At 42.4% G+C, this 144,179-nt stretch overlaps 1 protein-coding gene across 4 annotated transcripts; it reads right to left on the reverse strand.

The window, feature by feature from the left end:
- Positions 1-15,301: 15,301 nt before the first annotated feature.
- On the reverse strand, positions 15,302-106,651 carry BCL11B (BCL11 transcription factor B). 4 transcript variants are annotated; one of them, XM_066553039.1, is made up of 4 exons: positions 106,186-106,651; positions 92,289-92,654; positions 63,897-64,112; positions 15,302-17,338 (listed from the first exon to the last, which is right to left on the reverse strand). In XM_066553039.1, the coding sequence occupies exons 1-4, from the start codon at positions 106,241-106,243 to the stop codon at positions 15,327-15,329; spliced, it is 2,652 nt and encodes an 883-aa protein (XP_066409136.1). In that variant the 5' UTR covers positions 106,244-106,651; the 3' UTR covers positions 15,302-15,326. The 4 variants fall into 4 exon arrangements, with proteins under 4 accessions (XP_066409136.1, XP_066409135.1, XP_066409138.1 ...); XM_066553038.1 differs by having other exon boundaries at positions 92,289-92,657; XM_066553041.1 differs by lacking the exon at positions 63,897-64,112.
- Positions 106,652-144,179: the final 37,528 nt, after the last annotated feature.

Consider the following 144,179-nt stretch of genomic DNA (forward strand, 5'->3'; position numbering starts at 1 on the left):
CTTGGTAGCTTCACTCCCCTCCTAATCTATCTTAGAAGAGGTGATTTCGCACTGCCCTTATCTTAACCTCCATTAAACCATCTTTAATTCCACTGTGCCCCTTAATTTTAGTAAGATCAACCACAGATTAAGACGCTATTCAGGGAAGGAGTGACCCTACCCTCCACTTTTGCCTCTAAGAATCAGTCTGGGAAATATTTCACAGGTATTTAACAGCTGGTACCTGTTACCACCCCTTCACAGATACTTTAGAGACCAACATATTTGTTTATAGTATTCATTTATCCTAGCCTATGCAGTCAAGTGCTACCCTACCTGGGGAGAGGACCAACAGTGCAGAGCACTAATGGACAAACCCTTACAAAGAAAAACAAGAGAAAACCAAAACGCTTGCAGATCCTTAAATCTTCTTCAACATCACCTACAGCCCTCTGCCACCAGCTCCAGGGTAATTGCTAACATGGTAGGTACGGCTCCAATTAGGCAATCTGCAAGGGGTTCAACACTTGGGCTGGGTCTGGGAGCTTCTGCTGATTTTTACCACCTACAGATCTGGCCTGAGATCTGCTGTTTTCCCACGACAAACGCGAGAAAGAATACGTCTTCTGCATCCTGTTAGCATTCGAGCAAACATGGTGTTTAATATTAGAAGCTGGTATGCATGTGGTTGCTTAGGAATGAGAAACATCCTTTTGCTATGCCCTCCGATATGCACAGGGTTGCTGTGGGATGTTTTTGTGCATTCTACTTGAGCAGTTACCAGGGTCTAGAGTCCACGGGAACATGACATTGTAATCTTGGTCATGTTTTATTTATGGGAAGTAGCGCAGCAGATAGGGTGTGTTAACAAACAAAGATGATTGCTTCAGGGGCACTCTCTCGTCCTGAGGTAATTAAGACAAAGTAGTTTCACTGGTTGGGGGATTCATACTGCAGACAACCTTTCCCTTGCTAAAATGATCTGCAGCAACCAGGCCAAAAAGGCTAAATCAGAAGCAACGTGGGTAGTGTTTTATCTTTGGTTAAAGGTGCATCATTAAATGGCACTGACATAAATTATACTTCTTAAAAATCCATATAACATTAAAAGCTACTGAGAAGAAAATGTCATTCTCAGAGATGTGCAGATTTTCAGCTGGAGAAATATCCAAAGAATTACTGCCATAGCCCAGCATCTCTTTCACTTCTTGAACTGAAAACAGTAACTGTCACCAAGGCCACCCTAACCACAAACCCTGAGAGATGCTGGCCTGACAAAACATGTAAACTCAGAGTCAGGCTCAGCTGTCAAAGAATCTCAGCATCACAAGGGAAATCTATTCCACCATCAAAGGTCACAACTCACAGACCTATGGCTGCTCACATTTGTTGGTTATTTGCAAACTGTATGGCTGTGATCACAGCCCTGCAGTTCTTGCTCTGGAGGAACAGACAGAAACACACACACAAGGCACAGCACAGATTTCACTGGGAAGTACACAAAGACCTTCCTCTTCGTCCATTGCATCTTCTCCCTTCTTTTATTGCTAGCCCCATCCCTTCCACTGCAGCATGTCCAGTTAGAAAACCCTCCCCATCTCCTTCTCCCTCTCCACAGCAGATCAGCTTCTCCTGGTTATGGGCAGGTGCCTTGGTTGGCCAAGGTCAGGCTGATCCCAAGTGGTCACACCAAAAGTGTGGAGAATGGCCTTGCTCTCTGAAGTTTTTAGCTGGCCCACTGAAACCAACAGGACACTTTTCACTGATTTAGGCAATCTCTGGGTGAAGCTTCTTTGGTGAAAAAACCTAATTTCTTAGACCTTGAGACATTAAAACCATGCCATAAAAACATGTCTCCCAAAGAATGTCCCTTGGGACTAAGGAATAAGATCAAAACCTACCAGAGCTGAACTTGAAGGAGCCCACAAAATTTCTGGTTATTTAATAGAATTTTTTGTATGACCTTCAAGAAATAAATTAATCTTTCTGTGATTCAGAGCCCCATTTATAAAGCTATTATAATAGGTTTTTCTCTTACTGTTTATACAAGCTGCCCAAAGATATTAGGTCTCACAAAAGCAGAGGTAACAAGCTCCAGCATTGCTTTTCTGGGACAGTTATAAGCATATGGGGCATTTCAGAGGCATCAGCTATAAAGTAGTTCATTTTCAGGATTCCCCACCTTTCACTAATGGGCTACATTTGCTGTATAAAATGCTTACAGCAGTGCTGCTGTCTTCTGTCAGCATTAACCCAGAAGAATGGTCTGCTCAAAGCAGAGACAATTTGAAAGGAAAGAATAAATACACTTAATGAAACCTGACAGGTACCTTTCACACCTTTCCAGGGAAAGACATTAATTGCCCCCTTTGCTTTTAACTGTCCTATGTTGATATTTTAAAATAGATCAATATAGTAAAGACCAGTATCTTGGTTGCTTGAACTGTACTTTTAATTAGGCTAATTTGCCTAATTTTCTCTGAGTTAATTTAGGGGCTAAAATCAGATCTGGTGAAAGAAGGGAGAATTCTTTCAAAGGTTATGTTGCTTTAGCTTACACCGGGTCTGAATCTGGTCTGCAGGTCTTTTTCTATGTTTGATGAAGCCTGGATGAAGGCAAGATTGCCATTGAACTTCTCTGGTTAGTAAACATCAAAAAACCCAAAACCCCTTGCTCTTTTAAGATGCCATTCAAGGGACCCATGATCACTAATTTGTGAGGAAAGGTTTGCCAAGGAAAAATTCAGAGTGACATAACGTGAAATTCCTTGTGAAGATGCAGTGGATTTGTTTCTTCTTTCAGATACCATGGAATCATATGATTCCCCACAGAGGGGGAGAACACCTTTACAACACCTTTACATTCTTTTTCCTACTTGAGAAGAGTTATCTTCCTCCTTACTTTGGCTCCTTCTGCTCATATTTAAACAACACTCCAAATTATTCCAATATTTCCTCATCAGACATACACAGTTTCCTTTGCTCCATTTAGGTCAGCCTTCCAACTGGACTGCATTTTTTTGATTCTTATGAGCTGAACCTGTAGCTGGATGTCCGAAGTCCTCACCAATGCTGGTGCACATCACACCATTTATAGACTGCTCTTGTTGATGAATGCCATAGTGGTATCTGTCCTTTTTTGCAAGAGCATATTGCTGTCTCACTGTCACTTATGATCCTTCATACCTTTTTTTATTTCTCTGACCAATGGCTGTGTAGTAAATGAGTCAAATATTAAGATCACTTTGAACACCACCATCAGCCTTCAACACAGTGTTGATCTTTCACAACCTGGTTTGGTCTGTAAATATAAAAAATTGTCTTCAGTCTATCACCTAAGGATGTCATGAAGTTAAATTTAATTGCACAGAACTGGTCCTAGTACTGACCCCTTAAAACCTGCTCTATTTTGAGAGTGGCTCCTCCAAGATGACTTTGTTCCCCTCAAGCTGTATATGTCTTTCTCTTCCTGAACAGAAAAGGTGCCTTGAAAAGAAAATTGGGAATATGTAGTGATACAAGCAAACTGAGATATGATATTTGGCTGGTAGACAGAGAGGCAAGCTGAACAACACTTCACATATAGATATGCAGTTTGTTCTGGTGTCCTTTGTGCTCAGAGGATCTGAATTCATTTTTCTTTAAGCTCCTATTTCACTTAAACTGCTATTATGTGGGACAACTGCAGAAGCAGATCACCAGACCCCTGGGCCAGAAGTGTTTCACAGATCAAGAAACTTCACTTGAGGCACAATTACCTGTACAAATTACTTCACATTGGCAGTTTAGGGAGAAATCAATGTCCAGTCTTACCCAGCCAGAGAAAGAAGGACTGAAACCTCATCTGTGGGAAAACAGCACGGTGAAGAGAAATATACTGATTTTACATTGAGGAATCATTCATCACCAGGTTAAAGTGGTAACATGAAATCACATTGGAATAACAGCTAACAAAAGAAGCAGTCTGAGTATGGAAAATCATGTGAACTCTCTGGCCAAGGTTTTTGCATATCAAGACAAGTATATACTTCTGGGAAAAATTGCTTGAGAGATTACATCAGACTGAAATGACAAAAAAGTTACTTCATTCTGCTGGCTGATCATTCACATACCTCACAGAAGTTCCTACTGACATGACAGCAGACTTAATTTGCCAAGAGTTACTGCTTTCCACTACTCATTCTTTTTTTGAGGATTGACTTATTGGGAACTGACACTCAGTATCACAAAGCAATCAGGTAATTTGGTTTAAAACATTTCTTGCTTTAAAAAGTCTGAAGAACATGGTACTCTTTTTAAAAAAATATATCCAATATCAAAACCACTTACCAAGCTGAGTTGGATAGCACAAATTGGAAAATCACTCTCAGTTGATAAGTAAATATGCCTCTCTGCCTTGGCACAACAGAGCGATGCTGATTTACATCAGCGCATATCCCACTTTAGTTTGCTCCCCCACAAAGCAGAATTAGAAAATTCATTTCTCTAACTTACTACTAAAAAATGAAAAAAAAAATCAGTTTTTAAAATCCACATCTGGGAAGACAATCCATCTTCATAGACACAGCCCCATCTCCACTGGTCATTACCACTGTTCTGAATACATCTGCTGTGGAGTATCCTTGTGTGATGGATGGACAAGACATTCTACAGCCTTCATCACACATAAAATGTAGAAAAAAGTGTGCCAACTGAAACTGTACTGTTGAAATCTTCTATTTTTCTATGATTAGCTTGATCTGCCAGCAGAGAACTGGTTAATCTACCTGACTTTGCACTAGAGGGAAAAAGGAGCACCTATGAGAGCTATACTGCCAGTCTTTTATAGAAAGAATAAATTATGGCAGAGGAGTAAACTGCAAATGTTTCACATATCAAACTTCAAAACTAGTGCATACATAGCAACATTTCCATCAGAGAACATTTTTCATGCAGAGACATGAATTTTTGACTAAAAATGTGTTTCCCTCAACAAGAAAGTTCATGTTTTTTGTCACTTGTAGATTGGGCATCTTAAATAGCTAAGATTTCATACTATTACTTCATGTCTTTGCAATAAACCAAACTGCACATCTAAATTTCAACCTCCTGCAGGTAGAGAGTGGTATCCACCAGGCTGTCATTCCAAGAGTTTCATAAGACTATTGCAACACTTACAAGCCCCATTGATCTGAAGATAATCCTGCAGCCCTTCATATCCAGTGAAATGGTTAAAACACTGTCTTGGCCATATGCTGCTTACCCTGAATTTACATTATCTGTTGGGTACAGTGGTGATGGGTTTCTCCACCAGACACACAGGGAGTTAGAAGTTATGTCTCTCTTTAGTAAAGATGAAGTTAAGCCACAAACTGAAACAGGATGGATCTGGCATTTCAATTCCTCTAAAATGTTCAGACATTAAAAGCAATAATTTAAGCCATTTGAATATGAGCAGGATAATACCTATGACAGGAATTTTTTTTCTAAAATAGCTTTGGACCACTGCCTTTTTTTCAATATTCATTTGGAAATACAAAGGTTGTTAAAAATCAGTGGGTCTTAGAACTCAAGTTACCTCTAAAATGCGATTTAAAATCCCATTTCACTTAGGTATTTTGAACTGTCTAACAGTCCTGATTCATCAATGATCCTCCAACACATTCCTTTCATCTGAACATGATTACCATGTGAAACATGATTTTCTCCCTTGTTTATATCTCTTAACATCTCCTTACTTCTCCTCTTCTAATTCTGTAATTGTGTCATTTCATTCTGTCAGTCATTTGGGAGTATTTTGCTGGAATGGTGCTTTTCTCTGTGAAGCTGCATTATGTTATATCATTGCTAAGAATTCAAAGTATTCTGCAATAAGTGTCTGGATTCCGATTAGATTGCTTCAGCCACATCCTGAATAGAAACTACTATTGCTATCAATATCAATTTTCCTTGGTTTTGGTTCTGGTTCACATAGGAAATATATTATATGAAGACTCTACTCCTTTGGTCTCCTTTTCCACTCGAACAATTCTTCTCAGCATTGCATCACAGAGAGTTAAGTGAGGAGAGTTTGTCCTGAGTTCTTTGTTCTGTGCTTCATGTCTCCTTGGCTTTCCTAATTTATTTTAGTTTCACTTTGTCTCTCTACATCTCACCCTGTTGGGAAGACCTATTTAATATTGTGAGTGAAGTCCCACATGTAGTTTTATGTAGTTTTATCCATCTTCATATATGAATTAATAAATACAGTGGGGGAAAGAATTATCAACATACCTTCTAGTGATACTTTGCTACTGTGGAAATTTAGCACGTATCAGATTATCTTGGCTAGTCATTGAACTTTGCTTTATGATCTATTGGTTTCTAGTGAAAAATAGCATTTTAGATATTTTAATAGTGTCTCATAGAATGTTATATAGACATTGTTCACATGCAATGGGTGCTCTAATTGTGATTTCTAGCAGGAAAGCAAGGGGTCTTCATTTATCATTGTAATATCCATTTTAAATCAGTCACTAAAGTGACTAGCAATCTTAAGAACATAATGTGGTGGACTAAAATAAGTTCATTTACACTTTTCTATTAATTAGGAGAAATTCAAATGAAACCACTATTATACTCTAGCTTTCTACAGGTACACGAATATCTAAGTTAGGCACAGAGAGATTTATGCATTGTTTTTGCACACTTACACACATCTAACATGTTGCTCATTGGACATATTCTTTAAGCTTAAAACATTTTTGAAGAGCAATATGTTTTTTGCATTACTGTAATTCCTAGTCAGTATTCAGGAACAATTAGGTCATCATTGTTTTCTTTCACATTCTCATTAGTTTTATGTTCTCTTATGATACCTATGATTTCTACCATAACCAGCGCAGGCACTTGCCAACTCTATCTGAAAATATGCAAGTGATCTTCACTTGCACCAGAAGTTTGTCACAAATACCCTGACAGAATAAGAAATAATTTAAAAGATACACATAGAAGGAAACCTGCGTCTAACTTTTCTGCAGAGGAAGTAATCTATGAATCAATACCTTGTCTACGTATGCAATGGTCTCCTCATTAGTTTGGGAAGCAGAAGAAACAGAACAAATTTTTAAACTAGTCCCACCCTCAAGCTGCAGTCCAACAAAGACCTGAATTGTGTGTCCACTCTCACTAAATTTAGTACCTGTGGCTAAAGCCATGGGGAAATGGACAGTGACAAGACTGGATGAAGAATCTTTTCCTACCAGCCATTTTTTTCCAGTGTACATTTACATTTGATTCTGTTCTACATAACAGCTTGTTTAGGAAATGTACTGAAAGAAACAGTCTTGCATTGGTAAAGCATTGGCAAATGGAGTGAACTGGTCTTTTCCATCTCTCACATGTGTGATCTCAGAGAATGGTCTGTCATCTGCCAGACAATGAAATGCATGTTGTCATTGAGTAGCTAAAGGTCAGTGTTTAGCTGAGCTAGGAGAATAATTCAGAGCAAATCAACTATTAGGCAAATGCTGCTTCTTTTTTGCTTACAAGTTGTCTGCAAATAGACCACAATTTTCTCAAATATATTCATTATTCAGAATTATTTCCTGAATGATTTTTGTGTGTAATTATTGGTCTGTTCACAAGCCTTTCATTTTGGGTGCTTGGTTTTCAAGCTGTTTTAATTGGGTGTACAGATCACATGGCATCTTTCTATCCTTTGGTAGGCTAAATGTAACTCTTGGACTCTACTTTCTGATGGAAAAATCTCAGTTACTGTCTTGGAGTTCAATGACCACTGTCGTTCTGTTATCTGTTCCCATCATTTATGTAAGTTTTATGTACATAAAACCACTAAAGCAGATTCAAGTGCATGGAACTGTCCTGCAAATCAGGAATAAATGTATTGAATCCAAAGAGTAATATGGTGTACAACCAGTGTGAAGAATAAGGACCTTGAGAAATCAAATTTCCTTTATAATAGTTTTTCATTATAATTACAAAGCTTAGTTTAATTGCCTCCCCCTTCATACCAAAGTTTGAATTCCATTGGTTTTCACATGTATTTCACAAAGATTTTTCTTAACCCTCTTCCTTTACCAATTATAATGGAGTTCTTGGATTACACAAGCATGTGTGAAACAGGAGTAACTAACCTAAGGATGTCACAAAGACACTCACTTGGATTTAGTTGTTTGCAGCTTTATTTGTGTGATTTCTCACATTTTCTCGGTCAAAATGGCCTAATTCTACTTTTTCTTCTCATGCCAATGTGTGTGGGTAATCAGGGCTCTGACAGACAAGTTCTAGCATATCCAAATGTGATGAGTTAAGGCATTACAACTTCCAGGACTTCCAGAATTCTCCTTGCCAGGCAGATATCACTTTCCCTAGCAGAGGCAGTAGACAGAGACCCCTTGTACCTCCAAACCCTCCCATCCACAAGCTGCCATGCACAGCAGTGGCTGCTGCCGCTAAATCTTCGAGAACCACATCAACATCTGCAAGGCCTGCAGCATCTTTACAGCCAGCAAAATGACATGGTGGTGTAAAGCTTGGCTGGAGTGAAGTCATGTTTATGGGGTGTCAAAAACACCCCATTCAAATGCAAACTGTACAAAACTTAGAAGTAAAATGTAACAGCCCTTGCAGCTCACTTCAGAAGGCATCCAAAATGAACATGGCATTTGGGAAATTATAGCGTGAACTATTGCCCAATATAATTGTCAGCGTCGGGCTCTGATTTCATTTTCACTGTTTTTTCATGAGTGCAACTTTTCAAAGCCTGTAACTTTTATATCACTCTGAAGTCTTGATCCAGCAAAGCGCTTACACACATACCTAAATTTAGACTGTAGATTCAGGGAGCCTGAGATCAGGAAGAGACCATCTGTAGGAGCTCTTCTGTAGCACACACCACTTAGCTTTCCCTCCTGACTTCTGAGTTGAGCCAAATACTTTAAAGTCCAGGAGAAGTTCCTTTGAAATGAATTTCAATTACCTGCCTGCTTTGAATCAAAAGCCTGCTACATGGTTTGTTGGACCAGGGCCTCCAGGAAACCAGAATCTGGTCTCCAACACTCCAAATCTTTCCTATGCTTTCCAGTAATGGTTTGAATAACAATTCTCTTATTTAGGATTTCCATGCATTAGCTAACAGGTTGGTTTGACAAAGATCATCAGGACAGTGAACTGCCTGTAGCTGTCTGCTCTAACCTCAAAATGCAAATTGTGCAAAATTCTACCTTTTCATGTTCATGTCCTAGCTGAGAAAGAGGAGCAGATGTTTAGCTGCAGTTACATTTTGGTACTTCTCACATAATACAGTCTGTGGTCCAAATTCAGGTTCTAGTTGAATTTGTAAGTGTTCTCCCTATTTGCATTGGCATCCAAAAAGCAGAACATTGTAACAAACCTGAGTGCATACACCATACGGTTACATTTATGGGGAGGGAAGGAAAAAAACACGAGCAAAGCACTTCTCAGCACCTTCATAAAACTGAGATAATGGCCCCAAACATAGCATAATTTTGTATGAGAAATGTGTCTGTTTCAAGCATTATTCTACCACTTTTTCTCAAGACCTCTATTCAGGATATACCTTGCATTCTATTTAAGTCCAAGGGATGAAAGCAGAACTTGAGCATCTGCTTAGCATCATTCAGGTTCTCACATATCCTTCTCAAACAAGATTTTTCTCCTGATGGACTCCCATGAGAACTGACAGAAAATATGGCAGGAGCTCTATCATCTGTACTGAGGCTTCAACCCCTTGCTCCCTTCTTTTTCCCCTTCCCACCCTTCAGTGCCAAAAAAACAGGAAAGACAAGATTTGGAGATCAAGTCAAATGTCCAATTTATTTTTATAACTTGAAACTGGAACAAACGTTGTTTTGAACGAGCGTACAAATGAAATGGTAGACACATGCTGAACTCAACATTGTGACAATAAGGGGAAAAAAAAGAGGCCAAAAATCTTGTACAGAGAATAAAAGGAACAATAAATATTTCACTAAGCCATATTGAAATGACCTCCAGCCATCTCAACATTTTATCCATAATAAAAAAAAAAGTGCTCTCGTTTTTTAAACAGAGCACAAATACCAAGCAATAATAAATAGTTCCAAACTTGTAGTAAAAGACAAAACCTCCAAGTAAACAACAAAAGCTCATACAATAAGTAATAGAAAAAGGTAATAAAAATATTTTGCCTTGCCGGTACAAATGCAAACAACTTAAATCAATGTTACTTTGCTTTGCAGTTCTAAAATACAAAGAGCACCATAAAAATGAGTTTGCCTGTGATAAACAAAACCTTGGACTGTCTTTTACATAGGACTGGGATGAAATGCTGATTTTTTTGACCCTTTCCTTAAAAATTTCTATTTTTCTTTCCAAAACCAGGTTTCTGCACCTGTCCTGTTGCCAGGGAGTCAACTGGAGTTTTGTTCTGGACTTCAATGGCAGCAAGACTACACACAATAAAAGTAATATATTCAACCTTAAAAAAAATGTAAAACTAAAAGTGTGAAAAGAACTACGGCAGCTTTCTAGCTATGTCCGTGTTATATTGTGCTTATGGCCTAGTAAACTACGGCTCTTCTAAGCAAGAAGAAAAGGAGGGCCATTTCAGTATCACTACAGTCTGCAGAAACACAACCCTTGTGCTTTTGGGTGACTTATTGTTAGTTTCAGTGATCTAAGTCACAAAATTAGACAACTGCTGGTGTTAGCTATCCTGGATAATTAAAAACGACAGTGAGACTGAAACTCCTAAACAACTTACAATAAAATGAAAAGTGAAATTCTTTCTCAAATCAATGAATTATGGACTGAAAATGTGCAGTTAACTTCTGATCTTCGTTGCACTGTTGCAAGTCCAAGAGATTCTTCTGAGTTCTGTCGCATGACTGGATTTATACAAAAGCCAGAGATCTGTATTTTCACCAAAAAGTGAAAATGTGCCTTTAAGGGACCACATTCCATCCTCAATTATGCTGGATAATCCAGGACTAAGAGTGATGAATAATTCCTGATTTATATCAGTTTAATTGAGATACAGAATTTGTCCAGAAGACTTAAGGGTGCGACATTCAAGCCAGGAAGGCATATATCTATCTGATAAGGTGGACCAAATTCTCCCTACTGTCACACCCATGCTTCTGCAATTGCTCCAGTGGTTCTGTACCGATGAAAGCAGAATAACTTGGCATGGCAACATATTTTTTTTCTTGTTTTTGTTTTAAGTTTTACCGTCATTTTCTGCAAGAGCGGTGATCATTTTCTCCTCCCCTTCACAAAAGCATTAGTGCCTCTTCTGCCACGTCTTCCCCTCGACCCAAAAGGGAGAGAGTGTGAGAGAGAGAGAGAGAAAAATAACTGCAAAGAAGAGAGACATCAAAAGGTACAGGATTTCATCCCAGTCCCTCAAACATTCAGAAATTTATGGAATGTACAATTAGAAGTGAACAGCAGCAAAGCAGCTAATAACATGGACTGGCAAGACCTGTACACGGAGTCGATCCTGTTCTGACAGGGAAGAGGAGGGCTGTGCCTGGACTAATTTTACTTCAACCCGATTTCAGTTGTACCAACAGCAGGCCATTTCACCATTTTATGTCAAAGTGATGCAGCAGCTCTCACTTTTTGCTATAAAAAGACTTTCTTCCAGAGGGCAGTGGCAGGGTGTGAGGAGCAATGAGTGGGGGTTGGCCAGGAGAGGGAAGATGTATTGGACATCTTGTTTGGAAGGAGGGGAAGAAATCTCCTCTCTCTCTCTCAGATCTGCAGGGAAGCTGTGGGATGTCACCCCAGACACCTTTCCAGGAACGGAATTTCTTTTCACACAAATAGGCAATATCCATCCAGCCTGGTTCAACCATACCTGGTAAAACCTTGATGCAAGGGGTCCAGGCAACTTTGACGTTATTTAGAGCCCTGTGGGAACAGCACTTTTTTGTAGGCCATTTCTGACAAAAAAATATATATACAACTAAAATCATTTGTGAACAACAACAAGAAAAAAAAAGTAAAATAAAAAAGCACTTAATTATTTTGTTTTGTTTCTTTTACTCAAAGGTCGTCTAACAACCCCCTTTTTTCCTGTACAATAAGGACTTCACATACAAATTTTTTTTTATTTTTGCAATATTTTATCCTGCCAAATTAAAAAAATATATTATGGCAGCCTGTTTGTTTGTTTTTATTTTTATTTCCAAATTCACTAACAAAAAGGTACATTAAATCCCTTTAAAAGGACAAGCGTACAGTTAAAAAATTACAAGCTTCAGTAAAAATACAGCAAGTGCCTACATCATATGAATCAACCAATATCAATATCCATTCCAGAAGGGGAAGGGAAGGGCAGAAGGGGAGAAAAAAAGAGAAAAATAGGTACAGGTCAGAAACGTGATTTTTTTTTTCTGCAAAGCAATAACAATATTAAGCACTTTTTTCTACATACTTTTTCTACATGGTGTAGCAATCACCTTTTAATCCCCGAATACAAGATTCTATACATTTTTGAAATAAAAATTCAACACCCAAGGCAGAAAAAAATTTACTAAAACTCAAGACTTTACAGTTACAGTGACAAGAACAAATTTATAGACCCACCATTTAAATTTTACTGCAACATTTTCAAGGAAAAAAGAAAATTTTTTTTTTCTTTCTGGTTTTGTAAAATGCCCAGGCATTCTCCATTATTACAAATACTGGTCCACTTTTACAGTAATCAAGAAATTTTAATATATATAATATATACTAAAACCCCGTCACCAAAAGAAAACAATATACACATGGCCATTATGGCATTTTTTTAATAACCTATTAAGCAAACTTTGAAAAAAAAAAAGATTGCTCAAACACACATACACACAATTTCTTTTTTACCCTTGTATGTATTCAATACTGTAAACGTATTTTAAGACAGAGTGCACTAAATTTAACTTTTAAAAAAAAATTAGCCGTTGTTCCTGAATTGTTTTTTTCTCATTCAATGATAGCAACTTGTAATTTGTGTCATTTGAGTTTTAATTCAGCAGTAAATCATTTCCATTCCATTTCCTAAGCAGCGTTGTCCTGAAAAAAAAAAAAGGCTGAGAATAATTCAGCTAATGTATGTCCGAAGTTGTGCTGGGTATACATCTTCATTTCATTGGGTCTTATGGCATTTTCATGTCCACTATCTTCAACCAGTAATTTTTTTTTAAGTAAATGTGGCTCTTTTTTTTTCTAAAGAATGTACTTTTCTTGTTTTACTTTTTTTTTTAAAAGTCTTTCCATTTCACAAAAACATTTTGCATTTGTCTCAAGAGACTCAAATAGGAAGATCAGTTTTCAAGGCACTCACGTCAAATTGAATGGCAGTAGAAAAACTGTCCAATAAATTATTTTTATTTATTTTTCTTTATAGTGCCAGTATTGTGAATGCCATGCTTAGCAACACTGACACTTAATCTCAGCTGTTCCTTTACAGTTTAACCCACCTTTGGGCCAAGTAGAATATGATGTAATTTCTTGTTGAGAAGCCATATTTCTCTTAACCACAAACAAAAGATTTAAAGTGCGGGTCAACATAATTAAAATCTCTAACCATAATTGTCTACTGTTTGCTAATATTAGTTGAAAAAGGCTTTTAAAAATTTGGAATTTGAAAGTAGAGCAGGTGCATTTTTCTTTGCTTTAATTTTTCTCTGTCGTAATGCTTTTGTCTGAATACAATTCCATTCTGTTCCTAATTAAGTTGGAAAAAATCTTACCGACTTCAGTAGGAGCAGAATCTTGCCAAGACAGGTAAATCAACCAGAATTTATTTTTTCCCTTCTTTATAATAACATCACTGTACAGCATCTAAGATAGTTCTAATATTTCTATTCATAAACCAAATGCCTGAGTTGAGGCTTTTCATTGAGAAATTCACACTTTCCTATCTTTTAATAATCAACTACAGCAAATATGGACTAAAGTAGATGTCCTAAATTCAAATTTATGATTTTGTGGTTTAAAAAAAAACAAAAGATGGCATTTGGCTCCTCTGAGGTTTGAAAATAATATTAAAATGCTCAAGATGTACTTTTATTGTCTCTGGGAAGAGTCACAGGAGGGGAAGAGGGAGGGAAAAACACTCCAGAAAGTGACAAACTGGCATCGTTATGTTGCCATAGCTTTTAACAAGAAGAAACTATCCTATAGTAATGCACAATTAAGAAAGTTTCTGGGTTTTGAGTGTAGCAGCCTTCTGCATCTATGTCTTTTTTGTTGCTATAACTTTAGTGCTGAAATCCATCTAGAAAAGGCCTCTATCTTCAGCGACATTGTCAGTGCTATGTATTTCATCCAATTTCAAAAGAAAGTGCTAATTTTAAAGATTGTTATCCGCTGTACAATTTTGTTTTCCCTAATCTTCAAGGTTATTTAAGAAGAGGAAAGAAAAAAAAGGAAGGAAGGAAGGAAGGAAGGAAGGAAGGAAGGAAGGAAGGAAGGAAGGAAGGAAGGAAGGAAGGAAGGAAGGAAGGAAGGAAGGAAGGAAGGAAGGAAGGAAGGAAGGAAGGAAGGAAGGAAGGAAGGAAGGAAGGAAGGAAGGAAGGAAGGAAGGAAGGAAGGAAGGAAGGAAGGAAGGAAGGAAGGAAGGAAGGAAGGAAGGAGAAAGAAGAAAGAAAAGAAAGAAAGAAAAGAAAGAAAGAAAAGAAAGAAAAGAAAGAAAGAAAGAAAGAAAGAAAGAAAGAAAGAAAGAAAGAAAGAAAGAAAGAAAGAAAGAAAGAAAGAAAGAAAGAAAGAAAGAAAGAAAGAAAGAAAGAAAGAAAGAAAGAAAGAAAGAAAGAAAGAAAGAAAGAAAGAAAGAAAGAAGGAAAAAAGAAAAAAGAGAGATTTCAGTTCAAATGTTGGCTTCCTCACAAGAAATTACACACACTTAGCTTAAATTTCAACAAAGCAGCGGCCCAAAAATTATAATTTTAAAAGATATGTTTCTCTCCTACAATGCAAGTAATCTCAGGCTACGACTGGGTAAAATTAAAAAGGGATACCCAACAAAATTTTAAAAGAAATTTAAACAGAAAGAATAAAAAAAGTACCTGCACATGCCAAAAAATTACAAAAACCCAATAAATACAGAAATTATTGCACAGTTAAAAGGCTCCACAATTTTTACTGCCTTAATCAACCCTCGGGTTTAATAGAACTTTGTAGACACAGGTTATATTTAAGTGCCAAAGTCTGGCACCTTACCATAGTTATGCTAAGTTATGTTTACGGAGGCAAGTTAGGTCATCTCTTCTCAGTTGGCAATAGTTAAACTGTACAAATAAAATGTTACCTAGACCCCTGAAATTTAACCTAGCGGAGGTGGGGGTGGGGAGGGGATTGGGGGGGGTGTGGGGGGGGGGGCCTTAGCTTCTTTCTGCCTGCTCAATTTTGACGTCATTTGTCAGCAAATGTTCTCCATGCCACTTTTTCATGTGTTTCTCCAGGGTGCTGTAAACACTGAAGGGCATCTGGCAAATGTCGCAGCGGTAGACCTCCTTCCCTATCTGGCCATGCGTTTTCATATGGCGCGTCAGCTTACTGCTCTGGGCACATGCATAGTTGCAGAGCTCGCATTTGTAAGGCCGCTCTCCAGTGTGGCTCCGACGGTGAACCGTCAAATTGCTGCAGTTCTTAAAGACCTTGCCACAGTACTCACATGTATCGCTCCTGCGTCCTTCCTTCGAGCTGGGTCGCCCGGGGCCGGGTCCGCTGATGTGGGGGGTGCTGCCTCCGCTGGCCGTGCCGCTGCGCCCTGAGAGCCCCCCATCCAGCATGTCCCCCGGCGGAGTGGAGAAACGCAGGCTCCCGTTCTCCGATGAGTGCTCGGAAGAGGTCGCGAAGGGGGATTGTCGGGAGTCTGTGAATCCGAGGAACGGATCCTTCATGAAGTGCCGCGATGCTGCATACCCTACCAGCCACTGGGAGTAAACGTTTTCAGAAGGTATTATCGTTGCTGGTGGCAAGTCCAAATCTTTCTCTACCTTTATTCTTTTAGAGGAATTGTTTAAACTGGGGCTCGTGATAGGTGTTGGCTTGCGGGGGAACAAGTTTGGGAAGGGTTCACCCGGGCCAAAGTTTCTTCCATTGACCGTACCTTCCTCAGTGCGGTCCAGCTCTCCTACCACTGAGTCTTCGTCACCCGGATCTCTCTGACAGAGGTCTCGAGGACACAAGTCTCGCTGGTCAGAGGACCTTTTCATGAAGCTACTCCTCTTCTGTTTCTCAGCTAACATGTCGTTATATTGCTGAATGGCACCTAGACTTACATTCTCAATGACTTTTCCCAAGACGAGGGATTTCTCATCTGGCAGCGACTTGGAGCCGTTTTCTCGGTTACGACTCAGCTCTGAGTCCATACTAAAGCTCGACTCTGGCCGGCTCTCATTTTCAAGCTCCTCTTCCTCCTCCTCCTCCTCTTCCTCTTCTTCGTTGTCATGGCCCAGGGAAGGATCGCTCTCATTCCTGAAATCTGCCTCACTGGATTTCAGTCCTTCTCCAGTGAGCTCACTTGTGCCTGGCTCAGGGGAACTAGTGGTGGACAGTCCATCATCTGACCTGCCCGTCATGGAGCCAGCTTTATGCATATGCGTTTTCATGTGGCGTTTTAGCTTGCTGGCCTGGGAGCAAGCATGGTCACAGAGCTGACACTTGTAGGGTTTTTCTCCTGTGTGACTTCGCCGGTGCACGATAAGGTTACTCTGGAACTTGAATGTTTTCCCACAAAATTCACAGGACTTGCTCTTGGCCTGAGGCTGGGGAGGCGTAGTGCTGCTGGGGGGCATGGGGGGCAGTGGCGGGGTGCTCAAAAAAGGTGATTTAGGACTCGGCTGGAAAGGATTCAACAGACGATGCATAGGGTTGGTGCGACTGGGTGAGACTGGCGGAGGGGTGGAACTGTTTCCTGCCAGCTCTCGAAGCCTTCTGGAGAAATCCATCGCTGGGGACTCAATTGCCATGGGGTTTAAACGCATAACTCTGTCAAAGGCACTGGGATGCTGGGCAACTAACCCCATTTCTTCGGCACTAAGGCGATGTGGATCCAGATGATGACGAGGCGGTGGGCTGAACAGCGGAGGCGTGTTTGGGAGCCGACCCTCACCAAAGCCAGGGTGTTCACGCAGGATGGGTCCTGTCATGCGCAAAAGGTTGAAGGGGTTGTTGTCTCCAAGAAAATTCATCAGCGGGGACTGTGCAACAGTCTCCGGTCCCAGAGGAGGAGGGATGGTGATGCGTGGAGTAAGGGAACTGTTTGAAGGGCTTGTTTCCAGGTAGATGCGGAATCCATGTGTGTTCTGGGCATGCTGAAGCAAGAACCAAGCGCTATTAAAAGGCTGCTTGCATGTTGTGCAAATATAGCTTGAAGGCTCATCTTTACCTATAAAAGAAAAAACAGAAAGAACACTTAAAAAATAATACAGCGGAGAACATTTAAATACAGTTGGCATTCACTTTATTTTGTTAACACGCTTCCTCCTTGGCATTTCTGAAAGAAGGATTTAATTGCAACGTATTGACTGATATAAATTGTTGAACAGCACATTTACTCACCACACTTATTCACTTAACATGTATGACAAATATCACGCATACACATTTGTGCTATATACGTTTACATGCTCTAATTTGCAAATAAAACCTTTTTTTATGATGTGTAAGGATCCAAATCCTTTCATGTGTTTATTTCACAAACAGGAATTTGTTTCAAGGGATTTATGACTACAGACAAAAACCAAGAAAAATGCGGTGTGGTAGGTTTTACAAGGCACCTGTAAGGACCTTCAGTGTCATTTTCACTCTCTCATTTTATATACTTCATCCAGCAGTCCCCTGAGATCTTGCTGAATTTAATTTATGCATGCTTAATTTATAAGTCATGCCAGCATTTCCATTTTTAAAATATTATGTAGCTATTTAGCCACAAAAGTCCTATTCAAGTCAACAGGAGCTTGGAAAACATACCCTTGCATAAACCACTTTGACGTTCTTTTTGCCAAAACACCAAGAAGCCACTCAAATGAAACATCCGGTAATCAAAGCCGACAGCACAGTTGCAATTAACAGTAACAAATGTCGGGCCATGCTTGAACCGGGTCCCAAGAATTTCTGAGCCTGAGCCTGCCCTCCAATGCAGAAATGCTCACCAGAGCCAAAAACACTGTTCTGTTTGCTTTTCTAGCCTCTTGGAACAACAGCATAAAGGTGGAAAGCATTCCTTTAACCTTGATTCAGCTTTACATAAAGGACAGGTGTGGACAAGTCTGCATCACAGTCATAATTTTGCTAGCTAGAAAATTCCGGTCCTGGGCACAATGTAAACTATGTGGTATCTGCAAAAAGCACTTCCCTCCTTGTCCCCTTCCTTTTTCCAATGCCTCTCCAAGACTCTGATAAATCCATAAATATGTGTCAACTTGAAAATCATGATCCAGGATTTGTTTTGTTGTTTGTTTTTAAATGAGTGGGAGGTTTCCTGAAAAAAAACTGACCATTTTGGAAAATCAAAAATTAATTCCTTGCTTGCTTGTTTGTTTATGATAGCACATGTCTTGTCTAGCAATGGCCACACTGAACCTAAAGGCACTAAACTTCCTGAAAGCTCAATACTTGAGCCAAGCTTCCTTTCTGACCCATGATGGAACCAGGACCCAAGCAATGCCTGATTCAGCCCCTCCATGGGAGCTCAAATCCAAAGCTGAGCTAACAGACCCCTTTTGGAAGGGGCGCTGCCATCCCAAAAGCCTGTTGCATGAGCTTGAAAATTAAAGTGTTTATAAAGTGAACAGAAACATATTATCAAAACTACCTTGTAAAGAGGAATGACTCATAGGAGACCAAAAAAATCCCAAAAAACAAAAAACAAACATTTGAACTTGGGCACATCAAGAGAATCTGATTGAATTCCCCTCTTCTGGCTGTTGCAGGAATGACTGCTGCTGACAAAACCTACAAAACCTTAGACAAGGAGGCTAGAAGATTATCTGCCTACTTATCAGCCTGTCAGTTTATTTAATCTTATCAACCAATGTGCATCCATAACAGCATAAAGGAAAAAGCATGTATCAGATTGAGACATATTTACAAAGGTAGGTGATAAATGTGGTGCAAATCTTCATGCACTTATTGATTTAGTAGGGCTATTGCTGTGGATAGCAGCTTCAAACCCTGATTTCACTGAAGCTGTCTCTTCACAGCTAATAAAAAATGTACACAATACAGTAGATATTTCTGCCTGGCTGATGTGGCCCCCATGCCCTGGCCCCACACTCTGTGTTTCTATGGGCCAGACACAGTTGCTGTGATTAATTTCTATCACTATCACAATCACTATTGGAAAAAAAAAACCAAGTTTGGTAACTGCCCTTGGCTTCGGAAAAAGTTCCTATAACTGCTATTGACATTAATGAGAGGCACATACAAACATGGAAAGGAACTGATGCATTATCCCTTAAAAATCTACTCAGCACTGAAGCAGTTAGGAAGTTTTATGTCAGCTTTGCAGCCAAAGCAACAGTAAATGCTCCCATTATTACTTCAAATATTTAAATTTCTGTTTCTTACAGAAATATTATGAAAATGTCTAGACCTTTAACTTTTCTTGCACAGCAACATGTGTAGTATAAAAAGTGACAGAAATCACTGAAGCAGACTAAAGTATATAACATACTCTGTCAAAAGCTTTTTTAAACAATATGTTTTACCTCAGCTCACCCTAGAATAGATTTTAATAAAGCCCCTTCCGAAGTGTGATCTAATAGCAAATGAAGTGCAGCATCTTACAAGGTCATATATCTTCAAATTAAAGAGTGCTCTGCACCCTTCACCTTCACTTTATCCACTCTAATTAATCGATTTATTACCCACAGCTGTTCAATTCTTTCATTTTTAAAGTCACAGCATGCACTCTTTTTTTGTTGCGGAGTTTTTTTCTTTAAAAAAATAAAGTGACTGAGTGTCTGTGTATGTGCATGCATTCTCTTTGCTTAGCTCAAGAACTGACAGGAGGAAGAAAGCAGCTGTGTATTAGGCGACAACAACAGCAACATGTTTACTTCAGAAAAGGCACATACTCAAGAAGGAAAATTCCTGAGCAGGCTGAGGATCAAGGCCAACCTAAAACTGAAATGACTGATTAAAAAAATTACCCTCAAAATGGCAGCTGGCTGGATGCTTGCTATTACATGTTACATGGAACTAAGATATTTTGGTTTGTTTTGCCCTCCAAAATTTCACTTCCATGAAATTCAAGAGGGGAAAGTGAGTCCCTACCTTTATAGTTTTCTTTCAAAAAGACAAAATTTGTGCTACTAGTGACCTGAGATTTATATGCTAGCAGCCATAGGTCTTCTCCCCCTTGTTTGTTTTGTTTAGCTTTCGTGTCCCTCAGGGCTCCTCTTCAGGAGACCTCAGCTCAACAGCAAAATTGACTGCAGGCTACCCAGCTACTAATCTCTGACTGATTCATGAATGTTCATATATGCATACCTATGTATATATATATTTTACAGCCCTCAAAGACTCTCCCCAGACTCCCTCTTTAAAAAAAATAGAAAAAAAAATTAATTACCATATTATCACTTTTGGTTATCTTGCCTAAAAGTTGCCCTGAGCAGTGTAGATGCTCACTTTTAAGAACAGAACAATGTCAAAAAGTCTTTGAAGATCCACTCCGAACATTTTTTATGTTCAAAAACTTGCTAAATATTTTAAACATGCCCAGAAACAACCATGTACTGCTCAAGAATGAGCCTTATATTTAATAAGGCACCTACACTACAAAAGTCTTTGTTATAAGGCTATTTTTGATATATAGCTATCTTAATCCCTTGCCACCTGCACTGTAGTCTGTCTAAATACCCACTTTATGACAACTACCTATATAGTCTTTGCCATATGCAGTCTTTATCACTTTAGCATGTGCTTCACTTTGAGCATGTGAGTAATCAACATCAGTGAAACTTAAGCATAGGCTGAAGTGCTCTGTTGGATAGTGATGAAATTATTCATGTGCTTAGAGTCAAACACAAGCCAAGACTTCATTAATACTGCTCAATGAATTGCACATGGTTTCAATCCTACAGTCTGTAACTAGGCTTGAATTTCAGGGCTGAGAGCTGAAGTATAATTTATTTTTACAGTAGTTCATAGATATGTGTATGTACACAGATGAGACATCCAGGTCACAGCTCCTGAGCAATCAATTGTAGCTTCTAGGTTACAGTAAAGCCAAACAAATGCTGCCAGTTTAGACACGACAGAGGTTTGTAGGGCTCAATCCTACTAAGACCTACTGAAATGGTATTTCAGGTATTCAGAAATACCATTAAAAGGTTAGGAGGGATTGTGAAATTAAAGAATGAGAGGACTGGGATAAACCCTAAGGTTTAGCCTCATCCAATTCCTGACCCAAAGGATAACAGAGTGAGAGAATGGTTTGGATTGGAAGGGACCTCAAAGTTCATCCACTTCCAGCCCTTCTGTCATGGGCAGGGACATCTTTCACTAGATCAGGTTGCTCAGATTTCCATCCAGCCTAGCCTTGAACACTTCTAGGGATAGGACATTTGTAACTTCTCTGGGTAACCTGTTCCTGTGTCTCACCAACCTCATAGTAAAGAATTTTTTTCCTAATATCTTATCTAAACCTACTTTATTTTAGTTCCCTCTTTGTCCTGTCACCACATGTCCATATCTATGAAGCTATTCATATCTATGCCAGCTGCTCCAATATCCTGCTTCAAAGGCCACCAAATGGAGAGCCTACAATCTTTTTAAAGTCTACCTCATTCCTTCTCTCCTTTACCATCATTAAGATTCCCCAACTGCCTAATCTAAATCTTTCTTCCTGCAATTTAAGATCTTAATATATTGTCCTACCCAGATGTACATGCAAAACACAGGAAACAAGTTAGTCTGCACCTCACAGTTATCATCCAACCCAAGGATTTGCAGCTGAAACCGCTTTGTGTCTTTTAGCATCCCCTTTTCCCAATTTGATTCGGAAATGTTGAGGGAGAATTCACTTTGTATTGGAGCAGTCAGTGGCCACGTTGACTGTTTTCAGTATGAAAAAGAAAGCTGTCTTTCCGATTCAAATTGCTGAGTTCAGCTCCCAACAACTGGATCTTGCTGTATTTTTACCTGGGAGATTAAAAATCTCTCTAGTATCTTCTCCTAAACCAGGTCATTATAAACTTTGAACTTATTGAACACTGTTGCCTTTTCTGCATATTATGACAAAAAATGGTCTTTTCCAGAAATATTAAAATGTGTTCCCTTGATTAGTGCATGACAGATTATGTTCCGTTCAAAATGTCAATGCAATAAGGAGCCTTTTTCTCTTTCATGAACAGCTCTAAACAAAGCTGAATTCAGACCCTGCCTCCCAAATTCTGCCCTTACAGGAGACAGTGAGAAAACACAGGTCAGAACAAGACTAGACTGGGTCTGTAGACATCCACCCCACTGCACCAGTCAGCCTGAATCCCTGACTTATCTGTCCCCTGCAGTCTGACTTGCATCCTTTAGTGATATGCAGATCTTCCTTGCTCAGTTGGTACATAACTTTATATGTACCCTGAATGCTGAGCGACTTTACCCTGGAGATAAAAATTTCCCTCAAAATATCCTCAGTTATTCTGGATACCATCAAACAATAATCAGTGTGAGATAAGAACTGTTGAGAATTCATTATTTTCTGCTGAGCTACAGTGACATCCAGTGCCTTATGAATCCTCCCCTCAGCATGCCTGAATAATTCCATTAGCGGTAACAGGGAATGAACTCGTCCTCATTTTAATCACCCACCCATAACCCCTGCCAGGACTGCAGTGAGACCTGCAGTCAGGTCCATATAACCACTGCCATTCCTTACCTCTAGCAGTACTTTCCAGATAATGTTTCTGGTTCCATTTTACAAAGTTACAACAGCAGCAATAAAAATGTTAAGGAATTTTAATGTTGGTTTACTGCACCTTTAGAAGTTCAGGAAAAGTAGAAACTTGCAAGCTTTAAAGAAAGGACACCTTTTATTGTAGCACTCAGAAACAGACATGTATCAGGTTCCTGCAAGCTTTCCTCCAATATTACCCTCTTCTCCACCACTTGATTTTTAATGAACATTTAAATAATTACTCCTTGTTATTATGATGGTTACCCTAATAATAACAATAAAGGTAGCATGGATGCTCCATAAAAAACACACCTTTAATTGAATTATTATTAAATTAAAATGCCATAATTGAGAACACAATTTTAACAAGTCTCCTTATAAGACCAGCTGACATTAAAGAGAAGGGCATTAAATACTGGAAATATTTAGTGCTGCATGGTGAAAAAAATATATCATCATAAGTGGTTTGACAGATCACCCAGACAAGGGCCAAATGTTATTCAGGTGTCTGCAGTGCTGATCTGCTATGTGACCTATATCAGTTCATGCTTAGTGCTTGGTTGGGTCTGCAAAAATATCTCTAATATATTGAGTATAGTATTCAGTATTTGCGCTGAAGGGGTTTTATAAGCCATATTATAACTTTAAATTTTCCAAGTTAGCAAGAACTTTTATTCTACCAATGTTTAAAATAGAATAAACATTATCTGAGCAGACACAATACTGAGAGTTCTGCCCTCCCTCCCTTCATTCACAGAGCTGTTTGGAAGTGCTGCTACCACAATTTCAGAAGGACTGACAGTCTCAATAAAAATTAAGACAGAAATGTAAAGTAAGGTCCAAGTCTGGGTGTGAATCACCCCTGCCAGTCCAATGCCAATCACTAGCTTTAAACAACAGACACAAAGGTCCCATATCTCTTTCCACTTCTCTTAATATTAATTCTGTTTTGATGGCAGCAAGAACTGAAGATGAAAATCAAGCACAGCTCCATCCCCAGAGTTAACACAGTTCATCCATCCCTATACTCCCTCATCTAAAGAAAGGCCTCAAGAGAGTCTTGCAGCACATCCTGCTGAGGGTTACAGGGACTATCACCAACAGTTCATAAAGTTAGTGTCAATTGGAACCTAAAGTTGGTATTTTATGACTTAACAAGTCGCCTGCAGTCTCACAGCCCACGCACCTCCAATTCTATGCTCAGATAAACAGCCCTGGTCTCCTGTAAATCTCAGCCAACCTGAAGTGCATCTCAGTCAAGAAGAGTAGATGAAGGTTTAGGTGTAAAAGCTCAAGCATGAGGGGCCACAGGGCCTGTCATCATCTGGAAATGGAGAATCTCAGGATGAGACCAGTGAGAGGAAAGAATGTGACAAGGAAACAAAAATGAAATGTTTTTAAGAGGTGGATGGAAACTCAGGGGTGTCTGAAGAAAGAAGTAATCGTGAGGTGTTGCTTCTCAGCTACAGAATCCTATTTCCTCCCATACAAGGCCCTGTTCTCTTTTCCTACCTTGTCTCTTGATAGCCTATCTCCTCCAGTGCCATCTTCAACACAAGAAAAATCACGACTTCATGCAGTATTCTTCTCCTACACACTGCCTGTATGTTTTACAGCTTTCCCCATCCACTTTCTACCTTGACTAGTGAGACTGCAAGCTCTCAACAGAGATTATGCAAGAAGCTCTATGCCAAGAGAACCTACACACCCCACAAGACCCTATCATACCCTCCACTGGTTTTGATTAGTGATGTGAATATTCTTGAGAGCATTTTCTACCTGTTGGAAAATATCTACAGTAGTACTGGTTGACACAAATATTAATAAATATTAATATTACACTACTGTTAGCAATGTACTATTAATTCTTCCTGTGCTAAAGTCAATTGCCAAGCTCTAGTTTTGGTGGATTAAGTGCTACCCCAGTTTTGGAAAACTATTTTATTTTCTGAAGCCATTACAGCAGTGGTTTTTTCCTGTTAGGCAGAACTGCAAATGATCTGTTTGTCACTCTTGTAATAATAAATTTCTATTTTACCAAATTAAATATTTTATTAAATTATGGGAAAACCAAATGAATTTATTACCAATAGAGAGTTGAGAAGTCAGACTCTCATGCTATCTACAGCCAACCTTTTGGAACTCCAAGAACAAAGTGCATGAATCCTTGAAAGTCTTAGCGATATCAAGCTGATACACCTTGCCAAACTCTGATTTGAATTACCCTGCTATGAATTCAAAGTAGCTGTGATGATCACCAATGCAGACATTTTCAAATTTTTCCAGATAAACCATACCAGGCTGTCACTAACGAGGATCTTAACTAGACTTACGTAAATATACCAAGTTGCAATTCATTTGGTTTTTTTCATTGAACTTTCCCCAGAAGCATATTATATGTCCTCTCTGGCATTTAGGCTTATAAAAAAGGAGGAGGCTGCAGGCAGACTACAGCCATGCATAACACAAACAGATGCTTCCTGCTTCTTAATGGACATGGGCAACCTTTGGCTGAAGCAGCTTGCGTTCAATGGTCCCATTTTCTGTGAGACTTAATCATACCTCAGATCTGGACTGCCAGATTCACATAAATGAACCAAATGCACAGCTCAGTTTAATTTCTAGTGCATTACAAAATGGTCATATTATATTTTTAGGTATAAAATGTCAATAGGCATTTTGGGCAACTTCCTTCTGGATGTCCAATTTCTCATTCCTTAAAAGACCTTCTGGCTTACTGGAAGTTAATGTTCAGCCTACAGAAGTATAAGAAATGCTTTTACTTAGTGCAGAAAAGGAAAGAAAAATGGGTTGCAGAAGTTGGAATTTGTGACACAGGGATTTTTACCCAGAAGCACCATTTAAATGGAAGATAAAAAACATGTTTGTCATCTCTGAACACCTTCCCCTAATTGGTGTTAAATCTAAAATGCAAAGGCAATTTATAAAGCAGAGGAAAGGAGAAGTGTGAAAAGTAAGGAGCAAACAGGAAAATCAATATTAAAAGATCAATAGTGAATGAGTTAACTTTTAAATTAGCCCTTTGTGATACAACAGTTTCAACTAACTCCACCTTTAGCATCTAAACAGCTTTGTGTCTTTTAGATAGTTTCTTTGAACCTAAAACATCAACTAGCAGACTGAACAGATGTTTTACAAACCTGCAGCATAAAATAAGTGAAAACTAACAGCTAAAATGGGGACAATGATACAGAGGGGCATCGTACCCACTCGTGATATTAAAAGACCGTAGGACTACCTGTGGCTCGTGGTTTAATATATAGGATCCCATTTACAGCACTCATGAAAAACCCTTGTACTGCTCAAGGACACTTTTAGGCCTTTTCTTTGCATAAGGTATTCAAATGCATTTGAAATAATGTCAGTCTTCTGCAACATATGAAATATGCCAGCAGCTTCCCTTTAAATTGGTGTCCTGTAAGCAGTTTTGTTTGAAAACTGGCAAGTGCTGGGATTTTTTTTTTCCCACAGACTTCTAAGGTGCCATTTTCTCATCTTACAGTCAAGAATTCTCAGTAATCTGAATAGGAACTAAATGGAGGGTACATGAAGGAAATTGTCCATGTCATATAATGGAGAAACAAAGAGTAAATTAGAAAACAATAAAAAAAGCCAAAGGGTGAAAACAAATTTTCCTGGGATTTTTTTCCCCAGGAGTACTTCTGTCTGTTTTACTACAACTATTTCTTAAGGGTATTAGGTGTCTATTCATAGTTACTAAATAAAATAGCATTTTTATTTTAATTCATTGCTTCTTTAACAAATGCTAACTCCCATCTCTGCTTCTTTAAATCCACAAAATCTCCACATTCAAGCCAAAGAAGTATTGTAAAGGCTTTAAATCTTGTTTTAATGGAATGTACATTTAGCTATGAGGAGATAATTGACGTTATGGAGGGCCTAGATGCTGAATTATATAGGTTATCTAATACAAAGGGGACTCATTACCGAAGCACTACAAACAAGTAGTAATATATGTATATTGTTCTGAGTGGCGTTATAGCAAAAGTGTTCAGGTCTGCAGGGATTTATAAAACACAAGAAAACAGCAGACATGCACTTGTAAATTTGTCTCATTTGTCTCTGAAGTTAAAGGTTATTCCCTTGATCTGAATTTGTAATAAAAACATGCTAGACTAAGGTTTGTAGAGAATGTTTGAATATGTAAATTGTGTATAATGATAGGCAATTATAGGGTAAAAACTGGACCTTATGAATGTTAGAGAATTGCATGGAGCATCAAAGTATTTTCCTTCAGATGAAATATTTATCTTTTATGCATGTTATAAGCACTTTTTCAAAGGTATTCAGCAACCTATTTGAGCAGAGAGTTGACAAAAATCAAACCATTACAGCCAGCTAAGACTGTAGGCTTATGCACAGGAGAAGCCACAGCTTTTTACAGAATATACATAATAAATCTCTTGAACTAATGGTTCTGGAGATGGATCCTCAAGGACAAGTTCCACTGATTTTCACTCCTTTAGATGAAAGCTGGTCAGATGTTCCTGGATTTTTTTTTTTAAAGATATGGGGGTGGAAGTGTAAGGAGGGAAACTGCAGAGAATAACTAGGTAAGAATGTGAATTTTCTTGGATTGATGCAATGAAGCTCCATTTTCCCTCCAGTTTGTTGGCTGCTGTTTTCAGGGAATAATAATAATAATATTTTTAAAAAAAGACACTCCATCAAGATAGAAAGGAGCAAAGCCAGGAGATGATACTATAGTTTATGCTACTGAAGATAAGGTTTTCTCCTTCTCTGAGCACGACAGTCTGTTCAGGTTAACCAACTGCAGTGTTAGAATAACTCCAGCCGACTTGTCACAGAGTACAAAAGTCATCAGCAACTGAATGTTCTTTTCTGCACCGCAATTAAGACGAATCAATACGACGTGCCACAAATGGTATTTTACTCTCAATAAGAACTCGGGCTGAGTTTATTCAGAATATTTTAGCGCTTCCCCAGGGGATTTTGGTCCGACGCAGATGGCAAATAAAGTACTCAGCCTAGGGCTAGAGCACATTATGCTAATTCTAATGTCAGATGTACTTTAATATACAGCTCTATTTAATCACCCCATTATTTCACATTTCCATATGAAAAACCTGCGGCACTTCTGCAGAGCTTTCACTCTGCGACAATGCCAGCTTCCTTCAACTAGCTCACTGTGAAAGAGAAAAGAAGACTGGTCATTCTCGCCAGTCAAAATGTTACAGTTTCAAAGTTTCAGTATTCCTGAATTTAAAGTGGGTCTTCCAGTGCAATTAGCAAATCGCTCAGCTAGAATGCTGATATGTACAAAATGCTAAGGAGGTGTGATTGAAAAAAAAAACAAAAATAACAGCCCTCCCTTTCCAGCTCATCTGCTCACGAATGCAGACATAGGCAGGCACATACCTCAAACCCTCTTGCAGAACAGTAATAATAAAAATAATGAAAATATTTTCATAGTGCAATTCAACCAATATTCTCAACACTTGTCACTAAAACGTTGCTATTCCCGGCTGTGTGGCTTCCGTTACTTAGAAGAACAGACATGGCTGGCACAGCTGCCAACCTACAGATGTCTCTGAATAAAACCTTCCTTGTGTATCAATAATTTTTGCCTGCAACAAATTACACCTCTAATTAGGTTTTAGAAGCCACACACCTTCAATACAGGCCACTACCCAAATTATCTGCAAATTTACCTTGATGCCCCTTCTCTTGAATGTAAAATTATTTAAAACTGGATTTACATTGAAAGGAATGAAGGAAAATACTTTGCTATGGAGCAGTTTTTCAAGCCATGTAGGTTCTCAATGTGCAGACAAGGAAAGCAGAAGCAGTCCTTGGAGCACCTCTTCAGCATCCAAGCTTCCCCTTCTAAATAATTCTGTGAAGGATCCTTAATTCAGCATGCATGTACAACCACCAGTGAAATGAGTTGCATGATCTCAACAAAATCTTCCCTCTGTCTGGCATAACTGGGGCTGCATGACAACCAGTGCTGCTCCTCAGTGAGAGCCAGGTCAGGCCTAGATTATACAGAGCTGTTATTAGAGGAATGTATGAAGCTTAAGTCGATAATTTTTTAATCATTTCATTAAACATAAAACATATTTCATGGGGAAAAAAATGTATTTAGAAAAAGACATCCTTTTTCCTCCTCCAACCACCCAATCTGCATCCTTTAAAAATTGTTCAACAATGCATGCAGCAGCCAGCACCTGGGGCCAGACCTCACCTGGTTTCACTGCTATGCATCAAGATTTAAAGACACAGAACTGCACTCTGTGCCTTGACACAACATATGCCACGACTTCCCTGTCCTAATTTGAACACAGAGGACGATATCCTTCACAGTCAAGGCAGAAATGATTACATCTTCAAGCTTTCTTTTATTTTCATATGCATACACATATCTAAATGTATGTGTGTGTGTATGCATATATGTGTGTTTATACATGTATAAATATATTATTTTGTCTCTGTTAGACAGCTATGAGTACAGCATTATGCAAAAAGGAAAAGGGCAGCTCTGGACAGGGCAGAGGTCCATCCTTCCTTAGCTACTTAAACTAGACCTTCAAACCCATGATCGTACCACGGGAGGAGTATGTGCTACAGTTTCACCTCAGTTTTGTCTGAATGGTAAACACAGCCCAAGTTAATTTGCTAAATTAGGGTGACTTTAAAATTTGTTTAAAGTGAGGTCTGTCACTCTTAGAATGAATAGTTAAATTAAAAAAAAAAAAAAAAAAGAGAAGATTAAATGAATGTTTAATATCCCAATGCAAAGCCCACCAAAGTCAATATGAATCTTTCCACTGGCTTCAATGGGCTCTGGAAGCAAGTCTTGTTCCACACTGGGATTTGTTAGTCTCAAGACACTGTCTTCAGTGTAGGGATAAATCTGGTTGTGGTGATGTAGTTAAAAGAAGATAACTGATTTCACAGCAGCTGCAAGCCTAAAGAACTCAGCTGTAAATATTTTAGAGGAATAAATGGAGACACAGATAGTAAAGTATCTTATGTACCTTTAGTTAAAAGGAAAAACAGTTGAAATATCAGAAATACATAAACTGAAATTAATCCTTGGCAATTCTGTTGCTTTTTCTTCTGCTGATATTATGTTGATTTTTGAAAATAAAAAAAGGAAAATAGCAATTCACCCTAGGTCTGTCCTATTTCTTTAGCCCACTTTAGATAAACTGCATTCTTAAACTCCATTTTTAAGAATTCTGTTGCGACTAGCAAAAGAATTCTTAATAACATATTTATTCTTGAAAATACACAAATTTGTGGAATTCCATTCAATTTCCATCATTATGGAAATTTTTGAATGCCAGAATGTTTGCAGACACATCTACACTAAAGGGTTCCTACAGGACTCAGAAGTCCTGCAAAGGAAAATCCAGCCTGAGTGAACAAAGAAGGAAAATGAACAGAAGCTCTAAAAGCCTAAATGGGGAGGGGGTACAAGGGGGGGGGGGGGAACAAGGGAGGGAGGAAGGTGTAAAATACTCAGATGAAATATAAAACCCATTAATTACAGAGGTAGGGATCTTGAGGGTTGCTCTAGATAAAGCAGTTAAATTGCAATCTATGGCTATGAAGTTGCAAAAGATGAATCTCCAATCATACTTCTTGAAGTGCAAAGATAAAAATACAACTTTTGCCCCTTAAATAATAATCCTGATCTTGGCTAAAAAAGAACATCCTAAAAACCTCATATTTTATTTCTATACAATCCAGATTGGTCACCTAAGAGTAGTATAATTAAACAATGTTAAGCATCCCAACCCCTTGGAGAATGTGCTGCTTAAAAATATTTTTAGAACAATCACTGTAGTAATTCTTCTTAGTTGTAGAAACACTCCAAATCAGAAAGTCAATTTTTCCTCTATTTGCAGAAGTGTGCTGGTTTTCACTGGAAAGGCGCCTGTGTTTTGTTTGGCTGCTGTTCATATACTGCCTTGGCAGGATTTCCTTGGATTGCTTACAGTGAACATTGCTCTTGCATACAGTAGCACTCCCATTTTAACCGTCCCAGCCACACGTTTTCTAATAACACACGGAGAGCTGCAAAATCCCTATAAGCACAGCTCTTTAAAGCAGCAACAGAAGGGGGTGGGGGCGGAGGACCGGAGGGGGGGGGCTCTGCCCGTTCAAAATCCAGCGCTGCAAACAGAGGAGAATCCTTTTAAAAACAACCAATGTGAATTGTGTTTAAGGAGCAGCTTTCCAGGGAAAGAAAAATCATCTCCGAGAAGATTCAGCTGATTCACCGAATCTGATCTGCACAGGCTGGGCTCTGAGCATCACTGAATTGGGTCCTAAGCATTGTTTATGTGCATTTTCTTTTTTTTCTTTTTTTTTTTAATATTTTTCCTGCCCTTCTGAGGGGTGTGCAGATAGCTTAATAATTCATAGGATTACCTTGCATGATTAAGACCCTGCACTTGAGCCTGTGTTCCTCGTGTGCCCCAATTTTTTGCCACATTGTGGAGAGGTTGGGGTGCATGGAGAACACTGGGCTCCACTGTGAAAACCAAACGGGCAGGAGAGATGAAAAAGGAGGACATCTATCTCGCTGCAATAGTACCAGGAAACAAATGCAGCATTTCTACCTACGGCTGAGCAAGAGAAAAAGCCAATAACAAAACCGTTATTCAGCTCCGTGCCCTTTACAAATAGGACTGACTTGTTAGTGGACAGCTGCGGCTCAGCCCCCCTCCACACCATTCCAACTTGCTGCCTTTGCCACCCTGCTTTTGGAGATCAACAGCAATTTGCATCTCCATGCATCTCATTTCTCGTTAAGTAAGTTGATTAATTTGGGCGAGGGAAGTTGCCATTCAAAAAAAACAGAAATTTCCACTTGCATAATTTCTGCCTTTCAAAACTGGCTGACCTCCTCCCCACCGATCCAGCCCCCACTTCACACCTCTCTTTCTCCGGGTCCTTTTCTCCCCCGTTCCCGCTCCCTCCCTCCCTCCCTCCCTCTTTCTCCCTGTTGTTTACAAAGGTTTCATTATGTTTTCAACTAATCAGAAAGGCCTACTAATACACAATTAACATGTGACTATAAAAAAATAGCTTCCAGAAGAAGGAAAAGTAATTAAGTAGAGAATGCTTTTCAGTAAGTGCTTGCTTTAACCCATTGTCAGAGAACAGAGTGTAGGTTAGTCCACAATGGATGGAACAGATGCCAAGGGCGAAATGTTAAAAGCAAATAAAAAAGGGCGTTATTTTCTTTGGGAATAATAACTATCAACGCCACAAAAACGTACATCACATTGCAGTTGTTTATATCTGACCTCCTACTCTTTCCTACACTTTTCTGAAGTGCCTTTTCTGCCTATTTCATTAAAATAAATGCAAAAATAAAGGTATCATTTATTGCATCTTTGCTTCCAAAGTGACAGGAAACCAAGTGTCCTGGTTTCAGTTGGGATAGTGTTATTTTTCTTCCCAGTAGCCAGCAAAGAGCTGTGTTTTGGATTTAGAATAGGAATAATGTGGATAACACACTGATGTTTAAGCTGTTGCTTACCCAAAGGACTTTTCTTCTTCTTGTGCTGCCCTGCCAGCAAGTGGGCTGGGTGTGCACAAAAAGCTGGAAGAGGAAACAGCCAGGACAGCTGACCCCAGCTGACCAAAGGGATATTCCATGCCATATGCCCTCATGTTCAGTATATAAATCATGGGGAAAGCTTGTCTATAGTCTGGGCATCATTCTCTTCACAGTAAGCAGTGGGTTTCTATTCTCATCACTTGCTTTTCTTCAGTTTTACTTCTCTCTGTTTTTGTTATTTGCCTTTTGATTACAATTTTTCATTATTCTTTTATCTAATTTCAATTATTAAGCTGTTCTTATCTCAACCCACAAGTTTTCTTACTTTTACCCTCCTGATTCCCTCTCCCATCCTACTGGAAAGGAGTCAGCAAGTGGCTGTGTGGTGCTTAGCTGCCAACTGGGATTAAGCTCAATGACACTGAGTAATCACCATCACTATCAAAATAGCACAACACTGTAGTTTATTAAAAAAATTTTACTTCAAAATATTTTAGGCCTGAATGTACACATAAACCAAGCACCCAGAAAAATCAGTAGGAATTATGTCCAAGTAATGACAAGGGGTGTTGAACCCTTCTCAAGATGTGCTGTGTTATTACAACACAGGAACTGCAGGAAACAGTTTTAAAGGATGTAGTGTTTGCAACACTTCAGTTATTAACTTTAGATCTGTCTGTTGACACTGTCCTCAGGCTGAGAGCTGCCACACAGGTTGGAAGCCTGAGGACACTAGCATATATATGTGTGTGTTTATATTGGGGAGGGGGCTTTAATGAAAATGTTGTCTAAATAGATTCAGCTTTTTTTTAAGTTTTTTTTTTTTTTAATCAAGGGATTGTCAAAATATGTCCAAATGTTCCCTGTGTTCTTTATGCATTCAGTCAACCTCCACAGTAAAAATGGAAAAATATGTATTCCTCTATATGTCTGTCCTTGGAGTGGAGTGTTTGGGATATTTTTTATTTCTGTTCCCCTCCCTTATATGAGTTCTAAAGCAAACAAGACACTTACTTAGTTGTGTAATTTCAAAACCAAATCCTGCAAGGAGCTCAGTATTTTCAGCAAGGCATTAAACACCATTTTGGTCCCACTAAAATCAAGTGAGAGGTGTTGGGAGGAATAGGTCTTCCAAAGTCACAAAGGACTACACGTAATAACAGCTCCTTTTCCTTATATTCCTCCCCCCCCCCACCCCATGAATTTATATTCCAAACTATGTATCACATACAGAGTATTTTTTACTATCCAAAATCCCATTAGTTTCATTGGCACTTTAGGTAATAAGATTTGCATGGTAAAAATTCCATTTCTATTAGATTGGGTCCATAGGACTCACCAGCCTGATATGATTGTCAGAGGAAAGGGAGGATGTGTGGGTTTGTTACAATATGAGGATTTGTCCACACAGAATTTGGCACCAGTTTAATCAAAAGGACTCAGTTTAACCAGTGCAAACCCCACTGTAGCCGCTATTTCTGTCAGCTTAAAACTGGCTGTATCAGGAAATTTCTCACTGTACATTTTTAAGGTATGCTAAAACAGGCCAGCTGAACTGGAGTGGCAATCAGTTTAAATAATCTATACCCTCAAGTATTCTGGATTATCTGCCTGGAAGACTCCTTTAGCTAAACTAGTGGAAGGAGGTGTTCAGGCCAGACCCAAATGATGTTTCACCAGGAGAGAGAGATGATGGCCTCCTGGGCTGGATCTCAAGGTCTCTTTCTGGACAGAGTGAAATCAGTGAGAAACTATCAGCCAGATGCTGCTGCTCTTGTTCATGAAGAACCTAAACCCTCTGGGTCATGCCCACAGTCAGGAACCCATTTTCAATCATTGCCACTAGGTGAAACTTAGGGGAAAAGCTTGTGAACTAAGGTAGAAAAAAGTTCACAACTAGACCCTGTCCAGACCTCCTGGCAATCAATGGTTTAGAGTACAATGGATCAATCATTCTCTAGCCTGTTCATTATTTTTAGCCCATAGGGCAACCTGCAGCAATGAGTTCCACATCTCGATTTGTTGTGAACAAAAAACTACATCCGTTTTTGGTCTGCTGCCTGATTCATGGGGTATTAAACAGGGACACTTGCACTGTCAAGTGCAACCTGAGCGGGTCACAGCAGCAGACCATCGCAAGGTACTCTCTAGAGATATGGACAGAAAAATCACACTGTCTGCTTTTACACAATTCTTACTTTATTCTTTCTTACTGATCCCACAGGAGACTGAATTGTAACTAACAGCAAATGGAAAACTTCAGGACTGGGCATAAGTCAGATATGGTAGCTCCTTTCCAGACCACCCCTCCCTTAGTTTGTTTGCTCTTGATTTCTGATTGACTAAAGAGTTTCTTGTCCATTCCTAGCTTTGTTGAGGCTTAAACAAAGGAGACATATTCACAAAATGCTAGGAGATGGTTTTGTAAGTACTTTGCTGAAATTTAGCAGTTTTCCACCTCTTAAGAGCACTCTACGACCTGAAAATGAGTCATGGTCTGGAATTTTTTTTCTAATACTCATTTCACACACAGTTCTGTTACCTATTATTCATGGCTATAGCTCTCATTCTGAAAATACACCTATGTGCAGCACCAGGCTGATACTGAAGTCTCTTTGGCTTCAGAGACTTTGAAACTTCACTCCAAACCTTCTGAAAACGGGGCCTGGAAGGGCTGTCACACTACTGAATCATCTCCAATGTTCCTTGACACTTCAATCATAATTCCTCTACCTGCTCTTTATTTAAATTGCTCATATATTTTTAGTTTTTTTCATCTTTCCTTTTGAAAAAATCCTGTCAACATTTTAATCATTTTTGTTGTTCTTCTCTGAATTACCTCCAATTTAACAACACCCTCCAATTAGCAAGGTGCACAGAATCATAGGCCATCTTGGGTCTTTGTTCTGCAGAAAAAATAGTTTCCCATTTAGTCTTGCTGTGGATCAGATTCTGACTTCAAGAACACCTTGGGATGGTGAAGCTAAGGACTGAATTTGGCCCACGTACTTAACTGAGAAGTAAGATTATTTTCCACAGTTCTGTGTCAAAGTTCCTGGATGAAGAGCCTTCCCTCCTCTAACCCTGAGACCAGAAGACAGAGCTGGGTGACAGAAGGGTTGATTGACAGCCCTCAGTCTGGACTGTTTTGCCTTATCACTCAGGCAGATGTTTAACCCTACACAGAAGTTATTTTCTAACCAAAACATCCTGGCACACCAGATTTACAAAAAAAAATGCAGTTGAGGGATATGGGATGCAAAGCAGGAAGAAGGGCCCTGGACATGCACAAATCAGACAGCAATCAGACTAACTAACCAGAATTTGTTTGGAGACTCCAGATAATCATCTAGGAGTGTCTGACAGGGGACAGATAGTTAAAGGCTAGCAAGGAATTGTTTGCAGATCCCACTGGGGTATAAGAAGAAGTAAGGAGATTTAATTGGGCTACTGACAGTATAGGCTGATTATCAGGAAAATATTTCCTAACTCTAAGGCCAGCAAATCCTTGCAAGGAGCCCCAAGACACTGACATCTCAGACAAGGAGGAGCACTTCAGAGTACACAATGATAATGTCCCATTGCCAAAGTCAGGCAGCATTATGAAACAGGCACTTTCTGCCTTCTAAATTTACAGTCGTGATTCACAAAAATGAATTGAGTTGATCCAAGCACCTCATTTAGAAACACTGGACTCAGCATGAGCTTCACACACCCCCTCCAACCTCAACAGAGGCTGTGCTGTATGGGAACCTCAGTGTGCTCTAGAAATGAGTGTTATCAATATCAGTCACTGAGAGATCAGGTCAAAACTGTTAATATCTCATCAGTCACGCAAAATTCATCTCCTTTCCAACACACACCTACAGATTTATTATTAGGGTACTTCAACTCTTTTGTATTTTTAAATCAAGCTGATTCACATACTGTAACATTCATTACATAATTAAAAATATATGATGGTAAAAGGTTTTTTCTTAACTCATTAGGAAAAGCATATGATATATATTTATAAATTACATATTATCATCTTTTTAGGCCTAATGATGTGTGCTGTCTCAGGCAGGATGACCTGTTACTCAGGCTAATTGATGCCATTTCATAGCTACAAGCACGAGGTATTTTTATCTAAGCTTGGTCAATTGGCTCTATCCATTAAACGTGTACCTGGGGTTTTGCTAGGAAGAGGGATGGGAGGGAAACAAGATTGAACATTTGAGTCAATATTTATCCCTTTGTCAAGATAGATGAGGAATGGATAAATCTTGTGTATATGCTTTGTCTACTGGACCTGGCATCATGGACTCTGCTCAGCAGAGCCATCTAAGTCAACAAATACTCTCCCAATTAACTAACAGAGAATTCTAGGTATGAGGCAAACAAAGTCCTGACTGCTGCAGTGAATAACATGAACTTTCATGAAGACAAAATCAACTCCCCCAAGAGGTGAGATAAACACTCAAGGTAATTGAAGTGTTGGGAGAAATAATAAAATAATTTTGGGGGGGGGGGGGGGGGGGGTCAATCAAAAGATATCAGTTTCTAAAGCCACTTTCCACTTTCTTCACCTAAGATCCCCTACAAATAGTAGCCTTCAATTCTTCCAAGCCCCAATGTACCCACAGTTGTTCTCAACTGTACTTATGTTTTAAAAAAAAGAAATTGGAGTAATGCCTTGCTGAACCCTTGCCTTACTGAACACTAAAATGGAACAGAGGCATGAAACCACCCCTAATTCTCTAACCCTCAAAGCATAGAAAAGGACTTGTATCTTTTTACACCTCAAATCAAAGAGGACCTAAATCAAAGTGGTCACTCCTGCCTCAGCCAAGGGCTCTGACCTTCCTCAGAGACAGGGAGCATTTTGTCACATCCCCTGCACAGAGTGGTGTTCTCTGAAAACACAAAGCAACAATTGGTGGAGTCTGGAGCCATATTCCACAGAGTTCTGCACTGCCAGCCCTCCCTCTCCTGGGTACACCAGTGTTTGTGCTTGGCTTTGGAGCCGCAGGCAGACCGAGCTCCTCTGCACACCTCGGCTCTGTGCTGAGCAAAGGCCATGGCCATGGCATGGACAGTTCCAGCAGGACAGGATAGGGCTGGGAGGCAGCATGAGGACAGCAAAAGGTAACTGCCACAGAGGTACTGCCTGTGACAAAGCCACCAGGCTCTGGTGAGGGAAGGCAAATGGTGGCAAGAGTGACATCGGAAAGCTGCCCAAAGAAAACACTGTGGAGCTCCACTGAAGATACAGGGAACAAGAGATCTGCATTTTTCCCCTCAAATCTCACTCTGTGAAACACACACTCCATTCATATCTTTCCTATTAATAATCCATCCCTCCTTTGCCAACTTCCCCTTTGTTTTACCTCCTATTATCAAGCTCTCTTATGGGAGCTTCTGTTTAATTTTTCCACCACTGGACTACAAGTCAGAAACTAAGCAGACCAAATTTTTGCCCTATTATAATAGCTACCAGAGCCTTTTACCAGAGATAAATGTAGCCCTGCAGACACAATAGGATGCAACAGCATGGTATATGGAAAGATCTGATTTTCATTACTAGAAGGATAGACAGTGCAGATATGTGGTGATTATTATATAATCCACACTTCTATAATGGACAAACAGGAGTCAAACTTGTGTACTTCAGTAATAAAGGGTTTACAAATGGGCCTCTTCTATTCATGTAAATAGTCTTCCCCATTTTATTAAGATCCATCTACTGTATGATGCACTGAGCTAACAGACAATCTTCAGTTGCCACCTCGCGTGTCTGCATTGCATAGTACAATTCCTCCTAGTTAAATATCTCAGGAGAAGCAGGAAAACAATTAAAACTAGAAGGTAATAAATGATGAAGAAGCCTATGAACAGCATGCTGGCCCTCTTCCCAGTCTTCATTCATGCATCAAAAAATCCCATAGCTCTGAGTCTTTGAGAGGGCAGCTGGGCAGTAGGGATGTCCACAGTAATATAAATGGGAATTAGATATGATCGAATGTGCTCATTGCATTTTCAACAGCACATGTAATATTCTCCCCCCTTCTCTCCAGTTCCCCCACCTCTCACACTGCTACCAGAATAGATGACTAATGATCCTGTAACCAAGCAACGGGGCAATTGAAGAGTTTCAAAGTTCCAGTACATGATAATTTAGCTATGATCATTTGGGTGATCGGGCTCTGACTGGAGAACCCATCCCTGAGTTAAATACCTCTGCTCTCTCCAAATAGTTTTACCCTGGCAAGAGATTGCAAGGATTGGCGGAGGTAGAATTTTGTCCTCAGAGCTTGGCAGCTCTGTTCATTACTTCTGCTGCTCCCTGACACACGCGAGAGGATGACGACCACAGAGGAAATGAAGATGCATCTACTTGACAGTTACCTGCATAGCAGCAATGGAGGCAGCCCAGTTAATACAGCCATTGTGAGACTCCATCAGTGATACCCCAATGAGATTTCATCCCCAGTGAGCAGTGCTCATCAGTAGGTACACTTAGCACAGTTTAATCCACCGCTGTTATTGTATTTTTTTTTTTTTTGCATAACGCAAGAACATTATTTATAAGAATTAAGTCACTGAAAACATTTTAAAATACCTAAATCTTTTTCATGGGTCTATTCTAACTGCAGTAGTCCTTTCCACTGGGGAATGTATTGTGAGATAATTGATTTTGATGCCACCACGTGTGCCCTTGCTTTAGACTCAGGACACATAACTCACGTGGGTCAATTATCTCATAGTACAATCCCCAGTGACAAAGTCTATGGCTTGAAAAGATCCTATGCTAGAAAAAGTATACCATTATCACTGGATGGCATGTTTCCAAAGAAAAATGTATTGGTAAAATTGTTTATTGCTGGTCCTTGTATACATGCAGATAGAAGTGTGTGTATAAAATATATATTGAATATAAAAGGAATATGTTGAATGTATATCATTTTGTATGTCTATAACTCTCACCACTACAGCATCTTTGATCTAGGTGTAGAAAAGTACAATAAGAATTTTTAACTCTTGCCTTGCGAAGAGATTATCTCTAGTAAGGATATTCAGCTCTAGTTATTTGAGTAAACAAGGCAAATATCTATAAAAGAGATGCAGCCGAGATTCTGTTAATTGTTTTTAAACTCTGAGCTTTATTAAGCCTTCTCAAATCCTGGACTATCCTGATAATACTGAGTTAGCATTCATGTATCATCCTTAATTACCAACTAGCCACCACAGTTGAAAACTATTATTAATACAACTTAACTCTATCACATTGACCCAAGATTAAGTTTTCTGGCTGATCACTGAATGGGGGTGGTCAGACATGCATCTGTACATCTCCATTTAGCCACAGAGGCCCAAAAGAATGAGGCAGTATTCTAAAGAAAACTAGTCATAGGTAACTAAACCCCCCACAAAAGACTTGGCAAGCCACCTTAAGATCACACTGCCAAATTCCAAGGGAGTGAGTGCTTTCCAATCCTCAGTAAGTAGAGGCTGGATTCTCTGGTGACATAGAGCTTAAATCAGTATCAGGTAGAGAAAGTTGGTGCTAACAACTTTCATCTTTACCAGTTTGGGATTCTAGGCTGAGCAGTAAAAGGTGGCTTGCAGATAAGGGGATATGGCAGGAAAATCAGTCAGCTGGAAAACACCACATTCCTTTTCCTCAGCCCAGGTGCTTGGTGCCTCTCCATAAGCACATTCAGGTTCCAACCTCAGGTTTTAAGTTACATTCAATTTCTGACCCCAGGTGAATGTTGAAAGTATTCACATCTTACCACTTACAACTCCCATTGTTTTTCACCACCTTAAGCCCACACAATATAGCCTCAGCCATTTGACTACCAAACCTCAAGTCAATGTCAGTTCCAGTGAGAGATTTGCCAGAGGGACTTAGATGTGCCTTAAAGTGAAGACAGCAGAAGAAATTAGGGAAACTATCTTGGGAATGTGCATGACAGGGACACTTTAAATCTAAATGAGACCTATCTTCCTTTTCAAAGTCAGGACGAAAAACAAAGTTTCAAGTAAGAAAACATACACTTTGGGAAATTAAGAGGTTAGTGCAGATGGAGTTTTTAATCACTGCTTCTTAGTGTGGGTTTATTGGCCACTGTTAAATAGAGAAAAGAATGCTTAGCAGAAATCATCTTCAGCACAAACAGGTTCTAAATCTGGAACTTTTAATAACCTGTTCAGGGTAAATAATTACAATAGATAAATTCACCCTCTTCATTCATGTTAGAATTACTGTGGCTGTGAATAGTGTAAATAAGGTGCAGGGCTTTGGGAAGTAACCCTTCTCACCACACTGGTCCTTTTGAACTTACATCTTACTGTATTGGACAGTAATTTACAAAACTAGAATATTTTTTTTAATTATTTAAAAAAATAAATAAAAACACATAAAAACATAAAAAGCAAATTATAACTTTCTCCAGGTCTTGAACTATGTGAGTGAAGGAGGCCAGGTCCCTATAGAGGCAGATGTTTAATAAAACTAGTAAGAAAACAACAGGGATAAAAGAGAGTGAGAGGGTTCAACAGAAGAGAACAGAGTACCAACCACAGCATATCTGCCAAAGCATCGCTCATTCTCTTCCTCACTGAAGCTCTAACTCCAAACAATTTGCTGCAGCAAAGAACAGATTTAATGAAACCACACGGATGCAGGGCTGTGGTGGTACAAGGCCCAGCAGCCCGTGTGACATGGCACACAGCCACCTGTGCCAGGCAGCACCAGGGCTCCTCTCCACCAAAATACCCATCCTGGAGTAGCCATGCAAGTGGCAGAGCCACCCACTCCTGCTCTCCCACCAGCCTTTGTCTTCTGATGCAAACCCTGGGAAGACAGCTTAATGCTCCAGAGCTAGTCTGGTGTTGGAAATGCTGGAGTGGGCTAAAGGAGAAGAGGAATGGAGAATGCTCTGTTGCTCACACAGTGATGTTGGGAGGTGCCTCACTCCTATCTTAAAAAATCCAGTTGGAAGCCTCCACAGAAGCTGACTGTGCTCCCCAAAGCAGGTTGCTGATGGTCAGAAAGAACCCTTCCTAAAAGGGCTCCTTGGCAGCAGCCAGGGTAAAAGAACTCAAGCTGAGAGTGCCCGGCACAAATCACTGAGAAGTTTCAATAGCCCAGTTTTTGACCCAAAATGTGCCCTCCTAAGTGTCAACAGGGGAGACCAGCATGTCCTATGTTTACTAATATGATTTCTGCTTGATTTACAAACCTCTCAGTCTTCCTGAGCATGTTCTGCACTTGTGCACACTGCACTTGGAACGCTGCAGGCCCATCAATTCAGCCTGATTCAAATCCTCACTCTGGAGTGATGCTTTGCACCGGGCTATTGTCCACAAACCATTATTTGTCGAAAAACAAACAAAAGGAGAACATTGGAGATACTTTTACATGATACTTTTCTGATTCCTGAAAATGTGAGATAATGAATAAAAATGTTCATTACAGAATTATGCACTTTTCTTCATGATTCACGTCCTAGTAATTACCGTGACCAGCCTAATAAAAACTGCTACAAAACGAAGGTCAACTAGCAGTTAGAAGTGTTCATTTTCATTTCAATGTATTCATCTCTGGCTCCTAATGGCCTCATTTTCTCCTATGCTCTTTAATAAATACCACTGAATTACAGGTTAAATAGCTAAATTAAATTATTGCAATTACAGCGTGCGGAGCACTGAAACTGGTTTACCTTTCCCAGTTCAATTAGAGGGGAAGTTTCAACAGCCTGAGACTCCTGATTGCTGTCAATATTCTGAATCACTAGGAAGCCTCACTAAAGGCCAGGTTATTTGGCTACAGACTGGCTAATTTCCACACCCCTCTTCCCTCCTGTATAAAGAGGAACAACTTGAGTGCTCTCAGCTAAAACAAAATGAGGCAATCAAAGTATTTTGGGGAAAGTAACTGCAATGCATAATTGATTCTTTTTGACTGAAGAGAAGGAAATCTTGAAGTGTCTCAGGCTGAAGGAGAGTATATGAAATGACAATCTCCTTCCTCTAAAGCAGAGGCAAGTACATTTTAATAAATATGAATGCTTAACCTGCCATCGGCCCACAATTATTTTACATGTACAAATTAAAGATGTTCTTCATTATTTAAATATATTCCAGCATTTGTTGATGTTGCCCCTTCCACTTAATTATTTAACATCCCTTTATAAGAATGAATATCTTAATAATAAAGACTGTTGGAATATAAATTTTAAAAATATAAAAAGATTTCTTTCCAAAAGATCACAAAGCATGCAGCGATATTTGTTGTGGAAGAGCTCCCCCTTACTTCTTCACTCTCATCTTTGCAAAAAGAACCAAAAAAAGCTATCAAGAATGGGGGATTCTTTGCTGCAACGATAACAGGACATGAAACACAGGCACTCTCAAACACAGTTAGAACAAGAGACTGAAATATTTTGACTGCTCAGCGCTATTGCTATTTCTAGCATCAAGAGAGAGGGGATCTCTTTGTCTTTCACCAAAATCCATATGTTCAAAGCCACATGTTCTGTGCTGCACTTAAACAGAGAAATTATACTGTCACTGTGAGAAAAATGAGCTGGACCATGCAGGTAAAACACTCTACAGGCTTGGATTACTTCTTCTTAGGATACCTACAGGAAGTAGCAAGAAAGGGAATTACTTTGTGCCAAGTTGAGGAGCCACATTAAAACATTTCTACAGCCAAAGTGAAAATATATAAACTCATTAAGGTAATTGGAAGCATACACAAAACCCTGTTATTTTATTATCTCATCTTTGAGATGTTTTGTCATTACAAGAATTTAATTCCCAGTAATCAACTGGATGTAAGCAAGAACAGAAAACAGCCAAAACACTGAAATGAAGTTGGAAATTATTATGAATGTTAAAGAAGGGGACACTGATAGGGGTACAGCTGTGAATTAAAAATGCTACTGAGTCCTTGCATGTGCCATACCAAGGGTATGCAATATTAATATGATATTGCCTACTAGATTTTAGGTTGAGGTTTTCTCACATGTGGATCCTGCTGCAGTTAACCCTAATAAGCCTCAATATTACAATGGTGAGTATTCTCAGTAGCTTGAGCAGAAGTGTATCCTACTGTATTTTCTACAAAATATAACCCATGTTTCTCATGAATTTGGGTAGAGAGACAGATTCCACATGTGAATTACCAAGAGAAGATCAAATCACCCCTACAGCATGGGGCAGATCCTGAATGCATGTTATAGCAATGCAAGAGTTAATTAGTGGCAGCGCCCAGGGCCCCAAAGGAAAGCACTGCACAGCTTGTGAGTGACTCAGCAAAGACAGAAACACAAGTAGAGGGAAAGTATTACCAGGATCACTTCAAAGTCCTGAGTAAAGAGTACAAAAGGGCTCAATGCTCATATGAGTAGAGGAAGACGAAGAGGAGTTCTGAAGGTGTGAATTTCTCAGATTCATCCCTCTAAGCAATCTTGAAAGGTTTGCTTCTCCACCCACCCTTCCTCAGCCTTAGAGCAGGGTTCAGTTCACACACAGCCTTGTGAACTGGACCCTGCAGGGCTTGAACAGCTCTAGACAAAACTGTAGCAATAGAAATGAAATGAGTGTTTTGTGATAGCTGACAAACTAGCTTACCTCTCTCCAATTGTGAAGTGCATCCACCCTACAAGGTATGCTTCCACCACTTTCCATACAGACCCAAGAGGGCATCCATAACACCCAAGGGCTGACTGACCCATGCCTGGACTTTCATATCCTATTTGTAATCTAGCTGGGATACTCAGGACATGGTAGGGACAATTGGAAGGCTTTTCTTATGTCTATAACATTAAAAAAGCTCTTTGATGATAACTGTACCAGCCAAGCAATTTAGTCAACATGTAAAGGCCACTTCTCAGAGAACACCACAGATCCTGTCTTACAGATCTGACATGGTTAAAGCAAGTTAGAAGACAACAAACTAGAGATGCTCAGAACATTTTTACCAGAGATCTTTGACAGCTAATATGATCTGTGTTAGGAGATGAGTTTCTGTGGAGTTTCATCAGAAAGTCTGAGCAAGAGAGAGTTGCTAAGTGGTCCTGAGCCCCATGTTCAACTCATCTTGTCAGACTCCAAATCACGTCAGAGAAAAATGCTGGAATATTATTGGCACTTACCCAGAAGTCATCAGATATAAAATACTGTGTGTTTGCCTAACAAACTGAGAAGAAAGCTTAATTTCTCAGAAATCTCTACATTTGGGGTTCATTCCAGTAGAAAAAACCCACAAGACCTTAATAATTTTGCAAAGTGAATATTTGCTCTTTTCAACTCTTAGGATGCAAATCCTTGTGAAAAACCTACAGAAGTCATCATGAAGTTTCTGGTGGGTTTAACAGACCACAGTTTCATACATAGATCATGTAGGGTTTTTTCAGAACACTAGTGCTAGTACATGAAAAAATGAAAGATTAATTTTTTCTGGGCAATTTCAAGCCTTTATACCACTATGAAATTCAGGTTTCCACAGCAAGAAGTCAAGGAAGGAATATTAATGAATTAGTATCAGATAGGAAACATAAAATATACATCTACAATTCCTTGAATTACAGAGACCAATCAAAGCTCAGACAACTTGGAAATATGAACCAACACCAATTTCTTTTTTACTCTTTGTTTTCACTCAGCAAAGCATAGTTTTTTTGTCCTGTAGGGTGAAACTTTTATTATACTCCCTAGGGAAGAAGCACCAGCTTGCTGAAGTCACTTGTTCGCTTCTGGCTAAATCACCACTCCCTTCTTCAAGGTGAGGAAAGAGAGCAAGATCACCATAAAGCATTACAGAGATCTCAACAACTTCAAGAGGCTCCAAACCAGCTTCTCAGGCTGATGGTAAACTGCATCGCCTGAGGGAGGGTAGCAATAAAATCTAGAGACTTCTTCAGGGCTGACAACTGTACCACTGCAGTCACATGCAATTACAGGGCTGGAGCAGCCAGCAGGAAAGGGGGTTGACAGTGACCAAGAAAGTGGAAAGGCCTGGGAGAAAGCAGACCAAACATTAGTAATGCAAAGTCAGTGCCTACATTGCTAAATCCACACGTTACACAAAGGACCTCCTTTGGCAGCCACTTCTCAAGATGACTAACGTTTGCTCATGCTGACTTCAACGAAAATTAAGTGCCTGAGAAACTGCTACCTAGGGTGAGGAAGGGTATGTCTGCATGGTACCTGGCAGGCTGACAAAGCTCACCCTGCCTGCACTCCAGCCTGGCCAGGCACAAGCCAGCACCAGTGCAGAGGACCTGTAGCTGTGGTTAGTACAACCCAAACCCGACGCTGCTAACCAGCCCTGCAGAGAAACAGGGCTGGGGCTCCACATCCTCACTCAGGCAGCTGTACAGCTTCCGCTGGAGCTTGGCTGGGCTCCAGTTGGCTCGAAGCATGGGCAGAGCAAGCTCATGTCTGCTTGCAAAATACTGAGCACACCTACCTTCACACAGACCTGACTCTCGCCCAGGAGGTTGAAGAAATGAAGAAGACTCACATAGAGCAGCCATTATGGATTCTTGGCTTCTTCAAAACCTGGAGACTCACACTCTAGAGCCAACCCTGGCTGGCCTTCCTAGCAGGCTCCAGGTATTAAATACTTAATCTCAACAAAATAAAATTAATTGCATTTAAATCTTTCAGGTCCCCTCTTTTTTTTTTTTTTAATTTATTTCACATGTTCTCAATTACAGTAAAAGTTAAAAGTCATTATTTGATCCAAAATGCTCCAGTATCTCCATGCCTAAGCAAGAATTGTAGATGTACATCTGTCATGCATTTCAATTCTGACTACCTTGGGCCAAAATAGTCTTACCTTCTGCAAGATAATTTGATGACTGCTGACCTGGATTATGGGCCTAATCCAAACCCAAAGCAAACCACTTTCAACAGTAAATTCATTTTATGCCTTTTGTTCATGCAGCAACGTGACCAGACCAGATTTCTAGAGGCTGGGAACTTATTAACCAAGTTTGTGCCCAAGCTCTTTGTTTTTTTTCCTGCCTGTAAAATGGTCATATGCACCTGTGAGGGCTGATTAGGAGAAACCACAAAGAACTAGGCTACATAATCTCAGGCAAGTTGCAGCATTTTAAAGGATTATCTCTCTACTTCTAAACCACCAAAATCCTATACTTCAGAGAGCAGAGTAATCAAGAAGCACTACACTTTCTGACCCATACACAGACTAAATCTTTAGAAATCTCCATGTCAACGTGATGACCAGTATAAGTAACAAAGCTGGACACTTTACCCTGGTCCTTTCCAATCAAATCAGATTGCTACACCCCTTTCCAAAAATAATGACTAATGAAATGACTAAGAGGGATGGGTAACTGAAAAAAGAGGCTGCAGGAATGACACAATACTGTGAAGTATTACTTCTGTCAGAGAATCTGGCACTGTTTGAGTATTTTTTATCCTTTCTCTTTGGGAACACAATATTAACCCAGCCTGGTCATTTTATTGCATAGGGGAGGGGAATTCCTCCTTGCAGCAGGAACCTCAGGACCACAAAGGAAAAAGTAAAGTAATCCAATGGAGAAACAAAATGTTAAAGCAAGCCTATGAATTAGAACCTAAAGTAGGACTCAGAAAGGTGGCAAATGACAACTGCATCAGAATCTTCTCTTGCTACTTGTGGGACAAAAGATGTGAGAGAAGTGAGACGAGAGCATGGCAAGTTCAAAAATGCATGGATTGTGCCAGACTTTCCCTTACTGCCAAAATGTCCTGTTGTCTCCTGAAATACAACTTAACAGCAGTCAGGGAGCAAGCAGCCTGACCTAATGCCTACTGAATCAATAGCAACTGATTCTCTGGGTAACTTCCATGGACTTCATCTATGTCCTGCCCTGAAAGGGTTCATTTATTCCCTCACTATTTGATCATATTTCTTCTTAGAGTGGATCTCCATAGGTTCCATTTTTCTGAACATACAAATCTATTCACAAAAATCCTGTTTAGGTTCTTGCACTGCTTGCTTTACCCACAAAACTGTTTCCCTGAGATTAAGCCTCACACATCCCCACTGCAGCCACAGTTCACCACAGAGAGATGGTGTGGTGGGGGCAGCAGCAAGAAAACCATTTCCACTGTCTTCCTAGTTCATCCCTTGAACTACAAAACCACCCCTGCTATAATGACTTGGATTTCATTGTTAATTGTTTGCTCACTCTTCAAATTAGAAGTGCTCTGGGCTCCTTGGAATGAGAAGTCCCAGCTAAGTACTTGTTGTAGTTGTTGTTATTAAGATCATTTGTGAATAGAAGTGTCAAGGTAGATTCAAAACAAGTTCTTCTGAGGGCCATATTTCTTCCAGGCATCCATCCATGCTGTTATATAGCATTAAGGTGTGAACAGGGAAAACCATGTACCCAGTCAGTGCTGTGTTTAAGTGGCCTGCCAATTCCAGCTAATCACCAAGTTATTTACTTCCAGTTTATTAGGCCGAAACTGCCACTAGCTGTTGGCAGCCTCTAATATACACATCTCACTTTCCTGGGGTCTCTTCAAGCACTGCTGTAATAAAAAAGCCATTTCTTCCAGTTTCAGATGCAAGAATTAACACACAGAGCACCTCACAAGGCCAAGGCAAATTCTGATCTCAGTTACAAATGTGCAACCCCATTGATTTCCAGTGGCTTAATTTGCAATGGTCTTGAGCTGCTGTACCTGAGAGCACAATTTCATCCACTGTTTTCACAGAGAGGAGTAACAGCAGTACCTCTTATGTATTTGTGAGTATTTTAAACACAGTAACAGTTGGATAAACATCAATCACTATCAATGGCCCTCAGAGTCATTTACATCATATCCAATAAAACCTTGGACAAGCAATTCATCAAAAATTAGCTTAAATTATTTGCATTTATTTTATATACTTCAGTAGCTTTTTATTATTTAAGTATTTGAGCATCTCAGAAACTTCCACATCTTTATCCTCATAATATTCCCATCCAAGAGTGAAGAGTTGGAATTCCTTACTGAAGTGGGAGACTTCCCATGGAGAAATTAAAGAACTTTTCCAAGATTGCAGGAAAAATTCAACAAAGGCTTGGATTTAGATTTCCCCAGCCATAGGGAATAGGACAGGAAATGCAAGAATCTTCTTCTCTTATCAGTGCCTTTCACTGGATAACAATAAAAGCATACAGTAAATTCTCAAATTCTCTCACAATGTTTTTCAACTTGGATTTTCCTATTTTAATCAGATACAGGGTCCTTACACTGGGATCACTGGGGACCCCTAGACAAGAATGTTTTATTTTCTCCCACCTGTACAGAGAGCCTGCTGTTGGTCTCCTAGAGCTGTTTTTTCCAAGGAACACTCCCTGTGAGGTGTTTTCCTTTGATTTTAGATGCATGATTAAACCTTACAGCCATGCCTGCAGTTGTGTAAGGCCAACAGAGTATTTCTCCATGCAGAGCAAACAAGAGATTCCTGATGCTAAGCCTGAGGTGTGCACTGAGCTGTGAGCACCACATGAAGTTCCCAACCCCATTACACCTTCCCATTGCCAACATGAGGGAGTTCCACAATTTGCCCAGGGCCAGGCACACCTTCATTCAGAGGAAAACCTGTGAAGAAGCAGCCAGAGAAAACCAATACTTACTCATAGAACATGTGTACTTGCTCAAGTGACCACTTCCAGGAACAGTAAAATACTGCAGACAAGCCCTGTCCTGCAAAAATTACACATTCACAGCTCATTCTGCAGGCTGAGTTCATTGCAGTGAGAAATGTCACTATGTTATAAAAGATATCTTTAAGAAAAGGGAGATATCTTCATAAAAAATATTTTTTCTTAAAGATATTTTCTCATGCTCCACATAAAGATGTAGGAGCAACCAGACAGGAGACCAGATACAAAGAAATTGCCACATATATTGCTCACTGCATGGTCAGCTGTGCTCCATCTCTTAACTTCAGTCCTGACTCTTCTCCAAAGAAATGAAGTTTGCCATGCACTACTCAGTGACCAATAATGATATCAGCAACATGAGTAACTCACCAGCTTAATTTAGGATAGTCATATTTGCACCAATTCCATTTCCTGCCCATAAGAAAATAAAAGCTAAAAAGAGTGTGCAGAAAGTAAGAGAAGTAAAGACAAAAAGCAGATTTTGGTTTTTAGTAACTTGAAATTATGTCCTCATAGGGAGAGAGTTACCATTTACTTTATTTTGGTCCACTTTCTAATTTCCAGTCATTTTGTGAGCTATAGCAGCTAGGAATTGTAGACATCATAGCACATAGTCAGGTAGATATAGGTCAGGGAAAATCATCAAGAACAATCTGAATGTTCAGGTTTTATGCCGGTAAAATATAGTTACTTTAACTGAAAGAGTCTCACTGCTCAGATCAGTGCTGTCTTTAAAAAAAAAACACAACAACAACATAAATAGTTATATTTGGAATTATTGTTTTTATAGTTACGCCCTGAATGAAAAAATCAGCTTGAAAAAACAGTCTCTTCTCTGTTCTCACCTGGCTGCTGTATGTAGAGCCCCACTGAGGTTCCAGGGGAACAGGAGGTGAAACTGAAAGTACTCTTTTTTACTGTAATTTTGACATGACTACAGTACAAAAGCTGACATAGACAGAGTTCTGGGATGCCAGTACCTGTCCTTCTCCATGACTCCTAATCCTTTCTCTGTGCCTTTTATCTTCCATCTCCCCTCCTCTCTCTCTTTCCCTCTCCTGCCATACACACATCCCAGGTCAGTCTGATTTATTGACATCAAGGAAGAGTTATGTTGGTCTTTACATCTTTGTCTGTCCATCTGTGAAATAGTTTTCTTGTCACAGACATTACCTGAATAGCAATTTAACAAACAGTAAAAATGCAAAAGCTATTTCACACACACACACACACACACACACAAAAATCAACGTGACTCAATCTGTTATGTTTTCTCTCTAGCTCACAGTAATACTAGTGAACATTTTAAAACAACTGGAAATATTTTTAAAAGAGGCTTTACAAAGAAAGCTCTCTCTGTTTTTTGGAAACACTGACAATCGTACTGTCATTATCAGAATTTCCTGTCCTTGGCCAAAATGTCTCCTCCTCTGTGCACTGGCCATTAACCTGCTGTTACACAGTGGCTGGGCAGGGGAACTCCAGCAGCCCAGAGAACACAAGAGAGCACTGCTTTTGAAAGGGCTGTAAAGCTTGTGAAAGGGCTCTTTAGCTTCTTTGCTAAACTGAAGAGCCCATGCAAAAAGATCCTGTCTGTACCTGCTTTTATCTAAAAAGCTATTGCACTTACTGTGTGCAGTGCATGTCAAAGTTACATGGATGATGCAAAAACTGACCTTGTGCCCAGGTAATTTAGAATTTTGCTCCTTTTACTGTCTGCTCTCCACAGATCTGCATGAGCTCAAGCCAGCAATCTCTGAAAAGCATTTGGCCTGGCTTGCCAGAAATGCCTGAGCACCTAGCCAGACCACCAACAGCAAAGACACCAGTATCAGCTTTGATTTGGTTGTGTGGGGTGGCTTTCCAGGGATTGGGTTAACTTCAGAATCAGCACTGCGCACACAATGCACTAGAAACTGAACTTACCAGCCCTTGGACTATATACCAACACTACTCCCTGAGTGAAAACTCACAGACAAAGTCCTTCCTGTCATCAATTCACAGTGCCTTCCCCAAACCAGAGTTTGTCAAGTACTTCTGACAATTTGAGGATAGCACGTTCTTGTGTATAGATATTTCACAAGCAGAGAAAAACCTACCTGGGATATTTTATTTGCTAACTGTTCACTCTGCTCATGATGGGTGTGTGACTCTGAACTCTGTTTGGCATGTAACATCTCTCTTCTGATAGATAGCAGTCTCTCAGCAGCCTGCTCTCTGAGGCAGTGCAGGCAAGGAATGGGCAGCACACGTTCATCAAACTAACATCTGCTTTCAGTTCTCATTCATAGATATGGAATCCTTTCAACTGGACATTAATCTTTCTCTACAGCAGCAATTAGATACTTGAGACAGATCAGAACAAATCAAATTAGCCTTATTTATTAAACAAAAAAATCCTAAGGAGTAAATAAAAAGGATGGCAGATCATCGTCTGCGCATCAACATAAAAAGAAAATTAAGATACTGACACACAGGAGTCTAAAAGCTTTCAGGTGCTATTTTCATAGCCTCAACTGTAACCAAATAGCAGAGGGCTCTACTGCAGAATGCCTCATGGATTATTTTAGCAATAAGGTATAATTGAAAGGATTATCATGAATGTAATGTTTCCCTTCCAAAAATTCCAGGAATGTAAAAATTAGTCTCATGTGCACTGCATGACTCATGTTTTTAATGCTGGAGCTTCATTTTCACTCATGAGGAATTCAAGCTCAGGGAAATGTTACCACAGAAATTCTCATTCGATTGACAAAGGAAAACCTTTCTTTTGCTACAGTTAAACAAAGCCTAAGAATTGTATCTTTAAAGAGACTGGCTTGGTTCAGCTTCAGGCAATGGACATCCTGGACACCAAGAAGAGACACTGCCATCCCTGAGGGATCAAATGGATTGTCCTGAAGAGCTCAAATTCTGCAGGTTTGTCTCAAACCAAGCAGAGCAGCTTCCTCTTGCTGGATTTCCCCAGCTTAACATGGCAGATAGCTTTAAGTGAGCAGGGTGGGAGACCCTGCCACATTTGCATGGAAATTAGAAGCAAAATATTTGTAAGTCACAAGATGAATGGACTACCGTGGAGAAGGTGCACAGCTATCCGCCAAGCACCTGATACTCTCTCCCTCTTTTCTTAATCTGCTTTTTTCCAAAAAAAGTCACTTTTATTTTTTAGTAAGGAAATATTTCAACATATTTATTAGAGAAAACTAGCTTTGCCTGAGTGAAGCAGAGTTCCCACCATCTAGAGTACATGTATCAGCAGCATTCCAGGGTTGTCTTTTACAATGGGAGCTAAATGTTAAGCAGATGAGAAGTTTCATGAAAGAGTATGTTGGAGAACAGGAAACAGGGTTTTGCCATCCAAAACCAAAATGATCCTCATCTGCCGGTGCCATAGATCATAAAGCTGATCATCTGCTCTCATCCAGAAAGCCCCATCCCACGCTGGGCTGCCTTTGCTGCTGGAGAGCACGAGGGTGGGACAAGCAGGTCTGGAGGAAATGTGATTCTGCTGCACGCCTTAAAAAGCTATGCCGCTTTATCGCCTTTGTTCTCAGCATCTGTTCAGGGTGTCCATGGGTGGGATGCATGGGAAGGAGGAAGACACTTTTTCCAGTGAACCCATCCAACCTCCCTTTCAATATCCAGAGCCACTCATGCTGATCCTTCAATCTCCTTTCCTCAACTCTACATACACCTGACTAATAACAGCAGAGATACCATCTGGGGTTAGCTCATTACATGTTTATTACTCCTTTGTTTATTTCTTCATAAATATAAACTGTTGCTACCTGTGCAAGCCTGTGCATCTAGCCGAGTTCTGGTGAGCCTTAAAAGCCCCAAATTGAAAATAGCCTAAAGATGTGAGAAATCTCAGCCAGCATCACCACCATTTAGCCAAGGTATGGAGAGAGAACCATTGCAACATGCAACATGTAGGGTTGGGTTTATATTTAAGATTTCCTGGCTCGAAGGTACCGTGTTAGCTGGTTAGATGTGGTTATAAATGGAAGCACCTGCTGACATTAATCACAATAATTTGGCAATGTGGCTACCAATGCAAAATTATGACAGAGACAGTCACCTCGAAAACCTAAGTCCAGTTTATCGTTGGCCTGAGCATTTTTGAGCCAGAGAAAATAACCTTTCCTCTGTGTTCTGTGATCTCATGCAAATGGAGATCTGAGGAAGAGAGGGAGGAAGGGACCATGCTTTTTTATTTGATTGGATTTTTCATTTGGTTCAATGTAACTTTAAGAAATATTAATCTGCTCCTTCATTTAATTTCATCTGTACCACTGGCCAAGAAAAATGCACTAATTTATAAGTTGAAGCAAGCCTTGAGATAATGTCACCCACCATTCATCCAAATTTGTCACTAGCATCCCATTAAAGCCATAATTATTTTTTAATTAAAACTAAGGAAGCTGGCATGTGTGTGCCTACTTTATACATCTGTTATGGGTTAAAATAGCTTTTAAAAAATGTTTCTTTAGACCGCAGTCTTTTGTGGCCATGGCCTATGCCAAAGAAAACGCAAACTTGCTTATTTTCTCCATGGGGCGCAACACTGCCTATGTGTGCCTGAACAGATTCGACTGGCCGTGAAAAGAATTCTAAATAAAACACAAACATGGAATTTGGCAACGCCACAGAAGCGAGCTTAAGACTAATTCCAGCATGCGGACGGCTCTCACACAGCAAGTCTGGCTCCACTATAAATGAAACCAGGCTCTGTAAAATCGCCAGTAAAGTTTGAGTTAGGATTTAAAGAGACAGCACTCTTATTCCAAGGTCTAAGGGGGGAAAACACACACGTGCACGCACACACACATACCCCAGCTTATTAAGGGAATTCATACTGGCTCAGTAAGTCTATACATTGCAAACTGTGTTTATTTTCAGCAGTCATTTCCATTTTAAAAAATGTGAAGTTTAAAAAAAAGAACCACTGAAAAGAACAATTTCACTTTGGACTTGTTTTTTAGGAAAAAAAAGTGCTGTAATTATGACTTCAGGGACTACTGGCAGTGACAGGAATGAATGAAGGACCTACCCGATGGGAAAATTGAAATCTTATATATAAAATAAGAAAGAAATATGAATGTCTAGGGCAGAGCAGGGGAAGGGAAAGGTGCAGATGGGCAGAAGCTCCATGGACAGAGTGGCCTGGGACAGAGCATCCTGTTCCAATCAGAGAGCCAGCAAGCAGGATGGTGACTCACTGAGACTTGCTGGGAGGGAGCTATATGCAACACAGCTCCATGCTGCTGTGTAGATGGAGAAAGCTAACCCTGGGGCAATGAAATCCCCTGGGAAATACCTCCCCAGCAGTGCCAGCCAGTCCCAGGGAGCAGAGACATCTGTGAAGGAAGAGTGAGGAGAAAGTGAAAAACAGCTTTCGCTCATCTTTACCTATTAAGGAGAATACAAATTTAAGAAATCTCAGTCTATAATCACAAGACACAGCCTGACAAACTTAGACAGAAAGGGCAAGGAGCAAATTATTTAAGCACTGATGGTACTGTCTCCCACACTCTTTCTCCCCCTTACAGCTCTGGATGTTACCAGGTCACTGAATTAAAATTATATCTCAAGTGCCCACCTCAAACCCTGACCGCTGTGTTTTTTCTCAAAAAGGAAGAGCAGAAGGGGAGATTTGCTGGCTAGAGAGCTCTAAATATGGGAAGAGCTCAGACATTTACGAGTGTGCTCAACTGCACTAATGAATGGTGACAGTGGTGATTGAGGCAGGAGCAGGATGGATGCAGCTTTCACAGCACTCTTCATGGAAAATGGGCAGGGAAAGTGTGAAGGAAATTGGGAGGGAGTTTACAGCAATCTCATTTTACAACTATTCTATGTATCTATTGATAATGACAGTGAACTGTTTGGTTTCAATAGACTGTGGAGCTTTTAAGATTCTACCTCAAATTTACAGTGGAGGAATTAGTTCCATTTGAAGGGGGAAAAAAATAAAAGATTGATATTTTTTGAATTAGATTTTACAGGAAAGTAAAGTTACTCACTAGTCTTGTACTCACTGTATGTCCACAATGGTCCTGTTCCCTGTTTAATTGATAGTTCACACATTTTTATAAGGGATTTGGATTAATCAATCCATAAACACTCAGATCCAATTTTTGGACATACTTTACAATATAAGCCTGTCTGTGCCATAATAAGTTAACTTATCCTCTTCTTATTCAACCAGAAGAGATTAAAAAATAACTCAAAACTCTGTTAGAAGATGCAAACTGAAATAATAATTTCCCTGCAAGCAAAAGGCACTGCTGCTATACCGAGGTCTTAGGAGTTTCCATGAAATTTTGGGTTTTACTCTCATCACCATGGACAGTTTTAAATTATGTGTATTTCCCAACAACACTCTGACTCTTACTTAAACCTCTGTACACCCTGGAATTCCACAGACCATGCTCACCACTGGCAGAACAGTATAACAGCACTGAAGTCAGAAAACACCTCACAGGAAGATGCTCAGCCAAGCATCCCTAGGCAGCCCCTAACCCATCTCTCAGTGGACTGTTGGCATGGCACAGCACACCCTGGGAGCTCCACGTTTGTCACGCAGCCATGGAAGAGATGTAAGGATCAGGTTTAGATCCGTGTCTCACGTGAAATAATCTAGGTCAATACAGGACATGTAAGGAGCCAGCCTGACACACGGGAAGGATGGGATGCTCCTCTCACATTGCCAAGGGGATGTACTGAAAAGAATACATTTACAGTTGGCTTCAAATAGCCAGATGATGTTTAAACAAGAATTAAAGCTGCAGGTATGTTGTGCAAACCAGCTCTTCTCTAACCATAGGCCCTTTATGTTCATAGCAAAGACAGTAAATTAGAAAGCACCATTTCATAGCACAATTCCAGCAATTGTCTCCCCATCTCCTTGCTTATAACCTGCATTAACCTCATTCCTGAAGTCCCAGGACCTCTGACTCATACAGCTGAATTCATAAAAAATGCAAGCCTTCCTATGTGGGATTTTTGCCTGCTTCCTTCCAAGTGCAATTTTTAGTGTCTCATTGAACCTGGCTTGCCCAGCTTGTGCTATGGCAAGTTACATTAGCTGGAACAGGGGCCCAGAGGAATAGCTTGATTTAAGACAAAAACAAGAGAAAAATAAAGATACCAAAGGCATGTACCATATACTAGCCTACCAGATTTCTGTATGTACTGCAAAAATTCTTAGGAAAAGCCTGTCCAAAAGAAGGCAAACAGCATAAAAAGATATGTTGCTAACAGTTGCTCAGCTCTTTACTGTTCAGCAGAAAGGAGGACCAACATGCAGAACACAGGAACACAGTGGGGCACACACGAGATGCATCAGCATGGCTTCTTTGACTTAAATCACTTTCTGAGCATAAAGCATCCCATCTGAGCATAGAACCCTTCCTTTCATCTATTTTTATGAAGCATTCAGAAAACAAAAAAGCAGAGGTCCTCTGAATTAGCTCTGGAGGGACACATGCTACTTTTTTTGCAGTTCTCTGGCCTAAACCTGAGCCACCCCAGGAATAAATTATCCAATTCCTCTAAAACAAATAAAATAAAATTAAGTGATTTCGCTACTTTTTTGTACAACACCTCGTTGTTCCCTCCACCTTTCCCACTCTGGCTTGTGAACTAAAAAGCAGCTCTCATCACAACTATCTACACCATACACCATAGTTTGCCCTACTTCCTTTGACACTGAGCATTATATTTGTGCATGAGAGGTTTATCTCTGTTCTCACAAACTGAACAGGCCAATTCACTTCCTGGCACACAAACACATCCGCACAAATCTGACAGAAAGCGAGAAGAAAAGTGATGACAAAAAGCTACTGCTGAAGGGGCAGGAGGAAACTCCATCCTGAATATGCCAGGTGAGGCTGTGCAAGTGAACTGTTTAGCATATGTTATGTACAAATGAATGGCAATTTGCTGAGAGAAAGAAAGAATAATTGCAAACATTTATGAGTTGTGCACGTGTATTAAAAAAAAAATCAGCTTTAGGAAGCTGGTGCATTGCCCAACCAAAAGGCAAGGCACCTGACAAGTACTACCCCTAATTTTGTTGCTTTTTAGGTGATTGCTTCCTTCCTTCTCTTCCTGCAGTTGATTTCTTCTCTTTTTAGGAAGTGTTCACCAAGAGGCATTTAACTCTCTGAAAATGGGTGGGAAAACAGCGGCAGCAGGGAAGAAGCTGGTCCCATCCTGCAAACCCTCCCTGGCAGTTACTCTGCTGCAGAAACATGAAAGCCATTCCCATCCCTTTGCTGAGCACGGACACACACCATGCTACAACTTCAAAAAGAGGTCTGCTCCTCCTTCAGTCAACCAAGGTGTTTCTGGACATAACAGCTGCTGAGAGCCATGATGGTGCCCAAACCTTTCCTACTGTGCCTAATTAAAGCAGTCTTCACCTATGCTTGCGTCTTGTGGAAAGTACTGCCATGTAAAAAGAAGACCCTAATTTGTTTGGGTCTTCTGTCAGAGCAGCACAAACCATGTCATCAGTGGTGCCTCTTTGTAATGAAGCTACTCTCTCCCTTCCAAACTACCAGTACACAAAAGTGTTTAATGAATCAAGGGTGAAAAAATGGGCTTTTTACTAATGGGAACAACAAGACACAACAAGGCACAAGAAAGAAGCCCTGCAATGAAAAGAAAAAAAAAAAACTGTTAAATGAGATAGAACAGAAATGTAGAAATGTTCTTCCCTTGCTTTTCCATAAGCTCCCTTTTTACCTCATCTCCCACCTGATACCACCAAAGCCTGTTTTTGCTTTAACAAATATAGATCTGTTGCTATGTGCTCCCTTGGTCCTTACCTACATTCTGAAGTCACCTCTCCTAATTCAGCTATCACTCAGCAAACTCCAAAAGGACAAAAATTCTTTCATTCCAATAAACAAATTATTAAATCACCTTCATCCATCTTGTTCCTATATTTTTAAATTTGATTGTGGCCAGAGAATTGCTGGCTGGGAATTACCCTTCCCCCACTCTCACATACACCCTTTAAAAATGCAAAATCTAGCCCTCTATTTCAATATTTCTGATGTCAGTGACCGGTGTCGGCTCTCCCCATACAGTAACTGCTTTAAAGCGCTGCATACAGCACTGCATTAAAAATTAATTACACATGCTATTTTATTGATAGTGCATAATGTAATGAGCACCAGCTGTGCTAAACATCCAAACTCCTTTTTAAGACAGCTATAAAAAAAGAAAGAAACTGCACTTCCAAATGCTTCTCCTGTCAGACGAGAAAAACAGCAACATCTTGGATGGATTTGAAACAGGATTCTTTGATTTAGCTCTCCATTTGGAGCGTTTGAAGAGTTCAGGCTCTCGGGCTCATTGTAGTGGTATGTGATCGAGTTAACTCTCCCAATGTTGGAACCATTGTCCTTACTGCAGGCAACGTTGCCTTGAACCTTTTCCTACCAAGACTACCAGATTCAGTTCCACCCATTAATATTGCAATTAAGAGCTTTTCTTTTTTGCTGGGATGTCTGGAAATGGCAAGCATCCGCTTTAAAGAACCTTTAAATATCACTATTGCTCCTGCTGGTTCTTAACTTGACATAATTAGGACTTACAAAGTTATAGTGATCAGCCATCTGTCTAGAACAAAGCCACAGCCATGCTCACAGTGCCAGCGACCCTGCCCCATGCAGCACCCTCGTTTTAGTCACCTCTCTGCAATTTTAAGGTCTCTTTGCTGCCTCTTGGCAAACACACTATTCAGTCAAAAAAACAGTCTGTGTTAAATCCCCTTATTTTGAGTTTGTATCTGATTTTAATATCTAGTGAGACAGGGAGCAGCCTAGACAGCAGGTCACATATGATTTTAATACTTGGATAGGTGAATGAACACAGAGATTGATAGATAGGTGTAAAGATGGATGCATGCACTCAGACTGATGCATTACTCTTTTTAGTGTATACATCTCTCACACATCCCTGCACTATGTAAGTACTGTCCACAAAGTCAATTCTACTGTAGCATGCATTAAATATTTCACTAAAATAAATAAATACACGACTCATAGGGACATCTCTCCTGAATGTTAGCCAGTATTTTATGCAAACCTCTTATTTATGCAGCAAAATGAAAAGATACATTTACAAAGGCTCTCAGGGAAACTGTAGATCTTTGTCTGTCCTCTGACACTTATACCAAATTCCTCTTTCTCCTCTCAAAAAAGAATCAGTGCTGAAGAGAAATCAATTTCTTTTGCTTTTTTTTTTTTGCTTTTTTTTTGGTTTTTTTTGAAACTCCACTCAGCAAAAAATGAAGAGTAGAGTATCAGTCATTTTCCTGGGACATGATGAGTTAGAAGGTTTTTGCTGGATGAGTTTGTATTCTCTGCTCTGATTACTGTTTTGTTTTCCATTGATCCTCCTGTGTTAATAAAACCCAGGCTGGAGTGAACAAAAGCTTGCTTCTTGTTCAAGTAAGAAACGTGCCGAGTGCATACCATATCATTAACATAAAAGTTTTTGAAATAATACTTCTTTCTAGACAGACTGTATTAATTGCATCAAACTTTTTACAGCAGGGTGGTCTAATCTAGCTCTTCTCATTGGCTGACTCCAGTTATAAAACCAACATAAAATGAATACGGTGATATAATAGATGGAGGAAAAAGTATTCTTTTAAAACCTATGATTTAGTTACAGTGCTTTTATCTTTACTGTCACCTTAACCTCTGCCAAGAAAACACCAGACTAGTTAAATGAAGCAGTAAGTAGAATTTCAGTAGCCAAGTAAATTGATATTAACTTTACAAGATGACTGTGATTTTCAGAATGTCCTAATGACTAACACAGCTGATTCCTTGAATTAGCAGGAGCTTGTTCCTCTCTTCCAAGATATGGCCCCATGCCTTCCTCTATTTTAGACCTTAAATTTCACAGCCCTGTCCATTAATCACTGCTGTCCATGCCCACTTGCTGTTTTTATACATGCAACTAAGTATCATAATTGCTTTCCATCTCCTTCCATCAGCCTACATGTGGGAAGGAAGCAGTTTCACTGCTTAGATGAATATATGTGTATTAGACAGATTTAATTATCTTTACAGGGGTATATAAAACCCTCATTTGTAGGCCCAGGTCCAAAGAATTTGGACCAGGTATATATCTGAATGCAGGCACAGGAGATTAATTATTCTCTGTGCCATTACAATCCCCTTTGTCTTATGCTGATTACAATCCTCTTCCTGGGGCTTTTGCACCACAGTATCTTCAAGGCAGGGACTTTTTTCTTTGGAGAACACACTGTAAAGTGCCATGCACTTCTGTGCTGAGATTTTCAATGCTCATTTCTCGTTAACTTTAATGGGAAATGGGCATCCAAATCTCTTAGGCAGCTTTGACAATTTAAGCCTTAATGTACAATATTAATAAATCAGCATCATAAAAAGAGCCTTATGAAGATGTATTGTGAAAAAATAGCCCCACAAAAAGCATTGCAGTATATGTGTGCATGCACACAGACATATACTTTTCTTTACATAATTGTGTCTCTCAACAATCATTTGCATGTCTCTGTTATGCAAAAAAAAAAAAAAAACTGTGTGTGTTTTACAGTTACTCTGAGCAGTTGCAATTCATTGAAATGAAATAAAAAGCAGGCTCAAAAAAGCACCCTAATCTGGCAAGGGGTAAAGCAAAATGAATGCTTTGCCCATCTATATTTTAGATCCAAGCTACATTACCCTGTGAATTTCATTACTCTATTCCAACTTCTAATTAAATAGGCACTAAAAAAATTTGAATGGGAGAACCCAATTCAACTGACAAAAGCTTCTGGGGCAAAATATATAAATAAATAAATAGACTGAGAGAGATTGAACCAGTGGTAGAGATTTTTCTTTTTAATCACATGAAAAAACATGGACCTTTACTTGCAAATTCCTCATCCTGGGGTGCCTTGAACACAAAGAATTGAACGAAGAGAGAGAGGACCACAATCAGCACTGGCTGATCAGCACAGTGGACATCCAAGCAGACCTCCCAGCACCATTTGCTGTGACTGAAACTATCAGCAGCACATTTTCTAAAGATCACTAACAACTCTGGATGAGGCAGCACGACTTCCTCTGTGCATGACTGAACACTACTCAGCATCCCAGACAATCACTCTTATCTAGGTCGGAGATTTCCAAATGCAGTTTTCACACATGTGTACCCCAAATCCCACCAGCAGCCAGACATTTGGATTCTCCAGCACAAACTGCTGTGAGGGACTCTTGAGGGCCCAGTTTGTGAGTGCCCAGCAAAGATTTTGGAGTACCTGCAACTTCAAGCCATCAGAGTCACAGTCTGCTTGAGAACTGCATGGAAAATCTCCAGGTCCTGAATTAAATAAATGCTGAAAAACAGGAAAGGTAAGAAATGATGAAGGATGAGGGGAGGCGGGAACTGCTGATGGCTTTTGTTCAAAGAAGTAACCAATTCCTCAGATGCAAGAGTAGGGCTGACAGAATAAAAGGCTAATCAAGTCAGAGAGACAAGCTGATCTCTAAAGCTGGAGCAAGTGACTGTTGTAAATGTCTATATTTAAAAAAAAGGCACAATGCAGGGATTGTCACTAGATTATTAATCAACACAAAGAACTCACTTTTCTATCATTTCCACAAAACATTTTGGGCGACAGAAAGAACACACAACCCTTGCCTAGGCTCACACACAGTGAATACTATGGGAGCTAAGAAAGGGTTAAGTAGACATAATCTCCTTTTTCAAGGGAAGAAAATGTTTCTTTCAAGCAGACCTTGACCAACTACTGTCATAAACATGTAGCATGCACTTTGATAAAGCCTATTCTCTAAGTGTGGCAGACTGCAGCAGTAATTACAGGAAGCCATGATAACAGGTCTCCCCCTCCACAGAGCTGGCACTGCTCTCCCAGCAAACAGGCAATTTCAAAGACTCACAGCGCACAACTCCAAAGTGAGAACTCCAAGTACACGAAGTACAAAAGCCTCACCTTCCCCACATCCTTCAATAAGTTATTCCTTCCTTCCTTTTCTATTTTTAGGTGTACTTGCTTCCATTCCCACTAGCTGCTGGAATCAGAAGCAAGAGGGAACTGGGGTATCCAATTCAGCGTTACAACTACGTGCCTCCTGAAGGCATGCACACGCATACTACACCAGTGAAGACAGAGAAGACAGCAAAACATGAGACCAGTTCCAGTTGGGTTTACTGGTTCCTGGGAGGAGAGAAGGCAGGGAAGCTTTCTGACTTTCTGATCCAACGCTCACCATTTGCAAGAGCCTGTCTCGACGTTGCTCAGTCTGCCGAGGCTGACGAAGCAGAATTTCATTAAAACTGCATCCTCTGCCATACTGCATGCTTGGATAGAAAATGTAACCAGACCCTGGATTTACTGATGGCACCTCACCACACAGCACACTGCTACAAACCCAGAGCCTGTGCACCAGTGCAAGTGGATGGGTGCAGGCTGAGCATCTTCCAGGCAGCAAGGGAGGCTTCTCTGTGTGCCCTGAGCTTCACCCAGGACCTACACAGCACCCTGCAAAGAGCTCTTAGCCTCCTCCTGAGAAAATTTTATCTTTCAAGACCCAGGGTTTCCAAGATACAAATTTAAATTTCTTGCAAAACTTTATATCTCACTTTATTACATCAATGAGAGATGTACAAGAACACTCTCATGAGATACAGCATACCACTGTAGCCAAGTGGTACCAGTGCTTGTGGAAGGAAAAAGGTAGCACAACAAAGCTTTGCCAGCTTCAGGGGAGAAATGAGGAGCCATTTCCCAAAGGCTTTGCTCCTGACAGTCATTGCTGTCTCTGAATCCTTTGGTACTCATGCTTTACTTACCCAGCATCATTTAGGGAACTCCTTATTAAAACTACATGCACATTATCATGAATGAGGGCTGTGGGACTTGGCCCACCACAGAGAGAGTCCATAAACATTTGTGGATTTTGCCACATCTGCATTTTCTTTTAAACCCTCCCCATTTTCACCTCACCAGCACAGAGTTCATCATAGACCGAGTCTTGCAACTGATCCATGCTCAGAAACACCCACTGATTTCAAAGAGATCACTGGGTCTGAAATGATGGGGTCTGGTGACAATATGTCCGTGTTCTCTTTGGCTAGCTTGGTGTACCTTCATTTTCACTTTCCCCTCCTTGTGGTGATAAAAGTCAGGCATCCAAAAGGAATAAAGTAAAAGAAAAACTGATGGGGTAAGAGGCCAGGGATGCATGGTGAGTTACCAAGGAGCTTTTTCTCAAAGCAAGGGACAGCATGGAGCACATACATCCTGCCTGCACATGGATGCGGAGGAGAGCCTTTAATATGAATGACTGAGGAGGAAGGGCAAAAAAGAAGGAAATAAAAATACCTCAGATGTAAAATGCTATCCAATTAAGCTTAAAATAAACAGCCTAAAGAGATGAAATCTTGATACTGCGATGCCACATTCTGCAAGGAGTCTGAGACATTTGTTCACAACATGGCACAAATGGCCCAGCAGTGGCCGCAGGTGACAACTGAGGGTGGGCAGGCAGGAGGGGAGGGATGAGAAAATGGAGGGAGTCACAGGCCCTTTCCCACTCCCCATCCTCTTCCAGGGTGGAGAGGGAAGGAGGAAGGGAAGTGGGAGGGGAGGGCAGCTTAGGGCATTTTCTCTGCCTTCCCCATGCGACCCAGCAAAGGCAGCTCTCCCACAGCAAAGACGACATCACTTGGCAGCACTACTGACCTTCAGATAGCAACAAAAAAAAAGTATTTCTATTACCTGACAACTGACAATGACATCCAAATGTGCCTGACGTCTCAGTCTGAATCTCAGTCTGAGTCCCGCCAACTGAGACTGCACGTGCACCACAGCAGGGCAGGCTAAGGCAGGGCGGGAGGGAGGCCAGTGCGCGGAGAGGTGACGTGATCACGGATGTGTGAGGGTGGGAGGAGGCAGCTATGGGAGCCCCCGGCAGGTTTGCAGGCCTGGACGGCCCTGGAGAAAAAACAATAGAAAAAACTGTCAGTCGGATCTAAGTTTGAAGGGACAGAGGAGGCATCAAACAAGCGAAGTGGGGGCTGGCTGCCTAACGCTCAACACGCTTGCTCTGAACCCCTCTCTGGGTCCGGCTGAGGGCTCACGCTGGGTGGGGAAAGAATAAGAAGAGACCTGGAGGACCTGCAAACCCAGGCTGAGGGCCTGTGTGGGCATGGAGTGGAGTGAAGATGGGGGATGGCCAGCCCTGGCACAGAGCAGAGCCAGAGGTGGCGGACGTCGCCACCAGCGCTTGCTCAGGGACCAAATCAAAAGGGGGATAATTGTTTTATGGCTGTGTTAATGCACTGAGCCGACACAAAACTGGGCAGACTTTCTGCCGAGCCACTGCTGAAGCGGGCTCCACACACCAGCCCGGACAAAGTGCAGTGACTTAGAGCTCAAATGGCTTCAGTGAGGTGCCAGGAGCCGAGCTCCCAGAAGGAAGCCTTGGCGGCCATGTGCTGCCTTCCCGCTTGAGCTGCGGCCAGTTGTGCATTTTGCATGCCCTGATTATGCAGGCCGATTCCCTACTGAGCCTGCGAGGAAGGGAGCAACCTTTTTCCTGGTAGCTAAAAGATGATATTGTAACCTACAACCTTATTATTTATTTTTAACCCCTCTAGGAATCACCTGCCATTTAAAAGCTGTATTTAAGAGTTTTCTCCTGCTCCACTGGAAGTGCTTGCTCCTCCTGGCACTAGTCCAAACTGAACTCTGTGGCTTTGAAAAACTAAGATACAAGTCTTAAATATTGGCATACACCTGCACAAATACAGACACACACACACACAGAGTCATGTAGGAGTCACGTTTTTGGCTGGCACAAATTAGCAGACTTTAAAGGGAAGCTGAGTGAATGGCACCACTTTCCATCCATTAGGAATCCCAACCTCTCCATTTCAAACTATTCCTGCCACTAAGTTATTAACTAAAGGGTAGCTGCTAATCAAGACCAGTTTCTACATGAAGAAATGTGGTGGAGTAGTCGCCATTAAAAATCTGGCATTTGCCAACAGATACCGCACAGTGGTAGATCAGAAACCACAGTTTCACCCTGTATTTAGATCAGGAAATATGTGTGCTAATTGTGGGGTACCTTCTGGCAAATGCTTTCTTACTAAATGGTGGCATCTCTGGCTGTGCATGAGTGTTCACCTTGCAGATAGATGCAAACACCATGACAGCAAGCAGAAAGATTTATCTGTGTTCCCTCCAACCCTAGAAAAAACATTTCCTAAAGGAACATACACTGTGGCAGCAAGGAATAATATTTATCCATGCTCCTCCTGACCCTAAACATGCAACATTTTCCAGAGGAGTCTCTCCACCTTGAGAGTCCCTATTCAGAAACCAGGCCTGCATGTTGATCTGACAGCTACACATGTGAGGCAAATGGGGATACTTCATCCTTGGCACAGCATCCAGCGCTCCAGTCTGCAAGGACTGCATTTGATTTTGGCGTTTATCTTAAATGGCTAAGAGACCACCAGTGCAAAACATTTGTGTGAAGCTTTTGCCAAAACCACAAGTGAAGAGTCTAAATTCCCTGTGTAAATACTTGAGCTTCAAGCATCAAGGATAAAATTTGTGCTGTTTTGTGAGGACTGGTTTTAAATAGAAGCCATCTCTGTGGCTTGTGGGACAAGGAAGGACTTTTTTTTTTTTTTTTGGGAGCTCTGTTTGACTTTTGTAACTCTTTGATCTCTCTGGAAGTACTATACAAGCAGGTACGATAACTGCTATCCAGATCCTACCTATGTTGCATTTCTGGCAAGACAGTGTGCTGTGCATGAGGAAACTGATGCTGGACATGGATTCTATGTGTGTAGGCACCACTCTACTGCCACTGTAACAGATATGAATAATGTTTGCTTTTTTCATGGAATAATGAAAGCATAGTACAGGTTCCCTCCAATGACTTAACAATTGTATCCTATATTCTTAATATAATAAAAATTGCTAGGCTGTGCTGAGCTGCCTGAGCATTTGTTCTTGCTTCAAGAAAATCATCAGCTTGAAATGGGGATTTAGAATAGAACCACAGAGCAGCTACATCTCAAGTTACAATGAGATGTGTCTGTGGTTTCACCATGACTAAGGGTACAGGTCTTGCAGTCACTTGGCCCTCTGTATATCATGATGCCTTACTATTGGTTTTGAAAGAGATAATCACACAGAGAAACTACACGAAGTCCAGCAAATGCATCATCTGACTCCACTGCATGGGGCTTTAATGTGGAGGTCCATGGGCCCTGGCACACAGCGCTACCCTGAGAGTAACAGCCTCTTCTCTAGCCCTGGTATGTCTCATATGTCCATTAGCAATGAATTTAATGCATTTTGCACAGCCCTGAGGTGTGCAAGAAGATGCAATAAGCTCTCACCAAGGAAGGCCCTCCCAGATCTTACTCAGGACATCTCTAGTGTGGAAAGGGAAGAAAGGCCTCAAATAGGAGATTTCTTACCATCTGGTCAAAGGGATCCTGTAGGAGCCTCCCAACAGTGCTACTGGGGGCAAAACAGCAATCTGTTTTAACAAGGTACCTAACAATTTTACCAGAAGAACTGTATGAACCAGATGTTGGTGAACGGATGGAACTGAAACTGCCACTCAGATGTTCTTTTTTTTTTTGTCCTCACCCTGGAGAAGAGATGCTCTGGGGAAACCTTATAGCAGCCTTCCAGTACCTGAAGGGGGCTGACAAGGGAGCTGGTAAGGGTTTTTTTACAGGATATGTGATGATAGGACAAGGGACAATGAAATTAAACTGACAGAGATAGGTGTAGATTAGGTTTAAGAAAGAAATTCTGTACTGTGAGGGTGATGAGAGACTGGAACAAGTTGCCCAGAGAAGTGTGCTCAAGATCAGGTTGGATTCATCTTTGAGGTGTCCCTGACCATCGCAGGGGCATCTGTTCCAACCCAAACCATTCTATGATTCTATGATTTGATGTTGTCCAGAACAGATGTAAATTTGAGGGAATCTAAAAATTGCTAACCTGGCATCACAAAAGAACGGATTAGTAAGGGAGAAGAAGAGTGGACCAAGAGAGACTCTGGCAGATGATCAGGAATTACCACCAGCACTCCCAAGTTCAGCACTATGAGACAAATATTGTGCAGTTGCCAGACCAGGAGACTTAAGTCTGCTCCCACAAGCAAAGACAAATCAGGTGATTCCTCTTCCCTTTTACTACCAATTCAAGGTTTACTTCTTTGTTATTAATCAGGACAGTCCTACAGAATCAGATCAAGTGGAAAATCATGAAGATGGAAATCATATCCAGTGGCCTCAAGAAAAGGCAGGGAGAAAAGGAGGGGTCCACCATTGGGTACAGGACACCTCTTCATAGTTATAGAAAAAATAACACTTTTGTTCAAAAATACTCTGCTTGTATTTGCTAGGAACATGTTTCCATTTAATCTCTTCATCTCCTCTCTGTGGGATCCTAGGTGTATTTTTTATTCCACAAAGGGACTATTTAAAGCTGAAAATGAAGATGGAGGCTCTTCAACTTAACTGTTACAGGTAGCAGATAAACACAAAACGAACAAAGATAAAAGGAGAGATGGACAGATTAGGTAGGTAGGTAGGTAGGTAGGTAGGTAGATAGATAGATAGATAGATAGATAGATAGATAGATAGATAGATAGATAGATAGATAGATAGATAGAATCTTAAGGTGGTGCAGAGAGTATTTTGCTCAGCCCACACAGCAAGAGGCAAGGGAGTGGAGCCGATCTCTGGAATTCTACATCCAATCGACCACATCACATTTTCAAAGAGAAAACACACCTGCGAGCCCCTGACTGCCACAAAGGGCATAGCCACAATCAGCAGTAAAGGGAAAGCAAACCACAAGAACTGCAGTGCAATCTTAGAGGCAAATATCCCATCTGGATGGGGAGAGCAGGCACACACATGCAGCATTGTGTTGCCTGGACATCCCTGACACGATGTGTGAGGCTCAATTTTCCTCTTGGGTCAGCAGTGGGAAATCACTCACCTGCACTGCAGATCTCAATTATATATTCTGCATTCATTCTGCATGGAGAGTTTTGCACATAGCATGAGTGTGAAACACACACAGGGACTGTCACCATGTAAATAAAACATCTGCATTGCTGATGGTAAAGGAAGATTTTGTTCTTGTGCATTAAACAGGCTCAGCATTTCCTCAGAACCTGTACATGGCAGTAGCTCACAGGTGATGTTGTCTCCAATGCACCACTAAGGGTAATTTTCTTTTTTCTCTCTGCTATTTTTAAACTTGCAAGGAAGAAAATAAGGTAAATTGGACACGACCCCAGATGGAAAATGGAAAAGCCTAGATGAACCTGACAAAAGCCACAATCAAGGCATAAATTGCATCCTTTTGTTGCCCCTCTCCCAGAGCCTAGACATGTCTGGCCATATGATATGGTGTATGTAAAACACCACACTCCTCTGGCACATCTGCAGAAAAGTCCCTGAGCAAAATACAAAGAAGGAGCCAAAGCAGCATTCAAAATGTCCCACCTCATCATGGCTTAGACCAGGGGAAGCAATCTTAAATTAAGAGACCTGGCTTTATATCTCATGTCACATGTAACTGCAGCCACACGTAGCTGTGTGTGCCAGGGGGGCTGTGTGCTTGACTGTGGGTGCCTGGGTGTGTGTGTCCATGCACAGGCAGACAGGCAGGTGCACAGGCAGACATGTGAGTTGCTTAACAGGGCACAAACCAAGTTTTTCTACATGTTTCTCTGTGCCTGTCTGATGATAGAAAATCCAATCAATAGCTGGTTAGAGAATAAAGCTCAGCTCCATTATTAAAAAATTCTCTTTCAATAAAAAGAAAAACATCTGTTCAAACAGTGTACAGCTACAAATTTGGAGTGCAGGCTGAAGCATCATCCCTGCCCTGTGCCCGTCATGTTCAGGGAAAATACTGCAGATGTTTTGAGGGGAGTTTTACATGAACCATTGCAGCAGGTTTCCAAAAATGATTAACAAATCTATCCACTAATCTCTCCAATAGATTTTTTTTTCCCAAGCTTTTTCTAAAACAAGTTGTCTTATGTGCATCACACCCTCTCCTGCGGACTGTTCCCACCTGATAGTATTGTCTCTCTGCCATGTCTCTTTTTGCAGACACCAAGAGTGTTGAGAAGCAAATACACACAAGCACACACACGTACAAGCACAGAGACACACTTCCAAATACACATAAGCACAAACACTTCCAACAGCAACCAGCAGAGCAATTCCCCCTGCAAGGGGCAGATACACACAGCATCCCCCGGGAAAGGCAGAATGACTCCCTGGTGTGCAGACACACAACTGCACACACTCACACCCAGAGTCCAGCACTCAGCCAGACACACCTGCATGCCAGCCTTCACCTGTACCCCCAGCACACACACAGCCCTTTGGGAGAGGTTTTCCCCACACTGATTGTGATGCTTAGACTGAAACTTTGCTCAAGCTGGAAATGCAAAAGTTGCAGCAGGTAGAGAAGAAGGAGAGCAAGGAAGAGATTTCTTGTTGTATTTTGCTCAGGGATTTTTTCATTTTGGCAGACCAGGATTCCCTTTGAATTGATACATTTCTTTCTCCCAAGAATTTCAAATGATAATGCATAAATGAGTCATAGATCAAGAACACGACGTGGTGAGCAAGGAGGAGAAAGAGTGTGAGTGAGGGGCACTGGCACAGAAATTTGACAGTACCCCAACTCCCCCCCTTCCTCCCCCCATGCCAAGACATTAATTCTCACAAGTCGGAGAAAATTACTATGCATGAATGCAAAAAGCATGATCAGGAGTAATTAACATGGCTTCATATGCAAATTTTATTAATGCAGAAGTACAAAGTCATTATGCAAATGAAACTTACGTCAACTCTCTTGACAAATATTCATTTCTAAAGCTCAAGTTTCTCCCTTCTAATTTTTTTTCCTTGATTTTTGGTGTAAAACCAAAAAAAAAAAAAAAGTGATGAGGACTGCTTGACAAGTTTGCAAAGTTGTTTTTCAACCGGAGAAATTTTATTCTTGCATTGTTGATATATTTTTTTTTGTTGTTGTTGTTGGCAGGTACACGACAGCTCATGGAGGAGAGCGGGAGGATGGGGGACGCGGGCTACCAGCAGCAGGCAGCCAATCAAAACGCCAGCGGCTGTAATGAGCGCGATTGATGACTGTTTGGCTTTACTGCAGGGTAATGAACTAGAATCCAGTCTGAGGAGGGAAAAAATATGAATATTCATGAAGCTGTGCTCCTGCCTTTGATGATTAAAGAAATTTTTAATATTCAAATAAGCGCTTGCCAAGTGATTAACAAAGAACAAGCACGCAGGAATATGGAAATGGAGCTGTGGAAGATTTGGGAGTCACAGTCTGTGCAGAAAAGACAGCACAAAATTTCATAAACAAGATAGGCAGATAACCTAATTCAAATCTGAGCAAATAAAGGGGGGAAAATCACCTTCCTTTTCATCAGTTTGGATATTGTATCAGTCACTTTGTTTTAGAGTGCAAAGGAGAATTAAATCAACCAATGCAATAAGACGGGGGGAAATACCCAAACCCTGAGAAACACAATCCAGCAATTGCAAAGTAAGAATCCTGGGTCAGAAACCGATAGGAAAATGATGGCTAAGGCCACCCTCTGCTGTGGGCTATTGCTTTTCCAAAGCAGGATCCTGCCTGATGCTGAGAGCCTCCTGGCTGCTGAGAATCGCCAACTTGTTGTATACAACAGGCAGGAGTCAAAAGTATCCTAAAATCACCAAGACCAGTCCCTGCTGTTAAATCCCTTTCCTTGGATAAAGGGCACACTGCAGGGCTTGGCTGCTGTCTGGGAGAGGAGGGAGTGCAACAGAAACAAGAAATATTATTGCCAGGGTAAAGAAAGCAAGAAAAAAACTGAAAAGGAGGATGCAAGGAGGTCTCAGCTGCCCACTCTGGTAATCAGTTGGTAAAAAATGTGTTTTCCATGTCTGAGCCAGAAAGGTCCTCCACTCCCCACAGATTTCTGAACAAGGATACAAAAATTCAGGCACATTATAAAATGTCTGATAAGTTCAGGCTCTCACAGTTTAATAGCTTCACTAAGGATTCACACTGAAGCAGATAGTAACAATATTAGCTGCTAAAATGACTTTGCAGTTAAAATACATCTAATTAGCAGTCAGCTAATTTTTTTTTTTGTTTTTCTTTGAAAAACAGTTAACTTCAGAGCTATATTATACCAGAATGAAATGTGGTTGAGCTCTTTCTATTACTCAAAAGCCAGAGTAAGGATATCTTCAAAGTCTTAGGGCACTGGAAAATCAACTCACCTTTTTGTTATTAGATCCTGGGGTTTCACAGGCCTGTTTGCCTTTTCTGCAGACCTTTAAAAACTCTGGTTAATTATTTCTTATTTAAAAATTTAAAGAAAGCATAGGCTAGGTACCATTTAATAATTAACTGCTGTTTTCAGAATGTAAAATTTCAACTGTACTTAAAATAAAAATAATAACGGTAGCAGCATGAGGACAATGCTACAAAATGCAAAAAATGGCCATGATAAGAACCTTCAAAGTTGTCATGAAAACACATTATGTAGCTAATGGAATTCTTCCCCCTATATTTGCTTCAATTTTGAAAATGCAAAATTATTCACTATTGATGTATCACAGAAAAGAACAGGGCAAAAAAAAAGAAAGGAAGGAAAGAAAAAAAAAAAAAGAAATGCCTAAATGTAAGTAAAGATAAGGTTAAACACCATGCCAAGGTATTGCTGGGAGTCTTTGCTCTGAATAATGCCAAGACCTTTCGAAGATGTCTGTTGTCTCTGAGTGCGCGTGGGCGGGTGAAGTGTGATATTACATAACTCACACGCGGCAGCGGCTCTGCACAACCGTACTGACTAAAACGCCCGGCTGTGAAACTCAGATCTCCATTTCCTGGGCTGTTTGTAGCTCATGTCAGACCTCTGAACACCGAAAATGTTATCCTTTGTCTGCAAGGTTCCTTGGCTTTGTTTTAATCAGTGCATTTTCTTTTTTAATGACAGAGGAGCAACTACCAGCTCCTACAGTTGGTTGCTTTGAAGCGCTTCTTAAATGGCCATTAAATTCTACCATACAAATGTGAATACTTAATATTTATTCCATATTTTCATTATTTCTTTTAAAGTACCCCATTTACATATTTCTGGAGAATAATGGTACTTCTGCAGGGCAGGTGAACACACATTTCTGCATATGGAGTCAATGGGAAAAAGCATTAAGAGTCCATATTGTAAAAATCAGCTCCTAAATTTAAGTAGTTTGAATTGAGCATGCAGCTGTGGTTGCCTGTCAGTAGTTGGATGCTGTAATAATAATAACAACAACAATAATAACAATAATAATAATAATCTTTTCATTTCTCTAGTGCCTTCCACGCAAAGATCTGGAAGTACTTTACGAAGATAAATAAACTGAGTTTGGAACACCCCACGTGGTTAATAAATATCCCAACATATCTAAAGAGCATGCAATTCCTCTCACTATGTAAAAATCCTCATTATGTCATTCATGTATTTGCATATGGTATTTTGGAGACTTGGACACCGAGGGCAGTCTGGGGAGAATTTTACTTACCTCGAGACCATGTGAATTCACAGAAGAAGCCCACACTATGCCAGCAGGACTGTTTTGCCAAACCCCCTCTTTTAGAAAACAGGGGGGGATTGTCAGTGGCCCCACTCAGGGGCCAGGGTGAGTGGTCCCCAGGTGTATCCAGGTACCACATGGCAGCATCTCTCTGAGCCAGGTCCCCACAGGGGCTCCTGCAGGACTACCTGTACCCTCCTCCCACCTGATGCTCATCTAAACTTCTTCCTCACCCCTTGTATGTGCTATGAACATGAAAAGAGAAAAACTGAAACACCTTGGCTCACCCTCAATTAACCACACAAGAAAAAGAATTCCTGCCTACCCCAAGGCTGCATTCATCACCTCCTCCTGCTGTGTCCTGTGCCCACCCCACCAACACAAGCCTTTACCCCAGGAGGACCGTGTCCCTTTGTGATGAGAGCAACTGGGTGCAAGAGCAAGGGAAAATAGGGCAGGATTTGGCCTAAAAACATCTTAAGGCATGAGTGAATACAACATATCAATAGATGTGCTAAAAATATAACACAGGAAAACAGGGATTTTCCTCATCTCGGGAAAATGGTCTTGCAGACCACTGGGCTGGGAAGAAGGCTGGGGTGCACAGCCCAGGGCATGAGCCACACAGGCTATGGCACATTCTCTCCTGAAGCTCAGCTTCCCTTCTGACCTTCCCACTGACTGCCTGTCTGGTGTGTTCAGCCCCAAGATGCTCTCAAGCAGAGCCCAGCTCTCACTCTGGGAATGTCGAGTGTCTAACACAAGGGTGGCCTGATCTGAGCTGCAATATCCAGAAGCTACCACAATAAACTAACAAATAATACTAATCACCCTGATTTGTGGAGAGTTGGGGTTTTTTTGGGGTATTTTTTCCCCAAAAGGCATAAAGGGTAGACAATAAACAGTTCATCAATTTTCCCAATTTTTTTACTCAACTCTTGTAATTAAGTCCTGGGGAGATTTCAGTGGTTGTAAAAATTCTTGTGGGTACTAAAAATTTTAGACCTGATTATATCATGAATATTTCTATCTACCAGCAAATATGTTTGATGTAATTGAAATATAGAACTACCCCAACAGACAACTGTAGCAATTTAACAGGCCCTGAAATTAATAAAGTAACTCAGTGGATGGAAGGGGCTGCTTCCAAAGGGCAAAATAATATATATATATGCAGCTAGAGCAAGAAACACCCCTACAAATAATCAGAGGGCTTGACCACAAGAGGATGGTCAAGTGGTTAAAATGAAGGAATTGAAGCAGCCAGGGAAGAGACAGAGATAAGCAGGAGTCATTAACACCAGTGGACTTCTCTGCCTTGGCCTTTTGGAGCTGAGTCCTGCACACACTGGCAGATGCTGCATTGCAAACATGTATCCTCAGGGTGGGTGGATATGGCCTCTGGAAAAGAGAATAGCAGGATCTGCTGCTTGGCTAAGTATCTCTGCCTCGCTCTGAAGTTTGCCTTCTACCAGTAGTTTTAAAATTTGTCCCTAAATTTTTTTCCCTATCTCTCACAATAAAAAATAATCACAGTTTTTAAAAACTTGGAGGAATTAGGCAAAATGAGGCTTTAGCAGCTCTTCAGCTGTTTGGCAACAAAATCAATTCCTGCAATGGGAGGGAACTTAGGGAAAAAGAAGCAGATGAAGTCACTCTGCCCCTCTGTGCCTCAGTCTCCCCATCTGTGAAAATCGGCTAATGACATCCACCTGATTTAGTTAAATGTCCTGGAAACTAAAAAGACTCTGTAACAGCAATATATTAAGCAGCAGCACTGTTAACTGCTTCACTGCTGGAAATGCAAAGGAGAGCCATCAGGTGATGCCATGTCCCTGCACAGCACAGATGGACAAACTTAATATACAGAAACAATTAGCTTTGGGGGAGAATCACAGCTTCTGTTTTTTTGGCTCACACCTTGCCAAAAGCAATGTAAGTGTAGACACTGTAAGTGCTGAATTTCAATGTGAAAAATAGTCTACCTGCCTAGTGTGAATGCATACACCAGACTTAAAGTAATATAACTTTGAAATAAGTGGGGGAAGGGAGGGACATTAACAGGCACATTCATGATTTTCAAATTTTTCCTTGTGCATGGAGCACTTTCACACTTAGAAAAGAAATTCACTGACACCAAGCAAACTTGAAAAAGCAAAACAGAGCAAGTTACCGGGGAGGGAGGGAGCAGCAGAGATTTTTAAAATGAGGGTTCCCATTGAGTTTTGGATCTCTCAGGTGAAAACTACTCCAGCTATGTATGTATGAGTAGACCCAAGTCTGAAAACTGAATCTATCAAATTAAATGAGCAGAGCAATCATCTGGAGAAGGTAAAACAATCCACCAAATGAGAATAACACTGAGGATATAAAGGTGCAGTCTTCAACCCACTGGACACCAGCACAACTAAGCAAATAATGCTCTGTGAATGGAAAAGAGGCTAGGAAATTAACCAGCTTTTAAAAAATGAAAGAAAGCAGATAAATAAACCAGCAACCAGGACCTTAGTTCAGACTATAATGTAAGCCAAAAAAAGGAAAGAGTGAACCAGCATTTCATTTGCATGAGGAAGCATGCTGGAAACTTGTGCCCAATCCCTCTGCTAAATAGAACAATGAAGTTTTACCCAAAGACTTGGATCCAAACAGAATTTGGCCAGTCACAAGCACTAATTAGACAGGATAACCAAACCCTGCTCCAGGAGAGGTAAAACACAAGTGCAGTATAATAAGAACCCTGTAATCCTTTCACTCTGACACAAAACTGAGCGCAAAGTATAAGAAACCAAGAGCCATTCTACATAAAGAATTTTTTTCTGAGGTATTTATTTTCTGGACCAGATTTCCCTGTAACTTTCAATTTACCCATTATTTGTACAGAACAGCATCTTTCTCCATAACATAAAAGCATAGGATACAAAAAGGCTTTTTGTTATCAAGTCTGCTTGAAACAGAAGCTGAATACACTTACCTAGGAAAGTGTATTCAAAAAAAATGAGATAAAAAAACAGACATACTGTACAAGCAAGGTGAGGCAAGAGAATTCCTTTTAAAAATCCACAGTTAGGATGAGGAAGCAATATTAAATTCATACCTATCACCCAGTAAAATAAGGCTGAGTAGGCTTGTTTTGTTTCTGATGAAAATGTCAATATTCTCCAATGACAGCTTATTGCTTTATATCACAGTCTAACCAAATCTTTCTATAACCTCCTGCATTACGAGCAAAATCTCTAAAATGTCACCAACTAAAAAACTGAACCTGCCTGTAATTAGTTTCAACAAAGTCATCCTTTTAACCCTAATTTTCTAGATGTAGATGGTATTTCCATAGTAAGCATTATGAACCTTCCTTAAGGACAAGTGGAATCAAATTGTAAAATCATAAGCAGCGATCTAGTAGTTCTTCCTCGAAGCAAGCCCTTTATTTGCCTGTAATAAATTCAAATCCAGTCTTCATTCTCTTAATAGGTGATCAGAGAAAATATGCATGCACACCTAAACTGCCACAACAAACCTTATTTTTTAAATAACACTTCAATCGCTAATATAATAAAGATTGTTGTAACCCGTTAGCACTGGTATCATTATTCCTTATGATTCAATATTCTAATGACTGGCTGTAACAGAGGTTTATGTTCTGCAGAGGTTTATACCACTATTTAATGTAATTAAGCAAACTGGCAGCCAGTGCCTCTATGGAAATATCATTTCTATCACAGAGTATTCCCACCAGAAATTCAGAGGGATCATAACATACAAACTTTGATTCTGTTTATTTTTTCCCCTGTTCTGAAACTGATCTGGCATTTCTTGGACTTAGTACTAAGTGGAAGAAGGAATTAATTTGGCTTCTGTAGACATGTTATTATTGACAATACTAATAATCTATGACAAATGGGCCATCCCCACTCCTCTCTTTCAGCAGGCATTGCAGCCTGCAACATCACTTTGCAAAGCCCCAGAGCTGGACTCTCCTCTTGCAGGGAACCCTGTGAGTGTACCAGCAATGGGGTTTTAAGTAAGCCATTAAAATGCTAATATTCAGCACGGGCCAGATCCCTGTTACCACTGAAAGCAGAACTAAAGCTCCTCTGGAGACAGGATAAGGCCCTTCCAATGTGATCAAAGAGTAAATACATGCAAAGCTCTGATGGGAAAAAGGATCTTTTTTCTAATTTTAAAACTAAACAGGGAGAGTCCACCAGGCTCATAATCCATGTTACAGTCACATCTGGGATCACTGACATCTGGGATAAGAGCCGTGAGGAAGATGGGTCCAGGCTAAAAAGTTGCCACCTGGGGTCAAAGAGGAGCACTTAACACCCAGGATTCTGTGAAAATGGACTTATTTATCTTTTGGGCTACACTCCCCTCCACTCAGCTCTGCTGATGACAGCAAATATGCCACACTATATATATTTGTTTTATATAGGTACATAGATATAGATATATACATGCACTGTGCATTGCTTTGTCACATTTGCATTCACCCCATCTTGCAAAGGAAGCTCAACCCCTCACTCAAGCAGGACGTTTATAGGGTCATCCAAGAATGCAGGATCAGAAGCAGATTCGGACCAAAAGCAAGAGTTCACCCTTTGCCTGCAACAGCAGAGCCAATTTTGTTAAATAAAGGCTTAGTTACCTCTCCTTCCCAGCTGTAAAGCTCTCTGTAGAGGGAAGGAAAAAAAAAAGCCTTAAAGATTTTGAAAGAAAACCCACTCCCATTTGGGGGGGGGGGGGGGATGGGACTTGGAATGATAATAGAAAAGGAAAAATATCTGGTTCTTATTATTACTACCTCCAGCACTTTCACCTCCACAAACAGCTTAAAGAAGGGCTTCTGGAACAGAAGTTCTACTTTCCTTAATCTGGGCTCTTAACTGCCAGGATCTGGTTAGATTTTCTCCTTTTCCAGATTTTAATACTTTTATTATATATTTCAATGGGGAGTGGGGGGAGGAAGAGTGGGAATCTCAGTGTCACTCTAAGGAAGAAGTCACCAGGTTTTGCGATCCAGCAGCTTCCTTGGCAGAGGGAACTGCTGGTTGGCATAATCCACTCGTTTGACAAAACTACTATTTCTGGGCACAGGCTCAAAAACAGGTAGGAAGCAAATGCTGAGAAATAAGGAAGTAAAAACAGCCAACAGATTTTTCACTACCAAGAACGCCAAGAGTAAACATGATTTATTTAGCTGTGTTTAACATGTCTCTTCTGCACTAGACTGCAGAAATCTGCTTGCATTTAGAGCAGGAGGAGGAGGAGGAGGAAGGGGGGAGGGGATGAAAAGGGAATCCATTACGGCGCTCCGCTGGTACTTTCTGAATTGTTCAGTCACACAGTTTTATGGAGTACAAGTATTTTCTAGCCCAAAATACATTCATGTGTCAGAAGAAAGCAGCACTAATCTGCTGTTAATTAACAAGCTGCTGCTAACAAAAGATGAAGGACCCAATTCATACAAACAATATTTACGTGGGTGTCGCATGATTTTGTCACAGATCTTTTCTCTTTTCCCCTCCCCCTGCCCAGTTTCCCCCCTGCCTCCTCCTCTTCCTCAGCACCCAGTTGCAGGGATACAGAACAGAGGAGTGCCAGCTCCTCTTGGAACCAACACCCAGAGTGGAGGTGAGGGCACAAGCCATGTCTCAACCCTGCCAAACTCAGACAAGGTCTCACCTGAGCCACCCAGCTCTGGGGTTCATGCCTACCCACCCGGGGAAGGGCCCTATCACATGTTCACAAGTAAATCTTCTTAAATCCTTCATTTATGAGGGAGAGGCCATCTCCTGGCACTGTGCCCACAGTGACAATGCTGCTGAGGCTCCAGAAAGTGGCATGAGCCCTCCCATCCTCATCCATCCTTACCAACCAGTGCAGGCTGTGAGAGGGGGTGGGAGGCACCACTGCCTTCCCCAGTGCCTGGTCTGTGATTTCATTTTTGTTTAATCTTTGCCAAGGACTTTGGGGATGGGGGGACCACACTAACAGCACAGAGGCTTGATTAAGGCTTGTTCAAAAATACCCATGCACACACAAATGGGTAGGGCTGTGAGCAGTGAACCAGAGGGCAGCTCTCCCAGCCACAGCTCTGCTGACCTTCCTTGCTCCCTGCTGGGATTTTGGACAGTAGCACCTGTGGCCTCATCCAGAAGGGTGCTGAGCACTGCAGGATGCCCCAGGTCTCTGCTGAATGCAGCTGGGCGCTTTGGAAAACAAACCCATTCACAATCTTTTCTGCCTCCTGGGAAATGAGAGTGCATATCTCCTGTGGGCGTTTCAAAGCTGGTGCTGGCAAAGACATGGGAGAGTTAAAACCAACAGCAACTAGCACTAAAAATTCCTGGACTTGTTCCCCTCTCAGGAACAAAGCTGGGGCTGCAGGGTGGGAAAAAGGGCTGATGGTCCCCTGTGCTTCACCCATCAAACCACACCAGCCTGTCCTACAGAAGGGTTGTGGGGGACAGGGTTTAGGCTCTGCTCTGCACTGTCATCACTCAGCCAGGGCTGGGAGAAGCACAGGGACAGGAGGGTGGGAAATAGAGGTATTTCAGTGTGATTCTGGAAGTGCCAGGGTTCTGCTGTCATGGCATGGTGGGGTGGCATTTCTGCGAGCAGAGTTCTCTGCACACCCCAGTTACTGTCTCACCTTCAAGGCCACAGCCTCCTCAGTGAGGAACAAACTCCACTGGAGAATGCACACATCTGCCCTTCCTGGTTTTCTCTCTGTACCCTTACCCCATTCCTGAAATCATGAGATTTTCACTGCAAAAGTCACAACCACTCTCTCAGCACATTCCCTAGGCACCCTGGCCAGCACCCACCCCCCCAATGACTCCTTCCAGGACCTGCTCTGGCAGGAGCCTCTGAAAGGGACCAGCCCTGAACACAGGCTAGCACTGACTCTTCCTCACATCATCTCTTTGTGCATTTCCAGAGTGATCCCTGCCATTTCTAGACCAGAATTTTAACAAAGTCCCAGCCTGGGCATTTTCAAAGATCTATTTTTTAAATTATTTTTTTGTTAGCAGTGATAATTGAAACACTGACATCTACCATTTGAAAAGCAAAGAAAACACATTTAAACAAGCATCTTAAAAGAGCTAATGAAAGAGAAACAGATACATCTGTATTGCTCTCTCCACTCACTATCTCTCAAATAAGTAAACCTTTCCAGATAGCAGGGCAGGCTCCCAAAAGTAAAGACATTAGCTGTTCCCAAGCTTCCTGCAGACAGAGTGAGGACAACCAGAGAATTGCCCCACCCAGGTAACGCCTGTTGCAAGCTGCCAGCTGCCCGGAAAAAAGCCTTGCCCAAGCAGCCCCAAGGCCCCAGCCCACAGACTTCATCAATCCAGCTGGTCAGTCCTTCCAAAACAAGCAGGTGCCTTTGCTAGGGGTCTCCAACCACCACTGCACCCTTGACCTGCCTTTGCCGAATTATTTCTAATGAATGTTAATTGTCAGATAGGCAGCATTGAGAATTGAGGGTGCTTTTCCTTACCCACACAGCAGATGTGGTAAGGATGAAGCCAGTCCAAGACAATGCATTGTCAAAAGCTCCCTGAAGGGATGGGTGCTTCTAGTGGCCAGTAAAAATGTCTTCTTTTGCTCCTGTGTACTAGCGCTGCTAACAGAAAACCCTGCTGTGCATCCCACTGGACAATCAGCCCCAACCAGGAATCCTCGATCAGTTTCAAAATCAAAAATAACGTGCATCATCTTAAATGATGAACTTGGCACAATGAGGATAACATCCTTCAGTGGAGTCTGGGAGCTGAAGTGGGGGTTCAGGGGTTTTTTAGGAAGTTTTGGGGACTTACTGTTTTAACTTCCTTCTTGCAAAAAGACCCTGCACCATAAACACTAATCAAATACCATATTCTGCCTTTTAGTCTTGAACAATTATGAGTACAGTTTTGTGATCTTTAGCCATATTTACTGATACTCAAAGGCAGATTCTATCTTGTTAGATTGTTATAAATGGGACCCCAGGGAATCGGCACACAGGCGGAGGCAGATGTGAAAGAGCCTTCTCAGAGCTCGGGTGTGCTTCAGTTTTCTAGTTGCTAAAATTACAAATGTTTTGGAGAAAAAAAAAATCCAACCAACTTTAGATTCCTCTGCCAGATCATTACAAAGAGCTGTCTGTACATTACAAAAAAAAAAAAAAAAAAGAAGCCATTTTGCTGAACTTAATATTTTTTAAGGTTAACTGTTAAATTTCAAAGTGTGGTTTACATGTGTTGGCCACTTGCATGAACAAAAGTTTCAGAGACAGACAGAGAAAAGGTTTCTGGTTATAAACAATTAAAGAAAGAAGCCCACAAATTCTATCTCATTCTCTCTTACTTAAATATGTTGTTTCTGCTCCAGACATTTCATAATACCATAAAATAAAGGCATGTTTCCGACACTAGGTTTGAGAAGCTGTCACATTAAAGGTAAACTTTTAATCTGCTAGAGACAAACAGCACACATTTTTACTTTCCAAGAAATAGCTCTTGAGAAATATTTAAACAAGAATTTAAGAGCTGTGTGGTAAAGCCACATACAGGGGTCTCAGACAGCTACTGGGTTTAAGCTTCTTTTCTGTGTTGTTGTTTTTTTAATCCTTTAAATAACCCACTAAAAAGTAGACTTCTAGGAACAAAGTAACCAAGATGCATGGTAAAATGAACCTCTAGGCTTGCTTTTATTTCTAGTTAATGGAAAAGAAATGTTTTAACTGAAACACAGGCCTGAATTTCTAGCTGTTCATCTCCATCTTTTTATTTTCTTGGGACTCACAATCAAATACTTTTAAGAAGTTAATTGTGTCACAATTAGTAACACATTAGTCCTCTGATATTTTTAATAGCAACCCAGGTTTTTCCCCAAGGCACTTAAAAATGGCAGGCTCGGCTATATTCTCCCTTTTTTAAAACTCCCATGCACTTTCTTCTTTAAAAAACTCCCACATGCATTTCACTTGGTCTGAAAATACCAGCACAGATCTTAATCCTGCCAACGCTTGCAGACTCGCTTAACTTTCTGCACATCAGTAATCCCGCTGACTGCAGAGGGCCGTTGGCGCACCTACGGTTCGGTGCAGCTACGGATGGAATCCGGCCCAAGCCAATGGCAAAACCCCCACTGACGTCAGTAAGGTTGTGCCTTGACATCCAATTTGTTGCAGGATTGGGACCATCCTCATTTCAAGGTACTTTCCCAAAATCTATTTTTGTTTAGTTTTTTGTTTGGTTTTTTTTTCTCTCTCTTTTTCTCTTTCTTCTCCTTCTCCCCCTCACCTCCCACACTCGCTCTTGTGGGGCCTCATATTGAGACCACTTGAAAACTTCTGCCTTTCAAATCCCTCCGTGAGGAAAACCCCCTCGCTGAGACAGGAAACATCTTTTGCAGGTAAAGCTGAAAGAAACTATTTCGCTCCACTGTGTGCATTTGAGTAAACTAATTAAAACCTGGGAACTTGGGTTCCAACTGATGCCAAGAAGCAATCATTAATATGAGCTGAAGTGAAATGGGAAGCTCCAGACGTTTAAAATCCGCTGTCGGGAAAAAGAAAAAAAAAGAAAGAAAAAAAGAAAAAAATAAGTGGAGGAAAGAGGGAAAGGATGTTTTGTAATTTTTGCCAAAAAGTCAACTCACTGCAGCTTGAACTGCATGGAGTTAAAAGACATTTGGGGGGGATGCTATACAATGAGGGGATAAAGCCCTGGTGAAAAGCAGGGGAGGCAAAGCAGCGGCAGGCGGCTCGGAAGCACGGCGGTGCTGTGAAGAGCAGGCAGAAGTGAGCAAACCAGCTGAACCGCTTGCAGAATTAATCAGTAACAAAGAGACTGGAGCTGTTGGCGGGCTTCAGCCCTTGAACCTGGACTCTGCTCTATAAATTTCAACTTGGAATGGCTCTCTACTTGTTGAAAGACAGGTTGGCTCCAGGCCAAGACATAGGGGGAAGAAAAAAAAAAAAACAGAAGAAAAAAATTCCTTCTTGCTCAGGAAACTTCCCTTCAGTTTCTAACTCTTTTTATGAGCTAGTAATAGGGTAGTCTAGAAAATGGGAAACAAAAAGTGGGTCTTGAAAGGAAAAAATGAACCAGAAGTTGGTTTAATAAGGAAAATAAAACAAGTAGGTGCTAAGTTCAAATCTGGATTTTGTCTGCACACCAGTACATCAGCTCTAATGGAAGACTTCAGAGCACCTCGGCAATAATTCAAAGGAGACTTTTACAGTTACATTAGCTGACTACAGGTTTGACTCTGAAAATAATAAATGTCTTAAACGAGGAAGAGGGCTGTTTAATCCTTGTCTGCAGCCTCATCTTGTTCTCTCTTCCCCCACCACTCCACCTTGTTTAAATGACCATTACAAAAGCAGTGTGGTATAAAAAAACATGTAGAACAATCATTTATTCAACAGCATCCTTTCTTATTTTTACCCTCTCCAAACAGGGCTGTGCAGGAGAACTGATGCTTTCCTCAAGCTCTCCTCAGTGCCAAGGCAGTTTCAGCCACAAATACCTTGCTGCCGCCGTGCTTTCCCAGCATGAGAGACAAGGAGCTGGCTGGAGCAGAGTGAGCGGCTGGAGGGCAGAGGGGGGGAGCTGTCAAAGTGGGAAGAAAGAAGGCAAACATCTATTCAGAGGCCAGATGCACTGAGCAAGGTCAGCTGCAGAGACACAGCCCTTTGCAGCAGCTATGCAATTACATCCAAAGTCTGCACAGCACAGAGAGTCCCACAACCTGCATGCAAGGGCTGGACTGGAGGGTCTAGGGCAGCTGGAAGAAGGTCTATAATGATTTTAATTGCTCTTCCAAGATGCTAAAAGGTAGATGAGATGCTCTTTAACTAGAGCAGAAGGGCTGATGCTCTGTACTGCTTGCAAGAAAACATGCAGATAAATTACCCTAACGAGAGAATGGAAAGAGAAACAGGGTAAGTGCCAGCGGTGATCAAAACGTGAAATAAAATAGTGAAATAAGATGCAGCTTAATCACAACATGGAGGACAAGGATACAAGATCTTGTCACCAAAAGTAGCTGTTAAGGTAAATTAGATTAATCACTCCCAGCTCTCTTCCTCTCTAAACTCCCTTAATTTTAAAGAAAAGGCTGACTCCTGTGAGGCTGCACACCATCCAAGACTGCTGGACATTTAAAGCTATATACATAGCATGCCTGCTACAGACACACATCCTGTACTTCTACTTTCCAAGAAAATTGGGATCTGCTACTTGGTAGGTCTTTTCCATCTGCAGCTTTTATGACTCTGCCGAGGGACCAGTGAGCAGTGTCCCCCTTTTCTCGCTCAAGAAATATGCTACCAAATGCCAAAGAAGTAGAGAGTTTAAGAGCTGTTGGGCTTAACAGTGGTTTGTGCTGATCACACTTGAATCTTTCTGCAAAGGCGTACATGCAAAGAGAAAAAAACAACAACCACTAAGTAACCACTTCACATCTGCCATTAACGTTATTAAACTCCTTACAAGCAGTATCTACCCCACCTTCCCCACTACACACAAACATACACACACCCCCGAGCTCTGCAACACAGCAGCTAGGAGCCAAGACAGCTCTCCTCTCCTCACTGCAGCAACCACATTCATTCCTGTTAAGGGGTTAACGATTCATTTCCACTACTTCTCTCGAGAAAACCTACAATGAAAACATTGGCTCACGAAAGCGTTCTCACTGCCAGAATGCCACAGCGCGAGTGAAAAGTCCGTTTTGTTTTCATTACATCTCTGGGATTTCCGGCTTAACTCCTGAGCTTAGACACCAAATCCCTAGATACCCCACCCACCCAGTTTTTCTTCTTTTTTTTTTTTTTTTTTATAACATTTCTACTGCACGGCCCACCAATTACCATTTGGAGGGTGGGAGGGAATGGGGAAAAGAAACCATGCAGAAAAGGATGTTCTCATTGGAGAGAGCACACGCATCCCCCAAGACAAGAGTTACCCAGTTTCTCCTGGCTTCTAGGATTTTCTGCTGAGAAAAATGGTTTTATTTCTATACCTGGCCTCTCTCCTCTATTTCTTACCCTGCGGGCTCCCATCTTCCCACTCGGCCACTGAAGCCAGTGCTGAAAGTCAGCCCCAAATCTATGCCCTTTGAAGTTATGTGACATGACACAGAAATCCAAGCCTTTCTTGTACAAAAAGTATGATTACTTCACAGAGTTGGTCTTTTTTTCTCCAGTTATGATAGAAAAATGTTCCAATCTCAGAAAAAACCTAGAAAGGTTCAACCTTTATGTCACAGCTGATTTGGTCACTGTGTGTATAGGCAGCACAGTTCAAACACTGGCTGAGAAAGAAAAACAATCTATGGAAAACACATGAAGGGAGACAACCTCATGCTATAGCAACATTTCTGTCCTGCTCAAGCAAAGGAACCACTTCTGTGCCTTTAAGTATTTATCCGCCACTGGAGAAGAGCATCGTTAGAGACAGCTTTTCTCGTTTATAATACTTCCACACACCCGGCTTTCCTTTAGCTACATCCCAATCCAAAATTCCCCTGCAAACACATACAAATTCGTCCTTGCAGTCAACACTCCAACACGCAGGAGCATGTTGCTATTTGTCGCATGCACACAAATGCCAAAGCAGTCCACAAGCTGGTTGGGGACTACTTTTACTTTGCTCTTAAAAGTTGCTCACAAAGTTGTCAAGAAAAATGAGTAATGGCTGGCTGAATAGTGCCTTTTCACCATTCACTGTTACTGTTGCTTCTGAAAATCTACCAATCTTTCCATGGTTAATAATAACCAGATATGCATACAGTTTCTGGACACATGACCCAAGTAATTTCACAAAAGGATTTAAATAAGGGCAAAAAGCCACTTTGTTGGGTGACATTTTTAGTGGGGTTTAACTCTGAGTAAGTCCAGAGTTCTTCCATTGAATTAAAAGAGGCTAACAGCAGTGCCAACGTGGTACAACAAGCAAGTTTTGCTCTTAAAGAGTGACTCCTCACACGCATTCACCCCAGAGCAAGAAGACCAGCTGTGTGTACTGAATGACCTTCTTAAATCCCCTCTCATCAGCCTGCAAAATGGCACTTCTGTCGAAAAGGTTTTACCCAGCATTGTCACTCATCAAACTGAAGATGACTATGACTAGGAGAGATTAGAGAGGGAGAAAATAACAGCAACAAGCTCCCGTTTCTCAGTACGGCACACCATGCGCTCAGGGGCAAGCAGGTCCTCACTTGTGCCACCCAGTCAATCCAGCAGGGTCCTGCTGGTTTCAGGGGAATTACCCCCGGTGAAACAGGGGCACAGCAGGGTAGACTGGACTGCCACCACTCCTGCAGCCTTGTGGGAATTCTGCTAACCACATATAGGGCACAGAAGATAACTTTGAAAAATGGGATGGTGAGAAGAACAAAACAAAAAGCTAAGATCAGCAGGGAGAATCAAGGGCATAATATGCTTATTTTTTTTTTTTAATCTGTTCTTAAAACTCGGTGGGAATAATTTCACTCTTTACTGGCAGATGCCAGGAAAGCCTTGGTGCCTGGCAGGCCAGACCTTGGGCAGGACACAACTGGGACAAGCTGAGGTGGCAGCAAGGAGAGGGTGGTTGGTGGCCTTGGGCTGGGGCTGAGCAGAGGGTGCTGGAGTGGGGCCCCAGGGTGTGGTGCAGTTCAAGCAAGGGGAAGGAAGAGTTTTGTAACTGGCAGGTTTCTCACCTTTAACTCTTGCCGGGGTTAGCAGTGTTGCCTCGGTGACTTGCTGCCTTGGTGAGAGACACTGGAACCGCTGCCCTTTGGCTGCAGCCCTGGGGGTGGCATGCTGACAGGCACCCTCCACACTGCCCTCTCTTAGGATCTCCCACAGGGGCACAGTCGTGTTCCTTGGAGAGCCCTGTGCTGACCTCCACCAGCAGCCTTAAAACTTTAAGCCATCAACATTGCAGCAGCCCTTGTCGAAGCTTGAAGCCTCAGCAAACCAGGGGAGGGCAGCTGCCACTGCAGGCTGCTGCTGTGGGCTGAAGGTGCCTTGTCCCCAGAGGAGAGCCAAGCTCCCCAGGCATGCCGTCCACCCCCACCCAAGCAGGTGCAAGCAGGGCTCTGGGTGAGATCACCCTGCTTGTTTTTCTCTCCACACCCCAGCAAGGACCTCAGCAAGGTCCCAGGGGCTGGAAGCTTGCTCATTAACCCACTCTCAGGGCACTGTCAGTTGACACCTTCCTTGTGTCATGTGTCCTCCCTTTACTGTTCAGCAACACCAATTAGCAAAACGTGTTGCTAAATACCTGCTGAAGCAGCAAAGGAGTAGGAGGAGGTGACCAGGTAACTCCTCTGCACTAAGGAAAACCCTAGCAAATTCAAAGGCAGAAACAAGCCTGGAAAAGCCTCATGAAAAGGATTGCAGCTGAGTTTCTCAAGCACTGTCACCACATACTTCTAGAAGCCTCTTTTTCCTCACGTATTGTTTTCTCCTCACCTCACTTTTAGAAGTCACTCCTGCAAGACCCATTACCCCAGGGAGGTTCTGGTAGCAGCACCTGGTGCCATGACAGCCTTGGGAAGGGGACAACCACCAAGCCCTGCGCCAGCTCAGCTTCAGAGCACCTCTTCCCAACCTGCCTGATGTCACCGTGGCAGTCCTTGGGCTGTTTGAGCTCGTCTTTCCCTCCCCTCACGTGTGAAGGCATCACGCCGGCTGTCTGAGTCCTGCAGTTAAATGTGGGTGCACGGGTCCATAATGGTACATTGTAAGAGAATGTCTCAGGGTAGGCAGCAATAATAATTAGCTGTCAAGATTTGAAAAAAGGATAATCCATGCCATTGAGTTAACAGTCACTCACACAACACACATGGATTTAACTAATCTTAATTTGGAGAAAAATAACAATTCTAAATATATCAAATAGCCCATTTCATGGCAACCTGCAGTGGTGTTTATCTCTGGCTTCCAGCACATGCGAGTTATTTAGTTTCTCTCACTGGCAGTTTTACCATTCAAAAGCCTGAAATGAACATTCATGGAGCACGGGTTGCAGTTAAATCCTGCCTCTGACAGGGAGCCTTTTTTCATGATGTACATCTAGTACAATGTATGGAGCCCAGCACTGGTGTCCGGGACAGGATGAATGAGGAATTCCAATCAACCCCCTCCCCTCTCCTAGCACTACCGTTACAAGAATTAGCTCACCATCTTAGTGAACCTGTGCTGCTGCTGTAGTTATATGTTTGTGAAGGTCTGCTGGCCTGAAGGTGCAGACCTGCCAGTGAATCTGGAGAAAGTCTGGTCCAAGTAGTGCCTGCAAAGAGGCTCCCTCCTCTTTGCTGGGGTGTTCAGCATTACCACTCAGCATTAAAATCAAGCTGGCTGGTACTTTTTTTTAACTTTAAGTTTCAGAGAATCCTAACAAACAGACCACAGGGCCATGGGGAAGAGACGAGGTACCATCAGTGAAACAACAGTGGGATCACCTTCCCAGGTCATTCTTCAGCCAGGACAGGTCACCTGGTTATGCCCAAGATCTGATAAATATGAAAGATAAAAAGAGGTATAAAATACAACAGTGGTCTATTTTTTTCCAAAATACCTGCCAGCAGTGAAATAAAAGAAGCAGTGACCGATAACTGCTTGCCAACTCATTGGCCTGGTTATGTTTTGCTGTGCAACAATCTGGTACATCTCTTCGATACTATCACACCCTCTGTACAAGAGGCAGAACTGATTTTCAAACAGGTCAGCCAATTTGAAAAACAGAAAAAAAAACCTTCACTGGGCAGACTGCGTCTAAGCAAGTCATGTCCTCCCAGTGCCAGCTGACATGCTACCACACATCTTACGGACAGTGGTAACTAAGTGAAAACACCTTCAAAACTTGGATTTGCAAGTTACCAGTCAGGGAAAGATGACAGATTTCATTATCAGAAGATCTTTAAAAGCTGATTGCAGAGACAAAGTTGCCTTTGTTTCCACTGGAATATAGAAATGTTTGTCGGAGATTTGTGTTGCATACATAAAAATTCTCGTGGGCTCCTGAGTTCTGCCCCAACATGTCCCTCAAAGCAGCACAAGGTCTGTTGTGTGGTCAAGAGGCATTCAGTGACTGGGGCAAGAAGAGCTACCAAGAAAGTAAAGAAAAGAGAGGAAGAAAGACCCGAGGAGCACCCTGTGGCAGGATGAATACTGAGTGTGGTTTCTGCATCCCAATATCCTCACACCCAGAGCTACGAGAGGTACAATGGCAGAGCCAAGCTCAGCACTTGACATACCCTCGGAGCATTCAGCCTTGGGAAGCTGCAAGGTCTGGTGGCTTAGTCACACCACAGAAGGCTTTACAAATCATTCTGACCAAATAAGAAGGTCTGCAAAAATAACACAGGATCAAGGAGAGGAGCTGAAACCTCTTCGAGGACAGCAGTGGTGGCAGCATATTTCAGGGAGCCGGAGTGGCGAGTGGGTGATTTCTGGTTTCCCTCTTCAAATATAAAGACTCAATTATCTTTGAACAGCTTGCTTTACACATGAATTGACACATTTATTTTACAATAAATAACTGAAAGTTATCTATGTTTCCTTTACTGTTAATCTACACAAAGAAATAATAAACAGAGCTTGTCTACAAAAATGCAACTACTGCAGTCCTCAGAATTCAATTAAGCTAAAATAATTAATGCTTCCACCATATTAAATTACTTTATACATTTGAGCCACTGAAGTTTTTTTTTATTCTTTAATCTTTTTCGCCTTTTTATTTAATAAAAAAAAGTTAGTTTCAAGGGGGGGGGGGCTGGCTAGGAGGGGGAAAAAGAACATGATTTGCTGTTAAAATGTAATGGTCTCCTTTAGCTGACACAGCATGTAGAGTGTTTTGTGCCTTTGATTAAAATAACATTTTAAATGCTTTGAACAAACATATCTCCCCATACTTCTAAGGGATTATTTTACATATTTCTTGGTGGAATAAAGAAATTCATTCTTCCTGTCGCAGTACAGAAAGGCTAAGAATATCTTTCGTCACATATAAAGTAAAAATACTGTAGGCTGTTGCATTATTACAAAAAAAATAAAAAAATAAAGAGAGGGGGTGGCAGGGTAGGAGAAAGCTGCCTTAGAGATTAAGTTTCCCTTTTATGAAATCGTATTTAGTCTCTTTTTTTAACAAATCTAACAACAATGCTCTACAGCCGCTCACTGGGAAATACCTTTAATGTTAAATGCAGATTCTGATTTTCTTGGCTAATGCAGAAAGCCTTTCTATTGAAATATAAATAAGGGGTTTGGTATATCCCACTAAAGCCTTTCCAGTGAATGACTTCTGTGGGTTTTTCATGGCTACCCTCCATGGCTGTAATGTGAGGCTTTTATCCTACTATTGAAAACTATCCGCTGCTATTAAAAAAAATATGGAAGGACACTGCACCTTTTTATCTCAGAGCTGGGCTCCTAATTGAGAAAGTATTATTACAGCACTGTTTAGTGGATGTCCCTATCTCCATGCACTGCTGAGAAAATGCCAATCAAATGATAAACCTTTTTATTTTTCTCAATTCAAAATCTTTCCTACATATTTTTCATTTGATATTCAGTTTAGTCTGAAAGAGATTAGGTGCTCCAGATTGGCTTTTAATTTTTTTATGGCTTTTCCACATGTGTGAACATCTCCTTCATGACCTCCCAGCAGATTTTCTGCATGGCAAAAGCTTTGGTTATGTTGTTGCTGACCCCCAGAAGCTGGGATGGGAAAGCACCCTCTGCTCTGGGAGTAACCATTGAGATACTATGGACTGAACTTGGGCAGAGATTAGTAAGAGACAAGCTCTGGACTGCAACTGCAGCAGAGCTCTCCTAAACCAGCCTTACTAAGCACTGTACACCCTCTGCAAGGGGCTGAGCGCCATCAGCTTGCACAGAGATCAACAGATTTTGGGAGTGCTCAGCACCACTCAGGCAGCCTTCAGCAGACTAGAGAAGGTCCTGAATATTTCCCTTCTGCTCCTACCAAATGGAAAGGAAATCTAGCCCTCAAATCTGCTACACCATGATGTAATCATCTCTACCAAGAAATGTATTCGTGACTGCAAAAGGATGAGGAAAGCTGAAAAAGGATGAGGAAAAGACGGGGTCAGGTCTCACGGTAGGTTTGGTTCCAATGCTGCAGCACAGGCCTGCCACAGATAATGCTCCCAGAGCTAACAGCTGCCCCATGTCAGGGTGGTGGCTGCACCCCAAAAAATACTCTTAGAAGAAAACAGTGTAGTCAATGGGCATTATATACCCTGTTCTAAAAGACAGGAGGTCTGAAGCCCGCAGCGTTCTAAAGCCCACACCCTCACTGATGTGATGCCCAAGCCTGTCAGAGATGCTGGGGACTGGCTCAGACACCAACACTGAAGGCAGAAATCTCTTAAGCTTCAGTTGTAAAGATAGGAGCCTCTCACCTGTCTTCTGGGGATCCCCTCATGGGAGCATCTCTGCCACAGGCGGGATCCTGGACTGTCAGATCTAATCCCATAGGACAATTCCTAGATAAATTGGGATAGTGGCAGCAAAGGCAGATTGTCACTGGTCCTCTGTATGGGATGCAGTTGGTTTGAACAAAAAAGGCCCGTTTGAGGGGAGATCCTGCTGTGTAACATAAAACCCCCACTCACTAGCAGGGAGGAGAGTCATCCTTTCACCACTGCAGAGGGGAAAAACACCCTGCTTGATGGAAGCAACCCCATGCCAGGCACTCTGCAGGAATCACCGCATACCACCTCACCTAGGTGGATAATCATCACCTGCCTGCCCACGTCTGAGCGGGGGAGGTCCACTGAATGAACGTTAACTTCACCACATGTGAGAGTTTAAGAAAAAGAAATGCCTGCAATTTGCTCACCCAGGCCAGCCTGCACTCTTGGATCCTTATTCAGAAGATCTCTTTGGGGTGTGCGTGAGAGTGGAGGTGTTACCCACCCAACCCAGGCCATCTAAATACACCCAGGACAGGCAGCACAGGCAGCAGTGCAGGCCAGGAAGCTGACATCTACCCCAGGGAATTAAAAATGAAGGACTTAAAGAAACCCTGCTTTAGCCCTCACATAAAAAAAATCTTCTTTCCACTACCAGTCAATGGGAAGAGGATTTTTCCTAGTGTCAAGATGCAGCCCTTCCCAGTGAGTCTGCATGTGACAAAGGGTATCTGGAACAGGACTGAACTGGGCACCTCAACAAAGTCCCTCATCCCTCTGCCACTGCTGCTTGCTTAAGGGTGCTCCTGAAATGTTTTCTGACCCCAGCTTTCTGCTTTTTCCCAGATGTACAGACTGCCCCAGCTGCCTGAGAGGCCCCTTTCTCCAGTAGCTGGCCCTGCACAGGCGGCTACAAAGAATTAAACAGGGCATGGACAGCCCTGCAGAGCTGTGAGGATCCTCCAGATGGATGGTTCCTATAAAGACGTGTTGCTGAAGCCTGTTTCATGGCACTTTCTAGAGGACTCTAGTTAAAAGATTACCTAGACAAGTTGATTGAGTGTAAAACGTGCTGTACCTGCAATGTTCTCCTGCTTGGGGCAAATTCCTTTTGTAGGCGTGAGAAGACGGTCTTCTTCATCGGGTGTGACTTGGATCCCGATTTCCACTGGCTCTGACACTTTCCTGAGCTCGGCGCGTGAGGAGGGGGGAGGGCTGCTCTTATCCATGCTCTTTTCATAGCAGACACCACCAGTGCCATTGCACTGTTTTCTCTTGTGCTCTATAAAAACCAAGATGTCTCCCAGCGGGAAGTTCATCTGACACTGTCCGCAGGTCAGTAGGTCGGGGTCTGTCCCGCCTGCGGCGATGCTGATGCCGCCTGGGTCTGCTATTGCCAGGCTCTCGTCCTCGTCGGCCAGCGCCGGTTCCACATGGTCAGCCTCTGCTTTGCATGGACAAGGAGAAAGAGGGGGAAAAGGGACGAGGGGAAAAGAGAAGGAGATTGCTTTGAGTGTTCACAGACTCTGAAGGATGCATCACCAGAGGCCCAGCCTCCCCGCACCCCCCTCAAAGGAGCCAAGCCTGATTAGATCTTTCTTTTATTTTTCAGCTTTTCCGCTCTCCCAGAATGATTTCAATATATTTTGCAACCAAGCCTGCCTGTAACAAAATGGAAAGGCTGACCTGGCATAGCTTTCTTGACAGCTCCTTCCCACTGCTGCCAGCACTGCAAGGATATCAGCAAAGAGCCATTTTGCAAGCGTTCGAGCCCCGAGTCACATTCTGAAATAGTTCCTCTCTTTTTATCCCACCTTCTCATTCCCTCTGCGTCTCCCAGCCATCTGGCCAAGGCCCCATCCAGCAAAGCTTATGCACCCAAGTCTTTCCTTCTTTTTCAGGGAGAGGGGGAAAGCTTTTATGCACCAAACTATCAGCACTGGGCTCCCTGCAACGTACAAAATTAGCACCACCTTGTCCCATTACAGAGTTACCAGCAAGATTAAATGACCGCCCATTAGCAGAAATTACAAAAAACTACTAGCAAGACTAACACAAACAGGGTATGGTCTCATGAGCAGTTAAGGGGTTTCAAAACTGTGTACAGTGGGAAAGGGAATGAGGCACTTATTTAACGTACTGGAATATTGGCTGAGACTGAAATATTCCACTCTATTTTTCCAATGCCAAAAACCCTGCCATTGCTACATAGGCTAATAAAAGTTTTTTTGTTTAAATCTTGTCCACAGACATGTTGAATTTCCTACATTTACCCCCAAAGACTGGGAAAGAATTTCTGGGTGACTTGAATTAGTTTCTAGGAAATATATAACTTCTCATGTCACAATTAATAAAACACAGTATGTTTTAAATCAGTATTTAGAAGATAATTTTTACACTATAAAATAATTGTGGATCACAATCCATTTTTGGGGCAAAACATGGGGTTTTGTTTGTTTTTTCTTGTTCTGCCATGTAACTGCCAAATCATACAAACCTTGGACTTTACTCAGGCAAAATTTCCACTGACTTTTGCCTAAGGCTGGTTTGCCTCTGCAAGGACTATAGGATTTGGGCTGAACAAAACAGAGGAGCTAACAGTATGTAAATCAGTGACTGAGACCTCTAATCGAATCAGGATTAAAGGAATAGGAGGAAAAATGTTCTCTATTAGTTTCCTGATGGATTTCCTGGGAAAAGTAACACAAATATCTCAAAGAAGTAAGGCTGTGATAGACAGATGTTATAATTTAGACCTGGGCTCTTCTCCACTCTGAAAACAAAAGGATTTTTGTCCCACTCTACAGCAATTGAAAAAAAAAAAAAAACCAAAAAAACAGCAAAATAAAAAAAACAAGAAACACATAGAAAAGGGGCAAGAGGTAGAAGGTAGAATGCATTGCCTGGCAACAAAAATGGTTAAGCCTCGAAAAAAGGTAGTTTAGAAAAAGAATCACTCCCATTTCTGCCTTCCAGAATAAATAACTGATCAGCATATCTACCAGCTGTATTACAAGTTGCATCAGAGCTCTCTAACAGCAAAGCAGAGAGCGGCAGCAGCAGCAGCAGCGACGGCAGAAAAGGACGGGGACCCCAGAGCAGTGCCCAGGCATGGACCATCCTGCTGGAGCCAGCCATGGGCATGAGGAGGCTTATGCTTCCCAACTCACCCATTCTGAAAATCATTAATTACCGTTTTCCTCTTAATCTATGTTTAAAAGGAGTTTGAAGACAATGCTAAGCAATTAATTCACCAATTTATATCATGAAAAGATGTCTCCTTGCCTTAGTGAAAATGTGACTATAACCCTGTACTGAAAAGGCACCGCTGGGAAGGGAGCGGATACCTGCGAACAGTGTGTCATGATGCAAAAGGTAATTATTTAGTGCTGCAGTTCCCTTTAATGATCTAACATTGAGCAATATTGTTTATATTGAAGAGAGCTTGCACCTTTAATTACCAATTACATATACATCATTTTAGAGCCAAAAGAAAAGGACTGTGAAAAGGGTCTTTTAGAAACGTGCACGCAATTTGTAGCCAGAATTCCTATTAAGGGGGAAGACTGTGTCAAAATATTTAAAAAAAACTGTACAGAGAGGCACACACAGGCACGAAGATACACAAGTGAGAGATGGGACAAAGAGCTGGAAAAGACAACATGAAAACAGGAACTGAACCAAGGGTCGTAAGAATAAAAGATGGCACGGGGGAAAAATTCCTGTTACTAGTTTCACTAACATTCCTGTAAAGCTTTTTGATTAAAGTCTGTGTCTTAAATTACAAAGACTGAATTTTGGCATTTATATATATGTAACAAATATAAAGAAAAGCACAGATCTCAACTTTATTATCTTTTTGATGTGAGGATTTATTTTTTTTTTGCCTGTGATTTAGATCGTGCTCTTCTGAAAATGTAGCAAAATTGCTGCAATTGATAAGGGTCCTGACCAGACGTCTGTGGAAACATGAGGAAGGTTTGAACAGCTAAACTGTTACGAATTCTTTCTTTTCAGTTCTACACTTCATGTGAATATTAGTTAAATTCACATATGCCTATTCGCTTAGACTCGCTCACTCTCTCTTTCCAAGGACTCTGCAATGGCACTTTTTTAAAATAACATCTGGTATTCCTTCATATTTTGGCAGTCATCACATCACCAAAAATCAGCTTTTCGTTTTCTTGGTACGCCGAGCCCTCGTGATCAGTAGTAATTAGGTTTCAAACTATCAAAAAGATTTTTTTTTACTCAACTCTATTTCTGATTTGAGCTTAATAAATCATCAATCATGCGACCAGCTATTCACCCAACAATGCAAAAGCTATATTACATCCCCTTATTCACAACATGGAAAACAGACATAAAAGAATGAAAAACAAAATACTGAATAGATCTTCAAATGCATTTTATCCATGTCAATTTGCATTTATTTTTTTTTTACTCAGAATAAAAAAAACACAAGAAAGAAAAGGCTTCCTATTGACAACTCAATTAAGCCATTAAAAACCTACATTCAAGTAACATTACAGGAGAGATTTAAAACCCACAAAGGGAAAGAGAAAAAAGCCTGCAAGTCCAGCCCATAACGCATTGGGTCATGCCTGGTTAATACAACAGCCAAGATCTTAGGCTGTTTAAGGAGCCCTTTAATACCAGTGGGGCAATTTAGGCCAGTCTCAATCTAAAGTTCTGACTCTGCTTGTGTCTGTGGGTTTAAAATGAGTCGCTTCACATTATTTGAATTTAACTCTGTGGTTTTATTGCTGTTGTTGGTAGATGGGTTTAGAGGTAGGAGGGTGTTTATTCACAAGTATTTATTTTAAATTAATTTTTATTTTTAAGAAGAAGAAATTAGGCCACACAAAATAGGAGGAGGGAAAATATCTCATGTCGCTTACATGGGAAAAGTAAAAAAAAAGCAAATGAGCTATTTCCAGCCAGGACTCGTGCCCCGGTTCTTTCAGGCGTGTTAAGGTGTGCCCAGCATTTTCCCTACATCCAGAGATTCCTACACAGAGCATTGTCTTGGCACTGCCTGCCTAGGGAGCACAGTGAGATGGCAATGGGCAATCTTTGGGGACATGAGTGACACAGTTGTTATATGATGGTTTTGTGAAATTAAAGCAACCGGACAATCTAAATCATTTGCTTTACTCAAAAAAAAAAAGCATTACACTTGCTGACTGGACTCTAAGCAGCATCTCCAAAGTCTCTGGCTGTCTACCATACCAAAATACAGTGGACAAACCTCTTAATTCCATAAAGGCACTGTCACAAAGCCACCAGCACTCCTACTCCAGCGTGGTGACATCAGTAGAGCATATGTGCCCCATGCAAACAATGCGCTCATGCCCAGTATTAGAGTGAATGCAAATGCTAACTACTTTCTGCTTGTCAGTTGTCTCAAAATCCTACCCATTAATAGTGGAAAAGACTGTTTTGCTAAAAGTCATTTCCGAGGCTTTAAAGGACAGAACCATGGATGCTTGTTCACAGAGTTTGGGTGAGGCTGGGTCCAGACAGCAATCATTTATTTCCTTGTATTTTTATTGCTTTGCAGAACCAGGGTAAGAAAGGATCTAGAAGTTGCCAACCTATTCTTTTCCTTATTTTTCTTGTTCTACAGGATCAAAATGAGGCAAAGGGGGCAGAGGAAATGTTTTGGTGTTGGGCCAAACTGTTGCATGTGAAACTTCCCCCCTGTGGCTGCTTTCTGCACAAATCAATAACGGGGTGGTGAAGGCGAGCACTGCCAGTGCCTTCACTGCAGAGGTGCTGCTGGGTGCCCTGCCTGCCCCAGCACCCTGCCACAGCCACTGCCCACCCTTCTGCCCACCTGGGGGACAAGACACAGGCTACCCCAGGGGCCACCCTTCTCTGGGACAAGCTGGGGGAGCCAAGTCCACCATAGGGACACAGTTCCTGGTGGCCAGGTACACGATACTGCCTAGAAATGTGCTGCAGCACGTCAAGTGCACTGCTCTCCTCAGTCACTGCTGTCTTGAAGGCACAGCCAGAGAAAGCTCAGCCTAGTTGGGGAGCGAGCACAAAGGACTGACTTGCTCTTCAGGGTGTTGGCCCAAAGCAGGCCTGAAAATTATGTCCCTTCAATCAACACCCACATGTCACATTTACTGTAACATCAACATGCTTAACGGAAAGTAGCTCGAATCACACGCTCTCAGGCTGGGTTATCACCGAGATCGGTGTCAGGATCCTTGCTGCACAAAGACTAACGCTGCTCAGAGCGGGCAGCGCGGCTCTTTGCCGTCGAAGTTTATCAATAACCTGCTTCCAGAGCATCCCAGCAGCTCCCTGTAGCCACAAGGTGCACAGTTGAGATTACGCCTACATATTGCACCAGCATCACACTCAGCGGTACCAGGCACCGCTTATCTGACACCAATTTTGAATTTTTCTGAAGACTGCAAAGCAATTGTTTGTGGTATTTAATTTTTTTTTTCCTAAATGTAAGTCTGAGGCTGAGTTTGCCAAAAGAGACAACTTGATGGAGAAGCCCCCAAAACACAGGGGACCGCACTGTGCCTCACCTCCCTGGCATGTGCAAAGTGCACAAAAGCAGCCGGAGCAGCGGCAGGCGAGGCTGTGCCACTCCGCGCCGTGCGAGCGTGGCCCCGGTGCAGCCGCAGAGCCGCCGCCGTCCAGTCCCCGCCGCCACGTGCGGGCGGCGGAGCGCGGCAGGTGCCGGGCCCGGCGGGCGGGATGGAGCGGCCGCCCCCGCGGGCACCGCACGGGCACCGGGACGCGGCGGGGCTGGGAGGGTGCGCGACATGACCCGGCCACTCCAACGCTTCGGCACCCGCCGAGGGCTGCGAGGTGAAGGACTGTGCTGCAGCACTGGTGCCTCAGACACCTTCTGCAGAAGACAGAATCTCTCAAAAAGCAGTTTAACCCTCACAGCAGTTTAACCCTACACACCTGAGACAGAACAACCCCAAGCATTGCCACAAAGAGACACTCAACACATCAGGATTTAGGGAAAAGAAGGAGGAAAATGACATCATAACCACACCGGACCCAAACAGGACAAAAGACAATATCCAAGAATCTGCACAAATCTCCAACAGTTGTCAGATGCTATTTCTTCAGAAACTATGTACCGTGTTACGGAAGAAAGTAGTGTATCTCTTAAGTAAACGGTACATTCATAAAAAAATATTTACTGCTTTTGAAAGCAGAAAATGTATAGGCTCTTCTATAGACTGCAGAAGCTGTAAATCTCTGCAGATAAAATGGGATGTGATGATGTGATATAAAAGCACTCTTTGTTCCCCAGTGAATACATTTGTTTTATTTAAAACTAAACGACAACCAAGGAGAGAAAGGAGTGCTCGGTGCCACAAAAGGAGAAGGAGCGGTATTTGGGTACAGGCTTTCAACTGGCATAGAAAAGAATACTGGAAGCAGAGATTCTTACCCAAGGATTTAAAAGGCATGATCAAAATTAAATAATTAGTTCTGAGCATGTATTAAACACACAACAGATCTGTTCTTTTCTTAAATATCAGACTCAAAAGAGACTGCATTTTTCAATTGTTTATGGCACACTGTTGCTCATATACGATTTTCTTAAGCCTTTTTTTTTTTTTACTTTCATTGAAGCATACTCATTATAACATTCAGCAAATTTATGGCTTCTTCCAGTGGCTTAGTAAAAGGGGTCATAAAAAAGTTAAGTAAACCAGTATGTTTTTTTCCTCTCCCTTAACTTTAGATTCCTTTTTTGTACTGTGCTGTCTAGTGCTTAGTCTTTGGAAAGTACCTTGGGCATATCCAGCACACATACAAATTATCAGCTGCTCCAGGAAAAAAACAAAACGGAATTTCTTGCACTGAGGCAACTACACAAAAGACTTGCATATGTCAAAAATACAGAACTAAGTCCCTGTGAATGCTGCACCATTAATCAAATCCCCGATCTGGTGTCACTTTTGCCAGTAAAATGATTATATTCTTCTAACCCCCTTCTACTGGCGCGTGCCTGCAATGCATGAAGTGTGTCCCTCTACTTTAATTTGTTTTCAAATAGCCTGCTTTAGGCATTTTTTATATATCCTTTGAAAAAAAAAAGGAAAAGAAAAAAAAGAAAAGCAAAGAAAAAAAAAAAAAGAAAAGGAAAGAAACAAGCTGCTACTTAAAGCTCCAGCAAGGGTCTACAGCACTGAGCAAGCAACAGCTTTTTGAGAAGGAGGGCAGACAGCGAGAAAATTTAACTGATGTTCAGGAGCCTCTGAGGCTGCAGCTGAGTGCCGAGAAATGGTGTGCAGCCTGCCCAGATACATTTTTAAAAAGTAAATAAACAGCAAGGAGGAAGGTCCTATAGTACAAGCAGCTGAATGAATCATGCATTTATCAATGCATGCAGTTATTGATGCCTTTTCCCTCCCTCATTAAAAAGATACATACATATAAATCCATCTACAGACCATGCTGATGCTTCACCAAGTGCTTTAGTGGAATTGCTAACTTTAAAGCATGTGAGTAAACCCCAGCCACTCTTTATTTTTCCACATGCTTTCTCTGGACAGTACCGAAGGGAGGCTAAATTCAACCAACAGCTGCACTGCAACCCTAGAGAAACCAAACTGCAACCAAAGAGTAGGAAATGCTCTGGCGAGGAGGCTGAAAGCCATTTTGGGGTAACAGGTCTCTGCAGGGAGGCTTTTCCACCAGGCTTCGACCTGAGGGAGTGGGAAGGGTGGGAGGCAGAGGAGAGAGAGAGAGGAAGGGGAGCATGGGTGTGTGTGCACTTGATGGGTAGAGGAAGAGGAGGAGGAGAGAGGGATAGCTGTTTCTCTTGATAAAATTAACAATCATGCAATGGAAGGAAAGCCACAGTAAGTGAAGTCTGAGATTTTGGGAGGGGAGAAGGGAAGGTTTTCCCCATGGCTGTGCAACACTAGCACCGGCAATGGCCCAGGCACTGTGCTCTTCAGCTTACCAGTCTGTCAAATGAGCTGGCTGCTGTCTATATGCTTCTAACTAGCTCAATTCAAACATTAAATGAAGTAGAGAAATCATCAGATAAATTACTGGTCCTCTCTACCCAAGAGTGAAGGGTTTTTGTACAGCTGATGACAGCCCTGATCCTTTGTCTGACCTAATTTACTTCTTTTGAAGGTTAGAATAAAGCGCACTTTCCTGTCACAGGATAACCTCCATGCACATATTGCACCCTAAAAGTAAGAAGACGCTTCTGCCGTGTTAATAGTGCTGTAACTCGATGGAGTTCTCAGGATGAGTGAAACACATGTCCAAAGCTTCCCGTGTGCATGCCACTAAATTATACATTTGGGCAGGAAAACGTCCTGCTGAAGTCTGTCCACGACACGCAAGCCATACAGCAGAGAACAGCACAAGCCCATCGGAGAAACCCATGAGCTGCTCAGCAGCAACTTCTACGTGACAGATGTGATTTTGTGTTTATTTCTCTAGAAAAGAAAGAATGCTTATTTTCATTTGTAGGAACTACAGATAGTTTGCTCTAAGGACCTGAAGACCAAAGTACGTTAAACTGTATCATATCAATCCTTCCACAGAAATACACGCGGCTTTCTGATATGTAATAGAAGCCAATTTCTGTACATGTGTGTCTGCTTTGTTGCTGCACACATCTTTCCCTACAACTCCAGCTTCTCCACTCTGTGTTTTCACATCCACTGGAACAAACATACAGATCTCCCTGGGTTCCCCCCACTCCCCACCACGCAGGAGCTCACTCATGTGCAGGTATCATTACCCCCATCACTATCTGACAATAACAAATTGAGAATTTAAACATTGTCTGTTGACAATAAAAAGCACCGTTAAAAACTAATTTTAATTAAAAACTCCTGTCCGCCCGAGTCAATTAATCAGCCGCGATTTAGTTAAAAAATAGATTCGTCTCGCTGTCAGCCTCTCTCGGCTAGCTCTATATAGATCTCCGCGTGGAAATCAATAGTACAACTTTACGGCGAGCGCGTTTGGAGCAGGGTGCGCGCCGGGCGCGGCGGCGCGGGCTCCGGCGGCGCATCCCGCGCGTCCCGCGGCGCGGCCGGCGCGGCCATCGCACGGGCTGGGAGCTCCCCCTAGTCGCCAACCCCCGCCACTGGCGGCCGGGGCGCACGGCAGGCTCCGGCAGCCGGCGAAGTTTATTTTGGAAAGTAATTTCCATCAACAAACAACACAAAGAGCAAAGAGATCCAGGTAGGAAATGTGGGAGACGAGCTAAATATCGTGTGCGAGGCAATTTGGAAGCAGAGAGGTTTGCTCGCAGCCAGCTCAGCCTTGGGATGAGCAGATGAAGTCAACCAGGGTCTATGAATGATATCAAAAATTTGTACGACTTCTTCGAGCGCACACTTCTCTAAGTCATAATTATTGCCAAATATGCCACAAGACAACCCTTTGTTCTGCAGAGAAACACACATTTTGTGCAAAACAAGGGCTCCCACTATTTCTATTAAAGGCAGCCAGTTTGTGGAATCTTGAAGAGTTTTATTTCTCAGTATTTAAATAAGCCTGACAAAATATGCTCTGCAAATGCCGACCAGAAAAAAAAACTGCAAAATGGTTTCTCACCCACTATATATCTATTTAAGCCACCGGACACACCAACCAAAAAGGACAGAACAACCCACAGCCACAACCTAGTTACTCTGCAGCAGTTTTAAAAAATATTTTTAAAGAACAGAAACCGTGAAAAACTGCCAGTATTTTTTAACTTATTTTGTAAGTCCAATACAAATATATTCAAATGAAAGATAACCTGGAAGTCGACAGCATACAACCTTTATTTTCCCCTGTCCTATTTAAAGTAAACACATGTGATGTCTTTTAAAAGGCTGTGCTTTTCTGTGCACAGCCATTCAGGTATTATGAAAAAGTCATCCATCCTTAAAATAATAGTAATTTCCTCTCTAATTCTTCAGTCACAGCTTACATTCTCTTTGTATTAGAGTTGATTACACTGGTGTGGGTTTTGTTCTGCAGGGAAAGTGCATTAATTGCACTAAATCTAAATGCATTTTAAGAGAAGCTCCTTGGAGCAATTTGCAAAACTTTGACATGCAAAAAAATCATAGGGGTTTTTGTTATGATTTTTAATGACTACATACAAAACAAAGTGATGCAGGAAATAATTGCTCTTCCTAGGAAACCTGTTGACCAGGTACTGAAGACCTGTCTTGGGAAACCTGGTTCTCTGCCTGGAATTGTAAGATTTTCCTGTGCCTTTCCCTCTCAATCCTTGCTGCTGCTCTACAGAAATGTTCTAGCTTTGCCGCCTTCTGCAAAACTGCTACCAGCGAGCTTTTCACATGCTCTTGCCTTTCACATTTCCTTCAAATGCAAAATGCAGGGCCAGTTTGAAAACAGATTTCTTAAGTTAAAAATGGAAAATCTTAAGCTAGAAAATCAGCAATTTGAACTGAACCAAAATAACATTTCTTTGCACAGAGCAGCTCAACACTTCAACCTCCTCTCCTATGCATAATCAGCTCTTTTGCATTGTCCACCCATTTAAATGAGCTTGGTTGCCAAGTTTGCTCTGTCCACCAGCAGTGGAGAAAGGTGCAGAGTTGCTTTTTCCTCTCCATGTGTTTCACCTCTTTCTTTTGTCCTGCTCATACAGTTACAAGGCTGCCTGGGTGAGCCTGGCAAACACAGGCAGGCCACTCCGTTTTGCAGTCTTAAAGACCACTGTGCTAATGAGATGCTGCAACTCTGGAGCACAGCAACATTGCACTTTCTCTCCTTTTTGAGTTTGTTTGTCTTACACTCAGGATCTAAACGTTTCTCCAAACATCAAGTGGATGAAACCAAATAAACTCCAGCTGAACAGTGTAAGAAAGCCCTTCCCTCTCTCTGTCTCTCTCCCCATCTCTTTCCTTGCCTGGCAGAGACCTCCAATCCATCCTGAAATGCAACTCCTCTTACAGATGCCAAAAAGGGAGACAGGGCAAAAAAAAGCCCAAGCTAAACACAACGTAAAAACAAGATTTCTGAACCCAGTATCACTTCATCTTGGCTTTGGGGGCTTGGCTTGGGCTTGACTCTATTTTGTTGTGAGTGCTTTGGTTCCCTATTCTGTTTGCCCACTACTTTCCAAACTCCCCTTTAGAGAGGACGCTGCCTGGCTGCTTTTCCCCCATGAATGACACTTGCCAAGGAGTGCAGGGACTGCGACCCCCTCTCCTGCAAGCCTGCAGCTGAGGCTCAGACCTGTGCGCTGAAATGCCTGCGCTCCTGCTCCCCAGCCCCAACCCCAGCCCGACGATGCAGCTCCCCCCCGCCCCCTGCCTCCCACCACCTCCTTCCCCTGGATACCTTCATTTTTTTTTCTGCCACTGTTCAGTATGCAGCCTGATTTCTCCGCCAGCTTCCTCAGGATGGAGAGATAGATAAATACAAGAGGGGAGGGAGGGAAGCTCGTACTGCTCTGCTCTCCATTCCTCCCCCAGCCTTCCCGCTAAACCCATTGTACACGCAGCTCCTCGGCACCTTTGAATACTCTCCTGCCTCATTATTTACCTTCAAGTAAAGCGATCGGAAAAGGAGATCAAATTGGAATAACAAACCTACCTGACTCTCTTCTCCACCCCCCTTCCCCCCCTCCCCAGCAGCAACAGCAGCGAGAAAAGAAATGTTTCACCCATTGAAACAAATTCAGACGTGCGCAACAAAACAGATTTTCCGCACACCCCCTTTCAACACCCCACATCTCCTCGTAAGTGAGACAGAAAACAAGTGGGAGAAATTACACTGGGCGATTTAGGTGGCTGTTGATGCTTTTTCTTTTAAAAAGAAAAATAAAAAACAGAAAGGGGGGCAAAATAAGAAGCCATCAACAAAAAGGATAAGACGTTTTCCAAACCGGATGGTTAAAATCAAAAATGCAATTAACGAAGGGGAGGGAGTTGAGGAAGGGGGGAATCCACCTTTTATGGTGATGCAAATCTGGTTCCAAAATAACAATGAATTAAAAACAATCCCCCCCCAGAAAAAGCTGAGTACCAGATGCATCTTCATCAAGGTTCCAGCAGCTGATGGGCTGGAGGTGGGGTGAGGGGTGCTTTTTAAAAAATAAAGATGCACATTTAAAAATACATATTATATATATATATATATGTATGTATGTGTGTATATCTATCTATCTATCTATATATATATATATGAAAAAAAATACAGAAAGAGCAAAAGAATTTTATATTTCAGAACTCAAACTGTCCCCCAACAGCCCTCCGCTATGAAAAGAAAATCCCAATGGATGTGGAAAAATTATATACACATATATATCTCGATTCCCAAGGAAATCTTACAAACAGAAATTTATCACCGGTAACAAAGAAAGAGAGGAGCTCGCAAGCACCAAATGCTCCTGGCAGATGGCTCCTATTCTTGGCTTTCAGGGGAGGGGAGAGAAGCCGGGGAAATATTTTATTTATTTATTTAAATTTTTTAAAATCTCAACATAAATATTCGGATCCGCCGCGGCTCAGGCTCAACCCCGGGCTGGCTCCGTGCGAGCCGCCGCCCCCCGCAGCACAACAACTTGCGGACTCGTCTTGCGGGGCGGGGAGGGGGGGGCAGGGGTCCGACCGGGGCTCCGGCGTGCCGGGCATTTTTTTACCACCCCCCAAACTTGTCCTATGCTATAGGAGGGAAATGGGGACCTCCCTGACCCCCCCCTTCCCCGTGCCCCCGAGGCGTCGGAGCAGCGCGGAGCGCTGGGGGCCGCACGCCCCGGGAGGCGCCCCCACATTTCCCCCCCCGCCTCTCGGCACAGGCCCCCGGGGACGGGAGCGGCGGAGCGGCGGAGCGGGGCTCCCGCTCGGGGACCTGCCCCCTACTCTGCCTGCAGGCACTCGCCCCTCTCCCGGAGCTTTAGGGGTGGGAACGGGGAGGAGGGGGATTCTGGCGCTGGGGGGAGGGGGGATGCCTCTTTCCTTCCCCCCCTCTATTTTTTCCTTCCCTATTTTTTTTGGGGGGGGGGGTGGGGGCGGCGGGTGGGAGTATATGTGTGTATTTTCACTTACAATGGGAGCTTCAGCAAAGTGCAGCCTCCACTCCTGCCCCGCAGGCGAGCCGGTGCCGCTGCCCGACCCGCATTTCGTGCACTCCATCCCCGGTGCCCGCCTCGGCTTTCCTCTCGCCCCCCGCCACCGACAGACACTCCCGCCCGCAGCCGGCCCCTCGGCAGCCCCTGCCCCGCGCCTCTAGCCCCAGCCGAGCTGGTTCTGCCTTGCCCCGCGCTTGGGAGAGCTCTTTTCCCCCGCCGGCGATGCACCTGGGGCGGGCAGGGCGCAGCTGGCCGTCTACCTGCCCCGCGCTCTGGTGCCGGGGGGCTCGGCCCCGCCGCCGCCGGCCCAGCGTCTCCATGTGCTTCCCGCTAAGTCCCCCCGGCCGTTCCGCGTCTCCCTCCCTTGCTGCCCACCTTGATCCTCCTCCCCCCACCGTCCGCGGCTGTCACGCCGCGGCGAGGCTCTCGGCCAACTTTTCCCACCGCCCCGTGCTGCCCCCGAAGCGAGGGGCGAGGAGCGGAGCCCCGGCGGGGCGGCCCGGCCCGGCCTGGAGCAGCGCGCCCCGCTCCGCGCCCCCCGCACACGCAGCCGCTGCCCGGGAGAGCCCCGCGCCGCCCCACGCCGCGCTCTGCCCGCCGGCAGCTCCTTCCCCGCTCCACGCCGCCTGCCCTCCCGCCTGCCTGGCCGCCTCACCTCCGCACCGCTGCAAAAACGCACAGCAAACTTCGGGCTTCTCCCCCCCTCCACCCCCAGCCCATCCCCCCCAGCCGCACACCCCCCTCCCCTCTTTAATTCCCTTCTCCTCTCCCTCTCTCTGAAGTCATTTACCAGCTTTGGTTGCTCCTGGAGTTTCCCCCCCACACACACCCCCCCTCCCCAACCGCTTCCTCCCCTTCCCTAATTTTGCTTCTCGATTTCGGCTCGGTCTGGTTCCAAGTTCAAACTTACGTGTGATAATCTCTCTTTGTGACAAGTGCTGCGGGTTTCCCTGCTTGCGACGGGACATTGCCCTGGCATTTACACTGGCATCGCCTGGAGAGCTGCACTGGTTTGGGGGGATGTGTTGGGGGGCCGATCCTCCTCGTCTTTTTTGTCCCCTCTTTATTCTTCTTCTTCTTTATCGAGTTCTTCTTTCAAAAAAATCAAAAACGAAAAAAAACCGCCTCCTTTTTGTTGCTGCTGTGGTGCACTGGTTGGGATTCCCTCTCAATTAAAAATCATCATCATCATCATCATCATCAGGAACAGCTCTTTCTCGCTCTCTTTCTCTTTCACACACTGTCTTTTCTCCACTGCTTCTGCCACTTGGACTTCCAGATCTCTTCTTGAACTTAGGAGGATATGCACCGCCAGTGACACTTTTCTCTTTCCCTCTTTCCAGAGTGCTTGGCAAATTGGCAAGTGCGCTTTTCCACCAAGAGGGTAAAAAAAAAAAAAAAAGAAAAAAAGAAAAAAGAAAAAAATTAAAATTAAAAAAAACTGTAGTAAAAAAAAAAAGAAGAAAAGTACTAAAATTGGGATAGCCCCCACTCAAAAAAAAAAAAATCGCCAAAAAAAAATGTTTCTCAGAGATTGACCCTTGCTGGGTAGATATATAGAGAGAATTTTTGAAAAGGGGTAGCCGAAACTGTGTCTCCTCTTTCCCAGTTCAAGTGGCACTGCTTTGCCCTGGTGCTTTTGGATTGCCAGTGCTCCTGCACGACTTTGCACTCTTCCCCCCTCGCCTGGCACTGGGACTGGAAGGAAGGAAGCCCCCAGTGCAGCTGGGCTGGTGCTGGCTATTACTATTATATATTGCAATGTGAAGATGGCGGAGTCCTGGTTCTCTGGGAGCGCTCTGTCTCTCTATGGCTGGGGCTGCCTCTGTACAATGGGATAAAATTCAAGTTCAAGTGCGGACGTGACGTTTAATCTGCACTAGAGACAAAAAGACCCAGAGAGTAGGAGCACTGGGGGCGACTAGCGGTGGCTTTTTAACATTGTACCCTGCAAGAGAACAAGAAACGCCACTCGCACACACCGCACACACCGCACACGCACACGCACACACACCGCACACACACCAACTCCGGCACACGCAGGGCTCGCCGCCGCTCCGGGCTTTGTGCGCTGTCGCTTTCAGCACGCGGAGCGCCGGCGGCCAGGGAAAAAGAGGGGGGAAGGAATAAATCCGCATCCTCACGCACGGCCAAACTTCCCCGAGCCCGGCGCCGGCCGCAGCGGGGGCGGCTCGGGCGGGGGAGGCTGCCGGGGTCCGCGGGGGGCGCGGGGGGCGGCGGCGGCGCTGCCCGCCCGTGCCGCGCTGCCCGCCCGTGCCGCCGCCTCGCCGCTGCTCATCGCTCTCCGCCACCCCGGCTCGGCGCTGGGTCCTGCTCCCTCCGTCCGTGCCCAGGAACGGAGGCTCCCCAGGGGTCGCGGGCTGCTCTTCCTTCCCTCCAGGCGCCGCCGCAGCTCCTCGGCGGCGAGCGCGTTCCCCCTGCATTTCTTTCAAACAGTTTTACAACAACACAAATATCTGTGTGGGCTGGGGAAAGGGATTTTTTTCCCCCTCCTCTCTCCCTACCCGAAGTGCGATGGTAGCGGGACACGCGCGCACACCCGATCCGCACACGCACACACGCTCCGACCTTCTCCCACCCCCCAACCCCCCTTCCCTTAAAATTCTGGCAGAGACTATTTTTCCTTGGAGAAATTAAGTCTCAGCCACGAACGGAGAGACGCCGAGCTCCCAGGAGCTTCATCCCAGTGCACTTGTCCTTCTATTTCACACGCAGGTAAATGTCCACAACTGCGTGCGTTTCTAACTTGGAAGATTCTTGGAAACCAACTTTTTCCCCTCTACCTCCGCTCTCCCGGCCCATCTCCTGGGATTGTTTCTCTCTCTCCCTCCTCCCTCGATAAGTAAACAGTTCGGTGCAAACAGCTTTTCAGCACCGGCTCTGGCCAGGGCGAGAGGAACGGGGAGAGGGGAGGCCTGGGGGCTCGGAGGCAGATGGAGCAGAAAACCAAGGAACCAGCCTGGACCCGGAGCCCACTTGGAGACCCGCGCCGCACTCGTGTCATTTACTTTCCACGTTAAATAAGTGATTTTCGTATTAAATCGCATGCGAGTCTCGAGGGGACCAGAATTCATCTCGGTGCCCTTAATCAGCTTTGAGGAGAATTTGGCTAAACAGCATCGCTCTCGCCTCCTCCAGCAAATCTGCCTCTCCCTCCCCACGCCCGCCCGCCCGCTCAGAGCTCTCGTTCCGGCACTGCCAGACCCCGCAGCCCGGCCCGGCGAGTGCCGAGGGCGGCGGGCACCCAGCCCCGGCCGGGGGGCGCCGGGCCAGCCTGGCCCTGCCCTCCGTGCCCGATCCCGGCCCTCCGCCTCCACTAGCGCTCGACAAACACGTCCAAGACCATTAACGGCGCTTAAACTGCTGCGATTGTTCGCCCCGTGTGTTTGGTGTGTTGTGCGGGGTCCTGCAAAGGAAAATGACCGTGGTGGTGGCAGGGGCCCCGCCGCTGGGCAGGGAGGAACAGTTCTACGACCCCGGGGCCCCGAGGGGAGCACCCACTCCTGCCCTGCGGGGCAGCCGCGTCCGAGTCGGGGTAAAGGACGCGGCATCATCGCGGGGGAGCTGGAGGGGAGAAGACGCTCCCCTCGCTGACCTCCACCCCCGCGGGAAGGGGCCCGGGCCGATCAGCGGGGATGGAGCTGCCCTCACGGCTCTCCCCGCTTTGATGCCGCTCTGCTCGGGCTGGCGGGGCCGAGAGGCTTTTGTGTGGCTGCGCTGCTGCGCTCAGCGCGGCCCGGCCCCAGGCCACGCCGCGGGGCTGCGGCCGCGGGGCCCTTGCGGGGTGCAAAGTCCGGCCGCCGGCGGCCGCCGCCGTTCTCCGGCGAGCTGCAGGGAGCTGCACCCGTCGGGAGCGCGGCTTATCGGGAAGTTACTGGGCATCATCTGTTGATTAACCGGTGTCTAACAGTGGGCACCGAGAGCAGGAGATAAGGGCCGGCAATGATTGACCGGGCGGACTCCCCGGCTGCCCAGGGCAGCGGGGCCGCCGCAAGTCCCCTCCCGCTTCTCCGGCTGCGGGCAAGGCTTCGGGGGCTGACCCCCAGCCTGCCTCCTCCTCCTCCTCCGAAAATACATCCCAATAGAGGAAAAAAAAAATTCCAAAGTGATTTCTCAGTCTTCTCTTTCCTCCCCTGTCTGGCACTTGTGATCATTAGCACTGAAAGCTGTTAATGTCTTGTCTCACAGCTCCCCCTTTAGTCTCTCCGCTCTCGCGTTCAAAGCCAGATCAATAGCAGGCTCTTTCTAACCTTGACCTATCCCTCGACCTGCCTCCATCTGCAGCTGGCCCCGCGCTTCTCTCTCTTCCCCAGCCGCCGCAGCAGCCTCTTGAGAGGGTCCAGGGTCCCCGGGGGCTGCCCGGGCGGCGGCGGCCCCGGCATCGCCCCGCTTTGTCCCGAGAGCGCGGCCGTGCTGGGCGCCCGCCGCCGGCACCGGGGCTGAGCCCCTCCAGCCGCCCCCGCGCTGTGCTGGAGATGAGGCCGAGCTCCGGCCCCGCCACCGGCCTGCGAACTGGGGACAGCAGCTCCCCACGACAACAACAAAACACACAAAACCCCCACAAAAATATGTCTAAAAGAAAGGAAAAAAGGCCAAGCAAAATGGGAGCATAATCTGCAAGGAAAAAAACAAGGTTTTTGCTAGCTTTAAAAGTACTATGGTCCCTTGTTTTAAATTAGGGGAGAGAAAGTACTCTCTTGCACTAAATATCTTGTATTAAGATAATAATATTTTCTGTTTCCATAATATGTAAGGGATTTGAGGAGTTGTCAGTGAGAAACACCATCCTTATAGGGAAAAACAAGCTCATCTGATGTCAAATATTCCATTTTATCCTGTGTACAGCAAGGCATGCTGAGTCGAGAACTCTCAGCACAGAGGCTCATCTTCTAGGTTTCTAGGTTTCTCTTTCTTTTTTTTTTTTTTTTTTCAATGATGCAAAGTCTTTAGCTAAAATTTGGCACGGATATAGATGCATAAATAACATCAGCATCAGTGTAAAGAGGAAGTCCCAGTATTCTCATGGAGGACAATCTTGATGTGCCACTTGGACATATTTCTAATGCATTTCCACTTTCCATTTGGTCAACCAAGTTTTCAGTGGAAGAAAAATTGTAGCTGCAGATTCTGTGTGATGTCATTTTGGTTTCTGCTCAGTCTTTAATGTAAAAGCTTAGAGGTAAATTGGTTTTGATACAGGTGTGGAAGTTGGGGTGGGGTGGGGGGAGAGAAGAGAGGGAAGGAAGGAAGGAAGGAAGGAAGGAAGGAAGGAAGGAAGGAAGGAAGGAAGGAAGGAAGGAAGGAAGGAAGGAAGGAAGGAAGGAAGGAAGGAAGGAAGGAAGGAAGGAAGGAAGGAAGGAAGGAAGGAAGGAAGGAAGGAAGGAAGGAAGGAAGGAAGGAAGGAAGGAAGGAAGGAAGGAAGGAAGGAAGGAAGGAAGGAAGGAAGGAAGGAAGGAAGGAAGGAAGGAAGGAAGGAAGGAAGGAAGGAAGGAAGGAAGGAAGGAAGGAAGGAAGGAAGGAAGGAAGGAAGGAAGTTTGAGACAATCTTGCATAAATGAGGCTGCTGTCCTCATTCTCTTTGAATCTTTAAATGTTGCTGCTTGGGAGGGAAAAAAAAAGGAAATAAACAGAGGGCGTTGATCTGTTCGGCTTAGTTAGCCGCTCCACCTTGTGAAACGGCACAGAAACACAGGATCTAACCAGATCATATTTACATACATATTAATAAAGCTCCCGAGGTGGCAGTTCAGCCTTCACATACAGAGCAAGGATCTCTGCGAGTTCTCATTTTAGACTCATAAAAACAGATAAAAAGAGGTCTTTTGGGCTTCCCCGAATATTTTTCTGCAGTGGTTTTATATCATTTCTGAAAATTACATAGTTAAGTGGCATCAAATTTCTGGGTGATACAATAACTCAAAATGTGTAATTTTTTTTATCAAATCACTTTGCAGCCATAAACAGAGCTTCAGAACCTCAATTAGAGGAATGATTTGGTGGGGTTTTCATTTATGGCAAACAGTAAAATTGTTCTTGTTATCTATTCAAATATATATAAATTGCAACATTTATTCACTTGATTTTCTTTTCCATGACACTGGTGCATTTGAGAGTGCAGTGAAATAAAGGCTTAAAAGGATAATGTATTATCCCCTGCCCCATTCCCAAGACTTTTTGGACTGAGGCAAAAGGGATGAAGATTTTGCTGTGTTTTCAAGACATTTGGTGTCCCCTTATTTTTGGTGGTTGTGACTTGCTGATGTTTCTAGGAGTGAATTTAGAAAATGAGATTTTTCTCAACATTTACATTCTAAACCTTCCTTGGAGTCTCTACCTCAGTCAGCGGTCTGTGAGATAACAGTCCAAATGCTGGGGCTGAATTTTCCCCTACACCTATTTTCAATAAAAATAAACAAGACCAAAACAATGCCACTTCTCAAAAGGAAAAAAAAAAAAAAAAACAGCAACAAAAAAAAAACCAAACAGAAAAGCAAAAAAAAAACCAAACCACAAAACCAAACCAAACATCAAACAAAAACCTTTATGGAACCAGCAAGCCAGAACAGAATAAAAACTGTTTTAATTTTGAGGCTTTTTAAAAATCACATAAAATGCAAGATCAGTCCATGTTTTCCTTCTTTTAAGCAGCAGACTTTCTGACAGTAGATATTCAGTTGTGTCCCCACTGAAATCACTTGCAGGACCTTAGGGACTGCAGAGACAGCCAAACCTGCCCCCACATTTGTGACTTGAGGTTCCTTCTAAAAGATAGCAATTCTCTCCAGCACCTTCTCTCATCCTGCCAAGGACTCCCTTCACCTGTGTGCACATGCTGACAGGCAGAGATAGAGGGGAACATGCTTTACAAGCATCCAACACAAAAAGGAGTCAAGCTTTCCATCTGCTATAAGTACTCCATCCCACCATGAATGCCATTTGTGCATCCACACAGCACCCGCTTTAGGACAAAAAAATATTTGAAGGAAGATGGGCAAAACCCGCTGTTGCTGGGGAGGCTTTTTTTAAAAAAACTGGCACATCTTTTCTAGCTACTTCAATCCAAGGATTGTTTTTGCCTTTGGAAAACAAATGCCATCATTGCTTGGTGCAGTAAGCTGAGTTTTGTGAAGCAGCACTAAATTCATCCAAAAAAAAAAAATCCCTGAAAACCCCCTGAAAACAACAGAGCTTGAGGGCTATTTTTGTCTGAAGAAGTACTTTTAAAACTTAGTCCATTATAGAAATGCATAACATAGTCTTGCACGAGAGATTCATGTATAAGTTGGCTGGCATGTGATGGGGACAAAGAACCCCTTTTCCTTCCACAGGTATTCCTCAGAACTCACACAAGCTGAAATTTGGTACGGCTCTCCTCTGTCTTCAAGTGCAAGTTTGAACCAATTTCTTCTCTTTCCCTTCTCAGATCATTTTAAGAGGATTTGAAACCTTTACATTGTTTAAAATAACAAAGGCCTCTAAGCTCTGAATGTTGCAATGAAATCTTCAGCTTGAACTAATGACAGAAACATTCCAGCCTGTCTCTTGTGAATCATGAAAATCTCTGTCTGAACATCAGAAGAGAGCAGCAACCCATTCATTCTTGTTCTTTTTCCCTCTACCTTCATCCTACATTATTTTATTTAAATAGGGTATATCCATAGTAACAAATCAACATGGTTGTTATTATTATTTTTACTATTTTAACTTGTGCAACGGAACTCAAACAGGGAAATTCATCAGTTTCTAGGTTCAGTATCAGCCTCTGCAGTTTCATTATTCCTGTTGACAATTATGGATCGCAGAAATGTGGATGCCTGGCCAGGGAGTGCTTGTATATTGCACCCAAATTACACATTCCTGTTCATAAAGAGTGGAGCAAAATATGAATGTTAGCGTCATTGCTCGTGTCTCAGGCAACTACTCACATCTTAATTGAAAATGATCAAGTAACAGTATTCCCTTTGACAAACAAATGGCAATGTCTTGCCACGCTTGCTGAGGACAGTAGAGCAGGAAAGCCAGGGGCACAGCTGGCGTTGGCCAGAACACACTGAGAACACACACATGTGCACACACACGCATGCTCCAGCCCTGGATTGTGCTCCCTTCCAGCTCAGTTCCTTCAAGGATGCTGCTGCTGGCTCCAGGATCATGCTTCCCACTCTCCCAGCTGTGATTTCACCTTCTCCCCACACATCTCGCTTCTGGCTTCTGAGTGTGAGCTGCAGGTCAGTGCCACAAGGACAGGTCAGTCCTTCCCCTCACCTCCACTGCTGCTTTGAAAGGGAATTTTGGATGATCAGGCCACCCCAGTGCTGGGTGGACCAGAGGTTTGACAGCACCCTAGCCAAAGGCCACCGAGAAGCAGAGCATGTACAGAGCAGCAAATGAAATCTTCTCTGAGCCAACTGTTCCACCTGGACCCCACTACAAATTACTGTTTTCAATTACCACCTGTATACTCCTTCCCATGCAACTTATTGATGTAAAATTACAACAACACTGGTATAAATAAGTTATGCTGTGGTTGTAAAATGGAAGAAATTTTGTTGTAGCAATTATGTTCAGCAAGATGACAAAATAAATTTCCAGTGCTGTGCTTGCAGTAACCTGGGGAATTTAAACCTCATAATTTCCATTCATTTCAGATAATTTGGAGTAATTTCTATATGTAATAACTTTGTAATGAAAAACACAGCGGTACTGAAGTGATTTCAACTCTTTTTTTTTTCCTATGGTATACATGGCACAAAATAAATAATAAAAATAATATTTCCTTTTTGTATGTGTTCGGTAATTCTTTCAGCAAAATCATAAACTAATACCAGGACTAAATCTCTGTCCATGAAATGAAAAATAAATTGAGTTAAAGAAAGTGAAAAAGTATGAAAGGCCTTGGATGTTTTATTGTGACTTTATTAAATTGTATCATCTCTATGCTCTATGGTATCCCCAGGGGTTACTGTGCTGGGGAAGGGCAGAGAGCTAGATAGATACATGTCCCTAGATCAAAAGCAGAGATGGTTGGAGGAAATTCATAAAAAAGTGCTTAATTCAACCCCTTAATTTTTAAAATGGAAACTGGAAGTACCAATTAAAAAAAAATATGAGAGAGGTGTGGTATGGTACAGGACAAAAGGCACAAGTTGCTTTGGGGCACTGATTTTCATTAGTGTATTTGATGGTAAGTTACTTAGAGACTGTAAACATGTGTAATCACAGAATGTGTTCCAATACAGGGGAATAGCATTTAATTAAAGATTAGAAAGAGTACTGTACATTGCTGAAAAGTTGTATCTGTGTCCTACTTACCATCACAGCACAGGGCTATTATTACACAATAAACAAGAAATCATGCGCTCTGATTTGTAGAAAACAGTGAATTGTTTGGGGGAAATAATAATGCAATACCAATAATCTTTATTTTGCATTTACATCTCCCATGCATCTCCAGGTAGTTTACAAAGGTGTGTAATGATTGAAGTGCTTGTCCTAGTAATAAGAAAAAGGAGGCATAAAAGGTGTTCCTATAAACTTGAAAGGTCACCCTGTCAAGCTGCAGGACTGAAGGAAAAATGCAAGATTACCAGGCTGAAAAATGGCTCTCTTAACAGCTAAAACCCACCTTCCAACAGCACCTCTACCTCTCTTTTTAAACCACAGCAATATGAAAATGCCATATGATTACTCATGAGCTGTACAAGACAAGGGTCAGCTGGAGCAAATTCCCCCAGTGTCATACAGAGATGGTACTCAAGGTTTGCACCTGCACCCCCTTGAATTTTCTGGCGAGTGCTCCATGGTCTGTGCTGTAACCCTGCCTGAAGATAAAATGGAACACAAGAGGATGAAGATTTATGACAGCCCAGTGGAGATGTTGTCTGGAGATACAAGAGCAATTCTGGGTAACCAAAACTACTGTCTGCTCAGAGGGGAGGAAGGGAGAAGGTTAGAAAAGTCTAGAAAATACTCTGATTTTGAAGGGACACATCAAGCCACAGAAAAACAATGCATAAATTCTCAATTTGGGGCTTGCCTGATACTGAAACCAATGGTCATTAGGCACCTAAATAATTCTTGAGACTCTATTGCCAATTTGATCGAGTCAGGATTTTTCATACAGCACTTTATGTCCCAGGTCATCAGGAGATGTGGGTCCAGAGGCCATACTCCAGCAGAAACTTTGGACAACTTAGATCTACAACACAAGAGGAAATGTAAAGGAAGCAAAAGTCAGGCACAGTACAACAGCACACAGCAGTTGGCACCAGGGTTTTAAAAATACAGATCCCATCCTCAACCTTCACACTAAAGAAATGGAAATGGAAACAAAGTTCTGAAAGCTAGAAGCAGGTAGAGGTCAACAGCAACATGTAGTGGCAGGGAGCTAAAAAACTCTGATCCCTTCATCAAAAGCAGCCTCAAAAGCAAGGACCAAAATAGAACCCACTTGTGGTCACAAAGTTGAGGGGCTGCATTTGAATAGTGGCTCCCGTGTCTCTGTATCTTTGTGTAATGATGTTGCAGCTACTGAGAAGAGGGAGCTCTGCTGCTGCTCAGAGCCTCCACACCAAAGCCCAGGAATTTTTTGAATTCTATTTTTCAAACATATATATGTATATATATATATATATATGTATGTGTGTGTCTGTGTATGTATATATATATATATATACATATGTTCATTCTGTCTTTTGTGAATTTTCTGATCCCCCTTCAGAAGTACAAATAATTGCACTGCCTTCCACTAAATTGCTCAAGAATTCAATAGATACTTTCCCAAGGAATATTTTTAGGAGAACATGTTAATGCTTACAAGCAAAGCAAATAATCACGTACTGAAAAACATATCTAAATTCTTCTGAGTCGGGTTAAGAAAATCTTTCCAAATGGCAATACCCTTGCATATCAACTGCCATTCAAAGCATGACCCCTCCCTAGCCCTTCCTGAAAGACAAGGTGTCATATACTGAATCTCAGCTGGGACAGGGCACAAGCAAGTTCTATTTATTTTACTGAATATATGTAGATGAGATCAGCCTCTTAATTGAGATGATATGAAAAAAAATCAATATTTTTTTGTGTTAAAATTTTAGTTGAGGCACTGAGTTCAAACTAGCTATCCAGAAACAGAAGTATACTGATAGGGGAAAGAAAGGAGATGAACATAAAAGCAGGTGTCTTTCTAAGCATATTAGTAAGTCCTCTTGCTTTTTAGATTATTCATGTGTTTGCAGAACCAGGGGCCCTTAGACTAAAGTACACCCAAGGCCATGTTTGCCTGTATGCACAGTGATGAGCACACTACCAGCACTTGCCATGCAAAGGAGCACATCGAATAAGAATAAAACTATGCCAACAAAATCCCCCTCACCCATGCGCAAATTAAATTCATGATGAGCAGGCCTGAGGGAGGGAAGCAGCAGTGGAGGCCTGGCATGCCATGTTAAACTGAATCTCCCTTCTGCCTACTCCTCCACCTCTTTCTTTTCCTCCTCCTCGCCATGTGGCATCCTACTCTCCTGCTGCTTGCCTGCTACGCCTCTGCATCCCCTCCATGAAGCACCGCACAGGAGCAGGAGCAGCAGCAGGAGCACGCTGCCAGTCCTTGCCTCATCATCCCCCACTGTGCCCTCCAGGAGGATCTGCTCACCCCCCTCAGGCTCCTGCCCCACCCAACATCACACAGCTGCCTGGGGGAGTCAGGCACAGCACCCAGCCAGGGCACTCGGGCACCTCCTGGACCCACTGCCCTTGAGGACACAGTTGTCAGGCAGCTCGCAGAGGTTCTGTGCACCCAAAGCCCCCACCAAGGTGGCTGAAGCTGCCACACCTGCAACACTTCAGGCAATGCACAATCTCAAAAAGCTCCATGGGGCACTCAGACCTGCTATCCCCAGTCCTTTGCAAACAGCTGACCGGGATATTAAACTCCTCTGTGACTTTTTCAGGATGAAAGCTCACAGACTGACTTTTCAGGATTGATTTCATTGTGGCTAACACTGAGCTGGTCATTCGTGGCCATGGGTGTTGCTTTATCATTCTCTGTCAGAGCCACACAGCTCGGGCAGTTCCTAATGTTGGTGGGTGTTGTTGAACTTTTCCACTCTTCCCTTTGACTACAGGGAAAATCAGAGGAGGAGCCATGGCACTGGCAGAAGGGGAGATGGGGTGCTCTGGACCATAGGTAGAGGCCAGCAGCACCCGTGACAATACTTTTACCACTGACAGACCAAGCCTTATCTCTGAGCCAAAGTACAGCATGTCTGTTGCTGCAGGCTGGAGATTGTTCTGAGGTGACCAACCCATGCAAATCAATTTACAGTTTCAGCATGACACATTCTGATGAAGTTATAAGGATATAAAATATGAATACAGCAAAACCATTGGACCTAGGAGCCTCTGTGTACATCAGCTTTCTACAGACAAAATCTGCAGATACTCTCATGCCTGTACACACAGCCTTCTGGTGTTTGCAGAAGGGCTTTCAAACCCACTGAGGAGGGCTGGGCACGTCTGTGGGTTCTGCATAGGCACCTTCTGCCTGTTGGCAGCCACGGCAGGCAAGCACTGTTCTTCCCATCTCAAGGCTGGACAGTCCTGCTAGAAATGCAGGGTTTGCCAGCTCAGCCACACACCCTTCCTGACCCAAACTGCTGAGACCTGAGACCTTACAAACTCAGCATAGCAGAGTATTTGAGATATCTTCATTATGTGATGTGAACTTGCCCTAGAAGTTGTAGTCACAGCCTTGCTACTGTTTCATTGCTGCCACCTTCAGATTTTATTAAGATTTGGAAATTTTTTTGTGAAAAAAAGTTCTCAGTAAAAAAAAAAAAAAAGCTTTTCCTAACTGCAGTGGGGAAAAGAAAAAAAAAAAGAAAATTGAAGTGTGCCAAAACTCCAAACTGTGCCAACCAAAAGGCTTAGCATTCCAGAGGGAAAAAAAAGGACACTTTGCTAAGCACAATAAAAGGAAATAAACTAGCAAATGCTTCTTCAGTCACATGCAGAGTCTTATGAATCCAGTGTGCGTGTGGTTACTGTCTCACTCTTCTCTATCAGCTTGGGCTTCATCTGCTTTTGAGAGCATGAACCCTGAAATAATTCCCAGCTGGCCAGCACTCACCAAGGCATAAATCTGCAGAGTTGGGGATCTCTGGCTGACCAAAATCTTGTCTTCTGGGGCACAGAAATTCCAAGCACAGCAAAAGCCTTACGGGTTGTGTGAGAGGTAAAGCCTCAGCCATACTTTTCTCACCTTTGAGAGGTCAGTGGATGAGGTTCAGTGCAGGAAACCAGGTGGGTGGCCCAAGGCTGGCCTGGCCCAGCCTGGCATTGACCTTGTTTTGGCTTCCCTGGCCACTTGCACTGCCTGGTGCTGTGCAAAATATCTGCTGCTCCCCGATACAGAGTACATGCACTTGTGTGCTGCTGGCTACTTCTTGAAGGTAGTCACACATCACAGGCACATTCCTGTGTGCTTGAAGCCTTAATTTTTATGATGAATATGTTGAAATGTTTGGATTCCCCAAGAGGCTCATTTTGTGGCCATTTGGGACACTTAGTATTCAAATTGCCTGTCTCTGGGACATGTGCAATTCAAACTTTCAACTCTGCCCATTGCTCTGCAGTGCCTGGATTAGTTGGTTAGAAGGCTAGAGGCCACTGGCATAATGCAGGCACCAGAACCTCACCCAGGCTTTCCAGCAGCCAAACCCACAGCTCCCATCTGAAATGTAGAAAGCTGCCCCATCTTGACTTAAGGACAAGTCCAAAACCACGAGAAGTGCATTGTTTCAATGCTGCCCTTGTTAAAAACTAATGCATCTTATTGCCAGCCTGAATTTGTCCACTTTCATCTTCTGATCCATGCTAGGACAGAGAACTGAATCCTTTTCCCAATACTGGTCATTCCCAATTTCTGGTCAAAAAATTCCTGAACTTTGTCATGGACAAATCAGTTGTGGTGCCTCAATAAAAGGTGAAGAATTCAGAATCCAAATCACCTCCTTACCTCTTCTCTAAGCCTTTCCCAGCTCTCACAAAATTACACAAGACTTCCTTTTACAGTGCTAAAAAGAAACAAAGCTGGTGTTCTCACCTCACTTGCAGAGCCAAAGAAATCAGTCATCAGGAACCAAAATAGATTTATTGTGCATAAGAAACCTAGAGATCTTGTTGTATTTATTTAAATGGACCAGTGAAGGAAAGGCATTCAAAATCCACTGCAGAACCAGATCTGTGCTTAGCCAGTCTGCATCAAAGGCAGGTTTACTGAGAAGGATAAAAAGGCTCAACCTCGTCCTCCCTAATTAGCTCTAATCAGTGAGAGATATTCCTGCCACAGGCTAAAAGAATTGCCACATCTCTGCAGAGCCCTCATCTCCTTAGCACTGCTGTCTCCCATCCTGTTGGTTTCACTGTATTTACCCTTGTCCTCCCTCTCCTTTGGTTATCATCTCCGCTCTGTTTCAAACCAGAGATGCCCAGTATTATTCTGTTTTCATTGAAGCAGATCTCAACCAGGAACTTGTGTGCTTTGAAGGCTCCTCTGAGGTATTAATTACATTTTTAAGAGACACATATACCTTTCAAAATCGTGCTGGCCAGAGCATGAGGCTGGGACTCATGAGAGGCAGATTCACTTAGTAACAGCCACTATCAATGTCAGTATTCATTTTAACAAACTTATCTTTTTTTCCCCACTTAGATTCTAGCTTATTAATATTACTTAGAACAGAATGCAGTAATGTCCCCAGTACACAAGAAAATTATTTGTGCTAAGCACTTTCTGCACAGGATTGTCTTCTTGGATATTGCTTGTACCTTACCAGCACAAAAAATCTGCAGTTCCCATTGCACAATATTGTGAAGCAGAACATTTCAAAGAAAATTAAGGCAACTGTATTTTTATCTACAGTTGTTGCACAGATGTCTTATCTCAAGTTGTACTTCAAAAATTATATTTACAAAAGAAATACATGTTTAAATATATGTTTTATGCTTTACCTTCTATGTATTGGAATAAAAATGCAGATGTTCAATGAGGTTATATTTTAAAGCTAGGTCATCGGTGCTGTCTTCTATCTACTGGATACAATGTCTAGCTTAATATCTCTGCCTATTCCTCTCTTGTCATTCCCAAAAATTCTCACACAGTCTTTAGCACAGGTCAGCTGAGTTATTTTGATAGTGAGAGGCAAGCTTCACATAGGTAAGGTTTTGTTACTCATTTTCATTAAAAGAAGGGCACAGCTGATTCTTCTGAAATTTCATCTGTCAGCAAGTGATGATTATTGTGTAAGTTATCTTTCTTTTATTGATAATTCTAGCATGTCAGTTACTTTGAAATATATAGATACCTGCATAGGAAGTGTTGGATATTTATACAACCTGATGCCAAACAAAGAGGCAGTCAGTCCCACTGTGATTGCACTTGAGCTCGTGTGGATGGAAGTACTTCAGCTGTAGGATGGCACCAGTGGTTTTAGATTTCAAGCCCATAGTCTGCAAGGAGATGTGTGAAAGCATGTGGCCACATGCCAGATTCTTGGCACAGTAGGCAAACCACAAATTTAGCTAGCTCTTAAAAATACAGGCTGAAGAAATAATTTTTGATGATTATATAAATTAGCAGTGTAAGATCTATTGTAAAGTATATAATGCACTTTCTGAAACAGGAACTTAAAAGCTTTGGACCTGATCCGTGTCTGTCTGGTACCTTGGGTCCAAAAATGAATGCCCAAAGCCACCAGATCAGAGTAAAATATTTTATCCACCCTTTACACACAATGTGCAGGAGCATGCAGTCAGGAGGTCTCTGAGCACGGCGCAGACTGTGTCTGGGCCAGATTCTCTGGGCGATGTTATCTCTTCTGACATGGCACAGGGAGCAGAGCGATGCCCTTTAGTCCTGTTTGAGTCCTGGACGTGGCCCACAGAGACTGTCTGTCTCCTTGAACAAGCAGAGGGTACAGAGGGTTTGTGCTGTGACAGGAGGAAAGCTGTGCACTGCCCCGTGCTCTGCCCTGGGTGGTGATCTTGAATGTCAACTGTTATAAACTCTGAGCAATAACATCTCTTGTTTCACAGATTTATTATCAACAGCCTGTGTTGCCCATTGACCTCAAGGTGGTTTTATTGTACATCACCATGCTGTGGTCACATATCTCTGGGTTACAACGAATTGCTGCTTATCTCTCCTTTCAACGGCATCACAGCTCTGTGACCCAGCTGGCTCTGGCCTGCCTGTTGGTGTAAGGGGACAGATGTGAGGCCTGAAGTCTGGTGGCCATGCCCTGTCAGGTGTGTGGACCCCCAAAATCCTCCTGCTGCTGAAGCCATGCTGTGGATATCTAAAAGGCATTCAGCTTTTTAATTCCTTAGGGAGCTGCAAGATTGAAGCAAATGTTTTGTTTCTTTACCTCTCTTGCATCTTTGCCCTTGCCAGGCATTTTCCTTCCAGCCTCTCTTGTTCCACTGCAGAATTCCCACACTGGCCCCCGCTGTCTGTGTTATTGGTAGACTGTTCCCTCCTGCTTGCTGCCTTCCTTTGCTGTATTGGTTTGACCTTTCCCTGGGATAGCTAGCTGTTCCCTTGGTATCTGGAGGTGTTTCTCTAGGGCTAGATCTCCTCTTTTTATACATTTCTGTGAGAGGGACTCATGTCCTACAGATCATCTTGGTTCCATTTTAGGGAGTGTTTAACATCTCCAGAGTTGCAGATTTTGCAGCTCTGTAAGGCAGGTGTCTATCTCAGCTCCTGCTTCTTGAGGTGGGGTAAAAGATACAATATTTCTCCAGAGTCTCATTCTGTCTGCAGGGTCATGATTCTAATCAAACACCTTTATCAGCTATTCCAGTGTTTCAGGCATTATTCCTGGCAACAGCATCTCACTTGCTTCTTGTCCTTTAATTCCCAGTGGGACAGTAAAAATCTTTACCTTCGTTTTCTCTTCTTTATCTCTCGTGGTCAGCTCTGCATACAGACTTGGTTCTGGCTTCCCTGCTACCATACAGGTTTGGGGTTTTTTGTCTAGTTTCACATCTCTTGTTTGCTCTCTTTCTATCTGTGTTCTATAAACCTGCTTTTTCTTGCTTGCTCTGGGTCTACTACCTGGGTTCATGTGCCACATGCTGTGTGATCCCAGGAGAGGACTGTAGTACTTCTAGGTGTGGCTCTCTATTAAGACAATTTCTTTGTTTATGCAGATATGCCACAGACACTGGCTTCCTGGTGCTGATAAATGCTTCTGTCCTGCAATTCTTGTCTGCCTGTCCTACTCCCAGGGGTGAGCTAGAATTGTCCAGCCAGTATCCATCACAGCACCCTGAGTTACTGCCAGGTGGGATGGGACATGCAATAACAGCAACCCATTTGCTCTTTTTCTCTCTTCTTGAGCACAGTAAGGTGTCCAGACCTTTAGCAGCCAGCAGGATACAGCTGGACAGACGTGGTGGGACTGTCTGTGTGCAAGGGGCAGGACTTGTGCAGTCCCACACACACATATGCAGGCCTTGAGCTCTATCCCACATGGAACAAAACAGATATGGCACAATTCAACCTAGCCTAAAATGCATGCTAAGAATTACTCCACAAACCAAGAAAAACGAAAATAAAGAAATTTTTTAAAAACCCAAAAAAAGAGCTTAAAATGCTTGTTTCTCTCCTTTTTTTGTCATAAGAGCAGACTGCCTCCAAAATGGAAAAAACATGAAGTAAGTGTGCTTAAGAAAGAAGGAAGCTCAGAGAAACAACCCAGGGAAGAATATTGATTTTGCTTTGTTTTGCTGGGAGAAGGATAATAATTCCTTGTTCTTTTGTACTTAGAAAAGGAGAAAACTTTAGTGTTTGCAGTAAATGTTCAGGATCCAAATCTCTTCTTTGATGTAGTTGCTGCTTTCCTTTACTCAGTGCAGCTATCCCAGTACAAGACCAGCAACAGAATAGAGACCCAGAATATGTTTTTGGGTTTTTTTAAAATAGGTGAAAAAACAGATGAATGAAAAGCCCTGTTCTCCTGGTGTTAATGGAAGGCTTCTTTGTATTTAGTACTGTGGAGAAAATTTGTCCAAGAGCAATTCAACCAAATGTAAATATTGCCCCCTACTAGTACTGCCAAGATCAATGAGAAGCTGGATTATCTGCCTCTTAAGTGCCATCCTTTATGCTAGATCAATGCTGGGACTGGTTACACGTATACACCTGATTTTCCAATACCTTTTTGTTTTTAATTCTTTTTTAGATTTCTTTTTCTTAATTTCAATTCAGTGATTGCAATGCCGATGAAAGCTCTCAGGTTGAGGTCTTTGGAAATTGAAGTCAACTGGTTATCAGAAGAAGACACTCTGGTGTGGCATCTTCCAATTCCTGAGGTGTTTTGAAAAGACATCCCCCAGGTGGGACCAGTCTGCTGCCCTCTGGTCAGCTGGTCTGACAAACATACCTGCATGTGTGCAAACTACATGTCTGTACCCCAAGGTTTTCTCACTCAGCTTAATAGGCTGCAGAGCTCATTCCTCACTGCTCATGTAAGCTTAGATCCTCATTGCTGCCTTGGGTTTCTCTATAAAGAAGTGGGAATTCATTTTCATTGCATACTCACACATTTTTATTCATTTTCCACAACCATTTATAGAGGAAATGTTTTTGTTTCTTTCTTCCAAGAGTGTTCCCAGAAAGTCTTGCAGTATCTACCAAGAAAGTTGGACCCTGATCCAGCAAAGTAATTAAGCATGTGCTCAAAATCACAAACTATCCCTGTGACTGAAGCAGTCTGTCAGAACCAAGACATCTTTCTCCTCTCCTGAGTTTTCATTTGGTGATTATAAATTATCAAAGCAAATGAAAACAAGGCAGTGACACAGGGTAGGCTGCTACAAAAGTGCATGAGCATCATCCCACACAACCAGCCCAGAGACAGGTAGCTGGGGCCTGGAAAGCACATTTGTGCTTTATGTTACTTCCAGATTCAAACTTTTGTGTCCACTTAGGACTGTCCCCCCTTGGCTGGACCCAGTCAGCTTTGCCCAAGCCCCCCTGGATGGCACAGCTCCTATGCACGTGCCCACAAACTCCCTGCAACCCCAGAACTTTCCTTGAGGTGTTTCCTACATGTAGACCCAGGGGAGATCAGCACCTATTCTTTGGGGAAATTCCTGTGAGATGGAATCCCTGCAGCTTCAGCATGGCCACAGCAACATTTTTGAGCAGCTCAGGATGGAGGTGGTGGTGCCAAAGCTTTTACAGGAAATCTGTGCTACGTGGAGCAAAACTGTTTCAGGACACCCTGAGGAGCCTTAAAGCAATATGACATTTTGTCAAATTTAATCCAATTCCACATATTTTGCCAGTGCTTTCCAAACTTCGTTGTCCTACGAATCTGGCAACTCTTCCTTGCCTGCCCTTACAAAACAGGATCAGCTTTCAAAGAGAAATGTGCCCAAGCAAAATCTGCATCTTCCTTGCCAGCAATTACAGGAACATTTTCCATCTCCTTTGCCTTTCTCTAAGAACCTTCTCCCTCCCATTCAAAATTCACTTTATAGGACTTTCAGTCCTTCACCCTGATCTCCTCCAGACAGATTTACTAGCTAAGGAATTTCCCAAGCTTTCTCTTTGGGGAGCTGAATCTCCTTCTAGAAAATGAACGCACTTTGTAAAAGGAGTTTTTACTTATTGCTGAGAAAAAATATCCATCTTCTGTGATATGGATGAAGAGGTGGTTGCTCTGATTAGGGTAAAAGAAACCAAATAACCCTCATCCAGTCCAATAATAACTGAAAGAGCAGTGGGCTATATATGTACACTCTTACCAATGCATTCAAATCTTGCCATCTGCTGAACAGAACCTGAACTGGCAAGCCATCTTGCCTAAAAGTGCTAAAAATTAAAGAAAATTTTCCTTTGGCTCATGTTGTCCAACTATTTGTCCTGAGAATCTGACAACTAGGGCCACTGTTCTCACAGTACTGCAGCAACTCTGAAGATTCAATGAGCTAATACTCATGTAATAGTTCATATTTATAGTGCCTTTGCTTGAAGAGGTTTTTTCCTTCAAAGCCCATTGGTGAAGGGATTAGGTGGGGTGAGGGGAGAGATAACTATCCAAGAAAGTAAGAATATACATCTGTGAGTCATCACTTATCTTAACAGACCAGTCCTGAGAGCAAAGAGTGCTATGGAAATGTCTATTTTAGTTCAATTAAAAAAAAAAAAAGTTTGGAGAAGTGAACATTTCTGCACAGATTGTCACTACTTTGTGAATACTCACTGAAAAAGCCATGAATCTGGTACAGCTCTGCTGCAGACAACTTTGGAGGAAAGCTTATTCTCCGGCCGTGAATTATGCACAGATAATTATACTGTTCTTTTTTGGCAGCCCACTCTGTGGTTCCCATCTTGGCACATCATCTCCTGTTCCAAGTCGCACACCCATTAGCTCAAGCCTGAGAGCCCTTCCCCGGGTCACACGCACAACACCCTCCGAAGGAGTGGGACCACGATGACAATTTGTCAGATATGATAACTCACAAATTAGTGCCTCGCATCGCCGTCAACGTTTGGGGTTTCTGATACAGTGCATGTAGAGCTATTCATTAGGCATGTTTGACAGAGGGTGGGAGGGGAGAGGTTGTTTTGTCTTCCTTCACTTTTAATTCTGACAATTGCAAAGACGCTGCAGGCTTCTCAGCTCATAAGCACAGTGCACTATCCTGGCTAAATCCTACTGAGGAGAAGAAATGAGCTCTCTTGGGTGACCACTCCAGCGTGTAGGAGTGAAGCATCCTTTTCATATTCTGTCAGCACTAGAGCAAAAGCAAAAATCTTTCAAAACATCCTTCATATATATATTCAGATTCCTCATACTTTTGTTCCACTTTAGGAACATAAGATCATTGGAGACGTCCTAGTTCTAACAAGTATTGTGGAAATACATTGTCAGAGCCTTTTAAAATGTTCTCTTAGATACCTCATCTTAAGAGGCAGCCCAGCAGCTGTGAGATACTGTAGTCAGCCACAACTGCTACAATTTGCTGCAGCTCAGCCTCCTGGAATAATTCCTGTCAATGAATCATTATGGATTAGGCCATACTTAAAAGGTTAATTTATATACAACTGCTGGAGCTTGTATTGACCCTTCTTACACTGGTCTAAGGCGCTGAATGTTTTATTGCCTCTCTGTATAAACAAAAGTTCCAGATAACTGCATATCCTTGACAAGATGTTCTTAACTCTTTCAGCGATGGACAGCCTCTGTGAGAAAGTCCTGCTCATGAGGACACCAGCAGTGGTGTGTTTGGGGACACACCAACACCTCCTGCTTGGGGTTACTGGTGTGTTTGCAAGGCAGTCCCATTACACCATGGCACTGCCAGACTGGGTTTTGTAGTTTTGTATCCCTGATAAATATATCAGAAGGGAAAGCTGTGCAGAGAGAGCTAAAACCTTTCATTAGAGGAAATGGTGGGATTTGAGGGATATATTTATTGCTTGTTGCTCTCATTTCAGCCTGGAGGAAGGAGTTGTGTGCCTGGGAGGTTAAGGAGTTGTGTGCCTGGGAGGTTGTCCATTTCTATACAAGTCTACCATGTTTCTAGTGAAAATATGATTCATGCTTACAAACCTCATGTCACCTTAGCCACCCCACAGATAGGTGTTAGAGCCTTAAGTGTAATTTGTGAGTAATATCAACCATATGTGCTGGACAATTCTCCACTCTGTAGACACAAGACAGTGGATACTATTCAAGTACCCAAGGTATCCTTTAATTCCCAAACATACCTGGGGCTAGCACAGCTCAGGAAAACAGTAAAAAACACACTCCCATAAAAGCTCAGCAGGGGCTTAAATGCCTCCAGTTGCTCTGTGCAGTAAAGATGGTGGTTGCAATCCATCATGGACCAACCATATGTGATGGGAACACAGGCTGACCTCAACCATCTTCTGTGTGTGTCAGCTGCTGCACTGGTGCAACCTGACCCTCCCCACAGAAATGCCTGCCAGTACTGCAGCCAGGACCTTCACCATCCTGAAACCATCACAGCAGAAAAATCAGAGAGACACTCCCTGCGCTGCATTCACCATGGGCATTTTGGGTTTCCAGATACTACTGGAACCTGCCACCACATCCCAGCTGCAGTCATAATGACTTTGTTATAATGACTGAACCGCAGTGTGCTACACAGATTGGGACTCCTCAGCACACCTTACGTGCCTCTTACCTCTGATTTCATTGTGTTAGAGCACCCATCCACCATGTGTGCTCTCAGCCATCCCTTACTCAGGCCTCTGCTCCCTGCATGTGAAAGCATCCTCTCTGCTGGCACTCTTGAGGGGCAAAGACACAAGATGCATGTCCTTGTCAAGGTTTCCCTAGATGGAGGGACCTAGCCCTTCTGAAGCCATTTCAGTCCATGTTTGCCAGAGAAATTTCCATCAACTCTTCCTTCTGACATGTGCCAGGATTACAGCTACGATCTACAATTTTTTCACAGCTTAGAATTTTTTTGGCAGGAAAAGGCCACCACCATCTTCTCCACCCAAAGCAATCCCAGCAATCCCAGTGTGAATACTGTTGCTGCCATGGGTTGTGTGACTACATCTGGGTGCTGAGGTCCTCAAACTCCTGTAAAACAGATGATTCAGGGCTAGTCCAAGGACTTTGTAAGCCAGCCTATCCATCTCTGCATATCTGGGTAGCGCTGCCACAATGAGCCTGGTATTCTGATGGCCAGGAAATGTTCATGGCCATCTGCAGATATACAGCTCAGAGCTGAAACTGAACGAGTGTTAACATAAAGTATCTTGGGGATACCCAGGTTAAACTGGGCTACTTTATCAGCACTCATAAACCCTACCCTCACACATTTAGCAGTATTCTTCCCTTCTGCCAAGACAGTAGATCATAGTTCTCCTGGTATGAAGGACAGAAGCAAAACTTCTGTCTCCCCATGTACCCAGAAGGGACAAACGTACGGGCCTGATGTAAAGTACAAAAACCATCCCTCATACAGAGCCTGTTATCTTCTCTTCACAAGCAACCTGAAGATATAGAAAAATATTTTTATCATTCCAAAAGAAACATTTTTTCAAAGTCCCATGCTAAGAACTTTCCCTGCTTCTTCTTTGATATTATCAGAGGGCTAAAGGCCCTTTTCTGCCAATGTTGTGTGTCAGAGCCATGTAGTGGAGGCCCCTGTTAAACCCAGTACCAAACCTCCCTGGGCAGGTTAGCAGTACCTCTTTGCTGCTGTTTGCCCCTGTGTTTCTCCCCTGTAGAGATCCTGTACCTCCCCCAGGCTCAAGGGAAGCTGCAGCCCAGTGCTGTCCCTCCTGGGGCTACCCACCCATGCACAGAAAAATTAAGAAACCTAAGGGACCTTCCAAGGTCCTCACATGTAAGGAGGTGGCACACACTTTATAATGAAATGTACATTTAATATCAGCTGTTCACTTAGATCAGATTAAACCTACCAGCTTGGCTTAGAAATAAATTCAATACCAATCTGGACAACAAAAACAGCTCAGTGTGCTCTGGGTGTCCTGTTGTGTTACCTTGCTGTTGTTAGATCCCTAGCAAGGCTGGATGGGCTGATGGCTGGGACAAGCAAGCCTTGAGATATTTTGTCATGGGAGTGTGACTGAGCAAGCACAAAAGCGCCTCTTGATCCTGCTCCTATTTGTGCTTCTCCCTCTCTGGGTAGCGGGGTACACAGGCTGACTGTTGGGGTCAGTTTTGCTGCAGGAGGGTTACCCCACTGTTTGTTGCCACATCCACACCCAGCTCTTGGTTGCCAGAGGTGATTTATGATGTGGTGAGTTATTTTTGCTGAAATCAGAGGTACTTCTGCTAGGAAGAGAAAATAGATCTAAGTCCTGCCTCACAAAAGCAGATAAGGATCTATCTCCGTTTGAAATTAGAGGCTGCTTTAGAAGCCTAAAGCAGGTCATCATTCTCTCATAAAAACTATGTGGAGAGAAGAAGAAGTCTCCTCCCATGTCCCCTGGATAGAGATGCAGCACAGAAGGGGAGGCTTGCTTTCCTCTTTACCATCCTGCCTGAGCTCAAGGCCAGGTTTCCCCTGAGAAGAGGCACAATCCACCGTACTCGGTTTCCACCAGCACGACTCCTCTTGCAGAAACCCTTCCACTTGTTGTAGATTATAAAATATTTATTTGCCCAGAGATTTGGGCCTCTCTTCCTTATTTCACATTAGTGTGCTAATCGCTGGCAGCAGAGTAAGTCTCTCTCCCCCTCATCATGCGCGGGTGCTCTCCTCCTTCACTTCAATGGATATTTATTTTTCATATAAAGTAGACTAACTGGAAAACCAGAGTATCTGATTACCTGGGGGCAGTGCACTGTGCTGAAATCATGTGCAGCAAGCAGGCAAAGAGTTTGAAGGGTGGTCTCTGCTTTCCATTTTAAATGGTGTGGTTGCCATGGGGTAAAACAAGGTACCTCTATGGCTCAGCAGCCTTCTTAACCCAAATACATTGGGCATCTAATAGTTTAAAATGTTACCCTGAAAGGACTTCCTTTAATGTAAAGTTTACTCCCTTGGTGGAACTGAAGTCACAGTGTCTAATACCAAATTTTTTTCCATAAAAATGGCATGGAACTTAAGGATGATAAAAACACAAAGCCAAATCCAAAGCCTTATCTCTCTTGGCTTAGATGATGCCTCTTTTCTGACAAAAATGTCTTTGTGGGTAATTAAAGGGTTTTATTTGAGAACTTGTCTCATTGAATTCTTGAGTCAAAGATCAAAAAGAATTTTTAAAAAGTATTCAAAGATCATTCTGAAATTGCTTGGCATTTGTGATCCTGAAAAGAAACAGAAATTTCACTGTATCATGAATTCTGTGTTCTCCTTCCTATCCAATAATCTTCAAAATTCTCACATGACTACTTACATGAGTGGACAATTACAAATTTAGGCAAGAAGATCAGAGTTTGTCATCTAAATATCTTTCAAACTTTGACAGAGGGCAAGTCCTACTCCTTACCACCCTTTCCCAAAGAAATCAGCTTCTTCTTCAACCACTTTGAAAGTTGGCTGTACCTACAATGTTATTGAGAGCATTTTTTCCAACATTGTAAGAAAAATTGTCATGACAACATATTATTAATAACTAAACCTGCTGCTGTTCTTCCTCTGTGGCACTGAAATGCTAGAAACTACTTAAAGCAGGAAAGATAATAATCTGTTTAATAAACATGTTTGATGGTGGAAGACGGAGCTTCTAGACCTTTTCTAGTCAAAGAAGCACCTAATTTGTATTTAAGAAAATGGACAAAAATAACTTTGGAAAATAAGTTCATTTATTTCTGTCAAGCTTTTTTGTTTCAATATTTGTGAATGGGAGAAGCATATATAGTAGGATTTATGTTTATTTTTGCAGTGTGCCTCTGACTGGGACCATAGTGTTGGTTCCTGGGCAGGACAGTGAAGATTGTTTGGCTTGGGCAACAGGATGCTTTGGTTATGAGAATTTCTGGTGTTTTTTTTTTCAGTGCCTGGTTCCAACACAGCCCTGGTTTGTAACCACCCACCTGTGACAGCTGCTCTCCATAAACCAGTTTATACCTCGGACATGACCAGCACTGGGATTGGCTCAGCTAAAGCTCCCCAAACTGGAATGGCTGTAAGGCGCTTCTTTTCAGAGGAGACCATCAAAGCCACAACTGTTAATGGCTGACCACCTATGCAAATCTCCCCTAACCTTGGCCTCTGCACCAGGAAATATGCTGATGGCCACCTGCAGCTCCAGGCTCTACCCTGCACAGGGCATGAGGGCACTGCCTCCTGTGTGAGCTGTCCCCGCTGCCAGCTCTGCTGGCTGCAGCAGTCGTGTGGGGCTTGCACAGGGCTGCTCCCCACACCAGACACCCTTTCAGAATGGGACTGAAGCAGGCTGGCAGGGTGTGAGACAGCAGTTTGCACAGATATCTTTCAACCTGCACCTAGGTTGTGACTGAATATATGCCCTCAGGTCTACAGAGAGCAATACACAGCCTTTCCTTTAAAAACTATGTTCTATTGGAAAGCGTTTAGTGTAGTACAAAGACAGTAACTGGGTGTGTCTGTTGAAACTCTGAGTCATTTCTCAAGTCCACTCCAAAGCCAATTTGAGTCCTAACGGGCAAAGGAGCAGTTAAGCAATTACTGCACACTGCAGTCCACACTGCTGATAAAAGACAAGGGCTCAGGTTGTCACAGCTCAGAGAAGTGTCCATCCCCATTTTTATGTTAATCACCAGGGCTAAGGTTTTAATTCAAACCCTTGTCAACTTTGTTGCAATAGGATGTAAAATAAAATTGGATACAGATTTGTTTCAGTCAATCCAAGTTATAATTATTGGTCAAAAGTCACAACGCCAGACACATTTATTGTTAGTTATCTCAGTAATCTTTAACCTTCCATGGCAAAAGATCTCCAAAGAGAAATAGAAAACAAATAAAGGTTGGGCATTAAAACATGATGACTCAACTGAACCTGCACTAGCCTAAGACTCTATTTTCTCCTCTTTTGTTTTAAATGTCCTTGCAAGATTACAAAGCCAGTTTGGCATCTGTATCAGGACACAGGAGTTGTTAACTTCCTAGTGATCTTGTCCATGGAGCATCTGTGGAAGTGTTAGGTTCTCTCAAATTCATGGGTTTTGGCCAATCAAAACCCAAATCATCCCCTACTACCGTGTGATAACTTCACACATTGCTTAAAACTCTGTGTTGAACTGAAGATGTTAAGTCTGTGCATAAATTCCAGCCTGTTTGTTAGGTACTGAAAGGGTAGATACTTCAGATACCATGCAAAAAAGCTCTGAAAAAGTGCATATCACTGTACTGAATTCATATGCCACTTGATATTATGTGCACCAGAGCACATAAGGTATGTCCAGAGAGAGATCACTCACCTATTCTTTAAATATGCAAGTGGAATCACGAAATGTCATTGGCACAAACTGCATTAGACAGCACTCTGCCAGCAAGGCAGATGAGCTTGAGTTTAAGGCTCTGAGGAGACCTGGGTTCAAACCTCAGCACTGACTTTCTGTTTGACCACAGGTCAATTAATTGTGCAGATAATCTTTGTAAAGTGATGCAAGACCTTTGAGTGAGGGATCATGTAAGGGCCAGGTGATACACACTTTCATTAATCTCTGGTGTGTCTAAACAAAATACTGAAAAAATAGAGCTGTGTGAAAACATGATTTCATTTCACAAAGATTCGTTTCAATTTGGTCTGCTAAGGAATTGCACAGCCATGTGTTGGGGTTTAAAAAAAATCCAGTGTTGGCTCTAATACCAGCAATCAGGATTACTGAGACACTTCTGAAGATGTTCAAACTCTTTAATGAACAAGTCTGTGGCTCACAAATTTGCAGGGAGAGAGAATGTGTGTCAGCTGTTGGGATTTTTTGTTTTTGTTGTTGTTATTGTTTGGTTGTTTTGGGGGCTTTGGGGTTTTTTGGGGGGGCATGTTGTTTGGTTTTTTTGTTAGGATTTGGGTTTTTTCTTGGAAAGAATTGTCTATTTTCACCTGGTTTTAAATTGACACCATGAGAGAGTACTTTTGGCAGGTTTTTTAGTCCAAACCTGTGAGTCCTCCTAGCTCCTGAACAGTGTGGAAATAGTTTTAGAAATTCAGGCAGATTAGAGAGAGAAAGAGAGAAAAGGAGCTCACAAGGGAAAGAAAGAGAGAAATTTCTCAAAGGGCTAGCAAATCTCAGCAACCTTTTCACAAACGTGGTCTGAGTTCCAAGCTTGCAATGAAACCTGAAGCCAGGCAAGTTTCTTGTGATTTGGGGCTCTGCTATGAACATTTTGCACAGCTCTAGCTAAAAGGATCTGTCCTGCTGTGCTGCACTCTGTGCCCTGTGTGCAGTGCATTTGTCACTGTGCAGAACAGAGGAGGGGAGTACAGATCAAAGGCGTCAGAGAAAGATGGGCTCAGCAGCATTCAAGGATCAAGGTGCCCCTTAAAGTTTTTCTGGTTTTCTATTTGTTGTTAAATATTTCTATTTGGGGGCATATGAGGGGGGAGATGCAGAGAGAACTCTGCAGCCCTCTAGTTCTGTGTGCTGCTGATCATTTCAGCATGTAGCACACTGAGTCTTGTCAATTAATGCCTTAGCACCCACACAGAAGTACATTTGTGATCTTCATATACATAAAATCAGTCTCATTCCTTTCCAGAAACCCTTGTCTGCTGGAGCAGACCAGCTCTCGAAGCCCACTTCTAAAACAGTGTTTGTGATGCTGCAAAGGAAGGATTTGGACTAATTTCTGCAGCCCTGCTTATGTGCAGAGATCTTCAGGAAATCAGAAACATCACCTGCAAATCTTCCTGACAGTACAATTTTGCCTGTAGCTATGAGGTTCAGTCATACACAAGACATCTTCCTTCTAGTCTCACTGCTCTTGGAACAGTGGTGGGCACACTTTCTGTTTGCATTAAGCAAACACACAGACTCAGCATTTGGCATTGTTTGTAAGTCTATTACCTTTGTTCATATTGGCATCAAATCTTCCTCCATGTGTGTGTCTATGAGCTCAGTGAAGCCTCTCTATCAATCAATCAAACAACCAGGCAATCAATCAATCTACAACTATCTGAAGCTAAATACAACAAGAGAGCATGTCAGGCAGATACCTGGCTTCTAATTAGGGCTAGGTATTATTCTAATTTCTCTGACTTGTTCTGTACTTCATAGGACCTGGGGATGTGTTTTGTCATTAACATGTCAATAAAGCAATACAAATGAGGCTGGAGGGAAATGCCAGCTCCCTGCACCACAGTGTCAGCCCTGGTCTCTGATGCATTCTTTTGCTGGGGGGTGGGAGGGGGAAATGCACTTTCAGACATAGTTGATCAAAGAAATATCATATACAATAGATTTCCTTCTCTTCACTCCAGTGGCTGGGTGGCCCATTGCTATTGATTGAATTTTATGAATTAAGTGAATGAGTGAACACACAATGACAAGGAGGTTGTGTTACAAAAGCTAGGATGCCAAATTCCACATCCCTTAAGCCAAGGCCGTTTGGGAATAATCCCACTGACAGCAATGGAGTTACACCAGATTCCTTCTGAGGCGGCTTGGATCTGGCTTGCCTTGGTTTTTTTGATTGCTGTAATTTAGTTTAATTATTTATGCTAACCCTTTGTGCCATACTTTAAATGTGCTATGATATATTTTCTCAAGGTAGAGAAAATTTAGTAATATAGGTCATTACTGCAACATTAACGCTACTAAATCTTTGGAGAGAAGAGATCCCACTGCTGGCAGTGTGAAAATGATGAGGTATGTAGATTAGCACAGAGTGAGATAAAAATATTCAACTGTAAAAGAAGCAGGGGGAAAACAACAATTCCTCTTCACATCTCATGTTATTTGGAAATAGCAAAAGCATCTTATTTCTGTTTTCTATAATATGATATTTGCAAAATAGAACAAAAAAAAAAAAAAAGGAGGAAAGTGTAGGGATCCTGGAAGTATATGCCTAGAATTAAGAATATCTATGTCTTTCACAGCCTTAAGAGCATCCAACTCTTTCACAACAATGTACTTTCCTTCACCCTTGTAAATTTCTCCACTGCACTCATGGCAATGAAAAAAAAGAATATGAGAAATAATAGCTTTGATGACTGCAGAGCCTGGATAAGCAGAAATATCATGCTTAGTAAATTATCAATCTCTATTCTTATGTGGTTGCATAATTCAGATAACTTAAAGGAAGAGCTGTTCTGTTCATGAGATTTAAGGATTGTTTAATGCATGAATGAGCTGCTGCCATCTTCTGACTTTTCTGAGTTCTGCAAATTAAAAAAAAAAAATTCTACTGTAATCCAGTGCCCTGGGGGAAATACTTGTAATGTTAGAACTTGGAGGCTCCTAGGGCTCCTTTAATAATTTTTAAATATGATTAAGTGCTTCAGGTAACTTTTCCAAACATATGAAGAAAGATTAAAATTGGAGTTTGGATATATCAGTGGATTACCATGAAGAGAAGCAAATGAAAACACTTTGCCTGGAAAATGCTCTTTCTGACAAAGCTAGACCCTAATTTGCTTCTCTACAGCACTATGGACAACTCTATTAAACCACTGGGCATTGTCCATGTGTAAATGGGGAGAAAACATGACTCAACCAGCTGAAAGTGATACTGAGATTAGGATGCATTTGGCAATGCAAGCTCTAAGAGAAGGCTCATAGCTGACCCTGTATAAAAAAGAAGGAGCAAATGAAATGCCTAGCTGAAAAAAAGCCCTGAATTTGAGCAATTCAGTTTCAAATTTTTCACATGACTCTTCAGTTTTACAAGAGGCCAAGATGGAATCTCAGTTGTGAGCATCCACAGCCTTGGGGACATTTGAAATGAAGACCCATATACTGCACTTTGAGTCTTTTTGAATATCAGTGCTCTTTCTGCTGTTATTGTTTTGAGGTTTTCTTGATGCAGTGTTTGCTCATAGAGGCTGGATATATAATCCTATTCATTTATCAGCCTCAGGGAAATCTAAGGAGATTCTTTTAAGTTTATTGTGAGAAATAAAGACATTATGGGCTACTTTAGGTGAACTGTGACTACTGCCTGGCATATTAATTACTTCTGGATTGTCTTCTCTTTCCTTATGGACCCAACTCAGGTAGCATTGCCTGAAGAGAGACTTTGTGCTGAGTCTGAAGACTGGCTATTCACATATTTCAGGAAGAAATATGTGGATATGTCTGGGGAGAAAAAAAGGCTTTGAGAAAGAAACTTGAAGTCCAAGATTGGTCACTTTTATTTCCTACCTCTCACTTGTGCTCAGCACCAGCCATTCTGAATGTTTACAGTTTATTTTCAAGATATGTCTGCACTCAGCCCATAGGTCTGGGTATCTGTACACTGATTTTGGTACCTGATAAAGTGAAGCCCCATCAGACAGCCTCTACCATCACACCATCCCACCCTGGCAGTGGAGGCACTCAGCCAGAGTGAGCACATTCTATGAGCACTCATCCTGCCCTGGGAAAGAGCCCTCTGAAGTTCCCCTGGAGCTCAGCAAGCATCCAAAAGGGAAACACTGTAGGTAATTTAATAAACCCAGAAATTCACGGGGACTCTACCCGTAGTCCTAAGGAACAGACTAGAGAATCATAGATACAACAAGAATCATAGATACAAACATTACCTAGTCAGAGAGCTTTCCTTTAATTCCCTCTATTGGATACTGCTGTCCTCTTTAATTGCTCTGTCTCTGAGGGAAAAGAACAAGTTGACAAAGTATGTTCTGCAAATCAATAAGAAAGAGTCAGAGGATAAAACACGTCTCTCTCCCATGTGCTCCTTTCTGCTCCAGCAGCAGCACAAGTCATGCAGAGATGATATGGCTTTAGGGGTACTCTCATACCCATCCTGGTGCATATTCTCAGGTGAGATGGGTGGAAATGGAAGATTCCCTTTGCCATGTGAATAGATAGGTAGACAAGGATCCAGAGCAGGTACAGACAGCAAGTACTCAATGCTACCTCTGTCAGGGGAGGGAAAAACCCCAGGTCAGACAGTTCCTCTGAGTGTGGAGCTTTCCACAGTCCCAAGCAGAAGCAGGTCCTTGCTCCAGCAACATTACAAAGCCCCAAAGCCTCCTGAGATGAATCTCCACACCCAGCAGCATGTGTCCCTGTCAGACCAGACCTGATCCAACATGTCTGTCACCCACTGCACCCTTCAGTTAAAGAAGAGCAAAACACCCTTCATTGTGCCTTGGTGCAGGAGGCTGGGAGCCCCTGCAGGCTTGGTGACCCGCCCTCACCCTGGCAGCCTGCACCTCCGTGCCTACACAGTATTTACAGCTCTCCTGTGCCAGCCCCACTGCCAGCTCTGAGAGTGCCAACATGCTTCCTCTCTACTGCCTGTGGTGAGCCACGAGAAGCCTTCTGCCTGTGTGCTGAACCAGTGTTGGCTTCTGAAGTATATCTGACATCCAAAGGCCAGCTGTGCTCCATTCCATTCCTAAAATCTCGAGCTGGTGAATGAAATGAATGAAATGTAAGTGCTGCTTTATGAGCTTCTTTTATGTAGTCACCTCAGGCTGCACAGGTGTGCTAGGAGCTGCTGGGATGGGAGCTGTGTGTACGTGGTTAAGCCATGCAGAGACATTTCATCTTGGGAGCACATGATGAGGGGAGGAGAGCCTGTTCAGAGACACCACCAGCCTGGGCCTTGAGGAGGTATAGGGCTGGAATACTGACCACACCATGGCTAAATTGCACAGTGGGTAAATATACTTTAAAAACTCACATTCTTTCTATGTGTTCCAAAAGAAATTAGCGTCTTAGGCTTACTGTGTTAAAGTACTGGCAGCTCTGCCTGAAACACCTGTACCCAGGAGGGATAGCAGGTAATCAGGAAATATATTTATGTCTCAGGGATGCCTGCAGATTTTCTGTGCATCTTTGCTGTTTGGAATAAAGTCTTCCAAATACTGTAACACATTTCCTAACTACCTTTGGTTAGGAAAGGTGTTTCCATGATGTTGTAAATCCTAAACCCAAGCATCCTTGAGGAGACTTTCATGTTATTAGATGATACTGCTAAGAGATGAAAGTGACAGTTTTTCCATATGCTGGTCCCCCCATTCTTCCACCCTCTTTTTTTTCTTTTTTGCTTGATGCAAATTTTTTTCATTCTCCCCAGTAACATGCACTGCTGCTGTCATCTCCACAGCTTGAGAAAGTGTCTTCTTGCTTGATGAGCAAAGATCAAATTTCCCTAAGACCCCCATGAAAATTTGCTTCCACTTGCCCAAGAAATTTACCTTTTATGATACATCCTGCATTCACTGCCTGTGAAAGAAAAAAAATTAGATGAAAAATATGCTAAAAGTTGGTGGGTTTTCCCACTCTCATGCCTATGATCTACAAAACCTTTTGAATCATGCCTGTTGTGTTAACATATTGAGCCTTCCTAAAGAAAGCTGGTGAGACCTTCTGGTGATTTTCAACCCTGGCTTGTTCTGGTGAACATGCAGACTCTGGCCTGTAAAGAGCAAGGAATAGGTGTACAACCTTGTGTGTAAAGAGCTTCAATGCTTACTGGGCCTGTTCAGAGCAGATGCTCCAAGGAGAGTGCAGTGACATGTCTAACAATTGCAAGTCCCAGATTTGCTTTCCTTGTTCTCATCTCCAAGAGTAATTCTGATACAAGGACAAATTCTTTCCCCCACTGAAGAAAACAAAACTTAAATAGCTCTCAAGTTCATTTGTTGTGCCTTCTTATCAAACTCCCATTCCTTTTCACCCAGAGGAAAAAAATTAAATTTCTACTTTCTCTGCAAAGAATGGAAAATGGCTGGCCTTTAATCTTTAACCCAAGAGGCAGCTGCTTTCCAAACACAGCAGAGTCACTGCCACATCTATCTGCAGCTGCTTGTCCTGAACTTCAGTGCTCAGGCCATTCTGAGTGCTCAGGGTCCTGTCCATGAAGAGTGGGAGTGAGAAGGGTGACAGGGCTGCTCCACTGCACAAACTCTCTGACCCAGCTCCACAATGACAGAACTTCCACTGGGAGAAAGCTCCCTGCCCCATCGTGTTTGCACATAGAGGGAACACAGACAGAGCATTTTCTTTTAGTGCAGAATTCATTTGGTGACACTTTAGGGATTGCTATGAATAAATGCTAATTCAGAATTGCCAAAATAGTAAAACTGGAAAATGAGGAGACGTTGCACAGCAGGAAATTTTTTAAGTGTTCAATTGCTTATTCTGTTGCCTGAGAAAGTCCTTTACCAAAAGGGAGGTGAACTTACATGTGATTGAATAACCCTGGGTGATGTGTGTGTGTATATATATATATGTGTGTGTATGTGTGCTATAAATAAATACCTCAAAGATGAATAAGTGTTTCTTTTTCCAGAAGATATTCCACAGCTGATGTCTCTTTTCACAGATCCCACCTACACCATAGTGTCACTCATTTATTTACCTCAATTTGGAATAAATAAACAATCGAATAAATTCAAACATAACTTATATTGAAGGTTGTCCAGCAGAAACAGACTGAATGTTAGTTGTGATTGTTTGGGTTTATTGACTACAGCTCAATTAGTGTATTAAATGCTGTGCAAAGTAGAAATGAATTCCACACTCTCAAGCACAAAATACTTGACTAGAACTGGCTTGAACCTACGCGGTGCAGATTGGTGTTAGAACAGTGTTGAGTCAAATTTAATTCTTGCCTTTGAAATCCAGATAAATTCAGGCTTTACCCACTCTTATTTTCCATGGAAGAATGCAGAACTGTATTAAGGTTCTGACTAGTATCTCTCATGGACATTTTGTTCTAGAATAAATGGAACCACCTTTTTACTCAAGGGTTTCTTCCCTTGTATTGCTGGTAAGACAGCAGAGAGTTGCATGGTGCCCTGGCAGCAGAGGACCTTCTTGCTCTTGGTGGATTTGGCTCTGTCTCCCATGTTAGCCTCTTTTCAGCCTAGCTTCAGTCTTAGAGCAGCAAAATCCAGGGAGTCCAAGGCTCAGAGCTGCCAGCCATTCTTTATTTAGGAGGTTGAAATAATAGTCTGGATTTTTGGGGAGCAGTTTCTTGAGAAAATAGCTGAGGCTTGACATTTCCCTTGATGTTCATCCAGCAGAAAACTAAAGATCATAAAAGACAATATATTTTTGATAATCTCTGCACTGCTGTAGGGTTTCATACCAATTCTGTTGTCTTGTCTGGGCATTTAACTAGACTTAAGATGTATATTATAAATTGATTTGTCAAAAGATGTGGGGGGAGACTGTAAGCAACTAAAGTGGTAGCCTTGGACCAGCCAACTTACGTGTGGTTCTCTGGCTTTTCCTGGAGTTTCACAGTCCTCTGGGTGGGCAAAGTGACCTACTTACTAATGACCCCAAACAGATTGTGAGAAGAAACAATAGGACTAAAATGTTTCATGCACATGCAAAAAATAAGAAATTTTAAATTGTTCTCTATGTGCTATTGAATGATTCCTCCCCCTCACCTTTCAGTGCACAGGGTAGATAGCAGCTGTAAGAGAAAACCAATGGTTAAGGGGTTTTTTTGCTTCTGTTTGCTTTCAAATTGCAGTCTGAAATGTTTCTTTAATTAAATCCAAAGAAAAGAAGTTGCATTACTGATTGTCTTTGAGAGGTTTCTGGCTGATGCAAAGGCAGTACAAATCTGTGACCTCTTCAGAGCCTAACTTCAGGCTAACTTCTGTGTTGTCTTCTTATATGGCTGGACAGATACAAGACATGAAATAAATATCAAAAAGTTGTGCAGCTCCAGGTGTGTTCAGGCAAATAGCAATACAAACCACTGGCTAAAATCAGACTAAAATTCAAGCAAATATAGCCATGCATTACTGAAATATTCAGCTCTTTCCTGTCTGCCCCATCTTCTGCCACCTACTTTGTCTCTCCCTAAGGGCATCCCCACTCCTTTCCTTGCATTGTCCAACTGTCTTTTAACTATTGTTTTCAGAATCTCTCTCCTGATCTTGACCAGTACTGGAGGGACAGAATTATAAGCTGAGTGAGTCTCAGTGCTGGAAAATCACCTGAGAAACAACAGGGCTTCTGACAGCATAAAAAGTAGGAAAAAATTGATATTTTCAAATTAATTTTGCAGTCCCTGTTGTTGCAGGCCAAAGCTACTTGGACAGCCCACATAGCCATCTGTGTTTCACACTGCTTACCTGAACTGAACTGTCATTATTTTATTTCAGGCTTATCATTAGCTTTGAACAGAACTTTGTCAGGTCTAGGAAGGGAAGGCAGGGACATAGCTGTTGGCCCAGTCTGTCTTCCAACCACCTTCAACAGAAGGGATGAACCTGTCAAGGGCTGATTTGCCTCAAGGTATCCTGTGGCAGTTATTTGTTAGTCCTGTTACCACTGACCCGCTGACAGTGACTCTGGCTCCTGGTTATGGCCATACAGAAACTGTAAATTAGGGGTTGGAGACTCAGAGACAATGATTATTTTGCAAAGAGACAGCTCTCCAAGAATGTGTTTGCACACACACTTGTGATTTTGCTGTGAAGGCTTTCCTTGCCTGTCATTCCTATAGATGATGAACGCCAGTTGTCAATGAATCTCTCAAAGATCTGAAATTAATCTTTCAGAGACCTGCTCTGGGATCTTCTGTATTAGAAGAGAATTTACAAAGGAATGCATTACAAGAACTTACAGCCAGCAGTGGCTTGGAAGCGATCACGTTTTAAAAACAAAACTATTGTTTAATGGTGCCAAAATTCATTCATTCTTGCAAAGTCTCAGATCTTCATCCTGCAGCACATTCATTCTTAAATATCATACTCCATGCATGCAGCCAAATTTGGTATTTGCATGACGAGCACTGCAAACCAATACTCCTTAATATAGTTTCAGCCTTGTGATGGGATTATTTCCCTTGTGAAAAAGCAGAATATCAAGTCCATTAAAAGATATGTGAAGTATGGCAGCTACACAGTAGTTTTATAAGACTAAGGGAGAAAATGATGTATTGCTATGCTGAGTTGAGACCTTTTCTAATTTTTGACAGTTTACATCTCCAACCTAACTGGTAAAAATCCTCTTTGGTTAGCACCACTGGAGAAAATTCAACTTTCAGCAATGTGGGTGTAGATTTGGAGTAATTCCATTCTGAATGGCAGAGATACTTCAGATGTGCTCTAGTCCCTCTGTTGCATAGGTGACATGATGGAAAAAGGCTGGGAGGGATCCAGCTCATGGAATTATTATTACCAATGACTTGACCATCACATGTGTTTATCCCCAGGGGAATTACAACTGGTAAAGTGAGGGATATATCCAATGAGAAGAAAGAATATTTCAGACTTGTTTTATAAGAAGCAATCTGAAAAAGAAAACAGAGACCCTGCTCAGAAAAGTACAATGCTGTGCCTAGCAGAGGATTATCCACAGGTCCCACTCTGGCTGCTGGGGGACTGGGGCACAGAGACAGAAATTGCTGCAGGGCACTGGGAGGCCACAAGCAGAGGGAGAACCAGACTCTGGTTGGGAGTAGGAGACAGGTGCACGGGCTGTATTGGGAGGAAGCACCGAGGTAAAGGAAGGTGGGTACAAAACAACAAGTTGGGCTTTTACACAGCATTGGGCAAACCCTTTCCAGGACAGGAAGAGTGTATGTATGTGCGGATCAAGAAGTTGCTGTTTCATGCCAAGTTTCAGGCTGGCATTAAGCCAAGTTTCTATTCTTCTTCCATTCTCTCCCAAAACAGATTAACAAGAGGGTGATGCAACTTCACACTGGCCAGGGCTGGAGGCCACAGAGGCAGCATGACTGTGTTTTAGGGAGGCAAGAAGAGATGCTTCTCTGGAAGGGAGCCAAGGCCAGCTGCCCCATAACAGGTGTCCCCATCTTCCCCATTCTTCTCCTTGCCTTGTTGTGTATCTGCTTATCAGTCAAGCTGTGATTTTGCCTTCGCAGGCAGGGCTGGAGTGGGGTGTTGCTGTATGCCCTCTGCGGCTTCGGGTAGCTGCCTCTCATTACTGCCATGTTGCTAAGGCTTTCGTGACTTTTGTCTAAGCCCAGCAGCTGGATTTTGGCAGCCTTCCAGGCACTTCCACTAATGTAACTCAAAGTTACTGTAGGTTTTCTCAGGAGTTTCAGGTTGCTGCCAGACTCTTAGGGATGCTGGCTTTTCCTGGCTCCCCTTCTCCAAGGCTTTAGCTTTAATTCTGGATAGTTTACATCTCTGGAGTCGTTAGCTGTGGGACCTGTGTGCTTCTCCCTGATTATGTATCACTCCAGCATTTCATCAGAGCAAGGCACAGCTCTGGTGATGTATGACATGGGAGCATCATCAGTCAGCCGGCGCAATAATGATGCATTAGCGTAATATGCCTTCAGGATGGAGTTGTACTGATGATGTATTTTCAAAAAGATGGAGTCCCAGAGAAAAGAAACAGTCTGAAGCTAATTCAGTATGAACATGGCCACTGAGAGCACATAGTGTGCAGATGATTGGGATAAGAAAGATGACTTTACATTACCCACTCTGACCCTGATCCTTTCTTTTTCTCCTTTAATCTTTCTTCTTTGTCCCCTCCTCACTTCTCTCCTCCACCAGCACTTTTCCCCTCTTACTCTTTGTTCCTTTCTCTTCTTTCCTTTTTTGTTTTTTCTGTTTGGGTTTTTTTCACACTGGTGACTCTCATGGCCACTGGCTTTATTCATATATTCCTGTCTCTCACAGTCTGACCTTGTGTCATGCTGTATAACTTAATATTATCCCACTAGAAACTTTTTCCCCTCTCTGAGTGAGATAATATTAAGGTGACCTGAAAGTGCAATAGATAAAAATCTCCAGGCCATCTAGGCAGTGACATTAAAAATCATCACAACCCTTAAGTGATGGAGGGGGTGAAATCTTATGGGATCTTTTCTTGGCAAAGGCAGCAAATGTGGGCTGAGGAGTGGCTACCCCTGGGATTTCTCATAGCCTTCAGCTTCTGGAAGATGAGAAGTGTGTTAACCCATTCACGCAGCTAACAATATTAAAACAACAAACAGCGCTCAATCAAACCCAGATTGTCATCTTTCATTGGATAAAAAGTAACCTTTCTAATAAACACTTCAACTAATAAAGACTACAAAAGTAATTAGACTATTAGCCTGCTAGCCCCTGACACCCAAACAATCATTTGAAAGTAACTTTCCTGCAGTGTTTAGAGCAAGACAATTGAATGACAGGAAGATATTATACCAAGATGAAACATAAATAAAATTGGCTTCAGTCTCGTCTGGAATTCAGGCTATACATGGAACTCAGATAATGCCCTCAGTCTAGTCCTAACATGTTGTTAGCATCCACCTCAAGAATAGATGAATTCT

This window comes from Molothrus aeneus, chromosome 6 (assembly GCF_037042795.1).
Source record: "Molothrus aeneus isolate 106 chromosome 6, BPBGC_Maene_1.0, whole genome shotgun sequence".
Taxonomy (NCBI): Eukaryota; Metazoa; Chordata; class Aves; order Passeriformes; family Icteridae; genus Molothrus; species Molothrus aeneus.

Coding starts and splice junctions, on each gene's coding strand:
- BCL11B (XM_066553038.1), bottom strand. CDS start 106,243: ATGTCCCGTCGCAAGCAGGGAAACCCGCAGCACTTGTCACAAAGAGAG. Junction 92,658..106,185: donor ACAAAGAGAGATTATCACAC/GTAAGTTTGAAC, acceptor GTCCATGCAAAG/CAGAGGCTGACCATGTGGAA. Junction 17,339..63,896: donor ATGTCATTGTCAGTTGTCAG/GTAATAGAAATA, acceptor TTTCTTTTATAG/GTAAAGATGAGCCTTCAAGC.